Source organism: Fundulus heteroclitus, chromosome 6, assembly GCF_011125445.2.
Source record: "Fundulus heteroclitus isolate FHET01 chromosome 6, MU-UCD_Fhet_4.1, whole genome shotgun sequence".
NCBI classification, from domain to species: domain Eukaryota; kingdom Metazoa; phylum Chordata; class Actinopteri; order Cyprinodontiformes; family Fundulidae; genus Fundulus; species Fundulus heteroclitus.
This window is the reverse complement of record NC_046366.1, coordinates 9,752,614-9,894,260: the sequence shown is the minus strand read 5'-3', so window position 1 is coordinate 9,894,260 and position 141,647 is coordinate 9,752,614. Positions and strand designations below refer to the sequence as shown.

At 42.1% G+C, this 141,647-nt stretch overlaps 11 protein-coding genes across 11 annotated transcripts; 6 read left to right on the top strand and 5 right to left on the bottom strand.

The window, feature by feature from the left end:
* Positions 1-48,444: 48,444 nt before the first annotated feature.
* On the bottom strand, positions 48,445-57,338 carry psmb5 (proteasome 20S subunit beta 5). Its single transcript, XM_012868409.3, has 3 exons — positions 57,070-57,338; positions 52,616-52,922; positions 48,445-49,090 (listed from the first exon to the last, which is right to left on the bottom strand). Exons 1-3 carry the CDS (start codon positions 57,292-57,294, stop codon positions 48,807-48,809), a joined length of 816 nt encoding a protein of 271 aa, XP_012723863.2. The 5' UTR covers positions 57,295-57,338; the 3' UTR covers positions 48,445-48,806.
* A 757-nt stretch (positions 57,339-58,095) lies between these two features.
* psmb11a (proteasome 20S subunit beta 11a) lies at positions 58,096-59,260 on the bottom strand. The gene has a single exon (XM_012868408.3). It carries the CDS (start codon positions 59,173-59,175, stop codon positions 58,219-58,221), a length of 957 nt encoding a protein of 318 aa, XP_012723862.2. The 5' UTR covers positions 59,176-59,260; the 3' UTR covers positions 58,096-58,218.
* A 1,715-nt stretch (positions 59,261-60,975) lies between these two features.
* Positions 60,976-71,349, top strand: prmt5 (protein arginine methyltransferase 5). The gene is made up of 17 exons (XM_036138015.1): positions 60,976-61,076; positions 61,804-61,912; positions 62,198-62,316; positions 64,739-64,824; positions 64,945-65,079; positions 65,160-65,272; positions 65,364-65,413; positions 65,995-66,158; positions 66,248-66,409; positions 66,507-66,584; positions 67,437-67,495; positions 68,209-68,331; positions 68,413-68,588; positions 68,697-68,900; positions 70,436-70,546; positions 70,619-70,683; positions 70,754-71,349. The coding sequence occupies exons 1-17, from the start codon at positions 61,025-61,027 to the stop codon at positions 70,904-70,906; spliced, it is 1,959 nt and encodes a 652-aa protein (XP_035993908.1). The 5' UTR covers positions 60,976-61,024; the 3' UTR covers positions 70,907-71,349.
* Positions 71,350-73,098: 1,749 nt separating this feature from the next.
* LOC105930271 (golgin subfamily A member 6-like protein 2) lies at positions 73,099-74,258 on the top strand. The gene has a single exon (XM_036138014.1). The coding sequence runs from the start codon at positions 73,116-73,118 to the stop codon at positions 74,163-74,165; it is 1,050 nt and encodes a 349-aa protein (XP_035993907.1). The 5' UTR covers positions 73,099-73,115; the 3' UTR covers positions 74,166-74,258.
* Positions 74,259-80,901: 6,643 nt separating this feature from the next.
* ap1g2 (adaptor related protein complex 1 subunit gamma 2) lies at positions 80,902-103,750 on the top strand. Its single transcript, XM_036138013.1, has 23 exons — positions 80,902-81,040; positions 81,553-81,778; positions 83,324-83,448; positions 85,777-85,918; positions 86,887-86,983; positions 87,078-87,154; positions 87,522-87,617; positions 89,590-89,670; positions 89,832-89,930; positions 90,012-90,067; positions 90,695-90,808; positions 94,558-94,698; positions 95,031-95,085; positions 95,596-95,598; positions 95,982-96,101; positions 96,227-96,316; positions 96,679-96,806; positions 96,987-97,091; positions 98,890-99,037; positions 99,287-99,437; positions 99,526-99,677; positions 99,849-99,947; positions 101,854-103,750. The coding sequence occupies exons 2-23, from the start codon at positions 81,578-81,580 to the stop codon at positions 101,959-101,961; spliced, it is 2,388 nt and encodes a 795-aa protein (XP_035993906.1). The 5' UTR covers positions 80,902-81,040; positions 81,553-81,577; the 3' UTR covers positions 101,962-103,750.
* Positions 103,751-103,813: 63 nt separating this feature from the next.
* nedd8l (NEDD8 ubiquitin like modifier, like) lies at positions 103,814-105,376 on the bottom strand. Its single transcript, XM_012868399.3, has 4 exons — positions 105,211-105,376; positions 104,523-104,570; positions 104,297-104,379; positions 103,814-104,200 (listed from the first exon to the last, which is right to left on the bottom strand). The coding sequence occupies exons 1-4, from the start codon at positions 105,226-105,228 to the stop codon at positions 104,077-104,079; spliced, it is 273 nt and encodes a 90-aa protein (XP_012723853.1). The 5' UTR covers positions 105,229-105,376; the 3' UTR covers positions 103,814-104,076.
* A 2,653-nt stretch (positions 105,377-108,029) lies between these two features.
* On the top strand, positions 108,030-110,014 carry LOC105930270 (zona pellucida sperm-binding protein 3). Its single transcript, XM_012868392.3, has 10 exons — positions 108,030-108,141; positions 108,219-108,403; positions 108,488-108,591; positions 108,660-108,751; positions 108,853-109,033; positions 109,104-109,209; positions 109,316-109,398; positions 109,496-109,587; positions 109,686-109,786; positions 109,860-110,014. The coding sequence occupies exons 1-10, from the start codon at positions 108,075-108,077 to the stop codon at positions 109,878-109,880; spliced, it is 1,032 nt and encodes a 343-aa protein (XP_012723846.2). The 5' UTR covers positions 108,030-108,074; the 3' UTR covers positions 109,881-110,014.
* Positions 110,015-114,431: 4,417 nt separating this feature from the next.
* Positions 114,432-116,156, top strand: LOC105930272 (zona pellucida sperm-binding protein 3). Its single transcript, XM_012868394.3, has 9 exons — positions 114,432-114,576; positions 114,668-114,834; positions 114,929-115,032; positions 115,105-115,193; positions 115,265-115,445; positions 115,517-115,622; positions 115,698-115,783; positions 115,866-115,957; positions 116,019-116,156. The coding sequence occupies exons 1-9, from the start codon at positions 114,513-114,515 to the stop codon at positions 116,075-116,077; spliced, it is 948 nt and encodes a 315-aa protein (XP_012723848.2). The 5' UTR covers positions 114,432-114,512; the 3' UTR covers positions 116,078-116,156.
* An 832-nt stretch (positions 116,157-116,988) lies between these two features.
* LOC105930275 (RING finger protein 212B) lies at positions 116,989-123,020 on the top strand. The gene is made up of 13 exons (XM_036138012.1): positions 116,989-117,112; positions 119,119-119,235; positions 119,351-119,403; positions 119,488-119,562; positions 119,652-119,758; positions 119,846-119,990; positions 120,076-120,104; positions 120,184-120,224; positions 120,321-120,345; positions 122,363-122,420; positions 122,519-122,570; positions 122,672-122,702; positions 122,797-123,020. Exons 2-13 carry the CDS (start codon positions 119,136-119,138, stop codon positions 122,861-122,863), a joined length of 783 nt encoding a protein of 260 aa, XP_035993905.1. The 5' UTR covers positions 116,989-117,112; positions 119,119-119,135; the 3' UTR covers positions 122,864-123,020.
* A 1,517-nt stretch (positions 123,021-124,537) lies between these two features.
* On the bottom strand, positions 124,538-128,314 carry homeza (homeobox and leucine zipper encoding a). The gene is made up of 3 exons (XM_012868391.3): positions 127,836-128,314; positions 127,016-127,106; positions 124,538-126,642 (listed from the first exon to the last, which is right to left on the bottom strand). The coding sequence occupies exon 3, from the start codon at positions 126,640-126,642 to the stop codon at positions 124,639-124,641; it is 2,004 nt and encodes a 667-aa protein (XP_012723845.2). The 5' UTR covers positions 127,016-127,106; positions 127,836-128,314; the 3' UTR covers positions 124,538-124,638.
* A 4,068-nt stretch (positions 128,315-132,382) lies between these two features.
* dhrs1 (dehydrogenase/reductase (SDR family) member 1) lies at positions 132,383-139,512 on the bottom strand. The gene is made up of 9 exons (XM_012868395.3): positions 139,388-139,512; positions 135,784-135,933; positions 135,509-135,652; positions 135,306-135,385; positions 134,987-135,119; positions 134,737-134,880; positions 134,581-134,650; positions 133,784-133,864; positions 132,383-133,496 (listed from the first exon to the last, which is right to left on the bottom strand). The coding sequence occupies exons 2-9, from the start codon at positions 135,925-135,927 to the stop codon at positions 133,360-133,362; spliced, it is 933 nt and encodes a 310-aa protein (XP_012723849.2). The 5' UTR covers positions 135,928-135,933; positions 139,388-139,512; the 3' UTR covers positions 132,383-133,359.
* Between the last annotated feature and the right edge of the window lie 2,135 nt (positions 139,513-141,647).

The following is a 141,647-nucleotide window of genomic DNA, read 5'->3' as shown; positions in this document are numbered from 1 at the left end:
ACAGAAAGCTTGAAGTGGCTCCAATGGTAGAGCTGATTGACCCATTGTTTAATTAATTCAAGTTATAATCATCTGATCAATAGAGGATTAAAGTTTCAGATGGTCATTATAATAATAAAAAAACAGATAGTGACTTCTCTCCAAATATAATGTACCGTAGCACATCCAGACTCAGCAGCAGATTAAACGGGACGCTCTTTGTCAACCACAGACACTCAAGATGCAAACTAGGAACAAATCACAACACGATATAAATCTTTGTCATTGATGTTGTCCATTCTGCATTAAACCCATCCGTTATGGTGCGTTCATTTCGGCGCCACAATGTCGCCACTTTTTCTTGCTGTCGCTCCCCTGACATTATCGCCGGCCGTTCGCACAACAGGCGACAGCAATTGCACAACGGGCGAAAAGCCAGAAATACATCGGTGCAATGGTGCTATCTAGTGACACTTTCACTTAACTGCTACACCAGTCTCCTCACTCACTTTCTAGCAGGTTTGGTCTTTTCTGGACTTGTCTGGGTAGTGATAATTGGTAGAGTCATACAACTCAGGCCGACTGCAGACCACCACTTTTTCTTCCATGTTGAGTGAAAACCGCTTTGCAGTCCTTCACCCCACATCACGGTCACATCTAGTTCCTGATTGGTTGTCGGTAGGGGTTTGACAAGACACAAAAGTTCAGCTTTTTCAACTCCAACAACTATCGCTTCGCATCCATTGCAGGTGTTTTGTCGCTCTGGCATCGCTTTGATCGGCAAAATTGTGCCGCAAGAATTACCTCTATGGCCTCACATAGCATCACATCGTTCCTGTGTTGCACCTGTCGCTCGGCCTGACACATTCGCGTTCAACGTGAACGCACCTTAAGGGAGCAGTTGCAGCTTAAAGGGCCTGGAGAGCAATCTGGAGTTAAGGGCTTTGCTTCAGGCCACATAGTGGCTGTAGCAGCCCATTTCTAGTTCTTTTGGTGTTTGGGTATAGTTTGGGTCTGGTTTATTTGGTTTGGGTGGTAATGTTTTGTTCACATGCAGGTTGATACACTGACCTATATTTCGCTCTACCACTAGTGGAGGTGTAGAGGGGAATCTATGTAGGTGAGAGGGCAGAAAGGGTTCGGGTGATGGGAGGTCATACGGTTACTACTTTCTTTGGCATAGAATAGTCTACTGGTTAAGTTCTACCATAATCTGCTCACCATCTAACTTGTTGTCAAGGACCGCCACTCAGGATTTTGGATTGTTTGTTCAATAAATGGCCACACCCACAATTTATCTTCCAATCTGGACATCATTATGTAAGTGCATCAGAACCAGGATTCCCCACACCCAGAAGTGATTAAAAATAAAGTCTAGTTTTATTGTAGAATTCTATTGAAAGCACTGTGGTTGTGTTTTCTGTTGGTTTATGCTTCTTTAAAAATGGATTATGTATCTGTGGTGATTGGAAATCTTTAATAATGTCATACCCTTAGTTCTAGGTGCAGGTCTGGGTTCTTCCTCTCTCTCCCTAGCAAGGCGTGACGGGCAGGTGCACCACATCATCGGCAATTGCAGCTCTTCATTAGGAGCTGGAACCAGGAGGAGGGCGTCAGTTCGTCAGCGCTTCTGCGTGGTACAGACCGGCTCACTTCCTTGCCTTGTCTCCTCGTGAACCTGAACCTAACTCCTAGTCTCTGTTTCTTCCTTCCTAGAACCCTGGACCCAAGTCTGAGACACACCTCACCGAACCTACATAACCAGCCAGCATCGTTTCAGTTCAGACCGCAGCCTGTCAATAAACTCTTTAACTAACTGCATGTCTCCGTGGTTGCTCTCATTCAGAGTCTCTCTCCTTAAAATATGACAAATAAAGGTTGTTTCTCAAACTTTTTAGCAGGTAAATCATATACAGTAGATGTTTTTGTTGTTGTTTTTTTCCCTCTCACATTCAGCTCCAGTCAAATGTTTGGATTCACCAGCATATGCATTCAGGTTGTGCCACAGTTCTCTTGACAGTTTTCTACATGCTAAAAATATCCATATAGGTCTATGCGCTCTTGACAGTCCTCCAACCAGCTTTGTGACATAAAAAACCTGGAATGCTTTCAGAATATACAGTGCTGGTGATAATATTTAAATACACATACCATCTACATGAATTTAATATTAGTTGTGGACCTTTACCAATAAACTAGGGCCATTTTATTAACAACAAATAATTGAAATTATTCTTTTTACATAGGAATAGGTGCATAGTTGGGAATACTTTGCAGCATTTTTCCCAATTCACACATGGTCAAAAGTATACATATGGGGACAAATTTGCAACCCCATTAATATTTGAATTTATATCCTTCAGCAAGCTATGCTGCAACGACACAGTTTTTATCACTTGCAACAAGGCACTGCCATTATCCTGGCTTGAAATTTCAACACTATTCTTATCAGAAATAGTTACATTTATTCAAATTGGTAAGCATTTTGATGCAGGTCCTCTTTCTTCATTATTAAGTTCACTTACACTGCTACAGTAACACTGGTAGTGAAACAGCCCCACAGAATGATGCTCCCACCACTTTGCATGTTGATAAAGATGTGAGCCTTTCCTTGACTCCAAGCATTCATCTTGTCATTTGTGACAAAATAGCTTGTCGCCTGACAACAAAACCTTTCTCAAAGTCAGCGCGCTCTTCCATATGGACAGCTGCAAACACCCATTGAGCTATGAGGGGGTTTTGGACCTGGGTTTGGTTGCCGTACTCTCAGCCCATGGTGACATTACACTTGCGTGACAGCGGACAGAGACATTGTTTTTCTAGGATCTTCCAGTTTAAGATAGGCTTGAGTGTCTGCAGTTCCTGAATATAGTAAAAAAGGTGCCTTTTATTTGAGGGTCAGCATTTGGGTCAGGTGGACAAAACTGGACGTTTCAGGAGTAGAACAATCCCAAACACACGTCTGTGTTGCTTTTACAAAGAATAAGGCCAGCTAACATTAGGCTTCTGGGGTTTGGTCTTGACTTAACCGACCTCTGCCATATTGAAAATGTGTGGACTATGTTTAAAATCCAGGTCTGTGACAGTAAACTGGTGACTGACTCATAGCCATTACTTTGCTGGGAGTCTTTAAATCGCAGCTAAAAACACATCTGTTCAGACAGGCCTTTCACTCCTAGCTGTTCTCTTTTGTTTATTTTGTGGTTTTATTTTTCCATGTAGCTCTTAAAACTGATTTGAATTATGCTATTTGCATTTTTTTTTGTTTTTATCTCTTTTTATCCTGTTTTCTTTTTACTATAAAATTATTAATTTTGTCTCAATATCTTTTTGTTTGTATATTATCTTTTAAAGCACTTTGTGCACCATATGGATTGTTGAAAAGTGCTATATAAATAAACTTTAATTGATTGAGTTTAAATAAATCATATGACCAAACTTCCAGTTTGAACAATATCAGTATCTTGTGTGTGCATTCTCTTCAACTTGCCAGAGCAAATTTAACCAAATACTAAAAGGGGACTATGTCTGAATCTTTTTTGAAGAACTTTGGGGTGAATTACAGAAAACAAACCATAAATTTGAACTCATGCTTTACGATGTTTTACATCATATGTTGTGTGATCTGAAATAACAGCAGTACAAATGAATCATTGGTGCTGTAATTAATGCTACTTTTCTTCAACATCATTGTCCACAGCCATCCTGAATAATCTTAGTAAAGGGATTGTCAAAGTCAGAACATCTGATACAATGCTTTTATCGGTAGTGGTATTTGTCCTTCTCACCAAAAAACAGCTAATATCCATACACTGTTTTGGCTCAGAAAATTCACAACAGCATTGCAAAATGTCAAAAATGGGTTACTGCTTTGTAGCTCTTGGGATTTGTTTTTTATTATATAATTGATTATTCCGCTAGAAGGTCCTCTTGTCTTTGCCAGTAGGAAAAAGGCAAGCCATTTCCCCTGTTTCGTGCATTTTATTGTTAAATTCATCAAAGGTCATCATACCCTAAAATACTCATTTCAATTCATCAGAAGAGTGGCGACAATTCACAACAACATGAAAATAAGCTCCATTTGCATTGTATTCCTGGGTACAAAGAAATGTAAGCGACATCTCCAGGAGCGGCCACAATGGCTAAATGAAAAACAAAATATTTTAAAAAGACAGATAAATGACTTAATTAACACAATACGTATTAAAAATGTGTGTCTACTTAAAGGTATTTAAGTGTCAAAGTGCTATTATTCCAGCAGACCAGATTACTGCCCAGAATGGGCTGTAGATGCACACACACACACACACAAAAAAAAAAATATCAGGACGTCTGTGTGTGTGTGTGTGTGTGTTTTCTATTTGTATTTTCTGTGTTCATTTTGCTTTTGTGTGTCATTCATAAGCTGTTACTGTCGTTTAGGCAAAGATATATTATTAAAATTGCATTATCATACACAACAAGATCCTACGCATAAAGATATCCTAACTGAAGGAGCCCAATAATTCATACCAGCTGACTTTAGGCGATGACAAGCATTGACAAAGTTATTAAGCTCACAGGGTAGTGACATGTTGTCCGATCCTCCTGGCTGCGTCGCAATACATCAGACATGCTGCAGGTTCGCTTCTGGTAATAACGGACACTTAATTCAGCGTTATGAGAAATTTGAACATTGATGTAAACAACCTGCTTAGCAAGAAGGCATATTGAACAAACACAAATACAGGTACAAGTTTTATTAATAACTGCCTGACTACTTTAACGCTTGGAAGAAAAGTCTCTTCATTTCGTTCTCATTACAGGGCGGTATGTGGGTGGCTTCTTAATCTCTGCGGTTTTGTTTGCAGCCAGAGTGTGGTGAACACAAGTAAATAATGCATACAGAGGGAGCTTCAGTCTCTCAGGTATGAATGCACACTCTGTGCTTTGGTGATCGTTTCTGGCTGCGGTACAGTTGTGGGATGGGTAGGAGGGTTGGCTCACAACAAGTGATATGCCCATGGAGGTGAAGAGCTCGCTGCCAGATGCAACAGTGTCCCTCTTTGATGTGGTTTTAATTATTTTTGGACGGCGCGCAAAGAGGGTTTAATGGCGTTTGACTGCAAAGGGCTCCAAACAGGACTGATGGTTTCGAGCAAAGGGAGAGAGGCACAGCAAAGAGCATTGCCACAAGAAATCTAACAAGTCTGCTATAAGTCATTGGAAGAGCAAAATACAAAACAGCGTGTTGGTTGCCCAAATTTCAGATTCTTACAAGAACTTTGTGATCAGGGGCAACCTAAAGCATGTGTTCAAAGTGTCTCTTTAGAAAGCACAGATGGGAATATTAAAGCTATAGACAGCTGGTTATAGCTTTGCCTTCAGAGGCATGTAAATGGAGGCCGTCTGAAGAAAATTTCCAGGATTAAAGGACTAATGTCCCCGCAGGATCTTGAAAATCTTATCCAAGCATTTATTTTTAGTCCAATTGATTACTGCAACGGTGTCCTTACAGGTCTGCCTAAAAAGTGGGTCAGACAGCTGCAGCTGATCCAGAGCGCTGCTGCCGGCGTCCTCGCTAAGACTAAGAAAGTAGAGCACATCACCCCAGTTCTAAAGTCCTTCCACTGGCTCCCTGTATCCCCAGAGAATAGACTTTAAAATACTTCTGTTAGTCTATAAATCCCTGAATGGCTTAGCATCTAAATACATCACAGACTTGTTGTCAGTGTATCAACCTGTCAGCGTTTTGACGATCCACTCAATAGAGAAAAAAATACAACGTTCAGATTCTAATATCTACTTCTTTAGTGCACAGAAATATGACTTGATTTTTGATAAATTTACCCTGTCTTTTTGTCATTTTCCACTAACCATTACGTCCTGCACTATATAGGTGTCGGATGTCCCAGACCTTTTTGCAATTTTCCCCCCAACATTTAGACATAGCAATGCATTATGTATGGGTTCCCATGGGTGAGCCCTCCCTGTTTACGGTTATGCTGGGAGAATTTGCATTTTGTCTTCTTGATAATAAAGAAAGATATGAAACTACATAATTAGGACTCCCAAATTCAGATTTAAATATCAAACAAGCTTCCAGTAAAAATGATAAAATCTTTTTTCAAGGATTTTCACACTTTTCAAACTAATAGTTAAACACCACTGCTTGGACAATGAAAGCATGGTTAACTTACTGTGCAGAGTATGGGCAAGGACAATGGCTAAAAAATGCCTTATTTGTTTTTAAAGAGAAGTCAAAAACCATGTAGAAACGATCTGCTGCAATGCATGCTGGAAGTCATCATGGGACGTATAGCAGAGGAGTAAAGTGCTGCCATATTCAGTGCCATCAAAGCTGATTAGACCACAGACGTTTCAACAGAGACACAGCTTGTTCTTGTGCTGCTGTCTTATTGATGCACAACATGGAAGGCAAAAACATTTTTTTTTTCCTCACAAGTGTGACATCTTGGAGTGCAGAAAAAGATCCATGAGCTTTATAAACGAGCCCATTATGTGCACTGCTATGCGTTCGATCGTGCTGCAATCCACCTCTTATTCACCAGAAGTGAAGGGCTCTGGCCAGAGTGGCGCAGCCAGTTATTTTACCAGGTCACCGAAACGGATCAGCATCCTTGATGAGACTGTTGCAAGAAAGGCTGCCAAGAGTCTCACCTACAATATGGTACTTTAGCAGCATGGGGTTATCAGCACTGCGCATGAGAAACAAGATGACCTCATACGGTGTTCTGAAACCATCAGGACACCAGGATCTTTTGACAGCACCCCGGTGACTGAGGCGTCTGGCTTTGTGAGGATGATGGGATGATGAGTTCCAGTTTTTCTTCGTGGCTGTTTGATCTATGAGCAGACTCTGTTGGTCTGCACTCACTGACTCATCTCAACAGCAAGGAGTAGACGGACCCACAGGACCAAGGAGGGCCTTAGGCGAAGAGGAGAGGCAGAAGCTGACCACTTCACGAGTGCCACATTAAGACGGGCCCGTCTGAATGGCACTGTTACACATTTCCAGATGAGGCTCTAAATGCTACAGTGAGAGCATATCTACTGTTAAACACGACCAAGCTCAAGACACAACTGTGCTTATTTTATAAGAATCCTGAATTCAAGGGATGCTGTGGTGCACTGGGACTCTTTTAGGTGCTCCGTTGATACAACATCCAGGAGGCATTTTCTAAGACCGCGTCTGTGATGAACACCCTCCCTGCCGCTGCTATGACAACAGCTGAAGCTAAGAGGTGTTTTTCCACCTTAAAAAGAATTAAGACATTCCTGCCAAATGCACTGGCCAGGCTTTTCGGTGCAAAGGGAGCTGGTCAGGAAGATGTGTGGCCGTAATGAGAAGGTCACTAATCACTTCGCTGCTTTGAGAAAGCAACATGCCAAATTCCAGCACAAGGGAGACAGTTTAAATGACACGTGTTGCCCACTGCTCACGTTATAAGACGATTGCTCAAAGAATCTGCGTTTCACTTCCGTGTTAGATCTGTTCAAAGTGGGCCGTGTGTAACTTCATTATTCAAAAAGATGATTTTGTTTTTCTCAGTGTTTTGTTCCCTGTATTATTAGATAAACTTGTTGCCTCTTTTATATCAGAAAACCTTGTTAACGTTGACGCTTCACCTGTGGTTAAGGTTGGAACTGTGACTGCCTCAAAAGCACAAATTCAACAACAAAAATAAAAATAAAAAACAGGTTTAGAAAACACTTGAAGTTATTTTGCTGTCGGTCCTTGTGTGGGTGTTTTTCAGTCAGATTCTGTTTTTAAAGCCATCTCTGGTATGTTCATTTTTTGACATTCCAGATAAAAGTTAAAGACAAAACCTTTTTTGACGGTTTGTAAGTTTACAAAGTCACAGCTAACCTTCAGATTGATTAAAAAAAGGATAACCTTTGTGTGAAAATAGTTGCACTTTTCCTGTGAAGTGCGTGCGCTTTGAAATGCAATTGAAGTTAGATTTAAATAGGAGCAGCTAGTTAGCTCCAGTGTTTGACTTGTTTACAGTTAGGAACTGGGATTTTTTTTTTGTCACATTTACTCCTTTTTTAAGAATAATAAATCACGAGCTCTCTCTGTCAAATGGTAACTGAAGGTAATCCACATCTGAAATCGATAAAGTATTGAACTGATATTACACTGCAAAAACAGAACTAAAAGTAAGTGAAATTTTCTTGAAATCATTGTAATTTTCCTTGATTAGAGCAGGTAAATAAGACTATTTGCCAATGGAATGAGATTTTTGCACTTAAAATAGGAACAATTCATCTCCATCGTCTTATTTCAAGTGCAGGATGTCTAATTATCTTATTTTAGAGATGAATTGTTCCTATTTAAGTGCAAAAATCTCATTCCATTGGCAAATAGTCTTATCTACCTGTTCAAATCAAGGAAAAATACACTAATTTCAAGAAATTTTTGATTATTTTTAGTTCCCTTTTTGCAGTGTAATAGCGTTAATGAAGTAACAGTATGCTGTATGTGAGCTGACACCCCCCCACTACCACAATATTCAACCACTTGGGGGGCCCTCAGAGCACTGAACCAAAATAAAAATGCTGATTCTGTAAAAGTTGCACCTTTCATCCCAATGTATCCACACTATACAAAACAGGGACGTATAATAAATGGCAGACATACTCAATAGATGACAGGACTGAAGTTTTTCACAAACACACTTTGCTTCTTACCTCCATAAAACAGATTTTCTAGAAACAATATAAATAGCGGAGGATAGATGAAACATTATAATACTGCTTTCAGGAAATGTGCTGCACCCTGCAGTAAGATGGCCCCCCATCACTGCAGTGGAACAGGCCAAGAACAAGTTAAAGTTACCCAGACACATTTTATGAGTGGTACCCAACAAAGGGACTATCGAGGTGTGATCGCTGTCCAATGTGTCCACACATGCCACATGTATGGTATGTGCCTCCTTACGCCGGCTGTGGTGCTGTACCTGCCGCAGGTTTGTCCCTCCCTCTCCGAACGGCCTCGAACGAGCGGAGAAGAAGAGCAGCACCAGCGCGCCTCTCCTCGCAAATGAAATCAACTGTGGATAAAGTTGTTGGGGTTTTGTTTGCGTAATGCGTTCGCAGAATGAACGTAATTTAATAAACCGCTGCACTGCATGTGTGTAGCAGAACGTTTTCAACAGCCTGCCAAAGTAGCTCAACTGGATTGTCCGCCGCCACCTGAGCCTCGGCTGAACAGCCCTTCTGCACGCGCAACCCTAACGCACATACTCCCACTCCATTCACACACTCATATTTATATATTTCGCATATACACCCCCCTCCTCCTCCTCCTCTTCCCCTCCAACACCCAGACGCACATCTTTTCAGCTCTCTCTCTCTCTGCAGCGTGCGCACGCTCTTCTTTTCATCTCCCTTACTTTTGCTCCATCCACCAGATGGCTGACCCATCTGCTCCTTTTCCCTCGCTCTCCACCTTCGTTGCTCCCCCCCCCCCCTCCTCTCCCCCAGCGCCCCGTGCTTCATGCGGTGGAGATCCAAGTTCTGTACGCCCAAGACCCTCAGCTCCCCTCCGACGCAGTGTGCTCACATGGGTGACTAGCTCCCCTCTCGCAATCATTGCATGTGTTTGCGGGCATCTGCTGGCTTGCCAGTCTCTCTGTGTGCGTGCCCACGTTTTGAAGTCATCTCTGACGATGGTGCTTCTTCAAACTTATGGTTGCTTGCGTGCGTGTGTGTATGTGTGTGGTTGTTTTTTTTTTTTGTTTTTTTTGTTTTTTTTATTTGCACATCTGCTTAGGTAGCCAAATCATGTCCACGTGTGTATGCGGCACATCCACCATCTGTTACAGTATATCTGCGTTCAGACGGTGTTTGTCTGCTTATGGACTAAATAGTTGTTTGCTTCAGTGCAAATTGCGCATGTGATATTAGTCACCTTTAGCTTATCTCTGCATGCGTCTTAAGTACTGGGAAAACGATTGAAGCGAATAAAAAGATGTTCCGACGGGGTTTGATAGGGAGCATTTCTTGACGCTAAAAAAAAAAATCAAAGATGTTTATTAAAAGGTTCACATTTCAGCAGGAAATGTAAGATCGGATGATCGTTGCTGATGTATGCAACTAGTTTGGTGCTGCGCAAACCCCACAAGCATCTTGCTGCTGATACAAGCAAAGAAAAAGGGACATTCTGCCTGAGGATCGGTAGAAGATGCAATTTCTAAGTTAAAAGGTTGCATTTTGTTTCCCGTCCTAGTGGCATGTTAAAGTGGATACCAGTTTGAGAGCAACATTTGCATCATTATAAATTTGCCTATTGGCTGTTTAAAAAAAAAAAAAAAACATGAAATATAAAAAAAAGCCTGTGTAAGAGAAGTGAGCTAAATTTATCATATACATGAATGAGCCCATGATTCTTACTGGTACGGTGCAGCTTTTGTAACGTATTTTTTAAGTGTTTAAATACACATTTCTTTTTGTTTTTTTAATTTACATGAATCAAATATCACTCAACTATGCCACATCTTTAAATACATACCTACGTACTAATCAGCACTGAAATAACTAGAAAAAATTTAATTTACTAATAAATAGGTAGTACATAATGAGGCGCAAAATGATGATTATTTTAATCGTGGCAAGTAAATTGAGTAGCTATTTTAATTACTCACAAAACACAATCTTTTTTGCTTTGGTACCTCTTTCCAGTATGAAGCAGCTTCACACATGCAAATAAACTCCGGTCAAATCCGTTTATACAAATTAAGACTTTGTCTTTAAACAGGATGAGGAAGAGGATGATCTGCTGTGCAGCGTGACCATGATTGTATCACGTTGCAGCTGCATGCTAACAACTGATTATGTGATTCCCAATCAGACATCACTTTATGGGAGCAGTTTCAGACAGCACCAATATTCCACTTTCATGTGGTTGTTGTTAATGATTGTTACTTTTTTTCCCGTTTGGTTTAATTTAAAGGCAAGTTTCATCGTACGTTTGTGCCAGAAAACCAGAATCAGCAGCCAGGCCATCTGCAGGAGTCAAATGTCGATTCTGCAGGAGTATTTTCTCAAGAACTCTCTCAGCTAAGGAAATATGTAATACCATGAAGAATGGTTGCTTGGAGAACGAGGGAGTGCTTGCACATCAAAGAACAAGGCTGGTAAAGAAATAAATTGTACCTAGCTGAATGCTGACAGAATTTAAACTTTTTTTTTACTTGCAGTTTTTGTAACATTGTGATATAGAGCTCAGCTGGAAGCAGCACTCCTCCTGACACCAGCTTAAGTCTCACAGATATGTGTAAAATCATCCCTGTTGACCAAAAGTTATACACTGCTCAAAATAATAAATATAGGGAACACTTAAATAACACAGTGTAACTCCAAGTCAGTCACACTTCTGTGAAATGAAACTGTCCACTTAAAAGCCAACACTGATTGATAATCAGTTTCACCTGCTGTTGTGTAAATGGAATAGACACCAGGTGGAAACTAGAGGCAATTAGCAAGACACCCACCAATAAGGGAGAGGTTCTGCAGGTGGTGACCACAGACCACTTCTCAGTTCTTCTGCTTTCTGCCTGATGTTTTGGTCACTTCTGAATGCTGGCTGTATTTTCACTCTAGTGGTAGCATGAGACGGAGTCTACAACCCACACAAGTGGCTCAGGTAGTGCAGCTCACCCAGGATGGCACATCAATGTGAGCATGAAGCTTTGCTGTGTCTGTCAGCGTAGTGTCCAGAGCATGGAGGCTCTACCAGGAGACAGACCAATACATCAGGAGACGTGGAGGAGGCTGTAGGAGGGCAACAACCCTGCAGCAGGACCGCTACCTCCACCTTTGTGGAGGAACAGGAGGAGCTCTGCCAGAGCCCTGCAACACCTCCAGCAGGCTACAAATGTGCATGTGTCTGCTCAAACTGTCAGAAACAGAGTCCATGAGGGTGGTATGAGGGCCCGACGTCCACAGGTTTGGACGTCATGCTTACAGCCCAACACCATGCAGGATGTTTGGCATTTGCCAGAGAACACCAAGATTGGCAAATTCACCACTGTCTCCCTGTGCTTTTCACAGATAAAAGCAGGTTCACACTGAGCACATATGACAGAGTCTGGAGATGCTGTGGAGAACGTTCTGCTGCCTGCAGCATCCTCCAGCATGACCGGTTTGGCAGTGGGTCAGTAATGGTGTGGGGTGGCATTTCTTTGGGGGGCCCCACAGCCCTCCATGAACTCACCAGAGGTAGTCTGACTGCCTTTAGGTACAGAGAAGAGCTCCTCAGACCCATAGTGAGACCATATGCTGGTGCATTGGCCCTGTGTTCCTCCTAATGCAGACAAAGCTAGACCTCATGTGGCTGGAGTGTGTCAGCAGTTCCTGCAAGACGAAGGCATTGATGCTATGGACCGGCCTGCCTGTTCCCCAGACCTGAATCCAACTGAGAACATCTGGGACAACTGAGCACATCTGGGACATCATGTCTCGCTCCATCCACCAATGGCAGGTTGCACCACAGACTGTGCAGGAGTTGGCGGATGCGTTAGTGCAGGTCTGGGAGGAATTCCCCCAGGAGATCATCCTCCACCTCATCAGGAGAATGCCCAGGCGTAGGGAGGTCTTACAGGCAGGTGGAGGCCACGCCTGCTACTGAGCCTTATTTTCACTTGTTTTAAGGACATTACATCAAAGCGGGTTTGCCTGTCTACTTTAATTTTTAGTGTTGCTCCACATCCAGACCTCCATGAGTTAAAAATTTTATTTCAGTTGATAATTTTTGTGTGATTTTGTTGTCAGCACATTGAACTATGCAAAGAACAAAGTATTTAATATGAATATTTAATTCATTCAGCTCTAGGATGTGTTATTTTAGTGTTCCCCTTATTTTTTGAACTGTGTATTTGCACTCTTGAAAAAGCCTCTCCCATTATTTCCTCAGTTGCAAAGGATACAAATCCAGATGCAGATGTATGAACATATCTTCTGTGAAATGTTTGTACATTTTAATGCACTAAACAACTACTTAAACAGCAAAAAACATTTTCTAATTAATTGTAACTAAATAGAGGTAATAAGAGGTTGAAATGTAACTGCTTGTCCAAAAGAGCACATTTGTTATTCCATATATTCCTTTCAAGTGTCCAATTTAAATGTGAGCTCATATGATGGAGAAGATTTATATGGTTATTTGTCCAGTGAGTGGGTGCAAGTCAGGAAATGGGATCTGAGAGCATGTAAGCTTAATAAACCAGCACCTGAACCAGGAAGTCAGGACCTTTTGTTGAAAAGCAATTCAAACAATGTCTAAACTGTCTATACCTGTGTAGTTTAAAACTGGCTTATATTTGGTCTAAAATTAAATTGTTGTTGTTTTTTTTTTTGTTTTGTTTTTTTGTTTGTTTGTTAGAAATAAACCTGTTTTATCTTAAAGTGGAGCTTAAGCAGGATTTCAGTCTGAAGAAACTCTATTGCCTACCTCCCATCCATCATCGTAGCAAGCTTCGCCTGGCTTTCCTACGGTGCTCCTTCAACCTCGTTCCTATCAGAGTGTAATTCATCCCGGACTCTTACGGATTTCCCAGTCACTCCTTAAAACGGTCCGGCAGAAGACCGCCATGCTGAGCCTGGTTCTGCCAGAGGTTTCTTCCCAAAGGGGAGTTTTTCCTCTCCACAGTCGCTTCATGCTTGCTCATCATGGACAGTTCATGCAAACCTGTGTTTATCAAGTTGGACATCTAGCTCAAACTATTCAGCATATGGACTGAACAAACTTTGTTTATCTCCACTCCACCACCAGTTTCAGGCCTGGGGGGAAACATCCCTATTCTCATACACCTGCTTATGCATATTGAAGTATAATTCAGCGTGAATGTTCCCTGTCGAGGTCTGAGCGCCAAACTCTTAAAATATTGTATCAATAAATTCTTCTAATTGCCTTTTCTTTCTGTGTGAGTTTTTTTAGATTGAAATAGGAATGATAAGAAAAAGAAGACAACAATTTGGAATCAAACTTGGGGCCTCTGAATCACTGAGCCAAGGGAAGGGGGGGGGGGTATTTGAGTCATCTGTGGCATCTCTGTTTTTGGGGTCAGTGGAGCCAGGCCCCACCATATGTGGCTGTGGAGTTCAATAGTGTTCACAATAATCAGTGGGACAGGATCATAAAGGATTGATGTGAATCTTTTCTTTTCAATACATTAACATTTTTAGTGAGCCTTTATCTGTAAATATATGTATAAAAATGAAATTACATTTACCTTATAAAAAATGGCATTTCTAGTGTGTTGGTAATGTTTTTGTGCCCCACTTAATTTATCAAGCCAGAGACGCCACTGGTTATTATGGTCATCATTTATGAGTTCTGTTATTTCCCATTTTATTGCCCTATCGTAAATGTGTAGCCGATTTTTGTCTATATCTGGTTAATTTAATTTTTTGTCCATTTTGTCTCCGCTGTTCCACTGTTTTGCAATCTGTATTTCCTCGTTTAAAGCTATAGTTGGTAATCCTGTTCAGAAACACTTTTTGTTATACTGTGTGAAATGGTCCTTCCATCCTGACAGTAGTCAATACATTATGTATTCAGAAAAAGGAGGTTAAAGGAGCTATAAGTAAAATATTTACTGTAAAATCAGCCTAAATCATTCTCATTTCTTACCTAGGATGGAATTAACATTCCGTATAAACAATCAGTCCTCTCCATCAACAATGTCTGAGTCATGTTTTTCTCCTTTGAAACCAAGAGTTACTATTTCAGTTCAGAGAGTAGCCTGTGTTTACTTCTTGGTTCCTGAGCCAATGATATGAGATTTCTCAGGGTTCACAACACAGAGTGCAGAATTTGGTATTTTATCTTGGCAAAAGAGCAGCAGCCTGCTAATATGGAAGCCAGTAAAAGACGCACACCAGAAATAGAACATAATATAACACAATATACCTATCCTGTGTTAGTAACCATTCAGAAGGGTTTAATATAAAGCATGACTGAAATGGAGGGTTGTGGCCTGACATGGTGGCCGAGTAGTCTCACTTTTCCTGACCATGCAACTGAGAAAATGTCTAGCAGGGCTACTAAGGTTGAAAAAAGCTGCTTCTCAAATTGGGCTGGCTAATGCTGCTAACCATAGCCAAACTAAAAAGGATGAAGGAGGTATCTACCAAGGATGATGATGAGTTGGCAGAAGATTTATAACAAGTTACTACAATCCATCAACAATCGATTAGACAGATCCAAGCGGAGTTTCCAGGGCTTGCTCGCAGCGCAACAGGTACTTACTGAGAGACTGGTTGCAACCGAACAACAGGCTGCTAACCATGAGAATCGCATTGGCTCGGTGGAAAGCTCGAACTACTATGGGAGAATAAAGTGTTACGATCTAAACTGCTAGATCTGGAAGGTCGCTCTTGACGCAATGACATCAAGATTGTCGGCCTTCCAGAGGGTGAGGAAAATGACCGACTGATGGAGCTCATGTCCACCCTAATTCCCAAACTGCTGGGCACCGACAACTTTGAGAAGTCGGTTACCATCGACAGGGCACATTGCACGCTACGTCCGAAGCCATATCAAGGAGCCCAACCTCGCCCACTCATCGCACAGGCAGACCTCGCATAGGAGAAGGAGAAAATTATTCGGCTTGGCAGGCAGCGGCCACTGCACTGCAAAAATGGAACTAGAACTAAGTAAAATATTCTTTAAAATTTGTGTATTTGTCCTTGATTTGAGCAGGTAAGATGATTTGCCAATGGAATAAGATTTTTGCACCAATGGAATAAGATTTTTGCACTTAAAATATGAGCAATACATCTCCATCTGCTTATTTTAAGTGCAGGATGTCTAATTATCTTATTTTAGGGGTCAAAATACTCATTCCGTTGGCAGATAATCTTATTTACCTGCTCAAATCAAGGATTTAAACACTAATTTTAAGAACATTTTACTTATTTTTAGATCCGTTTTTGCAGTGTGGAATACGGCGGTTGGAGGATGTTTATCTATCTGGATTGCATGGCTGAGGTGACGGAGCAGCGAAGGAGCTGCTCCATCAGGAGGGTTGGTTTCCACATGTTCAGCGGTAGAATATTTGCTTTATTTGTTGTCAGATGCTGTTCCATGTTCAGATGGCTGTGCACCATGGGATGGTGGTAGCAAAGAAACTCATCCTATTGACTTGGAAGTCCGCCATAAAACCAGGTTTTGAACACTGGCTGAACTGTCCTACAAATGGAAACGCTTCGACTAAATAAGCTTGGCACGCATGATACATTTGGGAGGATTTGGGGGCCTTTTTTAGCCCGGTGCAATATCGATCTGCACTCATGTGAGCACATGTCATTGTACTTTATATTAGTATTACTCTTTAAAGCAGCTTGTTAAACCATTCAAAGTATCCAAGGACTCCTACATTTATTGTGAACTATATTTGTATTTGTAGCCTTTTTTTTCTACTATTATTTTTTATGGCCTGGCAGCCAACATGTTTGATGTCTGAAATGTTAGCATATTTTTTTCATACCAAAATTACATAATTAAAAAATATTTTTAAAAAGCATGACTGAAACGCATAGCTACCGAACGTTGAACATAGCTCTTCCTGATGTTTTGTGTTGGGACATCATGCCAAGTAAAATCCCTTTCAGGAAAAAAAAAATAATAATAATAATAATTGACAGAAGTGATCAGAGATCCCAAAATGTATGACCGATAATACAGAAGCAAAGAACCATTTGTTATAATTAGGTCCAGTGTGTTGGCTCAGAAACATGCAGGATAAAATAAGGTATGCATAACTGAGCTTATAATGGCAAAACTGCTCAGTCTATGCTCTAAACGTTGTTGAAATGTGTCTAAATCTAGATCTCGTATAGGTTGAACATTAAATCGTGACTAAACGAGGTTTATTTCAAGCCTTTACACCGAATTCACGTCTGACAGCAAAAGGGAGACGATGTTTCTCAGGTAGCGAGGGAAAGCCAGTTTACACCTGGAAAAAAATGTTTTCGCCGTTTCTTCATCAGCTGCAGCCGTCCTCACAAAGTTCACGGTTCAGATCTGTCTGGCAGTTGTGATTAAGCTACCAGCTCAGCCGCCCTGTGTGCAGGTAACTAAAAACGAGCGCGGCCAAAATGTCAGCGGCAATCTTCTGCTGCACGGGTGAAAGCAAGGACACACATATAAAAACGACACTGTGCTGGAGAGGTCTGTCGGAGAACCGAGACGGATGCCTGCAGCCCTCACCGTGGGTTTTTTTTTTTGCCTTCTAAATACATCTAGCGAACACATGGGCTTGTTCCTACCCAGTTTCATAATGCTGCGCTGTTGACCATTAAACATTCCTCTGTGAGAATAAGTAAAGAAAGGATCGTTCTACAGACTTGAGGGTTTTGTAGTTTGTAGTTCCACCAGCTCACGCTGTCTGAGTCGCTGCGACCTTGTCTCCACCGATAGATACTGCTCTGCTGATGGACGTCTGACTGACAGGTAAGTACGTGGAGGCCTTTCACAAACATAGAGACTAAGGGGTAAACATGCCAAAACACAGATTCTCTGCCATCGAGTAGAGCGCAGACGTACGCACGCATACGGAGAAGCCGCGGACTTGGGCACAAACGCAGATAATGGCAGAAGCCTGAGCAGGGGACTGATTAATTGCATGTAGCAAGAGTCAACAAGAAGACTAGAAGATGGGGGGGTGGAGGGGTGGGGGACTGAAAAGCCATCTGAGAGAGCTGCTGGACACTCACACAGATGCAGCACAGATGGGCAGATGACAGGCAGACTGACTAATGTTCGCTATGGAAACCCCTGCTGCTTTGCCCCGATATGAATATTTAGGCATTTTGACATTTTAAAAAAAAAAAAAAAAAAAAAGGGAGAAAGAAAAACATCACATACTCCCACGTAACCTTCAGGAGCACGACGTGTGTTTGCTTTTAGATGTGAAGAAAGCGATATGCGGTTTGGAGACGGAGGAGCCGTGTCACAGACGGAATCACAGCCGTTTGATGGATAGCGCAGGGAAACAGAGACCGCGGTGACAGGACAACCCTCTCAGATCTCCTGCTTGTTTAAATATTCAATAAAAAAGGAAGGAAAACAATGTGCGCGGAATAACAGGAGAAAAAAACCCGTGCCTTGTGCATTTGTGCGGAGCGAGCATGGTTTTCAGGCTATTTATTTATGTGTCTCCCCCCACTGGTATTAGGGACACACCTGGCAGCAGAAGCACGGATCCTCAGAGCCCTCAGGTGCTGTAAGAGCACAGAGCAAGAAAAGATATGGGGGGCAGAGGGGGGGGGGTAGCAAGAGGGGGGGTCACAAGTTGGCCTGGACTTTAACTAGAGCTTAACAGGGCAGCAGACCAGAGTGGCAGGATTGTGTGAGAACCAAAACAGGGATTTTTTTTTTCTGCTTTTCTGAATGGATGTTTTGCAACCACTATATATTATAGCGTCCGACGAAGAGATTAACCACAGCACCGCATGAGGGATGCAGACCTGAGACACAGCGTGCATCACAGGGCAAACCAGGGCCAAGACCCAACGGGCTGCCACGTAAGTCCTGCTGCTCTCCACGCACTGACACCGGCCGCAGCCGGCCAGTGCGTGTCTGCGTGGGAAACGGTGGCCGCCGTGACGCCACACACACACACGGCAGAGGCACCGAGAGCAAACCCACACACTAGCCCACGGCACCAGACCGCCCGTCCCCATCAATGTTCTGTCCACGAGAGCCTCTTATTGTCACAAACAGCGCTGGCATAGTCACTACATTTAATTTGGCCAATTTCAGTGTTTACGAGGGACGTTTTATGAATGACAAATTGGAATTATTTTTGCCTAAGTCAATTTTTCCACGAGGAATAGCCCAATAAAAGCCTCAACGCTGGCGTGTGTTTAGCCATTAATGTACTGCAATTCACATGTGAAAAAATTGTCTGTAGAACCAAAATATTTATATATATACAGCTAATACAGCCTAGATACAGTTCCTCGAACCTTTTATCATTTGTAATGTTCAAACCATATACTCTATTGTGTTTAATTGTCATTTTTTGTGACAGACCACAACAAAGTATTGCATAAATAGAATTGGAGGGAAAATATTACCTTTTTGGGTTTTTTTTTTTTACAAATGAAAATCTGAAACGTGTGTTATTAGTTTGTCTTCCCCTCCTCTGAATCATTAATTTTTGAAACTACTATTAACTGCGATCACAGCTGCAGGTGTTTTGGAGTTTACTCCTACTGGCTTTCTGCCCCGCCCCCCCTTCCAATTCTTCTTTTTAGTATAGGCTTACTCATGAAGCCTTTGTGTGACGTCACAAAGCAAGCCAGCGCGCTGACTGGTTGGCAAAACATGGCGGGTAGTGTAAAGAGGAGGACATCGAACGAAGATGTTATGCCTTTCTCCCCGTATGCGGACTCCCTACCTTCAGATGCGAAAGAGAGATATAAGATTAAGTTATTGTACAACGCTGGTACATGTTCCTTGCAAAATCCCGACGCCTGGCCTGACCTAACTTCTGGCGACATTTAACTATACATGATCGATACGCCATCTATGTTCACCAAAGAATCGATGAAAGCCTACAAATCGTTGGAAGCACACAAGTAAGCAATAATACAGCTTTATTTTTGTTTATAATTTTGATTATGTTGAGAAATTAATAAACTAATCCTCCCATCCCAATCATAGAGCTACATGTACTCACATTACGTGTGCTGTTTATAGTTATATTTAAAGCAATGATACCATCCATCCATCCATTTTCTGACCTGCTTAATCCCTCATGGGGTCATGAGGGGTGCTGGTGCCTATTTCCAGCGTTCACATGGTGAGAGGGAGGGTACACCCTGAACAGGTCACCAGTCTGTCGCAGGGTAACACAGAGACAAACAGGACCAACAACCATTCACGCACACACTCACACCTAAGGACAATTTAGAGAAGCCAATGAACCTAACAGTCATGTTTTTGGACTGTGGGAGGAAGCCGGAGTACCCGGAGAGAACCCATGCATGCACAGGGAGAACATGCAAACTCCATGCAGAAAGACCCAGGGTTGGATTTGAACCCAAGACCCATCTTGCTGCAAGGCACCAGTGCTAGCCACTGTGCAGCCCTAAAGCAATGATACATTACAGATATTTTAAAGACACATCTTAAAGAAAAAATATATATATTTCAAATTAGACCTTTAGGCTAAATAGTTCATTAATTTCCTTATCCTTACAGCTTACCAGTCACAAAATGCAGATGACAAACTTGGTCATGATCTGCAGGCTCCCACGGTTGGCCATTCAATTTTCTTTGCTTTATCGGCGCTAAACTTTTAAGATTATATTTGTTGAATCTGTTAGTACAGCCAATCACACAGCACGACACGACCATGATTAATAACCTTACAATACAAGCCTTAGTTGTTATCAATACAGGCGGCCATTTTTTATTTTTCTGCCAACCAGTTAGTCACGTGACAAATTTATGACGTCAGGGCGAAATTCCCTATACTTAAACTCGTTCAGATGGATGGAGTGTCTATGAACATCAACTTTCAAGCTTTATCACTGATTCTCATTTATATTTGGATCTGAAATTTGACTGGGAAATTCTAACACATGAAGACGCTTCAAGTCAAACCAATTCTTTGCAGGTTCGTCGTTCTGCTGGGAAGTGGAACCTTTTGCCCAGTCTTTTGCAGCTGATGATGGATTTTCTCCCATGATTGTCCTGTATTTACCTTCCTCCATATCTCTATCAGCTCTGATCAGCTTCCCTGTCCCCACTAAAGAAAGACAACTCCCCAGCATCAGTCTGCCACCATCCCATTTTATCATTGTTTAAGGGATATTCAAAGTGATGTGCGTTATTCTCTGCAGCTCCACCAGAATTAACATGGACCCCATGGCAACTTCTCTGGTTAATGCTGTCCTTAAGCAGCCTGACAGTTTATGTAGACGGCCTTCTCTTTGCTGTTTTGCCATATGTTTTTTAATAATCCATTTTCAGATGAGATAGTCAAAGGTTGTAATATTTTTTTTATATATATCCCGCTTTCAAACTTCTCCAAAATCTTCTCCCCTAGATTAAGACTAAGGATGAATTGCATATAGGCGGACTCTATTTACTCATTAGGCAACCCCTAAAGGTAATTTACCGAACTGCATTTAATTTCATGGTAACAGAGAACAGAAACGTCTGCTACACCTTGAAACTTGTACAGAAAGTTTTGAAAACAATGCACCATTCCCCTTGCTTTGCGTTGCTCCATCATCTAATAAACAATGAAAATATTCCGGGGGGGGCGCCGTAATCCCACATGCCCCAGTCACATGGGTCACCAAGCGCACTAGGCCATTTTTAACCCGAGCGGAAGTGCATTGCAACCTGTGTCGTGTCCCCTGACGGACAAGATGAAATGACACGGAAAGAAAACAATGACCATGAAGCTGTCCACTTGGATGGAAGAGGCATGCACAGATGCTGCCCTGCACAGACACGCATTCACACAACATTGACTGGATACAAACAAATTAGACCATAGGCGAAGACGAGTGAGCAGAATGCGTCCCACATGTTAATAAGCATCACACTGCTGTGCAAAGCTCTCCGCAGTTGCCACCAACACCTCTCCTTTTTTTTTTTTTTTTTTTTTTTTTTTTTGCATGCCGCCTGGAGTCTTGGCAACAGATGGAAAAAGAAGACATAGGAAAAGAAAGGAGGGCAGTTGAGTTATGTAGCTTCACACAGAGGTCCAGATCTGCTGCCCTCTCCTCTTGTCGGCCGCTTTAACCCTTCATTAATCCGTCGCAGGGAGTTTTTAACCCCTCTCCGGCTGCACCTGGCGAGCACTGCGGTATCTTTCTTCCCGAAATTCCCTGCATGGGCCATCGGCAGCAATTAAGCGAGATGAAAGTCTGCGGCGGAGCGAGGCCACGAGCTCGCTGGCAGAGAGGAGCGACGATCAAGACTCAGGTGAGGAGCAGCACGTGCAAAACGTGTTTTTCACTCACAAGCTGTTGGCAAACGTAAAAGCGCAAATGTTTACCTTAATTTCATTACTTCAGCTGCACAAAGAGCTTAGATCTATCTCGAGGAATTGGACGGGTGTGCAGCTATAAGCAAACTCTGCATGTGAATAATGAGATTATAAAAGAAGAGAGCAACAGATAACAGGACCGTCTGCTACAAAAAGAAGTGTTGCTGTGCTCAGAGGTGAGAAAAGCACCTTAATGTTTTATGGCCTGGGACAGCAGCAGCACTTCTGACTGTGGAGAGCACGCCATATAAATATACCCCAACAGTTTTACAAGGTTGTCTTGAGAAACAACAATACGCAGCGGAAGCGGTGCGCAGCGGTAAATATCCCCAACAAGCGTCAGCCCTGGAAAACCCTCCCATAGCAATAACAAGTTGCACAAGTGAATAGTCAGATGAAGGGTGTATTTACAAGCTCTGAAGGGATTACAGGCAAAGGCAGCGCTCGCTCCGATATGTTCTCACATGAGAGGAAAAAAAAAGGAGGGAATAAAATAACAAACCTGCCTTGAAAGAACCAGACAGCCAGCAGAGGCAACAGTGGACAGACACAGCAGGAATTTTAAGAAGTGAGAAAGGCTTTACTTTCTCCAGACTCACATTAGACATTCAGAGATATTGTTCAAAAGTAGAGTTAGGGAATGATCCACATTATATATTAATGAGGCGTTTCAAAAATTAGGGGTTTTGTTTTCAAGAACCGCCAAAAGAAGCAGTTAAAACGTTGTTTCTTTGCTGCTGCGTGGTTGCCTTTTCCCTCTATTGAGCTCACTTTTTGTGGAGTAATTGGTATCTCTGGGTCTCAGCATTTGCAGCTGTGTTGGAAATAGCAGTCCAACATCACCAGTCAGATGTTGGACTGCCTTTCTGGCAGTGGAAATCATATTTCTACATGGGGAGAAATGGTGTGTAGCTCAATCAGTGTGTTTATTCTGGAGGAAAAATGGAGGTTAAATTGGATGAAGGTCTAGGAAGTTCAGACCCATCCAGTGTGAACACATTGAATAAATAACTGTAGTGGACTATGGTTAAGTAGTGCTGTTGAATAAAGTGGCACAAGAACAGAGCTTTGAGGAACTCCATATTAATTTTTTGTGTTCAGAGTTATGTTTACAAAACAATACAAACCACTCCCGACTGGCCAAATAAGATCTGTACCAGCTTGGCACAGTACCTTTGAATCACTAGTTGAAAAAGGGTATGTTCAAATAGGGCTGGACGATAACTCAATAACAATATATATCGATCGATAGACATATATCGATGATAGAAAAAAAGGGGTAAAAAAAAGGTTCAACAGAATAACAGTGTTCCTTCTTTTGTATTCTAGCCTATCGTGTAGGTTAACACTACAGTCATTACATCCTCCCAAACCAATCATAAACATAGATCCAGGAACGCTTCGTCACCAAGCTCCGCCCCCTTCAAAGAGTTTACAGCACGTGTTCTTTATTAAAAACTTGCAGTTTTGGTAAAAAGTTGGTTGAATAAAGGGTTGAGTTTGAACTCAGTGTTTGTGTGTTCTGTATCTAAAAATCAGTCGCTAAGCAACAACATAAAACGGCCAGGGTTTCACTTAAAATATATGTTTTGAATTTATTGATAACTATTGATATCAATCAATATGATTTCCATTTTATCGATATGTTTTTTTTTTTCCTATATCGTCCAGCCCTATGTTCAAAATAATAGCACTGTGGAGTTCAGGTGAGATGATGAACAGGGTTTAAGATGTTTACCTGAGTAAAATAAATATGTTTCCTAACTTTTTAGGTTAAATCTTTTCAAAATTGTTGTTCTTGTAGTTGTTTCTAGTCTATTTCCAGCAACAAAATTGAGAACTTTATTTGTAAACCCCGAACGGCTGTGTCCAAATCAGTTATGGGTTAAGAGTCACAAGATGTAATTTTTAGTTAAAGTATTTTGGTCCTCATTTGTTCCACAGCCACTTCACAGAGTTTAAAAATGTACCACCACCAGTGTAAAAGCAAACAGAATCCACAGTGGCTGGTCAGGTAATACGAACACGTTATACATCATCTACCATTACAGTCCATGGTGTTTGCTGCTGTGTGTGTACTACCTGTTTAAACGGACTTTCTATAAACAACATTTCTTGCAAGTCTTAATAATATCCAATTTCCCATTATGGACACAGGAGTAACATTCTTATTACTCCCCGATCATACTGTTACATAACTGCCATCAACTTTAATGGCAAACAAAGCTCCGCAGTTTTAAGTAAGTAGTGTTTAAGCATCACCTCTCTATGATATGTAAAGTAATCTCCAGCTAAGTTGATGGGAACACATGTGGTGTGTCTATTAATGCTCATCAAACGACGCCTTTGACAAACACAGAGCACCTCATGCAGAAGAACCCCAAGCTAGGACAAATTACTTTTATCTGAAGTTTGACGGCATTTGCATAGAACAGGGTCGAAAAGGATCACCGGACTGGTGTGGGTTGGGTTATGGAAAATAATAGGGATGCATTTTTATGCTGACACCACCAATATCTGCTCCACAATAGGCCTCCAACAGTATTATGAAAAACAATTTCAGGAGATTATTGTTGCCACTCAGATAATCAACAGTAATCACAGACAAGCCATTGCTATGGAATTTAACCAAGTGCTACTCAAATGTCAAAGCAGCGACCTTACAGTAAAAAAATCTCGTGCTACTCTGTGCAGACACTCTGTCTACCTTGATGAAGATTTACTCAGCTCTGTAAGATAAAAACTTGGCTCCAACAGGAGAACGGTGTGACCTACTTCGTGAATATTGTAGCCCCCCCCCCACCCCTGTGATTTAAGAGAACGTTTTCCCGCCCCCTTCCAACCAATCTTTTCAACAGTTGAACAAAGAAAAGCCAACTGCAGTAAAACATATAACAATAAAATAAACTGCAATCTTCTTTTAATCACAAAACTACCACTTTTAAAGTGTGATTGTTTTAAGTTTAACTGTGTATTTTACTGTGTAATTGAATTCAACATTGCCATCAATATATATTTTTTAAACAACCTCTCAAAATTGGTAATTTTTCCAGTCCATTTCTACCATACACCCCTGCAATTACCGTATTTTTCGGATTATAAATCGCTCCGGAATATAAATCACATCAGTAAAAAAATGTGTCATAAAGAGAGGGGAAAAAACATCCATAAGTCGCACTGGACAATACGCATATTGTTTTATATTTATTTCACACAATCTAAGACTAAGAACTGACATTTAATCTGGTAAACCAAACTATTAAATTGCACAGCTGCATCCACAACCGCCTGAATAACATGGAACATACCTGGGAGGAGGACTGGTGTAAATTAGCAGAACAAGCCAGCGACTCCAACCAGCGTAACTTTCAGTGTAACGGCCCGTTACTCTGAAATTTGTCAAACCTACACTGAAATTAGACCATGAGCATAACGATGCTACGTGGTAATCTAAGAGCACCACTTGGATGTTCGCAAGCAACATAAATCTTACGTGCATCAGAAAAATTGTAAGCTGCTAGGACAACAGACCTATAAGCTAGCACTAGCCGTTATTACCTTCACGGACAGCCCATTAATGGGGTTCTGCCGTGGTCAGAGTTCTCCCTTCGCGCTGCACCACACAACGCCCCACTGCATGAATCCATACTGAAACCGTGAAACAACATACAAACGTGTCCAGTCTTTGTCATCAATAAGTTCATGTTTCAATTAATTTTTAAGTGGTACAGGGGCAGAATATAGCTTTACACTAGCCTAGCGAGCCTTCTTTCAGCTATAGACAGTAATGTTTACTCCTAGATTCATGCTGGTCAGTATGATTTACCATTTAAAATTGATATACAAGTCACACCTGACTATAAATCGCAGGATTGGCCAAACTATGAAAAATGCTTCATTTCTTCATGGTTAGTCTCATGCAAAAGCTTTAGTTCTGCAAACTTATGTGTGAAGATAAGAATCTGTTTGACAGCAGTTTTGCCATTCTGTAGCTAAAAGGGATTCTAACAGGCATCCTACCAATCATAGGTTTGATCAATTCTTCACTGGCAGCAGTAGCACCTGCAGTAGACAGATGTTAGAGTAATTTCTCTCAGTTTCAGAGTCAGGGATTCTCATAAAGGAGTCAGGCTGATAGAAAGTCAGGGCAGGCCCTTCCGAAGAGAGCACATTTCCGTCGTATAAAACGACTTGGAGTCAAAACCTTTTTTAAAGCATTTATCCCTCAAAGGAGTTTTTATATGAAACACGCCGCAAAAATATGTTTGTGTGGAAACTTTCCACGAGGTTAGATTATTTTGGAGAAATCTTAACTCAGCTCTTAATCTGCCTGAATTTATGTTCTTCTTTTAACAGCAATTTAAGGTAAGCAATGTTGCAATCTATCCTGATTTATAACAAGGTCAACAATATTCAGCCAAAATAGCCCCATTCCAAGCCAGCCTTGCAACAGGGGTTTTTCTTTAGTCATTTATGATAGTATTATTTAGTAAGGAGCCAGTGTGATTTCTGTGTTTTTTAGTTGTTTTTTCTTATTTTCTTGCTGTTCTGGTAACCGGTGAGCAGGCCTGTGTTGCATGATAAGCAACAGCGTGTTGGGTTTTTATCCCATTTTAGTACGGTTGGCTAATTGTGTGTATCTCTCTGTGGCATCCTTCTGTTGTATGCTTTGTCCCGTGTTTGTTTCTTCATCTCCAAAGCACTCTAGTTTGGAGTGGCCCCATCTAAAAACTGGTAAGTGGGTATTACTTGGCCACCTGCACAAGCAGCACTCCACAATAGTAAAATCAATGGCTAAAGCATGAAGCAGATGAAGAATTAACAGCCCTTACATTTATTTCTCTGGGTTTTATTTTCACAGAGATTACATATTGTGGTACACAACTACAGATGGTACTGTCAAATGAATGCATTAAAAACCCAATAGTTTTTCATGATTTCTGTAGTTTTGCTGATAAATCCCTCCTCACATCACTTCTACCTGTATAATGACAGAGCAAACAGAGAACCCGAAATACTAGCCAGACGCAGTGTTTGCGTTTAAAAGGTTTGTCGATAAATAGAGAAGCCCTGAAGCTGGCAAAACGCTGACAGCTCTAGTTAGGGGCACATAGGCAGCACTGGACAGACATACTGTGGCAACGCTGGGCAGGATCTGAGGCAAGGTAGCTTAACGGGCTTGGCAAAGTTCGCGATTGAGGTAAAGTCCAGGTCGATATCCAGAAAGCAGAAAGCCAACAAGGTGTCCAACAAAGGCAAGGGCAAGATAATTAGCCTAGTTTTTTTTTGTTTTGTTCCCCTTCTGACAATCTTAAGGACGCCCCATTTATCGAGAGGGTTCTTAAGATAATCGTATGTCGCGGGTGGTGTGTTAAGAAAGATCTAGTTTGCTCGGAAGGTGGTTGGGATCGTTTGACCTCAAACCAGGGATATTCAACATGTTGGATTGTCTTGGCCCGACATCGTCGTGTGTGGGGTGTTCCCTAAGGACAAACGAGCACATCGCCTGTTGAATGTGATGTGTAGCCAATTAGAAAGCAAGATGACAGAAACTTGTAGAAAATACTTTTTTTTATCATCATGAGTGAGGGATAGGGGGACTCAGGGTTTGAAAATCATCCCACAATTTTTAAATATTGCCATTTGAACCCGGCATAACCAGTCTGATAGATATCCATGATTGGTTTGATGTTTTTGAATTTCTTTAGATGGGACATGATGAATTACTTTTTTAATTATTCTAGCCCACTTCATGTTTTCAGAAAGCCTACTTATCCTAGGCCTGATTCTATTTATTTCAAGTCTGAGCGTAATTAAGCCTAGGGGTGGCTAGTGAAACTAAACTTAGTTTATATGGTTAATCATATCAAGGTTGCAAATACTTTTTCCTCATAGAACTTTAAAATATTAATATTTAACAACAGCCTTTTGTATTTACTCATGTTCTCTTTGTATGTTGTTGAAATTAGTGTGACAAAAAGCAAAAACAGGAGTCTGTATGGAGGCAGAGGATTGTTTTGCATAACAAAATAGCAGGAGAGGCTACATCGAGCTCAGTGTCAGTGCCGCTAGTATTATTAAAACAGCAGTCTATTTAAAAAGAAAAAATACATCCATCCATCCATTTTCCGAACCGCTTTATCCCTCATGGGGTTGCGGGGGGTGCTGGTGCCTATCTCCAGCGTTCACTGGGCGAGAGGCAGGGTACACCCTGGACAGGTCGCCAGTCTGTCGCAGGGCAACACAGAGACAAACAGGACAAACAACCATTCACACACACACTCACACCTAAGGACAATTTGGAGAAGCCAATTAACCTAACAGTCATGTTTTTGGTCTGTGGGAGGAAGCCGGAGTACCCGGAGAGAACCCACGCATGCACAGGGAGAACATGCAAACTCCATGCAAAAAGAACCAGGGGTGTACTCGAACCCAGGACCTTCTTGCTGCAAGGCAACAGCGCTACCCACTGTGCCACTGTGCAGCCCAAGAAAAAAATACAGTAGATCCTTATGCTGTGATACTTCCAAAAAGGCTGTCAACGTTTCCACATCCATCTTGCTTCTACAACAGTAAGAGGTCGAACGTACAAAAGGAGCTAAATCCTATGAACTTTGATGCCCTGTTTTATTCAACCTTCCTGTTATCTGCTTTAAGTCTTGCCCTCTCTTGTAGACTAAATAAAACTGTCAAACTCCCTCATCATTAGTATTTTTATACAGCTATTTTCTTTGCTTGTTATCTACAAAAAGAAACTCATCTTGATGTGGGAAAACATTATTCTGGGAGTGCTTATTACAAGCATTGAATGCAGATAAAGTTTAAAGAAAAAAACTATATAAAACTCTGATAAAGCCCAGTGAATAGCAGCAAATACTTTTGGGATTACCAGAAAATCTGGTTGCTTGAAAAACTCTAATGAAATGAGAGTCCAAATTCATGTGTGCAGCACTTAAACCATAGTACAAAATGTTGCTCTTGTTAAGCTGTGTTCTTGAGACAGGCATTAATTTGACAGCCAAAGATGAGATTCTTGTTTTATCTGCAGCTTTGCTGCTGGGAGATTTTGCGATCCAGCATAGGATCTTCATCTCACCAAAGAAACATTGAAGATGTGCTTTTTTTCCTTATGGGACAGCTTGCTGCACTCTCATTTTTTGTTCATCTGCCCAACTTTTAGCAAGCACAGTATTTTCTGAGTTCCCATTCTTTTTATAGAAGTCCAGAAGTATGAATCCTGCTTTCATTAGAAAGTTTTCTCACTGTAACAACTTACTATAAGAGCACTGTTCTACACTGAACTGGAGAATTCTTTATACTACAATGTGCCTGATGGGAGCACTGAAAAAGACAAAGCTGTTACTAATAATACATCCAAACTAAAGTCGTGTTTTTTTAAAGTACAAGTACAAATACAAGAACATATCCCTTAAAAACTGGGGTGGCAACATTCAGCAAAGGTTTCGCATTTGAATATTTTCCTAATATCCCGCAGTCCTAACCAGAACACAGTAACATGCTTGATGAAAACTAAGAGCAATATATATAAACAGTGCCTTGAAAAGGTATTCACCCTCCTTGGCTTTTTACCTCATTTGTTACATTTCAACCTGCAGCTTAAATTTTTTATCTTATTTTATGCACAAAATATAAGTTGGAGAAGTTAAATCAGACAGACAGACAGACATGCATATGTATCCACTGGCTTTTATATGAAGTTGCTAAAATGTTCTGGTGCAACCAGTTACCTTCTCACCAGTTACCTTCAGAATCCAGCTGAAAGCTGCACCAAGGTCGATATGGATCCAGAGTTTTCTGAAGAGAGTATGCCCAGCAGAGAACTCCTTCTGTCAAAGTCCTGTAGATCTTGCAGAGTCCTACAAATTGAGCAATCAGACAGATGAATGTTAAAATATTTTAAAAATCATTTTATTTCTATCACTTACTCCTCATTGGTATCTAATTGTTTATATAACAATTTTAAGCATCACCACCGTCTTACTGGTCTTTTAACAAAGAGAAACGAATGGCACAATCACCGACCAATGGATGTTCTGCAGTTTGCTGTTCCCAAAGTCTGAACTGAACATTGTGCTGAGGGGATGTTTTGAGGAGCAGTCAAAGGTGGTAAGTAACTAGTTACATTTACCCAGTTACATGTACTTGAGTTACCTATTGAACAAAATGTACTTTTATTAGTAGTTTTACTGCACTATATACTTGTTACTTTTACTTGAATAATACAATTTAACCATGAGTAACCTAACTGAATAAAGAATACCTGTTTTAACAAAAAATGCCACAGAGAGACACACCTACAGTTGTGTAGAGTGAGACTTCTTGTTTGTACACAAGTTTTGTTGTTTTAATGTTATCTGCTGAGCTCATTGAGCCATTTGGAGGTCAAGTGAACATACAGTAAACAGTAGATATTGTCAGTGGAAGTACTTTGCAATCTTCAAACATACAGTATATACACTAACTGATGTAAGCATTGGTTTCAGGTTTTATGTTTGGGAAAAAAAGGACTTAGTAAAGTGCATCTTTGGGTCATACACAGGTGGCCAGAGCTGAGAAGGGCAGACAAACCTAGGAGTTGGCAAGACTTGTGGTCGCGGTAACAGGTTATGGTCCAGAAAATAAGATCAGTTCGATTTCCGACAGGAGGCTTTGCCAGGCAGGAAGATCCAGAAAACGTTGAAAACAGGCTTGAAGAATGCTGGACATCTACTAGTTGAAAGCTTTCAATAAGCTGGTACTGTCTGCGGAGAGCTAATGGAGACCAGGAAACAGGTGTGTGAAATTAACTTGATTGCAGGGCAGCAGAGAAGCAGGCTCACAGGTGTGCCCCATAAGACTTAAAGGTGTCATAACCTGGAATTTTACTTAAATTGTCCTTCTGAAAATGTCTTTAAATTCATGTTTTGTCATTTTGAGAAGAAAATGTTTTAAATAGAGCTCATTCTGACCCCTTGTTCATGCCCCTTTTTATTTCTCGGGTGGGTCCACGCGAGAATTTTACTTCATGGCATTCATGTGTCATGGTTTGTTTACCATCGTTTCCCAGTGTTGGTCCTGCCGTGAGTGTGTGTGTGTCTCTTTCACACACAGACACACACACACACACTGAAGCTGGCCGTAATAAAAGCTCCGCGCTTGCAGTCACAGCAATCCGATCAGAGAAGAGAGGACCCCGGTAAAAAGTTACACAAGAAACAACACTCAGTGCACTGCAGATGAGTCCCTGTTAGAATCGCCCCTTTCACCAAACACAGGCTTGATTATGCCATCTCTGCCTGATATTGTCCCAAGTTAACAAAACACAAAATGTGACGCGCATACAAAGAGTTGCACAGGAGATTTGGTTGCCTAGAGGTGGGGGTGCCTTATTTTAGCGTCCTTCCGCAAGTGATGTAAATCAAGGAGGCGCTGATTGAATTAATCACACACTCCTATGTATACCAAAGTAATCTAGAGTCAAATGTGAGACCAGATGAAGGGTTGTGTTACAAGACAGTGATTCAAACCACCCCAGGTACTTTACAACAGAATTCCTGGAAAGAAAAGTTGCAGGATGTTGCAATACCCAAGCCAACGTCCAGACCTGGACCTGGTTTAAATGCTATTGCAGGTTATAAGGAGAGTTATGCGCATAAGTGCCTGGAAACCCCAATGAACTGAAGTCATGATGTAAAGAAGAAAGAGCCAAAATTCCTCCCCTGTGATGTGATCGACTGATCACATCACTATGTGAAGTTATTCCCTCTTACAGTTGTTTCATGAGCTGTTGAATCATAGAGCAAAGATTTAACTCATTGCTTTTTCATGTTGGCTTCATCTTGTTTCAATAAATAATACTGTAGAGTATTATTTATTGCAGAGTCAGTTTTGTGTGTCTGGGGTTTTATTTAAACAGCGCTTTGTGTCATGGTCAAAGCCGCTAATTAAATATTAAATCATTTGAAGACATTTTTTGATTATAACTTCTTCAAAAGGTCCAATTTTCTTGTGTTAGCTCCTGTCAGCGACACAGTTTTCAGATGACTCATGAATTAAATGAACCTATTAAACAGGGACTTGCTAGAGTGAATTAACTCGCTATCATTGCTCCACAATTTTCAAAAATGACCCTGAATTTCCAGTCGAACATGACCACGGTAGAATCATTTTAAAACTTAGGAAACGTTGATACTCTGTGCTAAAACATCAGAAGGGCATGCCGATCACATCTGAGTGTCTTTCTCTGTGTCAAATCTCGGTCAAATGTGTGTCTTTTTCATTACACGATATGCTTGAAGGACAAGCAGTGGGTACTGGAGCTCAATGGAAAGTGGCTTACCCATGCTCAAAGAAAGATGTCTGACTAAAAACCCCAATAAACCAAGGGTCAGAAACTCAGGCTTTAAGGTGATCCAGAATCTGCAAAAAGGAAGAAGAATAAAAAATCCTGTCAAGCACAGGTATTTTTAAACTACATGACTCTTACACCAAATGTCTGTACGCTGTGAGCGCTGTTACTGAATTTAGATCTCTTGACTGTGGATAATCATGGCCGAATAAAAAGGTGATTCTGATTCTATTCTCGGAAGGGAGACGGGGTCATATCCTACCCAAGCTGTCCAGGACAAATAGCCGAATTGATTGATCTCCTAGTTGTGTACCTTTAGTGGGCAATAGCTATGTCTTTCTGCAGCAGCATAACAACAAATAAGATCAAGCTTTTTTTTTTTTTGTTTTTTGCTATGACCTGGTATGAATAGGAACTGTTCGATACTGTCAAGAACCAGAGACAGAGGGTCCCAGTATTCAACCAGACAAGCAGAGGTTAGGTAAAAGATAATTTATTAACAAAATGCAAAAACCAAAACGGGCATCAAGCCAAAAATGGGAAGACTGCATCCAATAACCAAAAATAACAAAACAAAAAAAGCAGTCACAGACAAAACTATAAGCAATAACAGGGGACAGGCTAACTCAAATATCAGGAGGCAAAGCAGGGTCAGAAGAACAGGCAAACAGAGAGTATTGAAAGCTGAACTAGACTCACCACTGGGCACAGAAAAAACAATGATGTGGCAGATTGCAGGGGGCAGAGGCAGGTATAAGTAAGGGAGTGATCAGGTGAATGGAGTGAAACTAATTACTGGCATGGGTGGAGCTAATCAGGAACAGGGAAGTGCTTGGGAGTAAACTGAAGCTCATACGATGGTGACCAGAGACGGGGAGTGACAGGGTGGAAGAATGCTCGCAGGTGAACTGAATTAAGACTGATGACAGAAATGGTCGGAGCAGGCCGGATAAACTTATAACATAAAACAAAATCAAACCACAATAAAACCCAACTTATTCAAAAACTAAGACAGAACCTAAAACAGAAACTGAACTTAAGGCAGGAGAGTGAAGTAATTAATCAAATAACAAACATAAACCATAACCAAACCCAAATCATGACAGATACGATGCTGGCCTAAAACGAGCTATCAGCTCTGAACTGACATCTTGACTCTCAACACCCAGAACCCTCTTGCTCTCTAAGCAAAGAGAGGGAACATTCAGAAAATTCAAGTGCAATCAATTAGAGGCTGATAGAATAAGAGTATATTTTTAACCTAAGAGGCAAGCAAAGAGGAGATTCTGCATATCAATGCGTGTTAGGAGCTTTTACAGAACACTCCAGAAGTTCTTTAAAGCTCTTTATAACCCTAGAGGGAGCCGTGTCAGGTTTAATAAAGGGCTGTCAAGTTTCAAGCGATGTCACTCAAAGAAAGTCATGGTTGATTGGGACTGAAGAAATCCTTCTTCTTTTTTTTTTACAAGTCCACCTTGAGACTGCTCATCGTATCCCACTGTTGTGCAGCACATACATATAAAGCGTGCGTTACGGTAATACGGCGGTACGGTGTGTTATCAAAACCCTGTTCATTTGAACCTTGTCATTATAGATTCAGACAGTAATGTGTTTGAGAGCTGCCTGAGTTGCATTGTTAGCAGCGTTTTGACCTTTCGCGAGCTAGGTTATGTTTAAGATGCAATGTGAGTGAGAAGTATAACAACCTGGTTTGATGCGGCAAAGCTCTTTGTCAGGGTGCAGCTGCCAGGTGAGGCTGTCTCAGCACTGAAATAAAAAGAAAGCCCTTCAAGACTAGAAAACGCTCTGTAAGTAACTTTAGGGCAAGTACTACTTATAATACAATTTCAAGCATGTAAAAGGAAAACAATTGTAGCGCAAACCTTGCCATTTACCAGAGGGCGTTGCAGCTGGGAACTGTAGGTTTGGCTGATGTGATTGTATTACATCCTGCAGGATCAGGATGTGTTGACCTGAAACACACTTCACCAACACAGATAAATTGTGACATTATCTATACAGCACATTCTGTCTATCACTGTTGTATTAGCTCATAATAAAGGTGTGTTGTCTAACTGAGCAAAATAACCAGTTTATCTCTATGGGGCCTGACCTATGGTGGGTCTGGTTTCCTTTACTATGTCGGGTTGAATTTGCTATGAAGGAGAGGGAGCAGTGCAACATTTACCATGTTGCATGGATTACCTTTTTAATAAAAAGACAATAACCCACACCCACATATATCAAGGCAATATATATATATATATATATATATATATATATATATATATATATATATATATATATAAATATATATATATATAAAATATATATATATATATATATATATATATATATATATATATATATATATATACATACTGTATATATATATAGCGAGAGAGAGACTATTATCAGCTATTATCAGCTGAGCTAATGACCCAAAAAAAGCAGACAGGCTAACCGCAGACTTACTTACAGAGATTGGAAGCCCTATTTTATTTGCCACACCTCGTCTTTTACTGACCAGATTTATGTTTGTCTTTCTTGCAACCAAACGAAAAATACACTATAGCCTTTTAAACTAGTTAACTCACTCTGACACTTTCTGGGGTATCTCATTAAAAAGATTTTAACAATAAGAATGCTATGACGATTTCTGACAGTTTTTTAAATAGTAGCTTTATTAACGCTTGCCACTTTTCAATGTTGTTAAGCAAAAAAAGTATGTCTATCATTTGATCTGTGTGATTTATCATTGAGTTTTAAAATGTATTGTTTTTCTTCTTGCTGTTTGAAGGACTTTAGCGCAAGCTCCAGAGATTTTACAGAAGTTTGCCCCCTCTGGCGACAAGTTGAAATGACACCAGTGTTGTGCACGCGCACGGGAGAAGAGCATTCCACATATGTCTTGTCATTTTTGTTATAGATATAAGATTTCTGTCACAACATCTTACCTTTTTTGAAAAGGAGGGCCAACTGCGGGTCCCTTTTCATTCCCGGGGCAGATCGGAGCTCCTTCCATTTGTTGAAAGCTGCCCCAATATTTACTCTCGCCGATCAGACTCCAATTTGACCCTTCTCGTCGCACTAGACAAAAGTTTTATTTTCTTTCTCTTGTGTGGAGTCTGTGATGGGGTTTGAGGTGCACTTGTGTCTGGTCTTTCGGGATCCATCTTCAAAAACAATTGCCCGTGTTCTCTCACTAATGCTTCTGTGGCAGCAGAGACTCAACAAAGTAGCCAGGACAACAAGAGCACGCAGCGCATCACACCCACGCGCACGTCCAGAGAATATGACCAAATCACTCTGGAGCCTGTAGAGGCAACTGTGGTAAATAGGAGATAACATATTTTACACGTCGGGTAATTGTAAGGGCAAGGAATAATATTCGACCTTTAAACTTGCTCAATGATCCTTTACTAAGAAGCTTTCACGAATGATATGGCTAGAAATGAAAGGAATTAAATCAATTCAGCAAATTAATCTTCTGCCGCATTTGAAAATGTTTTTTGGCACAATCCAAGTATTTCTACACTTAGAGATTAAAGTCCTGACGATATCATAATTGAAAAGGAGCAAACTCCAAACCAAGTTGCCAGTCTCTTTCTTTTATTTTATCTAATTCCTTTTATTATTTGAAATCAATTCAGACGTCATTAAAGTCTTGACTCAGGCCGGAGTCCTCTGACAGCTCCTCTATAACTGAACACCTCATGGCCAACCTGTGCTTTGGGTACTATAAGTGCACCATTTGGGCATTAAAAAAAGATATTACTGCAGTGTGTGTTGCATATCAATGCTGTTTTCCAAATGCAAAACATGTTTGAACAAGTTATCTTTGCTTATGCTCAATCTGTGAATAGACTCAACAACAAAACAACTGTTTGGGTTAAAAGTGTTGAAATAATGCGGACGTGAAAATGCGTCAGGGGAACTGATGAGGGAATGGTCAGCATTATGCTCGTCGCTGAGAACGTAGGTTTCTCATCAGTATACAGCAAGCTAGAGTTTGAGCCAACGCGGTTTGCACGTTGGCACAACTGAGAGTAACAGGTGAGTGGGAGCAGAGTCAAACCGGAGTCAGCTACTCCGCAGGTATTACTCAAAGTGGGAAATTTGCACTATGAGGAGGATGGTGGTTCAGGTCGAGTGCAGAGTTTGTACTTAATGCCAGGTTCCAGGATCAAAGAGAAGTCTCTTACCCGAGCAGCCTAAACGAAATCTACTTGTCTTCCACATACGCCGGTGTGTATATTTAACACATATGCACCCCAGCAGCTTGCTTTAACTTGTTCCAGCAGTAACATCCATTCCCAGGGAGTCCGGGTTAAATAAAGAACACGTCAGCATGCTTATCTCTCTCTGGCCTATATATAATGATAGGGAGGAGTCACGCGACCCAGCAGCAGGTGCCATGCAGTCATGGTGCCCACAGAGAAAGTACTTTTGTCTGAGAGAGGACTGCAAGATAAAGGGCCTTGGAGAGGCACAGAAGGAGAAAGTGCACCATTCAAGTGAATCATCAGAGCCATCAATGTAATGAGAGCAGAATGATCGTGAGCAAAAACGCCTAGGAGGGGGAAGTGGGAGGAAAGAGAAAAAAGAGACAGGGATAGTGGAGAAAGAATGAGATAGAGGGAGGGCGGATAGTGGAAAAGCAGTGGGGCAGAAAAAAAGGAGAAAATGGCAGAGAAGCAGGATGCGGGGTATAGAATAAGAGGATAAGGAGAAGTCACTGATAGAGGCAAACAGAGTGAATGGGTTTAGGGTTACAGCAAAGAATGGTAATGCATGAGAAGGGACAGCGACAGAGTATATATATATATATATATATATATATATATATATATATATATATATATATATTGTGTACCAGTCCTTTAGAAGAACATCAGAGGCTGAGTAGCACAAAGGAGGGACATCTGCTGGGGCAGTCAACACTCGACTCGAGAGAAAAGCTACTAAACAAAAGTGAGAGGAAGGAATTACAAGACAGTGGGGGATTGGAAGTGAGAAGCTGTTGTGTTTAAAAGAAGCCTCAATTTTTTAGTCTACCACACGAGAGCCATATTGATCAGAGAGGACATTTCTAATGTTACAATGTTGTTCAAAGTTGGGCCCCGATCTTGAATTGAACTGGCATTTCGGTGTTTCGCCCCATTAGCTTCTCACACTCATTATGCCATCAGTTCTGTCACGTTCACAGCGGACACAACTGGGCCCATTGTTTTCATTCGGAGAAGCTGAACTTTCAGAGAAGAGCACTTCACTAATTTCTGGTATTACTCCAACCTCCGGATGAAAATGTCATAAATTATTTCGTTCTGAAGTGATCCCGCCGCCGGAGCCGTGTGTCAGTCATGTCAAAGGGTCTCAGGGGCTGCTTCACTTCGGTTCCGTCACATCCGGCCCCGGCAAAATCATTCATCAGCAAGCACTCGTCCGTTTTGGACGGGCACCCACTGTTATTACCTTCACATCCAGGCCCCCAGGCTGAGTTACGATTGCAGTCGATGGAGAGCCAGGAAGCTGAAAGGGCTGAGCCAGAGTATCGAGCTCTGGGGTGGGTAATTAATTCCTTCATTTTCCCCCTTTGGTTTTGGTTTGAAGGGACGAAGGTGGCGCTGATTGCAACGGGATCAGGCCGGTGGGAGGGAGGGAGGCAGGAAGCACCGGATGTCATGATGTAACAAAGAAAAAAGAAACTGGTGAACACAGAGGTGAAGGGGGGTGTAGGAGGATGCGGGGAGATGGGGGTCTGTGATTTTTTTTGAGTTCTTGCTCTTGAGATCGCCTTGAGATTGTGAATAAATACATCTGGGATGGTTGATTGGTTGGTAATTTCTAACAACGACTCGTCAAAGTTCAACTCCACTGCTCTCAAAAAAATCTAAAGAACTCTTTGAAAACCCATCAGATGTTAACTGGAAAAGGAATCATGCTGGATGTGTGTACAGATAAGGAATGAGTAATATGTTAAGAACAAAAAGATGCCCCATGATGTGATGATATTGATGAAATTATTGATACTGAGGAAACTGGATGAAATTGTCACCTGCACTGGACATATTCTGAAATCACGGACCCTGCTCAAATGCAAGACTAAAGAAAAGTCGTCAAAATAAGGAGGGGGTGAAAAAAACGTCTATGGCCTCCACCTACAAAACTATTACTGTTTTTGGGGTCATCTCATTCTTCCCCCTTTAGTGATCCTGTTGTTAATTTCATTGATGCCAAAACAGCTGACATTGATTATCAACCCCCTCTACTACTGAGCTGATCAGATCAATTGTCCATAATACCCGGCCTATCTTTTATTTCTTTGAGCAGTGTGTTAACATTCACGGCAGGGTTAGGTCTAAATCCACTGCTGGTACTTGGGCTATCTTTAGAAGTATTCAGAGAAAATGTTGTAAGCAACTATTTATGTTTGTATAAAGCAAATTAGCCACAATGTGAAGATAATAAGCCTAAAAAAAAGATGAATAGTTCAAGCAGACAGATCCTTGCCTCAAACAAAAACTACTCATGACAAAGGTACAGTGAAGAATATTTCAAGAAACCCCCCAGTGGAAACTCAAGTAGACAACAATGAACTGTGCGTACGGCATTTTCTTGTAAAGTTGCAAATTCAAAGCCTCTTCACGTTTCAGTAAGATACAATCCCGACCATTTAACGTCCTGACAAGGTCCTGGGGCCTCATGCACAAAACAGTGTGCAGCTTTCATACCAAAAGGTGGCAGTAGTGAGAAGTTCGGAAACTCGTAGCGCACAAAATAATTCAAATGTATAAAACAAATGTTACCACACACCTTTCTTTTACACCTATCCTAATTTGCAAAGTACTATAAATAGGCAGTAGGTGCCCACCAAATAATGTCCAAATAACCATGGCAATTATGGTGGTCAGGAAGGGGGAAATAGAGGAGATTTACAGAATATGAAATAGAATACTTATAGTTTCAGAAGTGGAGGCAAGACAACCTCATTTGTAATTCATTCCACTGGTATCAGTAATAAAATCAAACAAGTGGCAGACATTGACGACTGCCATGAACGTGGCAGCAGCAGAAAGCGGATCAATGGACGATCTAAAAACAGTGGTCCAACATAAAGAGAGTGGCTGTGCATTTGTGAATATGTTTCCGGTACATCTATTTCGCTTGTCACCACACACTATGTGAGGAACAATGAAACCGATTCAGGACGTTACATAAAGTGATAAAACGTATTTAGGAGCCAGTCATCACGAATGGCTCCGGCCTGAAGTATGTTCCCAACAGTAGCCTATTACTATTCCACAGTTTAAAAGAATTGCCGCACTCAGATTGGCGGCACAAATATGACGCTACAGTGTGCCACTATATTTGTTAGGCACATTTAAGCATCACATATAACTTGCACATTTATTGACTATACTGTAACTGCCTTCTATTAACAAAAGCAATTTAATTTACAGACGGTGCCCTTGTAGCGACACAAGTTCAGTTGGTAGCTCTAATCGTATTTGGAAGTCGGCTCCTTGGTGCAATCGCAATTTATTTCTGCCTGTACAGTCCCTTTGTAGGGGAGCTATATGTACCTGTATCTGGGCGACGTACGGATGAGGCCGCCCCATGTTGTAGACATGACACGGCACAGGGATGACTGGGACGTACCTGACCTGTCAGCCAGCTCCCTCTGAAATGCTCTGGTGTTAAGTAATTCAAGCACAGTGGGAACTTGAACTGGCACCAGCAACACAGGACTCCTCCCGGTGCCCCTCTGTTACACAGATGCCAGTTCATTCACAGCTCCAAGATGATTGCTCTGGGCAATCTATGTTGGCCAATAAGTCACTCGCGATCATTTGCCAGCAAGTCTGTACAATCTCTAAAAAAAAACATGCTCCCTCCACATTCTTTCATCAACAATATCCTCCAGCAGTGCCAAAGCTGCATTCGCTCCACAATTACGCTCAACTTTACGCAGCTATTTATAGACGTGTGTGATCGTCTCCGCCTTGTCCACCTTCGGAATCATCACACTGTTTTTGCCTTAATCTGTTGATCCAACACGTTTTTTTTTTGTTTTGTTTTTCTAGTGCAGAGAACGACAGTGCCCTTTAAATAATTTACTGTGCATGCATTTTATGCTCCTCGCACAGATCAGTGTGCATTTACATCTACATTTGACAAAAACAGAGGAATATTTGAAGTTTACGTCCGGCTGAAATCGTTTCCATCGGGGTTTTTTTATGTGTGCTATGTTAGTGTATGAGGCTAAATGTGATTCAGTTTATTTGTAGGGGTTCAAACCATAAAAGCCCTGAGTCACAAAACACATCAGGTTCAATGCTCATTATGTTTGAAGAAACTGAATAGAATCACATTTCAATGTATTAGGGGGAGTTTTACAACTTTAGTAATTTGTTACTGTCACCTGAAAAAGTTTGCGTGGGTTCAGCACATTCTCACATACTTTGACGCGATGTTAAGTTTTATACATCCTGAGTTGTGCGTGAAGCAATGCACCGCATGATTTTTGTGCATACGCATAGTTTATACTTGAGGGCCCTGGAGAATGACTGGAGATTTCACAGAAGGTATGGATGATATAGGGTGTAGAAGTGCTAACCAGGCTAACTACTATTAGCAATTAGCCTGGGTAGCATTTCTATACCAGAGCTAATAATTATGATTAGCAATACAAGCTAACAATAATCGACGTCTCTGCTTTTAATGCTTTCACACACCAAAGGACCATGTTCACAAATATAAATTGCTCATGTGAATATGTGTGCGGGAGACTTAATGGGAAAGAAAATTGTATGCGACAGCAGCTATCCGACAGCAGCAATTTTGTAAATCTTTTGGCCTTGTCGTTTATTTGAGCGTTTTTACTTCAAGCATGCAGTGCAAATGAATAAGTGTGCATTTTTCTTTCTTTCAAAAGCAAATGGTGGGGGGATAAAAGCCAACTCCTGTTGCATTTTGTTTTACCACTCCTGGACAGTTTGCTGTTGCTACGTGATCTTCAGGAAGGTGTCGCTTATTCTGAAACGCTTGATCAGAGAAGTTTGGTCGGAAAACAGGAAAACAACACCTTCACCGCGCTAGTTATCAACACAAATGTTTGTGTTCCCATTATCAGAACCATAAACTGCCAGTAAAACAGCAAGAAGCTGTGGGGGGAAAAAAACCCGCTGATACACAGGAAAATAACACAATCCCCCAATTCACTTTTCAGTGCCCCGGGGGATTCGGTCCTCGTGTTTTAAAGGACGAAGTGCTCTACAAAAGAAAGAATAATAAAAAGCCAAGAGCCACATGGGAGAAAGTGGAGTGACCATGGCAGCCACCATCGCTCTTACTGCCATGTCTTTAGCTGTAGTCTCCCTGACCCTGTCTCTGTTTGCCTGGGAGCCAAGGCCTGGTATCGTTGACGATAAAACAAACAGACAGGCCCCATTTATACCGTCAGGTGTCATGACAAGGGATAAACAGCCGACTGCTCCGGGCCTCTGGAGGAGCGGAGCGCCGCTGTAGTATAAGATTGTGATCTTCCTCATCCTCACCATCGCCCGCATGATCATCATCATCAAGAGCGGCAATAGAGGTGCTGGCAGAAGCTCTTAAGTGCCTGCTGGGAAACGGACAAGCACCGACTCAATTTGGACACAACTCAAGGGCTCCAGTGTTTACTTTGCCGGCCCGTATTCTTCCGTGTCACTGAATTAATCGAGTCAAAAAAAGAAACAAAACAAAAAAAAAAAACAAAGAAGTAAAAAATAGCAGTTGCTAAAAAAAAAAAAAAAAAAAAACAGAAGGAGAGGGGAAAGGAAAGAAAGGGAGGTCTGGAGTTTGGACCGCCAAGGCAAGCACGCGGGGGGAATGACAAGAGTGAGCCTGTCATCACCAGGGATGAAAAACAGCACCTCTCAGATGAGGCGAGGCAGCAGCTGCCTTTTGTGCCAGCGAGGAAGGGGATGCACATAGACCACAAACACAATTATCCTCATGCCAGCTTCGCTGTTTGTCAAAATTGGTACGCATTTAAGGACTTGGGGGTGCTGATTATATGACACCCGGAGAGCCCTCAGGCTGGACAAGGGGCCGCCAGCCAGGAGTCATTACCCAAGCCAAATAGACTTCTCATTTGCTTCTTTTTTTTTTTTTTTCCCCGATAGGGTAAAGCATCAACAGGAATAAACAATGGCTGTGAGATACTCAATCACCAGACGCGCGCACTCCTGCGCTGGGTGTTTTTTATTTATTTTATTTTTTTTTCCTCTTTTCAAGATCCAATTATAAAGTCCAAGCTTCAAATCATAGCAAACAACACCTCGTATTCAAGGTGTCCCTGAATCCAAAAAGAGGCTGTCGGAGCTTCATTATGACTGTTCAGATTCGATCAGTTGCTGGAGAGTGAAATCATGTATGACCACCTGACAGATGGCATAATGTGGGCACAGGGGTTATTTTCTGACAGTGTGAAAATCATAGTCTTGGCACCTTTTAATGTTGCCAGCTGGTCTTTTTCATCGCGTTCAGTCAAATTTGGGCTAAAAAAAGCACCCGATTCCATCTCTCTCTTTTTTTTGTCATGCCTCGCCAGCATATCACCACTTTACCCCACCTTGAAGTGTCAGGCTATTCTGAAAGCGGGCACAGATAACAGCGGTCGCTTTGGAAATACCTGGCGACGGACCTGCCAGACATGGTCGGGTGTCTGCACCGGCACCGCACAGGCGTCTGCTGGTCCGGTGCCAAGGTCAGGCATTAACACAGAGAGGATGGCTGAGTCCAAACACCGGGAAACAAAAAGTACAGGCGAGAAATGTTACCCCGATGCACAACAGGACGGGGCAAAAGGGCAGGCGAGAACATGCACACCTAGACAAACAGGTTTGTGAACCTGAGGTGCAAAAACAAAAGTCTGCTTGGCCGTTATGGACACTTTAAAGGACCCGAGCCAGAGGTGGTGACCCTGTCATTTCCCTCAGTCAAAGGCAAGTTGGAATGCCCGCTGTTACGAAGATGGACTGATTCTGTGACTCACATAAATATGGGGTTGTTTTTCATGGCGTTTTAGTTAACGCATATACAGCACAAGGCAGAAGTTTCAAAGCACCCCCTGTTTTCTTCACAATTCCATTCTTTTCTTTCTCAACCCGGCGGTTTCCGTTGGACTTTGGCTGCTTTTTTATTCAGTTCCTTGAAGCCGACGTGTGAACTTAAAAAACAAGGTAAATGAATAATCTGGGAAAACTAAATTTGTGAAGCTTGAGGCCTTAAGGAAACATTCTCCACCAGTCTGAAAGTCGTTACGTTAAGAACCGGGTAGGTCAGTGGGGGGGTCAGAAAAGAGCGGAACCAGGATTTGACGGATGCATCTGCATCTATAGTTTCCAGCTAATAAAAAATCACATTGTTCTTTTAAAAGTAGCTAATATTTTATAACTGCTATTAAACTATTTGTGTTTCTGTGACAATAGGTGCAAAGTGACAGAAAATTACATTTAAAACTGTCTATACATTCGTATATTACGTTCTGCTTGTGCCACACCGGGGGGAGATAACAAATCCAGGAGGGAAACCCAGTCTTTGAACATTGAGTACACTGTTGTTCAATCTATTATCGTAAACCCCAAAGATTCGGCGTGCCGGGAAAAGAGTGCATCAGAGAAGCAGCCAAGAGGCTCGCGGTGGCTCTGGAGGAGCTGTAGAGTTCCATGGCTATGCTTTGGTTCAACACGGATGCTGGTCAGAGTTGATAGTAAGATGAATGAGCTAACTATGGAAAATACTAATAGAAAACCCAGCAAAAGGCTTGAGTATGGGACGGTGGTCCAGCACCTTCCAGCAGACCGACCCCAAACCTTTTACACCAGAGCTGCTAGTTTGGAAAGCTTTAAACCAAAGCATGCTTGGTTGTTGGTTATCAAAGCCCAGAACTGAAAGCCAATTAAGAATCTGTAGCAACACTTTAAAATGAATGTCCACAGATTCTCTCCCACTAATCTAAATGATGAAACGAACAGATCAGCAAAGTGCCCCAGTTGTTAACACTGTTCACACGTGTGGTTTTCTCCCACAGTCCAGAAACAGGCGTCCTCTCTAAATTGTGTTTTGATGTGGGCATCTACGTCCATGGATGTGTGCTCCTGCAGTGGCGAGGCGACCTTTCCAGGGTGCGAACACGTACGAAAAACTGACTTTGAAATTCTGTCAGACTTTTAAGCGGGCCAACTCGTGTTGGTAGATAAGCACTCAATCTCCGCCAACCACTAAACCGTCCCTTTTATGGCCCCCCCGGCGCACAACGGGATAACGCACCATGATTTTTTTTATGAATGGCAATGAGTTCACTGTACTCCAATGGCCTCCGCAGTCACCAGAGCCCAATCCAATAAAGCTCCTTTGAGATGTGGCGGAGCGGGAGATTGGCATCGCGGAGCTGCAGCCGACAAAACCGCAGTAATGGCACGCGTCCGCCACGTGAAAGTGGACCGAAAGATTCTGAGTGTTTCTGACACCTTGTTGAATCTCTGCCGGGAAGTCCTAATGCACTTCTGAACGGGGTCCAACTCTGTGCTACCGAGGTGTAGCTACTGAAGAGGTGAGTGAGGGTGAATGTTGCATTTCTGTAACTGAACCGCTGTTACTCGGGTGTTATTTCTGGGTTTTAAAGATTTTGTAAAGAAAAATGTATCCAAAGCTTTTTAAAGTAATCAGCCAGATACTTGTATAATAATACACTGTACAACTGCTGAATCAAGCTGAATTGGCCCCTCTTAAAATGCCACTCTTATGTTTTTTTTTATCCACCCAGGCTTTCTCCGACTTTCCTGGATATCGAATGGGGGGCTGGCAAATCGGATTTTCTCAAGTTTTCCGACGTTGATGTAGAATCATATTCCATCCGTGTCGTAGCTTGTTAGGGCGTCCACAGAGGACGTTCCAGGGGCAGGCGTCCCTGAAAAGCTTGACTACGACTCGGCGGCTGTTTAGCATATCTCTGAGGGCCCCCCCCCCCCCCAACCTCTCCATCAGTGTGTGCTACTATTGACGTTGCAGCTACCATCACTTCATTTACCCGGAGCAGCAGCAGCATCCCACACCCGATTTGCTCATTTCCATTTATCGAAATCCTATTTCGTTTCCATCTGCCAGCTAGTCACCTGTGAAACTAGTTTTTAACCATGGTCTCAGCCCTCCACCCAATTCCCTTTATTAGTGTTTACTACAAAGCATAAAAACCAGCGGAGGGGCACCCGCTTTGCAGTGCCGGTAGTTTCATTGTAAACACCATGACAGGGTGGCACAGAACATTCCACGGAGAGAAGGGGGGGGGGAGAAAAAAAAAAAACTAAAGTGTGTCAGGGAGGAATTAAAGAATAAATTTCCTCTCCCCTACCAATTAAAAGACACATTTGTGCAACGTGAGCAGAGGAAGGAAAGCATTATCAATGAAGGGGAGAAAACACACTGTTACAACTCAGGAGGCACAATTACTGGGGGCTGGTGGTGTGCAATTAAATACCGCTATTTAGACAGAGCTGCTCGCTGCCAACGCATGCAGAACATATAGAGGAGACAAAGCAAGCTTCGGCTGTACCTCCACATCCCAACAGCTGGAGGAACAGATGACGGCAATGTAAACACAAACAGCGGTTTAAAAAAAAAAAAAAAAAACAATAAAAAACGACTTCATTAAAAAAGATGGAGGCGCTGGCGCTAAACACCATGCTGATGAAAAGTTTACATATACAATTATGGGTGTTTTTAAAAAAAAAAGGCATTTGAACCGTTGTTATTCCAACGATTCTACAGCTTTAATACATTTCCAAAACTAGAATTAGGTGCGGAAGTTTGAATTTGAGTTTCCTTAATCTATCCGCGGTCAGACACATAAAACCCCAAAATATATGCATACACCCCCCACTAATAACTAGATAATTGTACCTTATTGGTTTTCAGAGCAACTCCACATTTATCTCGGCTGACCTGAAAGGAATCAGATAGATTGGCTGGTTAGCTGGCACAGATCTGGCTTTTAAGCATTGCGTTAAAGTTTCTCAAAAGAGTTCAGAATCCGCTCAGCCATAACGTAACCTGCTTTGCCCATTCCAAAAAAAACACCTTTGATCTGATTGCTCCTGTTGGAGTATCCAGGTGTGTTGAAGTGTCAAACATCTGGGATCCCAGGACCCCACCAGGTCACCAACTTAGTGAAAACAGGCCAGCCAAATGACTTGGAGAAACATTTCATGGTCAAATAAGACAAACAGCTGGGAGTAGAGAGAATAAGGCGGGGCTTTCAAATGTATCAAGTGCTGAGCAAGGTGGTGGCAGTATCATGCCCTGGGCTGGTTAAGCTGCCACAGTGGCAGAGGACCGCGCCCAAATTCCTCCACTTTACCTGAAATCACCAGTAGGATGGGTTGATTCAATTCAAGTCGATTGAAAAATACTTAATTAATCCCAAAGGCAAATTAAATCCTGTTTTAACAGGGTGATCCTGGAGCTAACGTTACGTTTTTGGACTTGGATAAAACCCACAGCAAGTTCTGACCCTGCGTTTCCTGGCATTGGAGTTGTTGTTGTTGTTTTTTTTGCTACAATCATGCCACCCTGGAAAAAAGAGCAGTTCAGATTCATTATTATTAAGTGCCTCAAATCAAATGGCAGCTTTTCTGTAAATCTGGGCCAAAACGTCAGAAATTCCACACGTTGTTGTATTCCAGATAATTGCAGAGTTAAAAAAAAAAAAAAAAAACTAAGATGAGAATATAATCAGGTCTGATTCCTATCAGCAGAGGTGCAACCTTAGCCCGTCGTTCCTGTAAACAAAGCTGTACAAAGTAGTTCTGTTGACTTTAGGAGCCATCCTCCCACTGATGAAACCTGGCAAGGTCAAAGGGACACTTGGATGATTTCCTTTTCCAAGCTGAAACAAAATAGTTGATTCTGCTCTGTGCTCTTATGGAATACGTTGAAGTAGTGCGATGGCTTTCTTGATCCACGAAAGCTTTTATTCTAAAACTAGGAACTGGGAACAATGGCACACGATTCCAAATTCAAACCCCGGGAAAACTTTTAGTGAATATCAATTTTGTTGACATTCTACAGAGAATGAGAAGTTGAATGTAAGACTTGTTTATTTAAAAAGAAAATAGCTGTGTGTGTGTGTTTTTCTACACAAGCGGCAACTTTTACTGAATGAACAGGGAAACGCTTGAAGTACCGCAGCTTCCCTGGAGCAATATCTGGTCCCATTTTCACCTTTCCTGCTGCCTGGAGTCAGAGCTGCCTGGAGTCGACCACCTTCTGACAGGTTTGGCTCTCCCAGTGATGGCATCCGAGATTTAAGAGCAGACCATCAGTTTTCTGCTCTCCTGTACGTTTTCTCCTCTCCGACCAGCTTTAAATCAAGCGCGCTGCCCCAGGAGCCACCCGCTTTATTCAGGATGTCAGGTAGGAACGGACAACAAGCAGCGTGTGTTTCACTTCCACATTTGGCAGCTACCCGTTTTCTCCCCCAGAACAAAATGACCCCGCAGGTGGCGCTCCACGCTGCTAATATTTCAACCCACTCCCCTTTCAATTAATGATTTCATTACACAGGATCAGCAGCAAGCGCCTCCTGACTGCTGGGTTTCTAATCTAGCTATTATTTGCCAAATAACCAACCGCTGTACTTAAAGCTGCCTTCCTGGAACATCGGTGGTGTTTTTTTTTTTTACCCGTTTATGTCCAGAACATCACCATGATGCCCTTAACTGGACAGCTTTAAACAGACACCACTGAGTTTGCCTCAGTTTCAGCTTTTTAGTTAAAAAATCTTTAGATTTCAAGTGTTTTCTGGTCCATGATTTTCAACAACTAGCTCGGTTTCTTTATTGTACTGTATTTTTTTCTGATGGTTAACCTCAGCACAAAAAAAAGAGAAATAAAGAAATAAAGAGGGGGTTCTCCCACAATGGGCTTTGAGCATTAAACAAGAAATCAATCAATAAAATTTCTGCCAAAAGCAGAGTGGTCGCTTTTGTTGGTGTGACTATACGCCCTGTGACCAAAGGTCGAACAAAAAAAAGCACGCCAACACTCTTCAGAAGGAACACGGGTTTTATTGCAGGAGGTATTGTACTTTTCAAGGGTAGGATGTGAAATGAAAGGTTCGCGGGGTGAGCGCCACAATACTCCCACGCTGCATTAAGCGAGTGTGAATCACCGGCGGCCGCTCTGCAGCCCCGCAAATTAGAATCTGTACAAGGTGAGCGGGGCTCGCTGGCATTGTGAACATGCACAGCGTACAGCTGGAAGCTAGCCACGAGTAACAGAAGTGATAAAACTGGAAGGCGACGGGAAGAGGAGTCCTTTTTTTTATTTCTCTGCTAACTTTTCAGAACATATCAAAGAACGGACTTTAGAAAACCTTTCGCCACTTCCTTCTTTCCCCCCCCGGTCAGCTACGCCTTCTCTTTGTACTGCTGGTGCAGCATCAGCACGTCGTCCTGGGAGACCCTGGTCCAGCCCTCGCCGTGGACGTGGTACAGGTTGACCTGCCCCCCGCTGTAAGCGTCGCGGTACGTCGCCTGGTAGATGGCGCGGCGGCCCAGCTCGCACGCCTCCTCCACGGTCAGCTCGTGCCGCAGGCCGCTGTCCATCACGCCGTAGGCGTACATGGAGCCGGAGCCCACCGCAAACAGGTCGCCGCACACCCGGTTCCCCTCCGAGTCCACGTAGTACAGCCCTGAGGACAGAGGACAAAAGGTAGGTCAGGAAGGTGAGGAGACGATCTCTGAGGAGTTACTTTCCCTGATTCAGGTGTTGGGCTCTGGCAGCATTGCTGAAACGGTGAACCACAAAACAGCCTGTAGAGACACACACACACACACACACACACACACACACACACACACACACACACACACACACACACGTCCTCCTGAGAGGAAAATAAGAGCAGCTGCAACCCCTCCAAGTGAAGCGAGGGCTGGCATATACGAACAGCTGCATCTTCTTCAAGTAAAATGGAGCCGGCCGCGCAACCTGCTGACGAGGCGCGGCCCATAACGCCGTCCGCCCAGAGGCCCCCCCCCCCCCCCTCTGGATCTTATTGATTCCCTGCAAACAGGCCAAAAATTAACTATCGACCCATAACCCGAGTTGTCCAGGTAACTGCGGCTCACGCCTCACCTGGGAGGACGGCAAAATAAAAGCCAATGCTGGCAGCGCGCTCGCATCCTGTGGATGTGAGACACGCACGTCCAGCGGCCCTGACGTGACGCGTGAGGGACGGTCTGCTGCCGCACACGTGCGTTCTGAGCCGTGACACCCGCTCCCCACGGGTCCGGCTCCGGAGTGACGAGCGGCAGCCTGCGCGGCTCGCCCACGGACGGCGGGAGGCAGCCAGCCTGCGAAAAGGCATGTTTTTCTGCGGCGCCTTCACAGAGCACAAACCTGTGAAAACGAGTCGGGAACACATGCAGATGGAGCCGCGCCGCCGCCCGCCGACTCCCGGCTTAACTAGTGACGGTCTATTAAAGCTCGAGAGCCACTTGCTTTTCAGGGCATTCAAACAAAAAAAAGAAGAAGAAGAAAAAAAAGAAAGAAAGCTTAGTATTGGTTTCAGCTGGCAAATTGCAGCTTCCTAAGCCTGTGGTGAGATTGCCATGATAATCATCCAGCGCCGGCGTACGCGCAGGGGTAATTTGCCATTCCAGGACCTGCCTGTTCCACTTGGAGGCTGTGAGGGACTCGTTAAAACCATAATAGGCAGGCAGAGGGAGCCGTGAAGGCGGCCCGCGCTCGTCGAGTGGCGTGGCTGACGGAGGTGGTGGAGGACTCTTTAAGGGGGTCCAAGTATAGAAGCGGCGTACGAGAGCGCACACCTGGGGGCTTTGTGGCGCCCGCGCGGCTTCGCTCTACGGCATCTGCTCCCCGCCGCTCTGACGCGGCGGAAAGACGGACGTGTGTGCTCCTTTAGGGAGCGCGCAGCTTTTAAAGGAGAGACAAAAACGAGGCCGTGTGGAAAGCTGGCCGGAATAACGGTATTAAGATGTAGGTGAGGAGCACAGCGTGGCGCATGGATGGCTGCCATCAAGTGGGTCGCCCCCTACCCCTACTACCCCCCCAGACTAGAATACACAAGCGGCTTGAAAGTGAGAAAAGGGGGGGGGGGGGCGCATGTGGTGAAACGGCAGCTGTTACGTCAGCCTCCGGGGACCGTCTGCCACGTGGGTCGCCTGACGAGGCTTTTGTTGTTGTTGTTTATTTTGGAACATGATATGATTTAACAATGTTTACATTTAATACTTCATAAACATACATCATGTTTCAAAAAGGAGTAGGATGAAGCCTAAGCTTATTAAGCCCTACCCCTCAGTTACATGTGTCATGGAGATAAAGGACAAATATTTACAGTAAAACAAACAGTATACCAACTTTTTATATATATTACTCTTTTTTGTATTCATCAAAAATACTTTTCTTATATTCTTTTTTGAATTGCTGGATGCCTTTACATTGTTTAATGTTTTCAGGCAAGCTGTTCCAGAGCTTCACTCCGCTAATTGATAAACTAAAACTTCTTTTTGTTGTTCGAACATACTTAGTTTTAAAATTTAATTTTCCTCTTAAATTATACCTTCCATCTCTATCAGAAAACACTTGTTGTATGTGCGCAGGAAGTAAGTTATTTCTTGCTTTATAAAGGATTTGAGCAGTTCTAAAATTGATCAGATCTACAAATTTGACAACTCTTAAATCAAGGAAGAAACAGTGGGTGTGATCTCTAAAATGTTTGTTATTCGTTACTCGTATTGCTTTCTTTTGCATAATAATCAATGGTTGAATGTTAATAATCACACGGCACCCTCCCTTCCTTTAACGAGGCCCGATTATTCACACGCCACCCTATTACGAGGCTGTCCTGCCCCCCCGAAAAGGAGCGCGTACATTACGCCGCCGCCGCTCTCCTCCGCTGGAATAAAAGCCGTTAACTGTACGCTGATTACAAGTGTCACAATATGTAATGTTGCTCCGCAGAGCCGCATTCATCAGGCTCCTTAGCGTGGCGTTTATTCCATTTATTTTGCACGCAGCTTAAGATACTCCATCTGGGGAATAAGTGCTCTTGACGTGGTTGTGGTTGGCGTAATGAGCTTTCTGCCTTATAGTGATTGATTTAATTTCCATGACATTTACCTCTCCACTTAGTCACCAACGCAGCGAGAGCCGGGGAAGAAGAAGAAAGAAAGAAAGAAAAAAAAAATCTGACATATTTACATTACCTGACCTATTGAACTCATAACAGGATCATTATCTGCACAATTGATTGCTGGGGGTTCAGCGTGAGCCGCGCGTTTGTTGACGAGCTGCTGACGCTGGCCTCTAGCCTCGCAAGATAAAGCTGGCATTGATCGGAGCGGCGCGTCGTGCCATTTATACGCGTGACCCGGTTGTCCGGGGCCGAGACCCGCCGCCCGTCATCCGGCTGCTCTCTGGCCGGCCCCGCAGTCCCGGGATCATCGATTTCCCATTACCGTGTCGCCGTGGCGGCCTCTTTAAACACACCTTGTGATGTAGAGCCTTGCAGCGGGGCGGCCTCCAAGATTCACAGCTTGGCAAATAAACAGGCTGAGAGGGGAAAAATAAAGAGGAGCTGCACTACCATCTACTGGCTAACGAGGGGAACTACAACCCCACCACCACCTTTTCACAAAGATTACATAAATAATACGTTTTGCATTTGTTTTCATATCTGCAATCCCTTCCTGGCAAAGTAATTATCCACCTCTCGCTTACAGCCACAAACTTTTAAACATTTTGCAGGGATTATCTGCTCAACACAAAGCAGGAGCATAATTATGGAGCAGAAGGAAGACGGTGCCTGGTTTCCTAAACATTTAACGAATAAAAACCTGACGATGGATTGAGCGTTTAGCTCCCTGAGAGAATATTTTCTATACACTTTATTGAAATGTTGAGAACTTTGCCACAATGTTATAAAACCTTAGTCTTAAAACTGCTGAACTTTACTTAGCAAGCACACAAACATGCCGCAACTTTTAGACGTTTAGCAAAGGAAAAAAAAGTAAGACTTTGCATCATTTTCCTTCCACTTGATATTTGCAACTTTGTGTTTTTCTCATAAAATCCCAATAAAATATATTGGAGTTTGAGGCAGTAATTGCAAAAGCAAAAACAATTCACAGAATCTGACGGCGCCGGTTTTATGCTCCCCTTTGCTGATGAAGACGAGCAGAATACTTACCGGGGCCCCTCTTGTCCCAGCCACACACCATGGTGCCCATGCTGAGGCCCATGCCTTTGTACTGGTACACCATGTTGGCCAGCAGCTTGGAGGCGGCCGCCACGGAGATGCGCTCCTTGTTGCGCAGCTCGTAGATGCGGCACTGGCGGGCCAGCAGGCGCTCCCAGAAGCTGCAGTCGGCGGCGCCGCCGGCCATGGTGCCCAGCAGGTAAGGGTTGATCTCGATCACCTTCTTCACCGTCTGCGAGGCGATGTAGGAGCCCGCCGTGGCCCGCGAGTCCACCGCCACAATAACCCCGTGCTGGAACTGGGAGACACAACGGGAGGAGACGCTGGTTGGAGTCGCAGCAAAGACTGGTTCCTAAACCCCGGTAAACCTGTCGTGGTAAATCAACGCGTTCCACGATGAGAAGCGGTCGGGTATGAGCGGATGTAAGACGAGTCCCGGTGATGCTCATAGTGCTTAACGTGTGAAGGTACCGTGGCTCTACGTAGCGCATGTTCAACATGTTCAGCTTCTGAGGAGATTTCAGGCACACTGACTCCTGGTGACTAAGACAAATGTACTCCCCTGCCACGTCTACAGGATTTGGAGGTTTTCATAAACTAAGACTTTTCTTCATCTTCTATGAGTCTTTAAAGCGCATAGAAATGTTTGCTTTTATGGTGTTTTGTGTTTTTGTTTTATTATACTTTGGGAACCGTTTTTAACTCCCTGCTATTGTAGCACTTTGAGATTTTATTTGAAATGTAAAGTGCATTATAAATGAAATGTATTATTACATTATTACTATTACTATTATTATTATTATTATTAGACAGCTACATATCTTCGAGTCTGACCATAGCTCAGACATTAAATGTTATGTCGATTACATTATTAGAAGAGTATGCCTGTTTATTTTTATGGATCCTCTGTTAAACCTAGAGCCCAGTTTTTGCCTCTGTAAAAGAGATATAATGTTTTCCACCTGAGAGCATCAGTCATAAAAGGTACAAATATAAACCGGCCAATACATAAGACTGAATTAGACTAGAAATTGATTTACAGCTCCAACAACAAAAAAAACTTTCTGATTAATCATATATTGCAATACAGGAAACAGAATCTTCATAGTGAGAAATGCATCCCATTATAATATAGAAATGTTATTGTCTAAACACGTATTGTGAATTAAACGGGTCAGGTGGATGCAATCTCTGTTTTTCAGAGTAAAAGGAAATAAATGAAACCTATATTGATGTAAAATCGTATGGTTTCTTGGTAGAGCTGCCAGAAAAAAGTGGAAATGCAATGTTTACGTCTTTGTAGGTAGAGAAACTCCTCCGTCTCCCTATGGGGTAATCCACCTTTAGAAGTCCGCCCAGCAGAGATTCAGAACATATAAAACGTCAAATGCTGGGAGTTTAGATCCCGTAGTGGAGCGCATCGTAAGTGAACTCAACTCAACGCTTCAACTCTAGACCTGCAGTCAGTGGTGCCTTCCACCAGTATTCCCCTGCCAAATCTACAGGATCTGGAGGTTTTCATAAACTACAATTTTTTTTCTTCTTCTATGGGTCTCTAAAGCGTGACTCTTTATAGTTGGAGTTTTTTTCTTTACAACTGAACCAGGTTCAGACATCAGGATTTCATAGCAGCAGCGATTAAACATAAAAATAAATATAATGATGTAGTGGTAGCAAAGGTTTAAGGTCATATCAACTGCAAAGCTGACATCATGGAATCAGTGTAACATCAGATTATCTGATGGATTAAAATTTATATGTAGATTTTATTTACAAATTCTTAAATTAAAACCTAGATCAGTTAGTACTTGATCAAGGATCATGTTAAAATGACACTTTTCAAGACCAACTGCACAACAAACTGTGGTTCAAAGCAGAACAATATAAATGTGTCATCACCAAAAGCTGCCGTGACGACGGCTTTTCCACTTTTACAGGAGGAGACGCTTCAGCTCCAATGTGTGGGCTGAGCTGTGCCGTCCTCGTGAGGAGCAGAGCACATAGATGGAGTAACAGAATGCACCACAAACCACATCAACTTCTGTGTGGACTTTACTGTGGCCCTTGTGACGGTGAGGTTCTCCAACACCAAGCCCGAAAGACCAAAGTGAGGAAGGCTGCAGGTCTGGATGGCATCAGCTTCAGGCTCCTAAGGTGTGGACGGATGAGCTGTGTAGCATCATGGGACACATCCTCAACATCAGTCTGAAACAGGGGAGAGTACCAAAGCTGTGGAAAACAACCTGTGTGGTACCAGCGCCTCAGACTGAACACCCAAAGACCTCAACAGCTACAAGCCGGTAGAACTAACATGGCATCTGATGATGAGGTTGATCCTCAACCATCTTCGCTCCCTGGTGAGGCCTTCACTGGATTCTCTGCAGTTTGCCTACCAGCCTGGCATTGGAGTGGATGATGCCATCATCTACCTGCTATATCGAGCTCTGGCCCACCTGGAAGCAACGTGAGGGTCATGTTCTTTGATTTTTCCAGTGAAATCAACACCATCCACCCAAGATTTCTGAAGGACAAGCTGGAGCGGCCCAGAGTGGACCACCACCTGTCCCAGTGGATTAGGGCTGTGCATAAAAATCGATATAAAGATTAATATCGATATTTTTAAAAACGATTTAATATCGATATTCTGGCTTTCAATATCGATATACCTCCCAACCTCTAGGGGGCGTTATTACAGCGCAACCATTACAGTTCACAGCGAAGGAGAGCAAGTGAGACGAATTTGTGGAACGGCCGACAGGATTTTAGAAGCTCCTTTGTCCCTAAAATCAGATGTTTGGGCACATTTTTGGTTTCTGTGACACGTTAAATGCATTGAGGCAAATGCACTTTATTTTCCTGTTAATATGTCAGTGATCAATAAATAGAACATAAACATAATATTTGGCTGATTTTGGTCATTGAATCACTGAGCATTAATTCAAAGTAATAAATATCGATATTGGAATCAAATCAAGCTGAGCTATGTATCGAGAATCGTATCGAATCGGCTCATCCTAGATGATACCCAGCCCTACAGTGGATAGTGGATCACCTCACCGACTGACCGCAGGATGTTAGGACACAGGACTGTGTTGGAGTGCAGGGACGCTTCTTTAACTCTGGTGGCATCAGCCATCTTCTATGGTGTGGATTGTTGGAGCAGCAGCTTATCAACAGCTGGGAGGAAACAGCTGGATAAACTCATCAGGAGGGGCAGCTCTGTCCTGGGATGCCCTCTGGACCCAGTGCAGGTGGTGGGAGACAAAAGGACTGTAAGGAGAATCCCATCAGTGATGGACAGTGTCTCCCACTCCATGGAGATGTTACAGAGCTGGAGAGCTCCTTTAGTGACAGACTGCTGCATCCCAGATGCTCCAAGGAGCGCCTCCGTCGATCCTTCCTCCTGGCTGCAGTCAGACTATGTCATCTTAGCTGCTCCCAACAAACATAATATCTGTTTAAATCATACAAATTATTGCTCAGGTTCTGATCTGAATATGAATGCTTTACATTTACTCAGATGCTGAGCCACACGCCTTAGCTACTCTGAAACGCTGCTGTATTATCATTCATATTTCATATTTTTCTGTAAATATCTGGTGTTCTTTTTTCCACCGTTAACTTTAATATTTCTTATTTTTAACCAAGTATGCCATGTTTAATTTTGTCTCGTGTTTTTTTATCTTCAGTTGTAAAGCACGTTGGTATTTTTATCTTGAGCGATAAAGTTTTACTAACACATATTTCAAGTTTAAATGATTGACATTTAATAAGTGAACTTTATTATTGACACAATAATAAATGTTCAGAGATTTTTCTTAGTGTCTGCTACCATTTCAACATTATTTTCTTTCCTACTTTATTAGTATTTTCTTTATTTTTATTATAATCATCATTTTGTTGCTGTTGTATTTATCTATTTTAACTTTTACTTATTAGGATCGTGTCCCTTTAGCTCCTGGCAGTACCTAATGTGAGATTATTTCTTGTTAAATAGAAATAAACACGTCTGAGGCAGGCAGTCTGCTCTCTTATTGCCAAAGGTGACAACAGAGCCAAACTATATAAATTTGGCTTTTCTTTTTTGGGGGGTTGTTTTTTTTTTTTTTTCCCCTTCTTTCACTTCGGGCAGTTTAAGACATGGATGTACCGTTTATGTACTAATTAAAAACATAATGCATTATAAAGCAATTAGAGCTATGCATAAATGAATTATTAATAAGTCTAATAACAGTAACCATCAGTCACAGAGGACTCAGAGCTTCGCCACCATGAGAAAGCAGTTTTTAGCCCAGCTAGCGGCACCAAGCTAGCGTTCGGCTCACTGTCTGATGTGAGCTGCCGTGTAGGATTTAAAAGCGATAGAAATGTTCTGTAGGAAACATTTACGATTATTGGGTCTCTTCTTTAGACGCCGAGCTACAACTAGCGGCTACCGGACTTACCTTAAAGGCTAATGTGGTTGTTCCGTGCAGAAACTCGATTTTCCTCTCCACGCCATCTTCGTCGGCAGCGAGCAGCGGGTTCTTCAGGCAGAAACTCAGGCCGTCCCCCGGTACCGCCTCATGCTCCCCCTGGTTCTGTCCGGAACCGCAGCTGTAGGCGAACGGCTGCCGGTACTCGGACGAGAAATCCGCACAATCACTGCTTAACACACTAGCGAGAGCCATCTTTGAAAGAGTGTGTACGATGGGCAGGCAACTTCCGCCCAGAGCAGGAACGCTTATGCTGCGCGGTTGCTAAAATTACACAGCGCCACCGCCTGGTGAGGAAGTGAAAAAGTCACTCATGTTTTTCGGTCGAAAAAAAAGTAAACAAATAATTAAGGCCTGATAAATGTCCTTGTAGGATAACTTTATAATTATTTAATGGGAGGATGTAGTGAGAACCCAAAAAACATTAACCTTGCTGAGAGTTTCTGGGAAGGTTTGTGAAAGGTTCTAACTTTTCATTCATCTTTAGTAAAGTTCCCGTAATTTTCTCTTTTTTAGGAAACCTTCAAGGGTCACCCTCAGAAGGTTATACATTTTCTATCCTTCAGAGAAGCTGTAGGGAAAGTTCTCTGATGGTTCAGAGAAGGTTATCTTAAATCTTTAGGATGTTCCCTTAAGGTTGAAAGTTCAGTTATGTAATCTTCAGGGAACCTTTAGAGAAATATTCCTGAAGGTTCCCTAAAAGTTACATAAAACTTTCAGAATGCTCCCTTTTGACAATGTTTAGGGAACAACAACCAAAAGTTAACTGAAGGTTACATAGAAGTGTCTAAGAAGTCTAGGAAATCTCCAGGGAAAGCTCCATAGAAGGTTCCCTGGATGTTGTTAGAACTTTGTTACCTTTGGTTAACAATCAGAATGAGTTCCATAACAATACCCTGAATGTTAGCTACAAATATTATGATGTTACTTTAAAAAAAAAAATTACTTTAAGGAACATCCCCTGAAGGTTGCATACATATTATCTACAAGTTTCATCGCATAACTTTTAAAACTAGATGATATAGTCCAATTTCAAGTGTTTTTTAAACTACTTTTATTCAGCCTAGATGTATCATTTCCTCCTCCAAAGCCCAACACGGTTCCATGGTTTTCATCTAACTACTCTCCATCGTATCTGTCCTTTTTTCTTCTTCTTCCACGGTTGGACCTCCTCTCCATGTCTCGATAATATTCTTCTCTCAGGTCCTCCCTTGGTCTTTGGCTCCATCCCTGGGCTGTGACGTGAAAGAGGTCCACGTTGTTGCCCGAGTAGGCGTCCCTGTGGGTGGCTCTGAACACCGCTTCTCTTGCCAAGGAGACGGCTTCCTCTTTACTCAGACTCCAGCTCAGACCTCCGTCCAGGACTCCGTACGCGTAAGGAGAACCGGATCCAACGGAGATGACGTCTCCCTGCAGCCTGGCGCCGTCGCTGCACACGTAGACCAGCCGCGGGCCGCTGCTGGGGGCTGAAGAGCTCGCATCCGTCACAGAGGATGAGTTGTCCAGGTTGTGAGCCAGACCAGTTCCCCCTCCTTCCTTATCCCAACCGCACAGAGTGAGAGCCACGCACACGTCCGTGCCTTTAAACGGATGCAGCATGAGGGAAAGGAGCTTGGCAGAACCTCTTATGGAGAGGCGACGCTTGTGCCGCAGCTCATACAGTCTGATCTCTCTGGTCAGGATGCGCTCCCAGAGCATGCAGTCCGCCCCGCTGCCCGAGGAGGTGACCACCAAGTGGGAGTGAATGGGGGTGATCTTGTGAACCGCCGGACAGGCGACGAGCCCCCCGGCGCTGGCACGCGTGTCCGCCGCCGCGATGACCCCGCCTTGGAAAACGAAACCCAGGGTCGTGGTTCCGTGAGACAGAGGGAAAGGCCTCTGCGCGGTCAGCGGCGGTTCTGACGGGTCGACCCGACGGAGAGGGGGCACGAAAACGCGCTGTGGCGTCCCGCAGTGCGTCTGAGACGTCTTCAGCCTCTTCAGCTCCAGGTCGTGGGAGTCTGTCTCCAAAGCTGGAAAAGGAAACAGCTGTTGCACACGCTCGTCTTTGAAGTTACAAATGTCTTCCAGAGCCATGGTAGTGTTGGTAAAGCAAGGAAGTAGCTGGGTTGATCGCAAGATCGGTAGATCCTCTTAGTTAACATAGAAGATGGGAGTCCACGAACAGACTGAGCAAGAGGCAATATTCACACAGTCTTTTGTTTCCTGAGGCCAGCTAGGTTTCTGATAAAGAATCGTTTCTTATCTGCTCCCAGGTGTGGCCCATTATCCCTTTATAGCTCTAACAAAAGTGACAGCTTGCACAAACGCATCTGTAAGCGATATTTGAATCTTCGTGCTGTGAATTGGATATCCAGTGATGCCTCTTTCTGCAAAGCTTTCATTCCACGCAGCGTTTGTGAGCGTGTAGACGTGCGAGTGGTGGATGTGTTACCTTGCTAGTGGTGAGACAGTTAGACTTTTTGCTTGCTGCTGCTGAGTCTAAGCTTCTAAACAGTTCAATTTAGGTTCAACCATCCATCTAAATTATCTGAAATCTTTTCTTCAGGGGAAAAAGGACACCCAAATGTCCCTGCTCACTGTGACACTCGCCATCTTCGTCCATACGGGCTAATGAGTTCTGGGTCTGGGGTCTGCACCAAGGGGGACCTGCCCTACAAACTTATGAAGGGAGGGGGTTTTGGTGTCATCTGGATCAGATATCTGACCGCAGATGAGGGCTGAACCTCCAAAAAAAAGCTTTGATTTTATGACATGTCTTTAAATAAAGTAAATTGAACTGAATAATCTGCAGAAACAAGCTCTGTCCTCCTGGCCAACGTAAGATTACCCGCCAACAAGCTTAGATGAGATCTGGCTGAGAATCGCAGCATGTCAGATGGACGGCTTTGAGCAATCTTCACAGACATGTGGCTGGATGAAAACGTACCAGACGACACAGTTGAGCTAGCAGGCCGCTCTTTGCTGAGAGCCGACCGGACTGTAGAGGCAGAGAGGAGCAGAGGCTTGATTGTTTACATCCGCAACTCTTGGCGCACAGCTGCAAAAGCTACCGGAACCTTCTGCTCCCCCGATCTGGAATATCTGGCAATTTAAGTGCAGACCATTTAAACTAGTCAGAGGTCAGCTCTGTGATTATTACTGCAGCATACATTCAGCCTATGTATGACCGTAGCTGGAGACTGTAATTATGTTGAATTAAAGGCTGTGCTCCCCAAATTCCCCAAATTTATAACGTTTCCAACCAGAGACTGGGAATATTACAGTGTGCAGAAATCTATTAATGCCAAGGGTGTGACTAGAAAGAGCCGAAGAGAAGAGAATAGACAGGAAGGGAATGGGGTCTTAAAGGGGTCTTAAAAGTTTGATAGGAGCAACAGTAGAGGGGACAAGGGAAATACAGAATACTGTTATACAGTATTTTAGATATATATGAATATATGATAGGAATTAGTGTTTATATTCATACATAGACTACACACAAACACACACACACACACACATATATATATATATATATATATATATATATATATATATATATATATATGTGTGTGTGTGTGTGTATAAATTTGTATTTTTGCACATACAAATGGTTTAAATACTCTCTACTTTACTTTTTAATCACTGCTGCACTTTATACTGTAATTTACAAACTGTATGCAACGAACTGTCGTTCTGTATGCACTCTGTACGTACAAAATGACAAATAAAGTTGTCTACGTCTAAGTCTAAACATTGGATATGATACATCTTACATACTCCGATGTGGTAGATGACGGTATGCACCTAAAAGTCATGGCTGCAGGCTGCCGTTGAACAAGTAGAAGAAGAAGAAAAGATATGCAACTGGCGTCCTGGCGAAGCCATTTTGGCTCTAAGTGCCTGCTTACACAGTACCTGCCCACGTCCTGTCGAATCCAAAATGGCGTCAGTTTCCTCGAAAGCCGCGCGATCTTTCCCCCAGGTTGAGTCAGGCATAGACATCATATACGTAGACGCGTCATAGGGCGCAGGTTCGCACGTCAACGTCACCGCCATATTGTATGTGGCAGAAAAAAGTTGAGTTCTGTTATTGTGAACGTGGATCAGAGAAGATGCCTCATTCCTGTGCTGCAATAAATACACACACACACACACACACACACACACACACACACACACACACACACATCTAATCTAAACATTGTGGTCTTCATTATTTCATTAAACCGTGTCACATGTGAACCTTTAGGAACAGACTTTTTGGGGGAGTATTAAAGAGGTAAAATTAATAATATGAGAAAAAAAGTACTAGGTAAATAAAGTAAAAATAAACAAACAAACACAAAAGTGATAATGTTATGATAAAAACATCATATTATGAGAATTAAGGGGGAACATTTCCAGAATAATCACAGTTTGCAGAATTATTTCACTCCTGGAGTAATGGGGCCAGGTTAGATTATTTTAAATATTTTTATTCTTTAGGAGAATAAATTCAGGAGAATGAAGCTAAAGGGATACGAAAATAAACTTGTAATATTACAAAAAATACTACGAATACAAAGTATATTCAGAGATTAAAGTCCCTCTGATACTGTTTAAGTGACTGAGTAACTGCAGATTTGCCACATTTAAGATGGCGGACGCTCTGACGCATCGCAGCATAGGCAGAACCCGCCCAATGACGCGTCTACTCTTATATTATGTCTATGGAGTCAGGGACAGAAGCCATGGCGTCCGCCAGTACAGGGAGCAGAGTGTCCTGCGGGAGAGATCTGAATTGTGTGCCAGAGATAGCTGACACTTTAGCCGCGGTCGCCAAACTCGGGTGAGGAGAGCGTTGGATTAGGCCTGTCATTTTATTTAAATGCAACAGAACTGTTCGCGCTTGTTAGCTTTTGTGTCCGAGCGTGATGCTGGCTAAGCTAGCCGGCGAGTTTTCAGCACGTGCCGTCACATAACAGCGATGCTTGATGCCCGTCTGAAGTGTTTACAGCGACAACGCGGGCGGTTCTGATCAACATTTCCTCACCCATTATAAACGGCTAAAGGTTTATACCGTGAACACATAAATTTTATTTAATGTGCATTTTTTTTATCCTCCGGTGTGCAGGTTTGACTTCCTGTGCATGCCCCTCTTCCACCCGAGGTTCAGGAGAGAGTCTGAGTTGGATCCCGCTAAATCCAGAGCCGGAGCCCAGACCCGTTCAGATCTGCTGCTATGTGGAAGAGGTTAGTCTCTCTACCCTCTTCTGGTTATCGTGCGTCCCAAACTAAAAGCTAAGAAATGTCCATTCTTGAATTAAAGTGAGCAATGTTATTGCTTTGAACACCCTTAAGAATCCCTCACATGGCTTATAGAAACTGTCAGTTTAGTAATGTGTATTATTGTTTATGCAACGCATTTCATGTGGACTAATACTTGAATATATATTTCTTTCTTTCATACCCTGTATATATTTGTGGACCCACTGTCTTATGCACCTTCTTTTGATCACTAAGCCAATGTGTGACAAGTGAATTTCTCCAATGTGAGATCAATAAAGCTTATCTTTATATATATATATATATATATATATATATATATATATATATATATATATATATATATATATATATCGCATAATGTCATTGGTTAACTCAAGATTAATCGCATATTTTATCCTTTAATTTATGAAAGTGTAGAAGGCTATTTGGGCATTTTAATATGCAATTTTGCAATAAGTGACACTAATAAAAAACATGCGTGCGCAATTTCAAGCACTTTTCAGAATTGGAATGAAAACATCCTTGTGCCATAAAATGTTAAACTGGCCAATAATGGCTAAATCGCTAATCATACCGCCCTGATGTTTACACAATGTGTAAATAAATACCCGTTTTCATGCCAAAATATTTTTCCGCCTCTTAAACAAAGATAAACGTTGTATTACGTATATAAATATAAATTAATAATTTTACATTTTAATAAAATCCCAAGTTTTATTGTTACTTTTTTCACTCTCACACATCTAATTCTGAGCTTTCACACCAACAACAACAATTTCTTTGTATGTTTTTGCATGCTGTTTATATCCACGTTCATAGCTGATCGCGGGGTTTAAACATTAGTCTTCGTATGGATTTTCCCAGAGAATGCCAAACTCTACCCCGACTCTCAGATTTACTCTGGGAAAGTCCTGCATGTTCAATAAGAGGAATTCTAAGTTTAAAGGGTCTACTTCGCTGTCAAAAACCTTCAGCTGTCCTGTTATCTGCGGAAATAACAGGAAACAATTGCTCCTAGCCAATATGACTGACATCCCAGGGCAGACAGACAGGTTGTGAATGAGCGACCAAAAATACTGTGGTATGAAATGGTGATGGAGTAAAATCAAGAGTCTACCTTAGAATTAGCAGCCAACATGCCTCCATTGAAAGGTTCCAGTTTATTCTTAAATATCTTCCTAAATCTCTACGAGTCCTCTGAGTTCATTTTTAAACACCTCACTAAGACTGGAAATAGCTTAATTTGAGCCTTCCTGCTGTGACCACTTCCTCACAGAAGAGTGTGGATGCGTTTGGTGCATTCACTGAACGGAAAAAAGATTGGATATTTTACGTTCTAGCTGTCTGATCAAGTTAAAATATTTACATTTTAAGGAAAACGTAAAGATCTGTTGAACCAGATTGAACTTGCATGGCTTTCAGTTTCACTTCAAAGTGTAGTTTTACAATCAAACCTACCTAATCCAAACTAACAGAAGACGACTCTATGGAAGAATCCCGTTCCTTTGATGTTATCGGCCTAAAAACACCAGTGCTGCTGAGTAAAGTTGTCAGTAAAGCAGCAAGTTAGTTACCTTGTTATAGGAAAATGCACAACAAAGGTGGTGCAGAGTACGTCACTGTTTCGACAATAAACTAAATCCATCCATCGATGTTAATGAAACAAAACAAAGTACCCTGATTTCTGTAAAAAAGGGATCCCGTCTAGATCACCTGAACATTAAAAACAAAAGTAAATCCTGCATGTTTAAAATGAAACAGGATTCAAGGCTCATAGATTTTGGGCTTGGTGGTTTTCTATCATCTGTCTCTACATGTCTATAGTGTTTTCTCAGCATCAAGAACCGTGACCCCTCCTTCCTAAGTTCTTGCTTTGTAAAATATGAATAGTTGTATCTCACATTTCTCATTTTAAGCAGCATTTAAGGCCCTGCGTCAATATAAAATGTGACCCAAAAACGGTTGTCCTTCAACTGCGTCTGAATAAACGTCCTGGGCCGATTCAGCAAAATTGTCCCATCATTGAAATGTGGTCCAGGGGCCTGACAAAATCACTTTAAGGCCTGCAAACAGCCCCAGGACAACACTTTGGTCACTCCTGTACTGAAGCTTGAGCAGTTACTGTGGCGTTTTATTAGACTGAGGTATCCAGTGATCATTTGAACAGAGAGCAACACAAGAGGTCATACAGATTTAACTAACCGGGCTCAGAACCTCAAAGTGCTGGAAGTGAAGCTAAATTCATAACATTCGTGTTTGCTTTGCAGTCTATAGGTTGAATGAATTGCAGGGAACGGCATCATTTAACTGTTTTTATATCTAGAGATGGAAAATGTGAGAGGGGGGCCGACAGCTTCGTTTATTCATTCTGTGTTTTTTTCTGTAGACTGGAATACTCTCATCGTTGGGAAGCTTTCCCAGTGGATCGACGCAGATTCAGAAATCGAGACGGAGCGCAGAAACTCAGAAGCTGTAAGTCCCTCCGTCTGCGCCGGTTCTTCAAAGATCCCGGCTTTTGTCTCAAAGCTTGGTTTCTACCTTGACTTTTCCTCTGTGCTCCTCCCTTCTTGTTTTTCCACGTTTCCCCTCTAGGCTCTTGCCCAGGAGCTGAACTTCTCGGCCTACCTGGGCCTGCCCGTCTTCATGCTTCCTATGAAGGGGCCCAACAACGCTAACCTGGCCCGAATGCTGCTGAACCACATCCACACTGGACACCACACCTCAAACGTACGACGCCACACACGGGAGGCCGGGCGGTAACCCGGACCCAACCCGACTTAACCCCAGCTTCTCTTTGGGTTCATTAGTTCTGGATACGTGTCCCCTTGATGGCACCAGAAGACACGCGGGAAGATCTGATCGAGAACGAAGCGACGGCGTGTGCCGACGAGACGAGCGTGGAGGAGAAGACCTGGGGCTGGTTAGTTTTCCCGCTCCGTCCTCAGCAGCTGAGGCCGCGCTGAATTACACGATAACCGTGACTCACTTTCCCTCCCGCTCTTTGTTTTCAGGTGGCACTCGTTCAGAACCCTCTGTGATTACAACAAGAGGATCTGTCTCGGTGAGATGTCACGCCACAGAGCGTTACCAGTCGTTCAGACCCTTTCTCCTACTGAGAATTAGGGCTGGGTATCATCTAGGATGAGCCGATTCGATACGATTCTCGATACACAGCTCACGATACGATACGATTCTCGATACATGGCTCAGCTTGCTTTGATTCCAATATCGATATTTATTACTTTGAATTAATGCTCAGTGATTCAATCACCAAAATCAGCCAAATATTATGTTTATGTTCTATTTATTGATCACAGACATATTAACAGGAAAATAAAGTGCATTTGCTTCAATGCATTTAACGTGTCACAGAAACCAAAAATGTGCCCAAACATCTGATTTTAGAGACAAAGGAGCTTCTAAAATCCTGTCGGCCGTTCCACAAATTCGTCTCACTTGCTCTCCTTCGCTGTGAACTGTAATGGTTGCGCTGTAATAACGCCCCCTAGAGGTTGGGAGGTATATCGATATTGAAAGCCAGAATATCGATATTAAATTGTTTTTAAAAATATCGATATTAATCTTTATATCGATTTTTATGCACAGCCCTACTGAGAATGTTCTCCTTTTCTCTCCCTGAAGCCATCGAAGTGGGACCCGACATGCCGTCAGACGCCGTGATCGACAAGTGGCTCGGAGAGCCGATCAAAGCGGCGATACTTTCCACGAGCATCTTCCTGACTAATAAGAAGGGCTTCCCTGTTTTGTCCAAAGCGCACCAGAAGATAATCTTCAGGCTGTTTAAGGTGGGGACGTGATGACTGGATGATGGTTGGCTGAGCAGCCTGATTTCACCGTTTTCCTTTTGAACCTAAAGTAAATGCTGTGCTTGCAGCTGGAGGCTCAGTTCATCTTCACGGGCGCCAGTCGGCACACTGAGAAGGACTTCAGGTCCTACCTGCAATACCTGGAATACCTCAACCAGAACCGGCCGGCGCCCAACTCCTACGAGCTCTTTGCCAAAGGGTATGAAGACTACCTGCAGTCCCCGCTCCAGGTCAGGAACTCTGCGTCGGCCTCGCGTTTCTCTCTGGTTCTGGTCAATCGACTATTTGGTTAGGCTCTAAAAGTGTCTAATTCTGTCCCTCGTTTAGCCGCTCATGGACAACTTGGAGTCTCAGACGTATGAAGTGTTCGAGAAGGATCCCATTAAATATTCTCAGTATCAACAGGTGAGGCAGTGGCCACAGCTGCGTTTGTCCATCATGGTTACCAGAGAGTTGGAGGCAAAACGCGGCACAGATTATATCCAGGAGCAAGAAATAAAACTAAACCTGGCTTGACCTAAAACCAATTATCGATTCAACAGGTTTTCTTTGTTCAGCTTATCAAAAATCCCGATTTTAATTTTTCTTTGAGGATACATTTATGATTCTTTGAGATTTCATTTTCCACCTTTGGAAGTTTTGCAAGTGAATGAAACCTCTTGGATGTAAGAAGGCGTCGGCTTGAACGAGAGCTTTTTAAATCTTTTGTTTTTAGTCATTTCTATAGCATAGAATAGACTGAGCTAACTTTATGAACGGATTATTTATCACATGTGTTAGTAGAATATTCTATGTGGAAAGCTGTCATTTTAGTACATCATTACGGTAGGGATGTGCCCCTAGTATTTTACTCTGGACATTTAGTAGACAAGGTCTATAAATTACACTGGGGGGGCTTTCTTAATTCTGATCTTTGTTTCCAAGTTGTTGTGAATTTTCAACCACTGTAGTGTTTTCACATCAACTGCTCACAAGTACTTCAATTGAAATCATTAGTTTTTCATGGGTATCCAAGACATGGGCAACAAATCAGGTGGGCACAGTTTCAGGTTTTCAAATTAAACCATTGTTGTGCTTATTGTGTCTTTTTTCATAGGACTTTTTTTTTTTTTTTTAGTGAGTTGAATTGTAGGAGTTTAAAAGCAGCTATTTTTGCTGTCATACGCAGCATTTCACTCTGATATTCAGACAATAATCTAACAGAGATAAATTCACATGTAAAATGCTTGTCTGTAACACTTTCATCACTTCTTTCAGGCTGTATATAAATGTCTTTTGGACAGAGTACCAGAGGAGCAGAAAGACACTAATGTTCAGTAAGTAAGATGTTTTTCTATCTGCATGAAGTTACAATTAAGACGTTGGATTGATCTGGCTAATGATTTGTAGCTGAAGTCATTATTTTTTTCCCCTCCCCTCATTACCTCCAACTTGAATAAGGTTAAGCAATCCTATTAAATATTTACTAATTTATAATCATGTTAATGGATTTTATTCAATAGACCAACAGAAGGTTGTAGGGGTGCAACGGTAAATTAAATTGCATTTTTTTTTTAAATTGTGATTATATTGCAAATGAGATTAATTGTGCAGCTCTATTTTCTAGTGATACCGACCACTCAGAGCTTTACATGAAAGCAACATTCTCCCCATCGCACCCAGACTCATTCATACACAGATGCACTTCAGTTTGAAACTTTGAGGTCAAGTGCCTTGCTCAGGAGCACATTGACAGGATTGCATGATGACTCCTGTTGGTACTGTTCAATTATTGTGAGATTAAGGACATAATAAAATCAAATAACTTTCAGAAACTGATCAGGTGTGGTTACGTCTGGCGAGAACGTACTGTGACAGCCCTAGAACTTTGCGCCTAATTGTCAAAAGTGAAAAGGAGATGATGCGAAGTATTGATTCAGGGGCGCTGATTACAAACCCAATCCAGATTCTTTGGGAAAAGTTTAAGGGCTGTGAATACTTTTGTACCAGTGGTGTCTAATGATTTCCTTCTTTTTTTTTATTGGTGAAGGGTGCTGATGGTGCTGGGAGCAGGAAGGGGTCCTCTGGTTAATGCGTCGCTGCGTGCTGCCAGACAGGCGGACCGAAAGCTGAGGGTGTACGCTGTTGAGAAAAATCCCAATGCGGTAATCACGTGAGTCGAGCTGCCTCACTCCTGGAAGCATTTCCGTGGAAAGGAGCTGAGTGTTTCATTTCAGGGCTTTCTGTTGTTCAGATTAGAGAACTGGCGCTTTGAGGAGTGGGGCGACCAGGTGACTGTGGTGTCGTGTGACATGCGGGAGTGGGAAGCGCCGGAGAAAGCTGATATCATTGTCAGCGAGCTCCTCGGATCCTTTGGGGACAACGAGCTCTCCCCAGAGTGCTTAGACGGAGCGCAGCACTTTCTCAAAGGTACTAATCCTCTATTTTCCGACGAAGTCTCAGCGGGATATACAAGAAGCGTTTCTTCTACCCAATTACCCTCAACGCTTGCTTGTATCACTTTTCTCTTCAACGCAGATGACGGCGTCAGCATCCCCTGTTCCTACACGTCCTTCCTGGCTCCTCTGTCCTCCTCCAAGCTTTACAACGAAGTCCGAGGGTGCCGGGAACGCGACAAGGACCCCGAGTGCCATTTTGAGACGCCTTACGTCGTGAGACTCCATAACTTCCACCAGCTGGCTGAGCCTAAAGCCTGCTTCACTTTCACACACCCCACAAAAGGTAAGCACTCAACGACGTCCTCAGAGGTTACCTTGCCGGCTACTTTTCCAGAACCACCGTGGTACTAGCCGTAGAAGCGGGCAAGATGACAGACGCATCACAATGCATTTTTTCTTAAAGAAAATCAAAGTCCTCTTGAAGAAAAACGCGTGATGCTTCATAAATAAAACATCATTGAGGCCATTAGCTGATATGAGCAGCTGGAGGAGAGGGCCGCTCTCTAAGGCTACCTTCACACTGCAGGCCTTGATGCTCAATTCCTATTTTTTATTTTAAATCAGATTTTTTTGCGTGTCCGTTCACACCTCCAAATATATGCGACTTGTATGTGATCTCCTGTGTGAACTGAATTCATACGCCTAAGTGTCCCGCATGCGCAGTAGAGGACACGATGACGTCATGCGTAGCAAGCGTGCTCAGTGTTTGCAGAACTAAACATGGATCGTAATGCTGCAGCGTATCTTGCGTTCCTTAAGTTCTTCTCCAGCCGGAGCAGCACATTACCAACCAATCTTTTTAAGAAGATCGAAAAGAAAGAGCCACATTTTTGGCAATGGCGTTTTGTGGGGCTGTAAGGTTCATACAGAGAAAGGTGTTGGTGCGGAGTCGAAGCCGGGAATGGTGGGATAGCGATGTGAGCGGCTTTACTGACACGGACGTCATTCATAATTTTCGAATGACAAAGGCAACCTTTATGTGCCTCTGTGAGCGGCTCTCTTTAGCGCTACTTGCGTAAAGACGCACATCTTCGGCAGGCTATAGCAGTGGGGCTGAATTTGCTTGCAACAGGTGCTTGTTACCGTATCAGTGACATACAGGTTGGATAAATGCGAACTGGCCGTACAGACACAGGTCACATTTGAAAAGATCAGATGTGTTTCGGATTCAGGACCACATATCCAAGCGGCCTGGGTCGCATTTGAAAAAATCCGATCTGTGTTGTTCAGACTGTCATGAAAAGATCAGATCCAGGTCGCATATGGGCAAAAAAATCTGAATTGGGTCACTTCAGGCTGCAGTGTGAACGTAGCCTAAAAGTTCTTCCTGCTGCAGTTGTGAAGTCTGCAGAACGGCTGCGTGCAGCCCTTGATCTGCTGTGGTCTGGATATACACGAGTTAATTTTCCTGCCCTCTGCTGCGACGCATCTGAGACAAAGCGTTTGATGGCCGATCAAAAAAAGTCCCTTTTTTTTTTTTTTATGAGTGGTCACGATAGGTTTAATGGCTATTATATTTTCATCTAACTGTACAAATACTGTGCTACTAACGCGGTAATCATTAAAACCAGCCGCCAGTGCAGAATGTGCCTTGTAGACAATCTCTCTTTATTTCTTAATCCTTCACAATCGGTAACATCATCACATCAGCCACCCCTAGCGTACCGCCTAACTTTTTGAAAGGTAGCTGGTTAGTGACAGGAAGTAGCCTCCAGGTTATGGGAAGGCACTTCCTGTATTATGCGGTGCTGTTAAATCCCACCAGCCCCCCTACAAACATGTACACGCTCAAGCACCGATCATCTTTTCTTCTTCCAGACATGAACAACAACCGGTACCAGTGTCTTCGATTCTCTGTGGATTGTAACACGGTGCTCCACGGCTTCGCAGGCTACTTTGAGACCACCCTGTACAAAGATGTCACCCTTAGTAAGTTACCTAAGCAAGAGAGGAAGTTCTAAGCAATGGATGAGATCTCATTGGTGAACGTGTTTGTTGCAGGTATAAAACCAGATACGCATTCACCTGGGATGTTCTCCTGGTTTCCCATTCTGTTCCCCCTCAAAGTAAGTCAGACCTCCACCCAGGTCAAAATTTAACACCGACACGCAGAGTAATGTTTCTTTTCCCTCACAGCAACCCATCTCCATATCCCGGGACGACGACGTCACCGTGCGGTTCTGGCGCTGCAACAACGGGAAGAAGGTTTGGTACGAGTGGGCGGTGACGGAGCCCTCCTGCTCTGCCATCCACAATCCAGCGGGTCGCTCCTACACCATCGGCCTGTGAGCTCGAAGAATCGGCACACCTGTCAGACATCCTCCTGTTTTTTTTTTAGTAAGACTGTTTCTGTCTGGGCTATTCTGGAAATACCCACAGTATACCCTCTCTGACTTGTAATGTTCCACCCTGAGTCTGTAGAGACATAACTCAATAAATCAACTGTTTGTTTTTTTTTGTTTTTCCCAGACGTCTGGTTGAGGAGAAATGAGTCGTCTCCCACAAACACAAACCCCTTAGTCTGGCCCCTTCATGTCGTCTTCCATACGGTTATGAACAGTTACTGTGGACACGCAATCCAACTGGATCTCTGCCTTACCAAACACATTCCACATGATCAATAGAACGTTAGCATAATGTCAGTACACCCTTTAGTGTCAGAGGAAAGTTGCTCTTTTCAGGTCAAGTGTTTGCTGTTGTTTTGAACGTTTTCAATAAAACACACCAACGTTGTCAGTTTTCAGTTATTTCAGAATGGCTTGTAAATATATACTTCCACTTGGCTTCAAATGGAATTTCTTTTGCAGAGCTAGTGATGATTTTCTTAATATCCACGAATCTTAAGGTTAATATAAAGACTGCGGCTCACACTGATGCTGGACAAGGAGTATGTCCCTGTTTCACTGCAGATGAGAAGGAAACGCCATCCTGGTATCCTGCCTTCCTCCTTCCCTTTCTCTGGTGCCATTCTTCTGTATCCTTGTCATTTCCTTTTTTTTTTCTTTTTTTTTTTAATGTAATTTCTTGTTAAATAAACCTTTACTTACTTTTTCCTTTCCGTCCTTGCCTTTGTCCTACCTAACTTCCTTGTCATTGCATCGTTCCTTCCTTTCTACCAGTTTTTCTCTGATGCCCTATTATGTAAATTCAGTCCACCTTTGAAATGTCTGCCATATCTCACCTTTAACTAGTATTTTATTTTTGAATTAACATTAAGGACAAATCTGGAAATATATATATATATATATATATATATATATATATATATATATATATATATATATATATGAAATATCCATACAAACTGATGGTTGTGGTGTACTAACTGAAAAGGGGCTTGAATGGCAACAAACAAAACTAGCATATTACGTTTTTTTCTATTAAAATAGTCTTAGTCCATAAAAAGAATATGAAATATGGTGGTGATTGGGCTTTGATTTATTAAAGTAGAACTATTTGATACTTCTGTGGGATGAGTTTCTGCTGTTTGGAGGCAGATCGTCTCCGTGCATCTGTTGGGACAACTTCAGGACTCAACCGGAATCCTGTCAGATCTGTTACTGTGGCAACCATCGGCTGCCTGCAGCTCTTCTAACTGCCGGACCTGATGTGTAAGGTCTGATTTGCTTGGGTGAAAAAGACACATTTGTAAGTAGTGCTGCTGTTTCTGGTATTATTTTCAAGTCTTTAGTAACTTTAAACGATTAAAGGCTCAAGAGGCATTAAATGTTTGTTTTTAACCAGCTCCGACAGCTTGTAAAACAACTTAGTTATGAATCATTGGGTATTTTAGCCAAATTTGGTTAACACACCCAATTATTTCATTTCTTTGGTGGGAGTCCCAACAGCATCCCACTTTTTGGTTGTATTTGTAAAACTTATCTAAATGCATTTAAATGCATGGGCGAATGACGTTGCACAGAGTTTCTGTTGGATTTGGTTTTGGGCTCGTTCCAAAAAAATGTCCCAAAAAATGTCTTTTTGTCTTGCTTTGATTTGGCTTCACTGAGATAATGAAAAATTAAATCCCTCATTTTAGCAGATACCTAAAGGATTTGGGTCAGAATCGACAAATCAACAAAATACAGTCATATTCAATCAAGTTATTGTAAAGTTTATTTCAGTAATTCAATTCACTAAGGGAAACAGACTGGTGATGTTTTAAAGCCTTTATTTCTGTTAAGTATATTTTCCTCCAGCTAACGTAAACAGTATTTAAGATTAAAATATTGCATCAGGCCAATTTTAAAAAAAAAAAAAAAAAAGCAACATTCCCATGCAGAAATGGAGGCTTAATTGTAGTTTTTTTTTTTCAAAAGGCACTTTTAATCTGACAAGCCTTTTAGAAATGCATATTTGAATTTATTGAATATGTATGTCTTGTTTTGTTCCAGACAAAACATTTGGGAGTGGTGCGGTTGTTTTATTTTTTTGTATTCTTCAAATCATAACCTGAAAGAACTACTGATTCTCCTCACCAGGCTTGTTGATACTCACCATGGCCCAAAGAGGGCATGACCAGATCCTAGAGGCCTATGAATCGTCCCTGGCTGAAAATCAGCACCTGAAAAGCTGCATGAGGAAACTGGAAGATCGTCTCCAACAGCTTATGATGGCCAGAGAAGAATGCATTTATCAACCCTCTTCAGAGACCCCTGGTTGTTGGCGCAAAAGTAAAAAGTGGACACAAGATGACCTGCGACGGGAGAGGAAGGCTTTGGAAGAGGAGAAGAAACACTTTCAGGCAGCGAAGAAGGATTTAAAGAACACGGACAAACAACTGAGCGAGACCAAGGTCAATTTAGTGAAGGAAAGCATGAACCTGCAAGTGGAAAAGACCCAGCTGAGGGACGAGAAGAAGAGGCTGGAAGAAGTGAAGAAAACGCTCGAAGAGGAGAAGACCAAGATGAAAGAAGCAACGCAAGTCGTAAAAGAGGAGAAGCAAAAACTCGCTGAAGAAAAGAAAGAAATGGCAAAAAGCAAGACGATGCAAGAAAGCAGACGAGGCCTGGAGAAGGAAATCGCAAAAGTGGAGTCAGAGAAAAAGATGCTGGCAAAAGAAAAGGAGAAAATGAAGAAGATGGACAAGGAGTTCCAGCTGGAGAAAAAAGAGCTGAGAGAGTTAAAAGCGCAACTCGGACAAGAACAGAAAGAGCTGCAGCAGGAAAAGGAAAAGCTCCAGGCCACGACCAAAGACCTGCTGCAGGAACAGAAGCATCTGAAGTTAATCCGAAAAGAACTGGAGGAAGAAAAGCAGAAGTTTGTCTGTAAAAAATCCAGACTTCAAGCGATGGCTGAAGAGCTGCAATTAGAGAAGAAAGTGTTAGAGGAGAGCAAAAAGCAGCTGGAGGAAGGAAAGGAGGCTTTGCAAAATGCAACAGAAGTGGACAAGAAGATGAAGAAAGAGAAGAAAAAGAGGGAGAAGCAGACAAAGAACCAGGAGAGAGGAGAGAAGACGGGAAGAGGCACGAGCACTTTCTGGAAGTGGATCAAGAAGAACCGCAGCAGCAGGAAGGCAGAGGAAGCTGCTGGTTCTCGGCAGGAGTAGTTCTGCTCAGATTCCCTCATCCTCTTCCACCGCCTCAGCTTCCCATGCTGCCTTCATCTGCTAAAAATCCAATAAAAAAGCAAAACATTTCAAAAACCGCTGCAGATATTTCCTCTTTTGTTTTGTTCTCTGCTCGTCAGCCCCCTTCAAACGCCCCACTGGATTTGAACATTTGTTCTTCCTGAACCTGTAGCAACTCGAGCTGCAGCAACATTATCTGTGCATTCTGTTTGTTTAAAGGCCAGCAGCCACTTTATATATATATATATATGTTAAAAATCTACCTGCTTAAAAAGCCCTCAATGTGCAGAACAGCTCTCAGCAGACTGTATTTTATTTTAAAAAAATGGCAGTTTCTGGATGACGTAACCACTGTGAAATTTCACACAGGAAGAAATCCGATTGGCTAATTTGTGCCGGCTAAGTGACTCACTGACCGGAGGCCGTAACTCCCACATCGCCCCAAAATCCACCCATCGTTGGATGGTTCCCATCGTCATGAGACAGTTTACCTTCTGAGCTTGAGATCCAAAGCACTAACTAAGGAAACAGAGCCAACCCAGAGCGGTGGCGACCGCACCAATGTTTCACAGTATCACAGAGCGGTTGGTCGGCTGGAATACCTTGAAGGTGTAAATAGAATGGCCATCGGCTAAAAAATCTAAATAGGGTTCGCTCATGAAACTTTAATGAGTCTGAGTAATACAGTATCAAAAAAGCAGATCAGCTGAGAAAAAAAAACAACTTTTCCTGGACATCTTACGAACTAGTTTCTGTTTGGCTAACATTGCATCCTGTTATTTTATAAAGAAATGCCTTTCTGATTAGTTTAACTTATTGAAAAAATATTTGTGTGTATCTGTTTTTCATGTTTGTGTCCGCTCAGGGCCGCAGCTGGTTCACCCTGAGGACCTGGACGGTTGGTCAGCATCATGTGTTGGTCAGAGAAATCCCTTCTTAGAAATGTTCTTGTGTTCATCACTGGAAGAGAGGACACACTATGAGATTGCTGCCCACTTTTTTGAAAAGCAAAGCCCTGCTGCCGGTTGTTTCTTTTAATGCATAAAGCGTAATCTGCTTTCAGGAAACTGTAAATACTTCTCACTCAAATGTGTTTCCTAAAGAGCGCTGGTCTTTGAAAGTCTTGCCTTTTTTTTTTTTTAGCCCAGCTTTAATGCCTTATTTTTGCACAAATACGGGCATCTATTCCCCTAAATGCATTTCCGCCATGTCGTTTAAATGTGATCAAGCTGTGAAAAGCTCAGGCACTTTTAGGAGCATAATCTGAGGCACAAATACCCTTTTTTTTTTTTGAGGGCTTTATGGATTAGATGGATGCTCAGACTCCAGATCCCCTTGCTCTCCTTGTGTGAAGGACTTCCAGTCTTTATGTGGTACCTTTAGGCATGTGTTTATGGCTCATTTATTTATATTTTTCAGATGCGATTCTGTCCTTAATCTGAGGGAGCAGGCATTTTCCTGACATTTGCATCACCCACAGACCAGTATCAGACTTCCATTCATGCCTGAAGGGCACACAGTAATGGGAGATGAAGTAATTATTTAGAGCATACTAATCCCTCATCAGCCCCGCGATTGTTGAATGCTAACCCTAACCAGTCGGGGGGAGGAACCCGATCAGGATGAACCTATGCACCGAAGGCAACGACTGGTAAGTCACAGCTGAAAAACCCTTCCTCTGCCTTTGTGATCCCAGGATAAAAATGGGATGTGCAGCGCCGTGCCGTGCTGCACAAATAAAACGGGTAAATCATCTGTTGGCAAAAACAAGTGGCTGTATTTAATTTCCCTCTGGGATAAATAAAGTCATTTTGAATTGGAAGACTACATTTGCACTGAACGTTGCATATTGCGTACAAAACCTTTTGACTTATCGGAGTAATGAAGTCAAAAATGCAGTGTCAGCTGCTTGAAAAAAATAGAAACTGAATTCAGCGAGCCTCCTTTTTTGGCTTCAGTGGACGATTTGGGATCTGTTTCAAGGCTCTAACCAAAGTTACCGCATAACTGACTGGCACTGAAACTCATAAACACTCACGTTTTCAGCAGGATCATTTGAAATAGGACCGAATATAGTTTTTGTCCTGAGTATATCACCCATTTGTTAGTTGAGTCTTGTTACAGGGCATTTCAGTTAGGTAATTACACAAATTGTGTGTGTTTTTTGTCAACGGTTCCCTAGGCTGATAAGTGGACACAACCATCTGGCTCCGCTCTCAGGACCAAAGGGCTTTTGGTTCTGCATCTCAGGCCGTTTCTGCAGTACACCTCATCTGCCTGTCCTGTCACACACTGCACACCCATCTCTTTATTTGTGTGGTGCCGCTATCCTGTGTAGGCCTTCAGTATTGTGTCACCTCTTGACATGTTTCGAACAAACAAATTGCAGAACTATGTGAAGTTGTTTCAATGATAATGATTGTTTGTCAGATTGCAGAAGAGTCCAGTGCTGCTGTTTTGGACCTTCTTGCTGATTTTTCCCCTCGTGTTCAGAGAATGAAGTCTGTGGTTTTGATCAACCTATTAAACGGATTTTTCTGGATTTTTGAAGTGGTTTTATTTTGAAGAGTCATAAGCAGTGAACATCTCCCCTGCTGTGGCCAACTCTCTTGCTACAGAGATAGCTCAGGATAATCTAAGTCACTCTAACTAGAAGCTTTATCAAGCAGGAACATTTTAAGCCTGATCTTAAAAGTAGATAGGGTGTCTGCCTCACGGACCAAAACTGGGAGTTGGTTCCACAGGAGAGGAGCCTGATAGCTAAAGGATCTGCCTCCCATTCTACCTTTAGAGACTCTAGGAACCACCAGCAGACCTGCAGTCTGAGAGCGAAGTGCTCTGTTAGGAACATACGGAGTAATCAGAGCTCTGATATATGATGGAGCTTGATTATTAAGAGCTTTATATGTGAGAATAGAATAGAACAGGGGTCACCAACATGGCACCCACAGGCATCAAGTAGGCCTTGAAGACCACATGTGGTGCCCACCACCAAAACTTTATTTTATTCCGTTACTCTTCTTGTTTAATCATACTTGCATTTATATAGGTTTAAAAATGACAATATCTACAACAAAGCATGAAAAATGTATTAATTTTACATAAAGTTAAGGTGAACTCCGACCTTTCTAGTTCTAAGGTCAGTAAAGGTATCCCTTCGCATGACACAACGCCAATAAAGTATTCACACTTTCAAAAAGGTTGTGAACCCTGGAATAGAACTTGTTAACTTGTTTTTGGTCTGAGCTACTACGGAAACAAAAAAATAAAAAATAAACAAAATAGCACTCAAATCTATAACATATTTGAGTACTTCACTTTTCTATCGGACAGCTATCATAAAAGCTTAAAGTTTTATCATCCTGTCTGTCCACCATTTAGAGCAATAGCTTGAAATTACTTTTTTATTTACAAACGACACGTTGTGAGAAAACCAACTATAGTCAGACTTTAGGTATTGGTGGTGTAACAGAGTGTGTCCATAACATTTTTACAGCTTCATGGCTCTAGTGCAGTTCCAAGCTCACGGGGAAAAGAGAGCCTGTTCATGTGGAGAAAAGTGAGACTTCACAGTCACTGCATGGCTCCCAAATATGACAAATACTGTTGACGTGTGTCTCGAACAGGGGTCTGCAACCTTTACAATCCAAAGAGCAATTTTTACTTCAGTCCAACTGAATAAAACTCGTTTAGAGCTGCAGCTGTTACACGATGTTTGGAAAATGCAACTTATAATGTTTGATATATATTTACTATAGGAAATTTGCTGTCATTTTAAAAGAAAATTTTATTTCCATTTCTGTTTTAAAATAGAGAAAAGTATAAAACTTTTCCAAAAAGAGAATGGATGTATTTTTTTCAAATAGGATATAATATTTGTGGAACATTCTTAGCATTTAATTTCCAATCTAATAAGAAAAATATTATATATATATATATATATATATATATATATATATATATATATATATATATATATATATATGTATATATATTACTGGCACTTTTAGTGTCATTCTGTTGTGTAAATTCAATGCAATTATTCCATGAAAAAAACTGCTAAAACCTGCACGAGTTATTGTATTTATAAATAAACACATTAATTGTTTCTTCAGAATTTTACGAGCCAATATGGAAGGTCCAAAGTGCCACTTGCAGCTCCGTAGCCACAGGTTGCAGAGCCTTTGTCTTGGGAAATGGGGCTGTTTATGCCCCGTGGTATCAGTGCAACAACGCTGGCTGGAAACCCCACAGAAATGGTGTGAATCTACCAGAATACTGTCAGAATCTTAGTGTTTCTAATGAATTCTTTTTCAAGCCCCACATGTCGAATGATAGGAAAACCAAGCTTACCTCATGACGCTTTTAATTTGTCTATAGGGTGCCGGTTTGTGACGTATCAAATCCATTTCACTTTCTTATCCTGTTGCCTGATTTGTCCTCCCTTTTTCTCGTTTACCTTTTTCTGTTTGTGTTTTTACATATTACTTGATCATGGACATGGAAAAAGTCCAACTAATGTGAGCTCAGTATTGGAAAGCAAAAGTTGTAAAAAAAATTATCAGATATGCCTTTTTCATTGCCAGTAGTAACACTAAAATCTCAAGATGGTTTAACTAGTGTCATTCTTATTTCTCTGTATTTTCTGCCTGATTGGTTTAGTATGGCCATTCACCTGTGTTATGTTTTAAGCATCCCTACTAGAATGGGTGGCCCTGAGGTGCTCATGCAGTATCTCTGTGTTTTCCTGCATGCAGTGCAGTGAAACTGGAATTAAGGCTGCCTCCTTGCCCTCATCAATGTTTCATCTGGCCTCTAAATCGCCAGAGCAGCAGAGGGTGGAGCTCAGCCGCAAGAAGCGATCAAATTGCGGAAGTCACGGACAGGTATGACAAGCTGAGGTGGGTCAAGACGGCTGTTAACAAGAAAAGAGAGCTATGGGTTTCACCGTCAAAATAAAAGCCTTCGTGTGGGAACTCGTCGTTACAGAGGTATTAGAGCACTATATGAAACATCAATAACTCTGCAGCTTATGGTTAGATACAAGGATGAAATGTTTATCTGTTGTACTGAAAAACTACGACTCATGAAGCCACACATCCATATGATCAGAAGGGCGTACAACCTAAAAGAAGTGAATTTGAATTCCATATTTAAATGGTTAAATGGTTTAGGTATTTACAAATATTTCACTTCATTCATCCTACTCTGTATTAGTAGAGATACGTTTTAATGGTTTACACAAAGTAAATCACTAAAATCCAGGGTACAATTTCTTTAAATTTAGTATTTACAGATACTCCAGATTTGTGTATTTTTTCCCCTCCCCAATAACACAAGAAAATAGCAAAAAAACAACAACAACAACAACAACAACTGGATAGTAAAGCATGGATTTACACAATAGGGATACAACAATTAAAAAAAGACAGTCAAAAAGATAACATAAAATAAAAATAAAAAATATAGCAGCTCAATTCTGCTTGACTTAGATTTAGGTTGATTACATCACAAGAGGCACGCGAACCGAGTTAAACAGCTAGCATTAGTGAACAATATGGCAACTTTACACAGATTTGGAATTTCAATTATCAATGATTTTAGATGTGTTTAAGTTGCAAGGAGTTCAACTTTAATTATGACCCCCAAGATGACCTGCGAGTAGATACTGTCAAGAATGACAAAATGTGAATCAAACAGTGATGATGGTCATCTTCAGAACTTTTATTTGTTAAAATCTAGTCTTATTCCTTTTTGAATTTTTTCATTATGCTTGTATTACCTTCATTTCCAAAACAGAGAAACATCCATCCATCCATCCATCCATCCATCCATCCATCCATCCATCCATCCATTTTCTTACTTGCTTTATCCCTCACGGGGTCAAGAGGGGTGCTCAGAGAAACATCACAATGCAAATTAAAGTACCCAAAAAGTCTTAACTAGTTTTTATAAGTCTATCCTAATGTCCCCACAAACTTGAGGTTGTTTTGAAAGGGTGTATTTTTTCTTGGTGGAAATAAGATTGGTATCATGAGGGTATTGCAGGGGTGGCAAGAACAGCCTTGTCTTTTTTATTAAAAAATACAGGCCTTCAAATCCTTCTTAATGTGATTACATCATCCCCTGTTGTTTGGTCTGTACCTGCGGTCAGTATGATGAATGCTATTATTAAACTCCTAAAAAAAGTACAAAACCTAATGTTACTGAAGTTTGTCTTTAATATAAATGGATTGATATTATTTTTGCTTTATGGAGTTCACAGCTATAGTAAAAAGCCATGTATATTGTTATTAATATTAATAAGTGTGGCGATGTTGAAACATTCAAGTAGTTAAACTATTGTTAGAAATTAATGTGTTATAAACAGGATTATCTTAACAACGACAGCTTTAAAGCACAGAAAGTGATAAAAGTACAATTTTTGACCAATTTAACAAAGCCTTAAAGTTTTCAGATTTGGTAGCAGTATGCTTTAGCTAAACCCCTGTGTTGCTTGTTTTATTGTATTTTTCCTCTTTTTTCCTTTTGTTTCTTTTAATTTGACTGTTTAAGTTTATATTGTTTCTTTTGTCTTATGAAAAAAAACATAATTGATGGCATATATTCAATTGTACTTTTGCTGTTTTGGAATTGTACTTTGAATCTGTTTAATAAAAAGTTAAAAGAAAAAAAAAAACAACGCCTTTTATTTTGAAGGCTGAAACCGGAAGTCGGGGTGAAAACCGTCCTTGTTTTGACGTCACCTGCATGGATAGACAGTATTTGGGTTTCCAGCCAACTGAACGGTGCCGTGTGTTGGAGGGGGTCGGTTAAACGCTTTACTCTTTGAAACAGCGGGCATTATAATCGAGGTAGGTGTCGGTTTTGAGCCGCGGGCGTGACGTCGCAGCGGGTTAGCTTGGTGTTTAGCCCGGCTGGCGGCTAACAGCATCCAGCGGCGGCAGCAGGTTAGCTCGGTCCGGCCAGCCTCTGGCTCTGTTCGCTCACCTGCAGCATCGACTCAGGCGCTGTGACGACAAGTGACGCTTTTGGCTGAATTGTTAACTTGTTAGTCTTTGACGCCGAAGTGCTAAAAATGTGATTATTAGAATAACTCCGTGTGTCACCGGATGCAGTTGTGACGGAGGTTAAAGGGCTTAAATGTTTTTGGCGTTATCCTGCATTTTTCTTTTGATTCAGTTTTTAATTACGATTTTTTTTTTTTTTTTAGATACAGTATATACTTAGTGTAATACGTAGTAGTAACTGTCAAAGCCGAACGTGTGGAAACAGGAAGTGCACCGGCTCTGCAGAGCTGAACACCACGTATTGATAATAATAAAAAAATAATAATAACCCTTTTGTGTCCGCGTGTCTCCGGCAGACGTCGCCCTCGCGCTCCCACAGCCATGTCTCCGTCGGTCCCCCTGCAGGAGATGATCCGAGCCATCAGGTCAGCCCGGACCCAGTGTGAGGAACGCGGGGTGATCCAGAGGGAGTGCGCCGCCATCCGGGCCCAGTTCAGGAACACCGACAACGAGGGCCGCTCGCACAACCTGGCCAAGCTGCTCTACGTGCACATGCTGGGCTACCCGGCTCACTTCGGTCAGGTGAGGCCCGGGGAGATTTGGCTAATTCCTGTCACGGGTTCGCCTTTTGGGCCCCACGGGTGGGGAAACCATCAAGTGTCTGCTTTCCATCCAGAGAGTCCGGACAGATGTCGTTTGTGGGATGAACAACAGTGTAGAAATGGGTTATGGGGTTTAAGAGAAATTAGAAGGTATATTTCACCCCCCCCCCAACCCCCCCCCCCCCCTTATTGAGTGGGAAATAAACCTGGATTAAACAAATGACTCAAAACTAGGCATTGCCAAATTCGAGCTGGTTCAGCTGCATCGGAGGAGGGATGCAGCGATGGACCCCGGAGGCCCCTGTTGTAGAACCGCTTTCTGCTGCAGTTGCTGGTTGAAGTTTTTTTTGCCGAGCTTTGGGCATCTAGAGAGTAGATTTTCGTCCTTCTTCGTGCAACATCGCTCAGTCAGATCGGTCCAAGAGAGGCCGTGGACACGAGCTGTAGGCCCTGTCACCACAAACCATGAATCAGTTAATTGCAGGATGAAATTTTAATCATACGATTAATTAAAATAAGCTCCAAAACAAAACGAAAGGTTTTCGGCACGGTGCGTTGGTGTCCGCTCACACCTTCCTCCTTCGTGTCTTCAGTTTAAAGAGGAGCTGAGGGTTGTGTCTGGTAGGCACGCGCTCAAAGTTTAGAGGGAGAGCCAGAGAAACGCTCTTTGAAAAGAAAAATAACGAATGTGTGGCAGAGCCGAACACGACTTGAGGAGTGTAGGAGTTTTTTTTTTGTTTTGTTTGGGTTTAAGCCAAGATGACGGCAGCCAACCGCTCAATCTGTCTGAGGCGTTATTTCGAGAGGATATACTTGCGTTATTACGCCGTTATGATATTATTTATTATTATTATTATTATACAATATTATGTTTTATCGTGGTAATAAAAAAAAAATTAGCGTTGTAAGATTTGTAATCGTGCCGCAGATTCCCAGCCGCTATCCTGCAGGTGTTTGACGCATCCTTTCTCCAGCACACCTGGATCAGATGCATGGGTCGGTACCAGACCTCTGGAGGTGCTGCAAGGCATGCGGATAGAGAGCGATCTGAGATCTGAATCAGCCGCTTGGGGAGCAGGGCTGCAGGAGAAAAAGGACGTTGCCTGGTTTTCTTGTAACGTTGTCCTCCTTCTTGCGGCTCTTCCGTATCGGCTGGATTTGGGGCATCGGACACGATTGGGAATGTTGCTTTATTAGCAAAAAAACTGCTTTTAACTTGAGTCAAAACCTGTCTGCTGTTCACTGATGGTCACTTCCAAACGTCTGAGGCTTTTTTTTTTTACGTCCTCTGTGTTGTCTGAACAATGTGAACCGTGCTTGATTTCCCTCCAGCAAAGCCTGACAGAAATCAACAAATCTCCTGTAAGTAGGCCACCGGCTCGGTCCTCCCCCCCCCGCTCGGAGTTCCAAGTCTCCTCGGCTCAGCGGGGTGAAAGAGCAGAGAGTTTGCCTTTTGGCCGTCGGCAAGTTGTCAGCATTTCAAGCGGCGCCACGTTTCACAGCGTTTGCCGCTTGTCTGTTGTAGATGGAGTGCGTTCGGATGATCGCCAGCCCGCGCTACAGCGACAAGCGCGTGGGATACCTGGGAGCCATGATGCTCCTGGACGAGAAGCAGGACGCGAGTCTGCTCATCACAAACTCCATAAAGAAGTAGGCAAAGTTGTTAATAGCTGCACTGTGTGTGAGAAGAATCGTGTCTGTATTGATATTAGAGTTTCTAAACAGCTTAAATATGTGCTGGACTTTGTGCATGGAGGGAAAAAAATGCCTTCTGTGTTTACTCTGTGCATAACAAAATATCAGTTATTGTGTTTATTACACTTGTAACAACACAAAAATGATCATTGTATTTAGTGCTGCAGAAAAGAGTTTGCTATTTCCCATATTTCAGTTTTTTGCTTTACTTTCAAACTGGGACGCAACAGGTCGTTTCAGTCACAAAGACAATCTGAGGAAATACGAGATGATGATTTCATTTGTTGAGAGAAAAAAAAAAGAAGCTATCTAAACCAACCGGGCCCTATGTGGAAAAGCATTTGCTCCCTAAACCTAATAAGTGGCTCTGTCACCAGTAAGTGTCTGGGATTCCTGGCCGTCAGTCACATCGGATGGTTTCCGGGCACGATTGGCTCGTTTAAGGTCAACATTTCAGTTAAAATAAATGCTTACTTTGACTAGGCCACTCCAAAACTTCCATTCTGATTTTTATTTTGAGTCATTAGGTTGTGAGCTTTCTGGTGTGCTTAGGAACGTTGTCCTGCTGCATAATCACCCAACTGTGATTGAGCTTTAAGTCATGAGCTGATGGTCGGACAGATTCCTTCAGGATTCTTTTGCCAGAGAGCACAAAGGCTCCCACATAGTGGGGGATGAGTCTGCGGACCTCCGTACGGAGTCCACGCATACTCCAGGCAGAGCCCGCACGACTAGATAACGAGCAGAGCTGAACTTCTTTTGACCGCTACGTGCAGTTACACTGTAAATTTCTTAGTGGGAAGAATTTGTCCCATGAAACTGTTTTATGCGTGACTCTGAGCTTGATGCACCGAGCTGCTCCCAGCAGGCTGGACGATGTAGAAAAAAAGCATATCGCTCAAATAGAAATCGTATCGATCGATATCTATAATTACCAAAAAATTGAAAGGCCGTTTTATGACGTTGCTTAATGACCTATTTTTAGATAAAGAACACAAACACTGAATTCAAAGTCAACCCCTTTTTCAACCAACTTTTTACCAAAACTGCCAGTTATTGTTATTTTATATTTTATTTTAAATAGCGCATGCTCTCTGAACTCTTTCAAGGGGGCGGAGCTTGGTGACGGAGCGTTCCTAGGTCTGCGTTTGTGATTGGTTGGGAGGATGGAGTGACTGTAGTATTAACCTACATGATAGGCTAGAACGCAAAAGGAAGGAAAACTGTTCCATTAAACTTTTTATTGACTATTTTTCCCCCCTGTCCCACCACACGTCTATCAACGGATACGTTATCATTAATTTATCGTTCGGCCCTGTCACATCCCCGCTCTGTGTCGCACCGACACGTGTGTGGTGGGAGCCTGCTGGAGAAGAAACGGCTCTGGATGCTCAACTAGCTAATAATACTTGGTACAATCCATTCCTCCGCTTCATCCCACTGGCACAAAGTGGGAAACATAGGAGTTCATCCCAAGAAGTGGAGCCAACTGGTGGCCTCGACTATGAGGGGTAAAACGTCCACTGAGAGTCCGCGTAGCTCACAGTATGCACACAGTATGCCCGGGTATGTGGGAACCTTAAGTCATTATGCCGACTGTTACTCTTAGTCATTTAGGTCCTAAAACTAAAAAAGCAGCCCCAGACCCCAACAGTACTACCCTACTACGAGTTGCTCTCCTTTCAAACAGTTCTACATTTATCTTGTCAGTTCACAGAATACTTCTACAAAAGGATTTGGAAGATATTTTGTGACAAATGTAACACAGGCCTTTGTGTTTTTTATTCTGGTCATCAAGTGAAACATGTATCGCTTCAGATGTTGGGACTCTTTCCAGATCCGACTGAGAACAGAGATCTCATTAACTTTTTTTTTTACTTTATTGAATTTCTTTAGATCAGGGCATGGCGGGGGTTACTTTTGGAGATCTTTTCTCCAACTTCATCATGTCAGACAGGTTCCTTTTGAGTTATTCGTTGACCCTGCTGTTAACATTCAGGCCTGCCTGTCTCCAATGAAATTGAACCAGAAAATGTGCTTAATCACAATTAATGATTTTACAAGAGGGTCACTGCTCTCTACGCAGGACTAGGATGGTTTAGATAGCTTCTTTCTCTTTGAAGTAAAACATCATTTGAGCCCACTTCCTACTTTCTCAGCTGATTTTTGTCTTGTATCACAATTCTTTCACAGTACCATGGGGACCTTTGGTCACATGGTGACACTGTCCAAGATGTAGAATCTGTCTTGTGATTTGTGTATTGTGTCCTTTGTGTTGTTCAGCGACTTGTCTCATAGCAACCAGTACGTTCAGTCTCTGGCTCTCTGCACACTGGCCTGTATGGGATCAGCTGAGATGTGCAGGGATCTGGCCCCAGAGATCGACAGGCTGCTGCGGTCCTCCAACTCTTACATAAAGAAAAAGGTAACAGCAGCCACACACACGTTGTCCAGTGCACTTGGATGTACAAAGTTCACTACGTTTACGGTTCGGTTTGGTACTGCAGTGAATATGTAAAAGAAATCAGTCCACATTCCAAGTTGGGTCGGGATGTCAGAAAGAAACACGGATGCAGATCTTAAAATAGTGAGGGATGGCAGAGAGATTGTCTGCTTTAGTTTAAACTAGAGTTTAGAAAAATAATCTCTATTTTCTGTAAAAGAGGGAGCTTGTTATCTACTAACAAATTAGCAGTAGGCATCACTGGCTAGAAAAATGTAGAAACTCAAAGGTGGGAGTTTAAATCCCCTTCAGTTAGGGGAAACCTGTCAGAGGGATTCATATAGTTGAAACATAAACGGAAATAAAATAAGAGACTTCAAAATGACCCCATTTATAGTTCATGTATAGCTCTAAATTTAACAGATTAAGCAAATCGACATGGTTGATCTTAGCCTCCAAACAACACTGGTATGTTTGCCCTAGGGCTGTACGGTAATAGAAAGATATTGGTAAATATTGTTATGACAATATCAGTTGCGATATATGATTTTCTTCTTTTCTCTCTTTCCCATCTGTGCTTTATGCTCTCTCTGTCACCGTGGTTCAAATCCGTTTTTTAAGCCCCTATATTGATCCGAGTTGGTTAGGATCTAGACCCCTCCCACCCTCTTATTATTATTATTATTAGTAGTAGTAGTATTGGTAGTATTAGTATTATTATTAGTATTTATTTTTTAAGGCGTTTAAGAAAATTATGAATAATATTCAAATTTGATAAAAACCTTTGCTTTTTTATCTTCCCAGCTGTCCTTTCCACAGTGAACAATTCATTTTTATTACATGTTGCTGAAGATACCAGCTAGAAGCCGTCATTGAATTGTAAATGTAACCACTGTTGGTGCGGGGCAGTGTGATTTACTCACCATTATCTGGTTTTGCTGCTGCCGTAGGCCGCTCTATGCGCCGTTCACATTGTGAGGAAAGTGCGGGAGCTGGGAGAGCTCTTTGTGCCCTCCGCCCGCTCCCTCCTCTCGGAGAAGAACCACGGTGAGTGGATTTCCACACAGCTAGCATCCCTCTGTCCTAATTGTTGTTTCCTCTGCGTTCACGTGTTGTTATTGCTGATCTGTTTAATCTACAGGTGTGTTGCATGGAGCGGTTGTGCTCATCACTCAGCTGTGTGAGCAGAGCCCAGAAACACTGGAGCGGTTCAGGAAGGTACCTGACCTGATGGTTCTGCAGTAATACGGTCACATTCAATAAATGTACAATATTATTGAAGCATTCGTTTATGCCAGTACCTTAATTCACTAAGTTAAACTAATTATCTAGGTTAATGACGCACAGACTGATGTTGTCAAGCCTTTATTTCTGTTAATTATGAGGATTTTCTGCTGGCAGCTAATGAAAACACGACATTTAAGATTACAAGATTACATCAGGAACTTTGTTTAATACCTGCTTAAACGTTGTTATGTTCCAAAGGTACTTTTAATCTGACAAACGAGCCTCATCGGATAACTTAATCCAGTTGATTGACTATGACTACGTGTGTTGTGACGGGAATGCGTCGTGTGCTTTGCAGACAGTCCCAGATCTGGTTCAGATCATGAAAGGCCTGGTGATCTCAGGTTATTCTCCAGACCACGACGTGGCAGGAGTCAGTGATCCTTTCCTACAGGTCAGTCTTCCCTATTATGCCTTTTAGTGTGGAATAGATGTCCAGTTATTCTGTTTAAGATCACGGCAAATTTTATTGACGCTGCACTAGGGGTGGGCGATATGAAGAAAATCTAATATCACGATATCTTTGGGCTATATCACGATACACGATATATATCGCGATATGTTTAAATAACCTTGAAAAACAAATGTTTTTAGCCACGTAGTGCCTAAAGTTGCATTGGTATATCTCATATTAACCTGTCAATTTTTTTTGTTTGAAAAATGGATTGCAAAATAAAAATGAATTTAAAATGTTTTATTTTAGCCATTTTTTTAACCACAGCTGCACATAGAAGCTTTTCACAAATTACAATATTGTCACATTAAAGCTCTTTCGTGATCAACGCTGGACCTTAAAAAACAGAACATCCCAGCAGCCAAAAAGAACACCAAGGAAAAATCTGACACAAAATAAACCTGAAATAAAAGATGCTCTTTTGTGCTTAAGACAAAAAATTGTATAATAAAAATGTGACAATCCCAAAAACAAAAGCTTTTATTATGACTACAAAATCAACTGACCAGTCGCAGCTACATATTCAGAGCATCTCAAAAATATTTCCGTTGCTCTTTAGGTGCTGGAAAATTTTAAACAAACGTTTTTCTCTGTCATATGGGATTTAGCAAAAGAAGACGCCAGCTTCTATAGTTTTACGGCTAGTTTCCCTCGGTGCGTGTGAGTGTGTGTGTGAGTGTGTGTGTGTGTGTGTGTGTGGGGGGGGGGGGTCACACGGAGTTTACAAGAGTCTTCATTTTGCTCTGGATGACGTTTTAGGTGGAACAAATTTGTGCTACTGCTACCTTTTGTGGCAATGGTGTTACGGCATGTTTTGCTAATTACCGCATTTTGTTCAACCTCCTTCTTGTGAAATCCAAACCACCGCCTGAAACGCCCGCTGTCACCATGGTTCTTGCCGTCTCATGAACGTTAACGTAAACGCACGGGTTCGTTGTTGTGTGTGCGCGCCAGAGCGCTTTCCGGTTTGGAGGAGGAGCGAGTGATGCGTTCACAGCATGTGGGAAAAACTAAACTCACAGTCAATTAAATACAGCGGCTCAATCTTGCCATAAAAATTTACACTCGATGGTCGCGATAAAGTCATTTTAACCATCGCTCGGAGGAAAACTTGAGATACATGGAGTATACTCGATATATCGCCTACCCCTACGTTGCACTGAGACGTTGTGAGCAGACCCAGCGTGGTTTTCTGTCATAGATCTAATGTAGTCCAGATTTAATGCTAGGGCAAGCCTCAGCGCCTTGTCAGACTCCTCACACCTCCTTAACCTTTCCACATTTTGTCACGTTATACGACCCAACTTGAATGTATTTTATTGGGATTCCCTGTGGTTGTTGTTTTTTTTTTTTTGCCTATGTGGAGGTTTCATACGTGGATACTCACCAGGTTGTTTAAACTGTCCAAAAGATATTTATTATTCTTTTAACTGACCACCCAGAATGATCCTCAGACGTAAGTGTACCTCGGCTCTCGCAGCTCCTCCTGACCCTGCTAGGATGAGTGGATATAGAAACTAGGTGGAAGAGCTGGATTTCTACTCAGACTAAATGACACAACCGTTGCCTGTATTGGTAACTTCCTGAGGCTGTTGGTTGCACTGGATTGTGTTTTCGATTTATTACACAAGCAGGCGGCTGATTGCACATTAGACTTCTCTAGATATTTATTTGTAAGAGATTTAGAGAACCTGGTGTCATTTCCTTTCCATCTCAACATTACGCTCTGCTTTTCAGTGGCGTCCAGTTTAAAAATCTCAATAAAATACAATCAAGTTTATAGCAGAGCTTTAGCTAAATGTCAAAACCTTCACGGGAGTGTGAATACTTCAGCGGGGCGCTGAATATTTTCACGTACGTGTACCAGGGTGCATCACCTCTGCTGTCTTGTTGTTCCTGTCTGTTCCTTCAGGTCCGCATCCTGAGGTTGCTGAGAATCCTCGGTCGGCACAACGAAGCAGCAAGCGATGCCATGAACGACCTCCTGGCTCAGGTTTGGGTTTCCTTTCCTCCAGCCAGACCCCATTGCCGCGTTCCGGCAGACCGAATCGTTTCGGATGTCTAATGCAAAACCCGCTTTAACTCTAAACGCATCTCTTGGATCTTGTCGTTTTCTGACGACGGTCGCTGACTGACGTGTGATCTGTTTTATAGGTGGCCACCAACACAGACAGCACCAAGACCGTAGGCAACGCCGTGCTCTATGAGACCGTGCTCACCGTATTAGACATAAAGTCAGAGAGCGGCCTCAGAGTGAGACTCTTTACTGCGTTATTAGGCCGGGAATCTTGATTTAATTATCCACTCACGTGCTTGACTTCTCTTGCTCCGTAGGTTTTGGCCGTAAACATCCTGGGAAGATTTCTCCTGAATAACGACAGGAACATTCGGTCAGTGCCAATTTTCTTCCTGCCTGACTACTTCTCCCTCTCCCCCTCTCTCTCTCTCTCTTTCCTGTTAACTCTTCTCACCGTCTATCTCCTCTGATCTCACTGGGGCCCTTTGCGTTCTCTATTTCAAAGGCCATACTGACTGTTCTCCTCCCAACAGGCTGTTATCATCTGAGGTGAATAATTGACCTTCCCTCTGGGCATTTCCTTTAGAGCCCCATTAGGCGCTCTCTGTCTGTCTCCTCAGTCTGATGACTCAGTTTAGGATCACGCTTCCTTTCGCAGTGAATGTGGACACCTTGCTTAGCTTCCTAGAGGTTCTGTTGTGTTGTGGGCATGTTGGTGTTTTCCACGTAGGCCTGGCGGTAGAACGGGTCCGTCTCGTTTGCTCCCGCAGAAGCACCGACTCTCTCTCTCTCTCTGTCTCTCTCTGTGACTGGGCGGCAGTGATGGGAGTGCTTTATTCCTGTCAGACCTGCCCCGCTAGATACTATCTGACCCCACTCTTGATTAGTCGATGGGATGTTTGAACTGCAGAACCTGTCAACATGCCCGTAGACCTCTGTGAACGTAGCTTTATCCATGATGCAGTGTTTTCATTCTTGGTCCTCCTGTGTGGACATGCAGGTACATCGCCATGACCTCTCTTCAGAAGATCGTAGTGACCGACCATATTGCAGTTCAGCGGCACCGTGGGACCATAGTGGACTGCCTGAAGGACCAGGACGCGTCTGTTAAGCGGTAACCTTTACCTCCTTGGGTTTTGTATAGTGAAGCTGTTAATGCAGAGATGGTACAAACCTGTTGCACACACTAGTTATGCGTATGCCTCGTCAACAGAGTAGGAAATTCTGCAGCTTTAAGTGAATGATGTTTAGTTTCCGACCTCCTGTATCAGGAGCATATACAATTTGATCTCCACCTCAAGCTGGACTCAGAAATAATGTGTTTTGGACACAACAAAAACATTCCCTAACGTGAACTTTGAGCATCTGACACATGCATATTCACCACTGCTATGGAGTTTATGCAGAGGCTACTCTAATGTCAATGTGTCGTTACGGCACGTGTAAAAACAACAGAGCTGACCACGGTGCTTTACAGGGTAAACGAGTAGGAAATAAGACCTCTTATTCAAAGCGAATGTAAAAAGAAGTTTTCAAGCAGGATTCAATAGATGGACGGTGTCCAAAGTGCAGCTCAAGGGCCATTTGCTGCCTTTGTCATGATCTTGTGTGGCCCCTGACAGCAGTTTAAAAAATGGCACAAAATTGGCCCCCAACCTCAGGCTGTTGATGCAGATGAGCCCTTTTTTTTTTTGAGCAAGATTTTCTCTTGCAAATTAAAGTCCTGTTAAGAAATTGTTGGGAACAATCTTGAGAAGTCCTTGTCTTTTGTTAACTATGTGTTTGGTTTGATTGTATTTTATGGTAAATAGGACAAAAAGATACCATGGTTATCGTCATTATAAACTTCACATTTTTGTGGCATCTGATTGCTTTCAACTTGACAGTTTTTAGACCGCTGGTATAGACTTCAGTATGGATATCAAGAGGGTCAGCTTATTCAAGGATCTAAGGACTGCCACTGCAAAAGTCATTGCTCCCTTTTTAAACTTAGCTGCACTGGGGACATCGGGCTGGATGTCTTCAGGGCTATTCTAGGATTGTGTAAATAACTGGATGCCAAACCATTTCAAAACCTTAAGTAAAATAACTTTGGAATTTGTACAAAAAGCATACAGGCAGCCGGCACAAATCTGCAAAAAACTAGGGTAGTATGACCGTGCCTGTTTTACCTGTCAAAGGATGTGCTGCAACATATTGGATAAAATGCAAGTGATGATTGTTCACAGGTGAAATATAGAAAATTGCAGTCTACTGGTAATTATGTTTTTTACGGTTATTTGATAAATGTTAATATGGGCGTAAAGATTTAATAATATGTACTAAATCTCATATAACACTATGCAGATGTTCTGTCTGCAAAGAGGAAGAGTCACCAAAGCATGCTGAAAGCTTGGTGCGACTTCAGCTCAAAGCATCCTGACCTAGTTTAATTAATTCAGCTAATAACTAGCTGACCCCTAGGAGACACTCATTGAGCATTGAACATTTACCCCTAGATCATCAGGTTACCTTAAATAATTAAACAACATTGATATCGCAACAAAAATAATGTGCAGAACCCTGAAGTAGTTGAGCTTTGGGGCCTCTGCACTTTTCATCCCAGTAGACAAACACACTGCTCCATAAAGGCCGTGTATCAAAAGCAACATGCATATATAAAAAAAAAAAAAAACATGAGGAGACACGATGAACCATGATTCATTTTGCCCCATATAACAGACTTTAAATACCCGACATGCGTGGCAAGATAAGAAATGTCAGCAGATCAAAACATGCTTTCCTGGAAATTTTCTTTTTTTATATAATGGGGAAGTTGAATTATTGCCACCAGTTATTTTATACCAATATATATATATATATATATATATATATATATAGAGAGAGAGAGAGAGAGAGAGAGAGAGAGAGAGAGAGAGAGAGAGAGAGAGAGAGAGAGAGAGAGAGAGAGAGAGAGAGAGAGAGAGAGAGAGAGAGAGAGAGAGAGAGAGAGAGAGAGAGAGAGAGAGAGAGAGAGAGAGAGAGAAATGTGTTTTTTATTCTCTCTTTGATTTTCTCATGTGCTGCCATCTTTGCATCTTTATAGCGTGCTGTCACTCAAATCACGCAAGAATATTTGTAATCGTGACGTACCAACGGCCCCAGGCCCCAAAACGAGCATGCAGCTGATCCAAGGCGATAAATCTAAACATGCCAGAATGCCAGGCATACGGTTTCAAAAATAATAAATTTCAAAATTCCCGCCCCATCGAAAGATGCGAGTGTGCGAGAACAAGCAGCATGATGGCATGCCGACTGACTGACAGCCTGCAGTATGATGGGAAGGTGTGTTCACACGCTCCTTGGTGCAGTTTGTACGTCACTTACCGGGCTTCCGGTTCAGTTAATAATGGCTGCCCTCGAGGATTGTTTAAGGTCTGCTACTGAAAATGTTTTTTTTTTTGGAGGGGGGGGGGGGGGGGGGGGACTGATTGACCAGAACTTAATGCTTTGTATGATTATACAAACTTTAAAACAAGTAATAAAATTAGATTATCTCACTGCTGCAACTGTCTTCCCTTCCATGTGGAGGCAAACCCACTTTAAACATTTTACTGACACCTAATGGACGTGTGTAATTCCCTAATTGTTACATAGTCAAAAATTGCAGACCTCTGCGATTTGGAAATTGCGTTTTTTGAAATCACAATTATATTGAAAATGCGATTAATTGTTCAGCCCTAATTCATGGATTTATCGACTGGGAAGAAGCCAGAATAAGATGTATTTAATTGGTGTTGGCGAATAAAGAGAGCAGAGGGTAACCCTGTTTAATAACCGGGTTATGTGATCAATAACAGCAGTAAAAATAAGTCGAACACTTTTGAGTTTCTACCTCACTGATGATTATTTCTGCCAAGCCCAAACATTTCAATCTAAAACCAGAGGATACCGGCGCCCTTACAAGGTAAGGTTAAAAAAAAACAGCTGAACATTCGTCTGTGTTGCCATGCCAACACGCTTTATTACCTTCTGGATAATTATTCAGACTCTGGGTTGAGGCGATGAGAAAAATACATTTCCTGTAGAGGATTTTTAAAGTCCCATTTCCTTTAAGATGCCGTGACTGCAAGGAGTGACACAGAAAGTGGTTGGATGTTTTTGAACTTTTAGAAATGTCAGAAGCTCTGTGCTGTAAATACGTAGAAGTATTAACATTTTTCCCAGCATGGTAGCAGGATTTGGAGGAGTGTGACGTGTAAAGCTGCTGATTTTAAGCCATATTTTAAATTTAACCACTGCATAAAAGCCACAGTTCCCACAAAACTGAAGTAGAAATTTCTGTGTATTATCATAACACACATTTTATGTCTAAATACTGTATTAATTAACCAACATTTATTTGACCTAAAAAAATGTTGCTATCTGATTAAAAAAAAATGATTAATCACAATTAATCAGTTACAAAACCTCTAATTGGATTTTCTTTTCCGTCCAATAAAAAAAAAATCTTTTAGGATGCAATGTTTCAAAAAAATGCACAAGCTCTCAACAAATTTACACCCAGCTGGTAAAAGAAAGTTACGCTCCACCTGTGATTTGTGTTTCTGCCTCCTAGTTTGGGAGCTGCTTCTCCACCTGTCCTGTCATCCGTTTCTAAAACCTGCCATCTTAATGGGAACGGTAGTGCATTTTCTACCCAACGTTCTCTTATAGAATTCAAATTCTCTAAAGTATGCCCCTAAATGTCAGTATTCAAAGGTAAACCCTAAATCAAAATATTTAAAGATGTTCCGTCTTATGTCAGGAAACGCTGTGAACTCCCGTCAGCACAGCAAAGCTGCATTAATTGGCGCCTTTGATCCTCCTCTCTCATCCACGTAGGCGGGCTTTGGAGCTCTCCTTGGCTTTGGTGTCGGCCTCCAACATCCGCTCCACGATGAAGGAGCTGCTCATCTTCCTCTCCTCCTGCCCCCCAGAACTCAGGGCTCATGCTGCCAGCGGCATTTTCAACGCTGCTGAAAGGTAGGAGGCCGTTGTCAAAGAAGCTTTGGTAGAGTCCACACCTAGTATGAAATGAGCTGTGAAATGTGACTAAATCCCTGCTAACATGTTGAATGCATGCGAGCACAGCCGCGTTACATCATCCGTGTGCTTTCCCGGGTGCAATCCGAAGCACAATCCACGCTGCTCACCGAGGCTCTGTTTCCACTCAGTCCTGTCTGACGGACAGCGGGACAGCGAAGGCCGTCCGTGTCTTTTGCTGCACAGCACTTACTGACATGCGCAGCTGCAGATTCAGTGTGTGTCTCCCCCGCAGAGCCCTGCTCAGTTGGCTGTGTGTGTGTCTCTGTCAGGTACGCACCCTCCCAGCGCTGGCACATTGACACCATCCTGCATGTCCTCACCACGGTAAGTGCACTCTCACCTCCGCCGCCTTTCACAGGGGTTCCCGTCACTGATTGTATCGGAGGAATGTGTTGATCCGATTTAAAAACTTGCAGAGCCTTGCAAAAATAAATTTGGGTCTCTCGAACCTTTCGTGGTTTTAGTACCGCACAACCACAAACCTTAACGGTCTTTCCGGCTTTTGAGTGATTAATCAAGCAGTTATTGAAGATTTGTGGTTGTAATGTGACAAGATCTATTAAAACGCTTAAGGGGTATAAACACGTTTTAGACTATTTATCCAAAAAGCCATCAACCTGAATTATTTCTAATCTATGGAGGCCCTCTGGTGACATGGACAGAATTATTATTTTTTTTTTTGAAGATGTTAAGTCGTGGCCACGAATTAGTAAATCGTGGCCACGAGATAGATAAGATAAATACTTCCTTCGGGCTTGATGTTCAGCAGAGTGGATCCAGGGATGCGATGATTAACTGTACATCCTACTTTATACTTAATGATACCAGATTGAGGCGGTGAGGTGGGCGGATATTCGTATTTCACATTAGTTAGTCGTGGCCACGCGTTACTAATGCGTGGCCACGACTTAACATCTTCAAAAAAAAATTCTGTCCATGTCAACCGAGGGGCTCCGTACTAATCAGCAGAACAGGGTAACCCCTCTGGTTCCAGACATGGTCTTTCTTTTTTTTTAAATGATATTCATCATGTTTTGCATCTTAAAAAGGGACTATGGCTGTAAATGGCTGTTCCAGAAATGTCACTGGTGATGTCAGGATGTGTGGAAGAACGATGCACAGTGATCCCGATACTTGGCTCTGCTGCTCTATTAAAGGCTCTACGCGGTGTGCGTCTGCATTTGCGTGAGCGTGTGTGTCGTTTCCACCCTCGCAGGCAGGGCGCCGATGTGCGAGATGAGACCGTGCCCAACCTTATCCAGCTCATCACCAACACCTCGGAGCTGCACTGCTACACCGTCCACAAGCTCTACCGGGCGCTGCTCACTGACATCTCTCAGGTCCGTGGCTCAGCGTTACCCTGCAGCAGTTCTGAACCAAACTGTTGCTTCAGACTGCTTTTCCCTCTGTTTTTCTATGTGTAATATAGAAATAAAGTTAATAACTGGGATATTTGTGTGCACAGCAACCTCTGGTCCAGGTGGCTTGCTGGTGTATAGGAGAGTATGGAGACCTGCTGCTGAAGGGAGAGTGTCAGGAGACAGAAGCTGTGCAGGTAAACGACTGATGAATGATGGGAAACACTGGGGGCTCATGATTTCAGAGGTCTTAATTCTTTGCATCTGATGAAAAGCAGCTGGATGCAAAGACTATCATGTACTTCAAATAGTCCTGTTAACAGCTAATTAGGTGTAAACTATGTCAGCTAGTCACAAAGTGCAGGAATAAACCGTTTGTCTAAGAAACAAAGAGTTTCATCCATAGAATCACAGTTAATTACCTCCAAACAGATTGATGGTAATAAAATAGCCTGTTTTTGCTCATAACTGAATTTACAGCATCATTTCTGCATGTTTATGACAGAAACGTTGTTGGTAATATATCGTTTAAACTCTGTTGTGCACGTCTCTTCATCAGGTCACAGAGGATGACGTCCTGGACGCTTTAGAGATAGTCTTACAGTCGCACATGTCTACTCCAACCACCAGAGGCTTCGCCCTCACCGCCACCATGAAACTGAGCACGCGCATCATAGACAACGTGGAGTAAGAAAAATCTGCTTTTTTTTTTTGTCCCTGAACAGAGTCATGTAGCGTGCATTAAAAGAGCAGCTCATCTGTTCTCAGCACCACTTATACAGAACTCTAGTTTTTAACAGATGGCGTTTCTCAGCTGCCCACCCAACTGCCTCTGTTTCTCCTCATGAATGCGTTCCTCTCCCACAGTCGGATCAGAAGCGTGGTCAGCATCTACGGCAGCTGCATAGACGTGGAGCTCCAGCAGAGGGCGGTTGAATACAACGCACTCTTCAAAAAATACGACCACATGAGGTGGGACGCATATTTCTCTTCCTTGTGCTTGTGTTATGTTCTAGGGCAGCGGTTCTGCAAACTGCTACAAGAACCGCCACCTTACATGCTTTTTTTCTAAGGCTTGGACTTTTTCAAGGTCCCTAAGCAATCTGGGAATGTATCAGATTTCAATTAAAGAATCTTCCAGGTCTGGAAAAGTATGAAAAAAAAAAAACTAAATCAGTTGTGGACAAGTAATTGTATTTCCATCCATCCATCATCAAATGTTTGCATTTTCTAATTATTATAATTCTAAATAATAATTCATGTCTGAGCACTGTCGACAAATATTACAAATCTGCAGTAAGCCTTTATATCTAGAATTCAAATGTTTGCTTCAAAAAAGAAAGATCCAGCATCCATCCATCCGTCCATTTATTCATCTATCCGTAGATTTGACAACCCACCAATCAGTCAGTCAGTCAGACCTTCCACTGGTTGGTTTAACTATCTGTCCCTTTGTTGGTTCTTCCATCTGTCCGCCGTCCATTTCTATTCCTTAAACCTGGCTAATAAGGGACTGGAGTTCTGGAATATGCAAAAGTATGAAAATTGGACATGGAAACTGTAAAGGAACCCTGTATGAGAACCTATTGTTAGACATGGGAACTGCTTGTTTGGTTGAATGATAAAAATTAAATAAAGCATTCTATTATTTTTTTTACATGGGACGTAAAACTTCTAGCTTTCCACAATGCGAAGATTACGTAGCAGAAATGCTTCTTAAGTTGGAGTTCAGCCTGGGAAGGTCGGCCGTTTCTTGCCAATCCTGAAATCAAAATCCAATATGGCTGCCTCGCATATTAAAGATAGTGACTAAACCCAGTGAAAACAGCTGTATTTGTATATATAAAGACTTGTATCCCTATAAATCGTTTACACAGAGTATATACAAACTCTGTTAGTGAACATGCTGCTTCTAGGTACGAGCCAGACGCTCCAGATGTTTTCACACGTTGCTGTAGACGCCATAGCCTCTAGTGTGTTTTGTGATCCTAAAGGTTTAGGGCAAAAGTATAGGAGCCTTCTTTCAGCCAGCTGACTGGGAGTGCACAGCAGTAACTCCTCCCGCCGTTTCACTTTATCTGGAACCTCAAACAAACTTTCAACTCACTGCAAACATAGAACTACAAATACGAAAAAATAGTAAAATCTTATTCCATTGGCAAATAATAAGATTATTTGCCAATGGAATAAGATTTTTACAGTTAAAATAGGAACAATTCATCTTATTTCATGTGCATTATATCTAATTGTCTTATTTTAGGGGTAAAAAATACTCATTCCATTGGCAAATAGTCTTATTTACTGCTCAAATCAAGGAGAAATACATTCATTTCAAGGAAATGTTACTTATTTTTAGTTCTCATTTTGCAGTGACTGTAGAAGCAGTCCAATAGAAGATGTAGCGGTTTTGGAATAGTAACCTTTGCATAGCTGGAGACAGACAACAGGCCTATGCGTCGTTTCCTGAATGCTATAAAGTACGACATGTAAAATATCATGCTAGTAGCATGCATTGCTAATAAAAGTAGCCATGGATATTAGCTTGTAGCATGGTTAATGGGTTTAACGTCATTCTCAGATCCAAGTTCTAAGTTCAGGGCTAAAGGGGACGCCTCGGTACTCGTTCCAGGTTCACCGTCCCCCTCACAATTCTCTTTTTTGTAGCCGGTCATGCTGAAGCAAAGTTCCCGCGCCTGCCCTCTGATACACTGCGGCAGCAGTTGTTGGTTCCCTGCTAACGCTAACTGAGGCGTGACGCCTGTCTCCACAGAGCAGCTGTGCTGGAGAGGATGCCGGTGATTCAGAAAAACTCTGTGGGTCAAACCAACGGTGAGGTAGGCGAGGAGACCGTCAAGGAGAGCCAGGCAGCCAAAGTCGCACAGAAAGAGATGGCTCTGCCGCCACAACCAGCTGGACAGGTATTCTGAAATATAAAGCTTCCCCAATTGGATTTTATTGTGGCGGTCACCAGGGAAATTGCATGGTAAAGAAATATTTCATGTTTTTAGTTTTATTGCTGTTTTACCTTAAACTCTGTGGGGTGTGTACTTCTTCCTTCCTGCAGGTTTTACGTCACATACGGCTTATTGGGAAACTTTTAAGGGACACCTTACAGCGTGGTTGGATAAATAGTTTATCTGTCTGCTCCTCTCTGTGTTTTTCCTCAGGTGTGTGATCTCCTGGACCTGCTGGGTGGCTCTCAGGAACCTCTGCAGCCCAGCTCATCACTAGGGGGCGCAGCGTCAACCCAGCCCACCACTGCTGGGGGAGACCTCCTGGATCTATTGGGTGGGTTGGAGCCCACTCCTCCCACACCAGGTCAGTCCTTCAGATTCACATTCAGCTCCCGATAAGCCGCTTTTGCTTCATGCGGCTTTTGAATCAATTCACGCTCCGCTTGCCTCAGCTCCCGCCGTGACGGTGTACGAGAAAAACGGCGTGACTTTGACGATAAGCTGCGAACAACAGTCCGACTCAGGCCTGACGGTCACGCTCACAGCCTCCAACTCCTCTGACTCAGACATCAGCGGCTTCACCCTGCAGGCTGCGGTGCCCAAGGTTGGTAGCAGACGTCCTGCTTATCTTCCTGATGTAACCTCTAGGAAAGCTGGTTTTACCAAATGCTTCATTTTTATACCCGTTGGTTTAAAATTCAGGGCTGGTATGTAGCGTTAAACAGCATGTGTACTGTAATGTTTCACCGTCACAGCTTTGCTTTCTTTCCTCCAGAGCGTGCAGCTTCAAATGAGGGCCCCTAGCAGGGACTCCCTTCCTGCTAACGGTGCCGCTAAACTGACTCAGCTGGTCATCCTCAACAACCCAAACAAGGTGGGTCTGCAAAATGCAGGGTAGCGGTTGTTACCGCCGCACCGTATGGGAGGGGGAGAGCACTGCTTCCCGTCGCAGGGAGTTTCTACGGCCGTCGTTTTTAGAGAGGATGGAAGCAACGTTTACAGCTGAAATCAGATATTTACATGAACCGTTTAAAAAGATACACTATTTTCTCATTGACTGGCCTTAAATAATGCTTCACAGTTTAATGTTTCAGGTCGGCTGGCGTTAGTCCAGCAAAACTTGTTAAATGCTGGAATAACTCTGTAAATTCAGAAGTTTATGTTTTCCTTAGTGCTTAGTAGATTTGCTTTTAGTTTATGATTGTGGGTCACATGTTTTGGTAGCATTACACACTCTTCTCCCAGTAGCTTGCTGGAATTGTGGCCCAGTCCTGCAGACAGAACTGGTGTGACTGAGCTGGGTTTGTGGGCCGGGTTGCTCTCACACCCTTTCAGCTTTGCCCAAAACATTTCAGCGGGCCGACGACCAGCGCTTTGAGAGGCTCCTGCTGTCCTGAAGCCACTTTCAAACTAATTTAGTGGTATTCTTTGAATCACTCTTAGATTTGCTTTAACCTCCTGGTTGATGTCTGAAGACGTCGCTCCAGTGTTTCCATGTAATGTCCTTTTCCTCGCGATGACATCTAGTTAGTGAGGTACGGCAGGTCATTCTGCAGCGAAACATTCGCACATCACAGCTGAGATCCCCGTAGTCCCTCCAAAATGTAACAACGTCATTATGGCCACCCTTCTGTTTTAGTCTTTTCCTCTGAGTGGCCTTTTAGCCCCTGTTGGACTCGTTTCACTGTGGAGAATGGGGCTCTTCTTACCAGCTCCAGGCATCATCTTCACCACGTCTTTTGCTTTGATGTCTTTGGGCGAGAGGCAGAGCCTGGACCGGTGCGATGGCTGGACATCCCCATGCTAATGGTGCTCGCATGTAATTGGGAGAAGAGCTGAACGTGGCAGAGGAGCCAGACTGGCTGACTTCTTTTGATTTTCCCATGATGCCACACTGAAGCAGCGCGTTGCAGTTGTTGCTTAAAAATGCGTCTACAGGTGTGCCTCCGTTTAACTCGGGTGTTATGAATCAGCAGCTTACGGAGCGATGACATCATCGTCCGGGCTTCCCCGAATTGTTTGAAGGCAGAGTCATCTCAATTTGGGTTTTTCTAAAAAAAAAAAAACTCAAATTTTTCCAGATTTTAGCAAACACAAACACATTTTATGCTTCTGAGCTACACACAGGACAAGTTTAGTCCGATTTTTCTGTCAGTGAGAATAAAAGGTTACGTTTCTTTTCAGAGTATGTAAATATCTGGTTTCTTACCTTGTTAGGCAGATTGCTGCTCGTTTCACATTAGCGGTTTTGGTCGTGTCATTCTCAAAGAATTCAGCACAAAAAGGAGGCGTCTACTGTGGGACATTTAATATTGACCCTGATTCACTCCGTATCCGCCTTGAGGGCGTTTCGTGCTGCATTGGAAACCAACGAGTTGAAGTAATTTTCTCTAATTTAAGTCAACTGCAACTGTAATGTGCTTTAGTGAGTGTAATCATTCAGGGTTGGACTTGCTTTTGAGCTAGACAAGAAAACTGGGTAATACACCTCAGATCTGAAGTCAGTGGAAATATGGTGTAATGACCCACCCCAAAGGAAAACAAACACTATATATACTGTATGTGTGCATTGAACTGTCTGGAGAGATGTGCATTTTTCTGATAATTTCTCCCTGAAATCCATGAAAATACTTAACAACCATAAGGAGCCGACTGATTGTAGTGCATGGGCTAGAACTGGGGGTGCAGATTGGTCCAGGGAGCTTTCAGAACCCTGCTGCTGTTTGCTATGATGGCACATAAAGAACAAAATGTGTAATAAATCGTTCGTTACATTTCAGGTCAATCTGAAAATGAGGATCCGCGTCTCCTACACCAGCCAGGGCTCAGCCGTTCAGGACATGGTCCAGGTGGACTCCTTCCCAGGAATCGGTGCTGCTGGACTCTGAACACAGCGAGACAGCCCAACAGAGCCAGGAGGCATCTCTCTCAGTCTAGTTAGGTGGTTTTTAAACCTGAGAAATACTGATGTTTGGCAGCAGTTTTTTTTTGCTGCTCGTCAGCTAAACACCTAAGGATTGGCAGGTATTAAATAAGGGGGTGGGTGGGGTATTTAAAAGGAAATGATCACTATACATGTTTGTGGAGGGGGTTTTACCACTGAGTGATAGGGTCACTTGGAGAGAAAGAAATGCACCAATAGAAAGGAAGTATTTGCTGTTTACCTGTTTCATGATTAACATGAAAAGGAAAAAGTCAAAATGCTGAGAAAGAGGTGAAATGTTGGGAAACTAAAGTCAAATTCAGTTGTTGTTTTTTTTACCAAGCCCTGTTGTGGTTCTGCCAGAGCCCAGCATATACAGCATTTTGTCTTGTTCCTAGAACATGTTTCCTCTTTACTCTCAACATGTGGACTCTATTCATAGAGATCAATTGGACTTTTCTTCTTAAACGTTTTAAATTCTTGTACAAAAATGTGACTTTATTGTTGAACTTTAATGCAAAACCCTGATACTCTGAACATTCGTGAACCCGTTCGATTATACTTGTGCACAATTTAAAAAAAATATTTTTTACACTGTAAACACAAGAGCTGAACCTAAACAAATGATACTAATCTGGTTGTTTAATAAGTCATTCTGGCCTATAACTTATTGTATTATTTAATACTTATGTCTTTGGACCAGTTTTGATGCATCTGGTTCAAAAGGAGCAGCCACGAGGACTCAAGCCATTTAAAAAAAAACAAAAAAAAAACGGACATCTAGAACCATAAAGCGAATAGAAATAATCCATGTTTAATTTAGCTGGGATCTTTATCCGCCTCTGGAACGTCTCACATTTTGCTTGTGCAAATTCTCAGTTATCCGGGTCATCGCAACAGCAAACAGGCTTAAATCGGAGGCAACCGGACCTTCGCTCAGTTCTTTCTGAAAACGATTTGTCTCACGTTTTATTTAAGATCTCATTAATGCATTATATCGTTTTTTTTTTTGTTTTTTTTATTCAAAGGCTGCTGCATTCAGTTTCACTCCACAGATCCGGGGTCCTTGTGGCAACTATTCAGCCGGGCTCCATCTGATCATATTTGCACTGTTTAAAGTAGGCAAACACTAACAGATGAGCCTTTAACCTCTACTGCAGTTTTTATTTATTGAAATCCAAGTTTGAGCCGGAAGGCTACATCTTAAAACACAACCATACGAGTTGCCTTTACTTATCTCTGCGTGTTCTTGGATTATCCAGGTGTTTTAACTCCTGACCATTCCCCTGTGCCTTTTAGCAATGTTTTTTTTTTTCTTCCCCGTTTCCTTCAGAGGCCAACATCCTTTAATTTGTTAGACTTTACCTAGAGGCAACACCTCTCCTGGACATTAGAAACCATCTATTGTTTACAGGCGATCAAAACAGATTTCTATATGAAGACTATGTACAGCGAAAGCAGAAGAAATTTTGGGCATAGTGCTGCCTACCAGATGTATATTTTGGATAATAAATGTTAAAGCGGTTTTAAATCTATGGAAACTTCAGCCTTTTGCTGGAGAACCAAGCGCTATAAGACGTGTCGACGTGAAACCAGCGTGTTTGACTCATTTCATGTCCTGTGCTTTTAGGAAACACTGTAGGCATCAGATCACACACGACCCCGCTGTAAAAGGGCAGAGAGAATACCGATTGTCTTTGAATATTCAGTCTTATGCTATTTTCTAATAAACAAAATTCTCAGGAGTGACTTAACCGGTTGTCGGATGTTTTTTGTTCTTTTTTTTTTTGTTTGTTTCTGAAGGACAATGCTACAAGTCACCTTTCATCTTTATTCACAAGCAAAGATCACATAGTCTTTAAACTGTGGTGCTTTAACTGTTCCAACTCAAATAAAACAACATAGAATAACACAAAAAAAAAAAGGTCTACATGTGTGTTAGAGCGTCCATTTTTCTGTTTTTTTGGAGGGGTAGATGTTTCCCCCCCTGTTATTTCTTATTAGCAACAGCCAAATTAGCTCTAACACTGTCTTGAACGCCGTGGTGTTGGCGCTGGGCAGGTGTCACGTCAGCGGCGGCTCATGACCAGGAGGAGAGGCGTAGGCCGCAGCTCTGGGCTTCTGATCCTCCTCGTAACGCCAGCACAAGGTGGAGCACCGAGCCGCCCTGGATCTTGTAATCTGCAGCCGTCTTCTCATCGTTCCTGAACACAGGAGGAGGAGGGAGGGCAGGTTTTGGTTGAGAAAGGAGGACACTTACAGACTGATCATGTGAGGACTACAAGGGGGACACGGCTCACATTTGTTTCCCGCTGTAGATGAGCCTCTGTTGCTGCGGGGGGATCCCTTCCTTCTCCTCGACCCTTTCCTTAATCCGCTCCACCTTTGATGTTGGGGGTGTCACACACACACACAAGACAAAAAAAACAATAAAAACACACACTTAGAGCTGACAGGATTCATGGTTTAATGAGAACTTTACTTTCTGAAGTGTTCCTGTAACACTAGTTTATTTCAGGGTGTCACCTTGTCTGTGGGCTCGATGTCGATCTCTATTTCCTTTCCGGTCAGGGTCTGAGGATGAGAACAAGGACAGCATCTGAGACAACCAAGCTTCCCGTTCATCACAAGGTGTTCAAACCCGCACGGTGCGATTCTGATCTATATTGCTGGGATTATTATTATTTTTTTTTAAGGCTTCACAGAAGAAGAAAAAAACAGAATTGGATCTAAAAATCAAAATGAAAGAACTTTAGCAGCATTTCTCTTCAGGAAACAGGCTTCTGCTCCTGTGACTACAGACACTACGTTTCATAAAAATGACACATTAGTATCGGGGGATTATCAGTGACCCTGCAGTTGAAGAATCGGATGTTTTTAACCCTCAGAAACCTGCTGGCTGCTATAAAAGCCATCAGTAAAGTATTCACACCCCATAAATAGGCTGGACGCACAGTGGAACTCTGGAGACTAAAGTTGTCTCTACTCTGTTTTCAATCGTGGTTTATATTTGCTTAAAAAAAGTGCGAAGGCCGGAAATAAGAGACCAAAACTACGTGATAACCTTATTACCGGAGACTTTAACATCATTCTGAGTAGATGCTTTTAGGAAATCACTGAGTAATGGACTGGATACATCTCCGGAGGAGAAATAATAAACCGGGGGGGGGGCGCTTAGCGAGCAGCAGCCAAGCCTCCATAAATCATTTCTTACCTTAACTTTGATCAGCATGTTGAATAACCTCTGTGGTCCCACTGGGAAGAGGATCAACTTCTAACAGAACAGAACAATCGGCAAATTGACGCGTTACAACCTGCTCGTCAAGCTAACCTGACTTTACTTCCTGGGTAGCGGAGCAACACCCTGACTCCGACGGCTTGAAACAAAACGCCAGCAGAATGGTTCCGCTGCGCAAACCTTACGGCTACATTAAACACCTACTACTACTTAGAATAATAGCAATAATAATGTTGATAATGATGAGTTCACACAGAAGTTCTAAAGTTTATAATAATAGTAATAATAATAATTATTATTATTTTATTATTATTATTATTATTATTATTATTATTATTATTATTATTATTATTATTATTATTATTATACAGGTAACACCGCAAAGTTGGATACCACTGTGATATTTGCTCGTTAATCGATTACTATCGGAGTTTCTAAACTTTGTACAATTGTGTTTTACATATGGACAAATTAGTGAGAAGATGCTGTTAAGAAACTGTGCCTTTTTAAAGAATTATTGATGTCATGTTTATTATTATTGATCGTTTTAGATAGACTACATAGAAGCTTTATTGCAAAGTTAAGGTCCAGATAAAAAAAAAGAAAAATTAATACATATATGCAATTATCAAAAGAAACTACACAACATTAATCAAAAGACAACTGCACTGAGTGTCTCCACAGCTGAGAACGGTATTGTGCAGAGGCCAAACGTGGGTTTACTAAGGCCATGATCATTTTATTCTCAGATCAATTTAGGTTGAAGTTTCTAAGGACATTCTGCAGAGTGCTGACTCCTGCTGTCACAAACATTTGAAATGCACCAGCCCATCTTGTTCTTTTCAGAAGTCCTCTTAGTGCGCCGCTGTATGGAACCTGAAGTCTTTTCAGACATGCCTTTTTATAGTTTGACCACAGGTCAGCAGTGTGCTTTAAAAAGCTAATTTCATCCTCAACTATAAGGTCTTCTGCAGTACAATGACCAATACATTTCATTTTCTTACTGACACCAGCAATATTATCTGACAGCTTGAATTCTGGAAATTGTGAACATTTATCCTTTTTAGTTCGATAGATTATAACAGCAGTCCTACAGGCACTGTACTTCATATCATGCTCTACTCTATACCATACACAATATTCAACCGTTGTTGAAGACCAGCCCTTGATGGACTAAAGACCCCAAGATCATCTGCACGCATACTATGATTCACTAAAAGATCACCAGCAAAACATCCAGTGTTACATTTTGTCCGAGATCATGTATATACAAATTAAAAAGAACCAGTGACATCCCCCACACCTACCTCCACCTAGCACCTTTACTGACACCAGATGGGGATGGCACGATACAGCTTCATCTTACCTGCACGGTCTGGTAAACATACCACACCGCCAAGAGTCTCACTATGTAAAGAGGCACCCCTTTGTTACTAGGTTTAAAAAACAGCTTACTGTGATGCACACAATAAACTGTAATAGAAGTGTCAATGAAACACATCTATCTTCTATACGTTTTCTGTTGTTTTTGTTTTTCAGCATATACACGTACAAAGATCAGTGCCATGTTTAGTCTTAAAGCCAAACTGGTTTTCCTTAGAATTGATCAAATAATTCTTCCTAAATTGCAAGATTATTTCTTCTACTTTTGATATAAAGCTATCAAGAGCTACGGGCCTGTGGTTTTCCAAGCTTCCCATTGTACCCGCTTTATCCTTGATGACTGGAACTAGCAAAACAGACCACATGGACTGTGGTAACAAACCCCGGCACATAAACCTTGACAAGCAGATAGCAAGGCGAGGAGCAAGCTCTGCAAGAGCAAATCTAAGGTGTTCTGCTGTAATATTGCCGTACCCCACATGCTTTGATGTCAGCCAGCCATTCCATAGGTTGGTATACATCAAGTGCCATGACAATCATTGAGCTGTCATATTAATTATTTTTATTTTATTTATTTATTTCATTTGTTTTTTATTTCAAGTCCTATTCTTCTTAATGCAGCTTGACCCCAAAGACATGTGTATTATTATTATTATTATTATTATTATTATTATTATTATTATTATTATTATTATTATTATTATTATTAGTGGTAGTAGTAGTAGTATCATAATTATCATCATCATCTTGTGTGGCATTAAACTTCCTGTAAATAAAGGCTCCATTTTATGTCAGTCTTGTCATTCAGTGTGAAACCAACTCCAGTCATAGTTTTTTGTGGAACTATCCATGATCATATTTTATGTCATTTTTTTTCTAAAACATCTTAGCGTGTAAAAAATGTTTATTATAGTTCTAATGATTTGCAAGTTGTAATTTATAATTATTGTTTTCCATCTCTATGAAAACATAGAGAAGGACAACAAAACAGAAGGGGCATGTTTAAATAAGTTTCACTTCTTTATACCCCATTTTAGACATAATCACTCAATTATACAAATTATATAATTATATATACATATATATATATATATATATATAAACATTATTATTTATACCTAATGTTTGTATGTGTTACATTTAGAACTTCACAGGATTGTCTGAAATAAATTGTTCATGCATTCATGTCAATGCACACATCCAAATAACACTACAGCACGCTTTTGTAGCTACCAAACGGATTTATTTATTTATTTATTTATTCCCCTTGAAGTCAGTTTTATTTATGCATTCATTTCTTATTCATTGTTGTATTACAAATTCCATTCTTCTTTGGGACAGCGAACCCAGCACCAGTCTGATCAAGCCTGGCCTTCAGGCAGGTGCTGCTCATTGGGCTGATTAGCAGGTAGGTGTATAAAGACCATCAGGTTGGTTGAGTCTGACATCCGTTAGTCATGGTAACTCATTTCTGTCTAGGTGTTGTGGCCTTGGCTGTCTTGGCCACAGCGGTGGCTGATCCAGGTATTTGTACATGTCTATGGAGAGGTCTGATTGTTATGGTATGTGTTTGTAACCTAATCTTGGAACTATGTCTGCAGATATCAACGTGGTCTGTGCCAAAGACTCTGTGCGAATCACATGGAGGGTAGCCCCCCAGTTTGTGCCTTACGCCGCTCGGTTCTTCCTCGGAAACTGCATGCCGTCTGCGTGGAAAGTCCTACCAAACGGAGAGGGCGAAGCACGTTTTAATTATAAGTTGTATGACTGCAAGTTTACCAAACAGGTAAAGTGTTTTCATTGTGTGACGTCTCAGTAAGCCCATTATGTTTTCCTCATTTTCATAATTATTTTTTTAACTTCTCCGCAGCTGAAAGGGAAAAATGTCATTTATCAAAACCAGCTGAGCTTTAGGCCACAAGCAAAACCAAAGCCGGCCATCTTCACATATCCTATCCAATGTGTCCAGAAACGGTAGGTGTGATCGCTTTGATTTCACCATGCTTAAAAATTCAAAATGTGCTAAATTTAACCTGTTTCAGACCTGAAGGAAAAGTGCCCCAGTTCCTTAATCCTGGATCGGCCATTTCTGAGGGACACAGTAAGTTGGTCTTCCACATGGAGCTCCTCAATGGTGAGTTGTCCTGTTACATGACATCATGGATAGATTCTGGGGCAACTGATTTAAATTTTTTTATTTTATTTATTTTTTTATTTTTCCCAATCCCTCCAAAGAGCAATTAACTGGCGTCTCAAAGACTAACGTGATTCCCCTCGGTTCATTCATGCCGATCTGGGCGGCAGTGGAGCAGAAGTCCCATCAGCCCCTGGTGTTGCTAATGGATGAGTGTGTAGCAGCCTCTACGCCAGAGCTGCAACCTAATAGCCAAGTCTATCCCATCATTGGCAATCATGGGTAGGAACCAGTTCATTTCTGCTAAATGAATCTCTGGACTTGTTGCTGACTTGTGTTTTTTGACTACTAGGTGTCTTCTGGAAAGTAAAAGGGGAAGCTCACTGTTCCTTCCTCGGTACCACTCATCTGCCATTATTCTCTACCTCCAGTCATTCAAGTTCGGGATGGGAGGAGAGGTTGGTCTAGAGTTGAACTAATATATAGATATAATTTTTTTTTTTTTTTTTTTTTTTTTTTTTTTTTTTTTTTTTTTGGCGAACTGACTTATTTTGTGGTTCTCAGGTGTACATTCACTGCAATCTGATTGTCTGGGATGGCGATTATCTTGATCAACGTAAGAAGGCTTGCCATGTGAAAGATGGAAGGTAATGTGGCTTTCAGATAAATCAATGTAAAGGGACTCTTCAAGGTGACAAAGCTCATAAATTGGTGAAATGTGCCCAAAACTATTCTGCTCATCAGGTGGGAGATGCTTGATGACTCTGCCCGGAGCTTCCTCTGCAAATGCTGTGATGCTTCCTGTAACCCTCGTACCAAAAGAGCAGCTGTCGAGGGTATCTTTATTTATTTTTGTACTCCCATGGACAGTCCTTATTCTCCTATGCAGCGGCCTAAATATTTACTAGTTTCCTGATTTTTGGTTTTATCTCAGAGTCTAACAGCAGGCACTACAATTCTGTGTTGGGACCCATCATCATAGTCGACCAGCCAGCCTCAACACTGAAGGCAGAGACTGCTGCAGCTGGCCCACAGGTGAGCCGCACACCCAACTAGCCAACACTGGGACAATGCGTCTGGCTGAACTAACTTGTCTCCCCATTTGCAGGAAAGGGCCAATCGAAGTTGAAGCTTACTGCCAGGCTGCAGCCCGTGGAACTGATTTACGAGACTTTGAACCCTCAGTCAAGCTCGAGGACTGAATTTGGAAAGGAATGTTTGTAAGGGATGGCTGTACACTTGAATAAACCTTGTTTATCCTAATTCTGACTTTTGTCTTGACGTTGGGGGTGGCACTGTCTAAATGCACGCAATAGCTCAGAAGGATAGCTTAAAGATCATGTATGTAGGTTGACTGCAGTTAAAGATTTAAAGCCTCTCTTCCTGTATTTTTATGGCTCAGACAAACTTTTTTTTTTTTTTTTTTTTTTTTTTTGACAGACTAGCCAGATTTCCAAAAGACAGTTGTACCCCCACCCATGCAACATGAAGGTGGCTTAAAAGGCCACTGCAACAGAAGCCTGGATGCTGTATTGAACACTTGAAGGGAATGAAAAGTGGAACTGGATGACTGCAGCCTTGAGAGAATGAAATTTTTGGGGGGGCTTCAAAAGAAGTGGACTGGCATTATGAGCCAGTTTGCGCAGACTAATCGGCACACATGGTTCAAATGATGCATTCAAAAGAATTGGCCTATTTAAAGTTTTGCTTTACTTTGAAAATCAAAGTGGAGTAGCACAGAATCCATTGCTTGATGTCCAGAATGGAGTTTGAACCATCATGATTTGGGGTACCATGTCTGCTGGTTTTCTGAGGTGTATAGTTGTAGCCATCTAGCAGGAAGTTGGTGTTCCATGCTCCTATTGACCAGCTTTATAAAGGAGTATTAATCTTCCAGTAGAACTTGGTACCAAAGGCTGGTTAAGTGACCATGGTGCTACAGGCCTGACTGAAGATGAGACAGACCTAACAATGCAGATGACCTGAAGGCTGCTATCAAAGCAATATGGGCTTCCTTTACCCCTCAGAACCACAGGCTGACCTATGCCACGCTGTATTGAAGTAATCCCTGCAAAATGAGACCAACCAGGTTTAAAGAGCTGAGAAATTAACACTTTTCAGAGGCTTAACATGTCTATTTAATAAAAAAAATAAAATAATAATAATCCAATGTGGCATTTTAATTTTCTGTAAGCCATTTTAAAAATTCTAAGACTAAATATTTCACTTTGTGAATGAAGTTTATTTTCCATTTTTCTAAATATAAACAATTGGAATATGATGTACCTGTAAAACCAAGTTGTGATTTGTACCTCTTCTGGAAGTGTTTAAATGTGTTCAAAGAAGCTTAATACTGCTAACCATTTAGAATAAGGATTTGTTTTTCAGTGTTTATAACATTGCTCATTAAGTTATGGCATCTATTGTAAGGCGCACAATAAAAAGGAGTTAGAAAAATGAATATGTTTGCAAGTTTAAGAAGGAAAAATGTCTTATCAGCAGAAGAGCTGCAGAGGTGTGTGATAATGATCCAGGTAATGTCTGAATAAACTAGCAGTAAGAGCTGTTCATCTCTAAAACTGGTATCTTTACAGAGGATGCTGTGCAGCCCAACTGAAACTCAAAACAATTGGATAATGACTTTTATACCGCAAAGTCTAAAATATCCATCTCATAGCGATAGCGGGTAACTTTGTTTTTAGCTGAATGGTTTTGTGTTCGAGTCAAGATTGGACTATTATTTCAGCAATGAGACATTCTCTACATTTTCATCTAATAAAGTCCAAATAAAATTTTTGCAGGAAAGAGATGCCATGCTTTTTTTATATATATAAAACTGCAATGCTAAGGGTGAGGATCCAGTTTTTGTTTCAGCAAACCAATTAATTGTAATAAAGGAGGTTCTATTGGGAAGAAAACACTCTGGTTCCCTCACCAGGTGAGTCCAGCTGGATATTTAGCCAATTCATCACAGGACAACCACACATACACATCCCTGACAGCCATTTAATAATGCTTTTGGACTGTGGGAGGAAGCTGGACTATCCAGAGAGACCCAATGTAGATGCATCCCCCAGTTCATGTTCCCCCGATTCATTTGAACAGGTACTTGATCAAGTGGAATCACATTCCTCAAAATCCCAAGTGGTTACACTGATCGACTTTGAGACAATTACATTGTCAAGTCCAGCCGTCAGATGTCTTTTCTTTTGTTTTCTAAATAAACATATTTTTTAGTTTCCTAATAATAATAAAAAGCTATAAGGAGAGCAGGAAGTTGGTATATGTAGCTAAAATTTTAAATTTCATATCATGGAAACCAGACTTTTTTCCCCTTACATTTTAGTTTTCAGAATCCTTTAGAAATACATATATAGTGCGGGTGTAACAGTGGCAAAAAGACAGGATTACTCTTGGTGGCAAGGGAGGAAATGGGTCAGCTATACCGAGCCAAGAAAAAAAAAAGGGGGGGGGCAGAATTGGTGTTTTGATCATTAAATTATGGACAGGAGCCCAGAGCTCAAAGTATTTCTAATATAGGAACACTAAACTAGCCTGAATCCTTTTAAAACACGATTCGATAAACCAATAAATTGGCAGAGAGCTTAACCTCCGATGGTAGACCCAAAGTTGCTCCTTGCCCACCACAGAAAACAGTCACAGGGCAGATGGAGGGTCTGGCTGCCTGGTCAGAGAGCAGACAGACGGCTGCAAAAGGACTGTGTTGTCCCGGGCCCTGGCAACGCTGTCAGCTGGCCTGGACAGGATACAAGTAATATGAATAAAAAGCTCATTTAATGTTTAGTTCTAAAGCTAAACAGAAAATACTTATCAGAAAGGTAAAAAGGAAAAGAAAGTGCATTTATTATTTGATAATACAACATATTCAGGTGAAAAATGCATACATTTTGTACACAAAACCAACTAAATATTCAAGTTAATAAAAGAAGACAGCGGCCAATTTATAAAACAATATGAGAAAAAAAAACCTATGCAATATGCAATATTGCCCAAGACAGCTTTAGAACCTCCATCTATGATAATTTTTCTGGTCTTAATTCCTTATGTAGCGCCTGCAGAATGGTTACAGCAACAGCAGACCTCTGTGAAGGGGATGTCATACATGAAGGTGCAACACACATATGTGTGCTTCCCCATAGACATCATATACGTAGACACCTCATTGGGCACGGGTTCATACGTCAACGTCACCGCCATATTGTATGTGGCAGAAAGAAGTTAAGTTCTGTTGTAGTGAACGTCGATCAGAGAAGATGCCTCTTTTCTGTGCTGCAAGGAAATGTACCAACCATTTTCTATCTATCTATCTATCTATCTATCTATCTATCTATCTATCTATCTATCTATCTATCTATGTGTGTGTGTGTGTTTTATGAATATAAAAGTCAATTGGTTAAATCTAAACATTGCAGCTTCATTATTTCATAAAACCGTGTCACATGTGAACCTTTTAAGTTCTGGTATAGTCACAGATTAAGAACAGATGTTTTGGGGGTGTATTAAAGAGAAACTTACTAATATGAGAAAAAAAAGTCCCAGGACAATAAAGTAAAAAAAGACAAAAGTGGTAATAGTATGAGGAAAACCGTCATTATGAAAATTAAGGGGGGACATTTCCAGAATAGTCACAGTTTGCAGAGCTATTTCAGTCCTGGAGTAATAGGGCCAGTTTAGTAATTTAGTAAAATAATAATTTTTATTCTTTATGAGTTTAAAGTCTCCCGCCTCTCACCCGGTGAACGCTGGAGATAGGCACCAGCACCCCCTGCGACCCCATGAGGGATTAAGCGGATCAGAAAATGGATGAATGGATGGATGAGTAAAAAGTCAGGAGAATGAAGCTAAAGGAATACGAAAATAAACTTGTAATATTGCAAAAATAAAAATATTACAAATATAAAGTATATTCTGAGATTAAAATCCTTTTGATACTGTTCAAGTGACTCAGTCTAACTGCAGATTTGCCACATTCAACATGGCGGACTCTCTGATGCATCCCCAGCATAGGCAGAACCCGCCCAACGAGGCGTCTACGTATATAATGTCTATGTGCTTCCCTCTATTTTTCATTTCCATAAAGTGAAACATCTAATCATATGTCCTTCTTTTTTTGTTGCGTTTATTGGCGGTTGGCAAACATCTTTTCGGTGTGCATTACCGCCACCAACTGGTATGTGGTCAGAATATCTAAGATACTTAATTTATATCCATGATTTAATTTACAAATACTAAATATTCTAATTCTTTATAAATAGTAACATAATATTGATAAATTTTATTATTTTTCTGCGAATATCTACCACATCAAATTAACTTTCTCCTTATAAGGTCCCTGACCAAATTCCTTCTTTCTTCTTCATCTTTTACAACACATCACACATGTTTACTGTTCGTCTGGTCACAATAATCACATTACATGACATATGTTTCCCTATTGTGAACAGTGTATTATTTAATCCTGTATGTCCAAATCTAAGTCTTGAAATAACGGTTTCCTCTCTTCTGCTTCCTTCTGCTATCCCCATTTCTCTGACTTTCTTTTGAATCCTATAAAGCTATCATCTGATCATTTGCATCTATTGGGAGGTTTTAAACGAAGCCTAGCTGCAATTAAGCCAATTAAAGGTCCTCGTGTGACTGTTGCTGACAGCCATCAGGTGAAGATCGTTTCCTTGATTGAGCCTCACCAGTCAGGGAGAATAAAAGCAGTGCTGGGGCAGCTACTCAGTATTCAGTCACCATGGCTTCCTCTTTGCATTGTGTGGTCCTTTTCTGGTTGGTGGCCTTCGGGTTGACTGCTGCAGGTAAGGATTTGATGTTGTTTTTCAAATAGTTTTTTTTTTTTTTTTTTCCATTTAACGTCACGTTAGGACACTGATCTTTTGTTCTTTACAGATACGAAACTGGACTGTGGGCCGGATTACATGACGCTAGTTTGGACGGACAGCAGATCCCAGGCTGATCCGTCACTGTTCCGTCTTGGCAGCTGCCTCCCCACCAGCTTCACGCCCAGAGAGGTGGTCTTCAGCGTGGACCTCAGTGACTGCAACTTCAGGAGACTTGTGAGTGGGTGCTACCTAGCCAAAAGGACACCAAACTTTCTTGCACTACATTTTTTTTTTTTTTTTTTTTTTTTTTGAATAACTTCTCCTGCAGGTTTCTGGGAATGAGCTGAACTACACAAATGACCTGTTCTACACGTCATCTCCTGACTCTTATGTGCTTCCCTTCTCTCTCCCAGTGGTCTGTTCTTATCAGAGGTAAGAGTTGGGTGAACGGGTTCTTAAAATGACCGGCTCTTGGTACTAAACTTGCTGAACAAATCTATCCAGGCCCAAAGACTGGTCCCCAAGGGTCTATGATCCAGTGTTTTCTACATATGGGGTAGAGGACTTGGTATTCCACATTGACCTCATGAATGGTAAGTGTCTAATTTCTACATTGAAGGTGATCATCTCTCAGTACAACTGAACGATGGGTTTCTGGCTGCAGCTGACTTTTCAGGCCCTGCTGAGTCTCCCGTCTTTGCCCTGGGTTCTATGATCCCCATCATGGCCAGGGTGGAGCAAGTGACCCATCAACCCTTGCTGGTGCTTCTTGAAGAATGTGTTGCTGCCACCACACCAGATCTCCAGCTTGCTGTTGACGTGTATACCATAATCACCAATAAGGGGTATTTCAGCTGTGTCTGTATAATGGAGGACTTAAAACGACAAAGCACTGACTCTCCTTCCACCTTTACAGGTGTCTTGTGGACAGTAAGACTTCCCGCTCAAGATTTGAGCAGAGGCTGGAGACCTCAGTGGTTCAGCTTTTGCTTCAAGCCTTTAAGTTTGGAGGAGCTCAAGAGGTAAAGTGTGTGTGTATATGTGTGCCCCCATCACTGTTGGCTGTGAAAGGAAGTTTACAGACTTTTCCTCTTTAGGTATACATCCACTGCACAATGGTTGCTTGGGATCCCAATGGTCTTGATGAGACAAAGAAGGCATGCCACTATGTGAAAGATCATGGGTAAAAAAACAAACAAGACTCATGCTAAGCTTCAGCTGATGTCATGAGGCCTGTGTTTAAATGTGCTGCTTGTTTCATACAGCTGGGTGTTGCTGGACAACCCCATGTACAGCAGTTTGTGTGACTGCTGCGACTCCACCTGTCGGAGCAGAAAAGCAAGGAGTCCAGGAGCAGGTATGAACGTTGCACATTCTGGCTATAATACCATTTTTCTACTAATACAAAATTTCTTTAGGGAATGGTTTGGTCCAGAAGGCGGTGATTGGACCACTTACCATTACGGACTTGGCCTAAGATCTTGTGGAAGAGGATCATCTGGCTGTAACTCGAGTTGTTTCTATGAAAGCTGTTATTAAACTCTTTACACTTGAAATACTTTATGTGGGCTTTTATTTATTTTTTAAAAAGGTTACCTGAGCTGCCACTGTATGAAATGTTATGGTTTGCTGCATATAATGGAGGCACCGACTCTGATTTTCCAAAGATGTTGCTGGGTGTCGGTGTAGAAGAATGACAGGAAAGCTTAAACACTCACCAGAGACACAAGGACAAAACAACGCCCTCAATTGGCCGTTGTTTATGTCGGTAGTGGGGAATTTTTTTTTTTTTTTTTTTTTTTTTTTTTGGATCAACATTCTAGCTATTTTGTTAAAAAAAAATGCCCATGTAAAATTGAGTGGTGTAACACAAACATCCCCTGCTCAAAAAGACAACTGTAAAAAAAACAAAAACTATACATTATCAATATTCAAAATGAAGAGTAACATGGGGTAAAACCGTCAAGCCATCTTGACTTGTAAATGTAAGTCAAACATGAATAAATTTAAGACTTGTATTTGTGAATTCAAATTGCAACAATTCAAGTAAAAATCTAAAATCCCTGAAACTGTTATATTGCTTACCAGTTGGTGGCAGTAATGAGATGTGACATCAGATTTAACCTGTCTTCTTTAATGGAACAATTTTTAGGTAAACTACCGCCACCAACTGGAATGTGTGTAATGGCTTCTTTGGGGATTGTAGATTCGTACTCGTAAATTAGTGATTTGTACATGTATTGTTACAAAGTTGTAACTTCTCACAGATAAAACTATTTACTATCACCTGCATGAGTCAACAAGGAACAAAGAAATGGATTCACATTGACTTGCACACATTTAGACACCTAATGCGTACGTGACGTCTGCTGCACATCTTTAGCCTTGAATCGCTCTTTCGTCATCCGTCACTTTGACCAATCACAGCGGAGTAAGCGACCTGCGAGGCGGAAACTTCAATTTGAATCGCCGAGTTTAGAGGGGGAGTAGAAAATACTCCACAACGAAAGGTAATGTGGGAAGTAAAATATCTTCTTCAGCTACTAGAAACCGCTGTTCTGATTTTTTTTTTCTTCTGCTTTCCCACTAAAACATTCCAAATGTTTTAAGCTAACTAGTTAACTAGCTTACTGCCCGCTCCGAGCTGGTAACGTCCTCTGGAACTACAGGGAAGCTGCTAATGAGCCCCTAATCCAGACTGATGGGCTGTAATTTGGTTTCAGTCGACCAATTTAATCGTGAATCTTCCTTAAACCTTTAAAATAAATGTATTCTTTTAGGGTTTTATTAACTCTAGGATAGCCAGGTCTGGATGTAGGTGATTGTAAACCTGTGTTGGTACACCATTCTGCGACCACGGTATTTGGACTCAAGGGGGCGCTATTAATTTTTTTTTTTTCATAACTTTTTCTGTTGACCATGTCACTATAAACACCTTTTCTGCGAGGCCCAAAAGGCTGCAAAACCATTAAGGAAGTGGCATCAGACCATGAAGATCAAGAAACTCTCCAAGCAAGCCAGGGACACGGTTGTTTATCCCTGACATCGAGCTAAAAACACCATCCCCTCTATGAAACATGGTGGTGGCAGCATCATGCTGTGGGGATGTTTTTCAGCAGCACAGGCTGGAAAACTTGTCAGAACCAAGGGAAACATGGATGGTGTCAGTCAGTGATTTGAGATTGGGGTGGCGGTTCACCTTCCAGCAGGACAACGACCCAAAGCGTCCTGTTAAAGCAACACTTGAGTAGGTTGAGGGGAAACAATTGTGTGTTGGAAGGGCCTAGTCAAAGTTCAGACCACAATACAATTGAGAATCTGTAGTTAGACTTGAAGATCACTGTTCACAAGAGAAAACCATCCAACATGTAGGAGGTGGAGCAGAGTAGCCTTGAGGAATGGGCAAAGATAGTTGAAAATGCTAAGGGAGGATGATGAATAAATGTTCAGGTCACTGTGTGCAATAAAATCACACAAATAAACGTGACAACTATGTGGTGCATGATAATTTAAAGAAAATTGTGATAGACCAACGCTTAGCACTTCACTAAACTAACCTTTTGATTCTGACTTGTTTTTATTTTTAGTGGCTTAGAAAAAAATCTAATATTTTTTACCCGTAAGCTGTTTACCAATAATTTCTCTGCCGATGTCCGTCCCTGATTTCTGGAACGCAAATAAAATAAAATAAACATTTGATTCAAATAACTTTTGCCTTGTTGAACATTTCTCAATTTTAACAGGCACAATTTTTTTTAATGTTTATTGTTTCAGGCCGCAAGACAATAGTTTACACCGAAGACATAAATTTATTCGGGGGGGGGGGTGGAGACCACTGAGCTATATTATACACTGGAGTGCTAATAGCCCGCTGTTAGAACGAGTCGCTTTGAAGCCGCCATATTGGTACTCCCTATTTTCCTCCAGTAACTAGGGAATATGTGCGCTACAGCATCGAATAACGAGGATTTTCTCATGTTCAGGGGGAGCTTAAAACTTTTAAAATGTCAAATGCCATATAGTTTTATGTTATGTTCTAAAAATATCAAGTACTGAGAAAGTCATGTGCTGAAATATTTAGCATTTTATTCATTTAAATATATATGTTTAACATTTATAAATATATAAATAACAATATACAAAAACATATATTTACATATGTGTATACATATATATACATATACACATACTTATATATATATATATATTTAATATAAATAACATGTAAAATATTTCAGCACCTAATTTCCTAGTAGTTGATAGTGTTAGTACATCCACTGACTGTAAAATTACCTGTGAAACGTTTTCACACAGCCAGAAAACTGCTTGTTGTTGCAACCAAATCCTATGGGATTCTGTGAGAGTAGGGAGTAGCAACATGGCGGCCGGTGACTTCAGTTTTTCGGCCAAATCAGCACTCCAGTGTATTATATAGCTCAGTGGTGGAGACAGACACATCCGCATAGCATTTTTTAGCCTGGCTATAATATCTGTTCATTTATTACTACAGGACCCCCCCCCCCCCAACGGGAAAGATGGACTGGTTCCACTGCAACCAGTGCTTCAAGAAAGGCGGGTCAAAGTTTGCTGTGTCCAGCTGTGGCCACATCTGCTGCGAAGCTTGCATTAAGTCAAGTGAGTTATTTTGCTCAATCAAGCCGCTTTTCTTCCACTTAGCACCCAGAGGTGTCAGCAGATCGACTCCCTGATGTTTGCTTTCTCCTGTCTTTGCTCTTTCTCCCCCACACAGAGCAGTGCAGAGTGTGTGGGGCAAGCTGCAGCTACCTGCCCATCACCGCTGAGGTTGGTGAGTTTGACTTTTTCATCGCAAGTTACAGACGGGCACCATCCGTCCTCATAGAGCAAAGCATTTCTTCTACTTGTCAGATGAAGCCACAGGAAAAAGTGTTCTTCATGGACCCCGTCAAACTCATTCAGTCGAGGATGGCCAACATATCCCAGGTCTGTCTCATCGGTGCATCTGTCTGCATCAGATCAGGCGGTTTAGGGGGTACGGTCGCCATCACCGACGTGTTCCCCGCGCTCCGCAGATTGCCGCTTTCCAGCAGAAGCAGACGGAGAGAGTCACGGTCCACTTTAGGAACAAATCCTGCGAGCTGGAGAGGCGCCTGAAGGAGGTTTCCGAGCAGAGCTACAGGTGATCTCAGCGTTTTACGCGCCAAACAGAGAAGGCCGAGAACCGCCGCTGTGATTTTTTTCCCCTCGCGCCCCCTCTTCTCGCAAGGCAACTGTCGGAGCTGAAAAGAGAGAAGGACGAGCTGAAGGAGCAGCTGTCGGAGCTGGAGAGACACGACGGCGCGATGAAGAGGCAGCTGCTGGAGCTGCGAAGGGAAACGGCCGAGCTGAAAAAGCCGCTCTCTCAAAGGAGGGCAGGTGTAAAAAAACAAATAACCCGAAAGCTTTCCGTCTCTCTGTAGAGCCTTTAACACAATGTAGTGTTCCTGTGCGCCGCAGGTTTCTCCTGGACAGTTTCAGACTAACGGGTAAAAGCCTCCGCGTGCACGATGTCCAGCTGTAGCAGGTCAGACGCCTGATCATTCTGTAATCTTTTCTCAACCGCAGGACGCAGAGGGTCTCGCTGCCGGTCGCCGTTACCTCGCCGGGTAAATACACCGATTCACGCCGCGATTTTCTGCAACCTTTTTAGTTTGGTCAGTTTTTTAAGTGGAGGGATGATTTTTATTTTTATTTTTTTACAGTTACCCCTCGTTCAAGGTCTGTGAGGTAAGCTCGTTCTTCCTTGTTTCACAGGAACATCTCGAAACATTTTTAATGTTGTGAAAAAGGTCCAAATTGTCTCATTTCAGAAAATTTAATTTGCATATTGAACAGGCTAATTACACAGGATGAAATATTTCATGCCTTTATTTTTTGTAATCTTGATCGTTATGGCCACAGAAAATGTAAAACTCAAAATTCAGTCTCAGAAAATTATGATATTGTGGAAAAACTTGATATTGATAACCGTCCCAGCCTAATCAGCTAATTAAGCTATAGCACCCGCAAAGGTTCCCTGAGGCTCTAAATGGGCTTTCAGTCTGGGTCAGCAGGCTACGCCACCATGGGGAAGACTGCTGAGTGGACAGATGTCCACAAGACAGTCGCTGACACCCCCCCCCCTCACTCCACGAGGAGGGTAAGCCACGAAAGGTCACTGCAGGAGAAGCTGTGTCCAGGCATATTCATGGAAGGTTGAGTGGAAGCAAAACCTGTGGTAGAAAAGGTTCACCAGCAGCAAGAATAACTGCAGCCTGCAGAGGATTTACAAGCATAAGCAAGAATCAAGAATTTGGCAGGGAACTCCGCAAGGAGTCAGAGAATCAAGACACGGAGAATCTCCACATTTTGGAGTCTTATGTTCATTCTAAAAATACATTTAGGAATATAGCAATATACAGACTTACAAAAAGACTTACCCTGAACACAATATTGCACCGAGGCAACAAAAGACACAGTTCCCCTTCAAAAGGAGGCCCAGCCAACTACTCAGAGAATAGAAATGAAACTACTTTTCAGAAGCTTAACATTTCTGTTACAAATCTCTTTTTTTTATTAATCTTATGCAGTGTTATAATTTTCTGACACACTGAATTTGGGTTTTCATTAGCTGTAAGCTGTAATGATCAAAATTAAAAGGAATTCTACTAGTTTGTCATTGTACATTATTGCAGACCCCATAATTCACTGTGTGCAACAAATCTGTACGGGTTTCCCTTTCTGAGATGAGTTAAAAAAAGAAATTGAGCTTTTTTTTTTTTTTTTTTTTTTTACAATGCTTGTTTTTTTTCCATTCAGGCACAGGTCAATAGATTACAATATCATTGAAAATGTCATTTATTTAATTTGTCTTTAAATTATTAGTTTTGAATTGAATATAATTTAAGTAATTATTCCCGATGATTATGGCTTACAGAAAATAAACCCATAATTCAATTGCTCACAAAATTAGAATACTATGTATAAGATCACTAGATTTATTTATTTTTTTGACATGGAAATGTCCTGTTCTGGTCTCTACAATCATGTGGAAAACAGATTCACCGATAGTCGTCCAGCAGCCACTGACGCAGCCCACAAGGAGGCTGAGCCGTAAAAGGTCATTGCTGAAGAAACCGGCTGCTCACAGAGCGCCGGGTCCAAGTGTATTAATGGCAAGTTGAGTGGAAGGAAAGAGCGCGGTACAAAAAAGTGGCCTAACAAAAGGAATTACCGCAGCCTGGAGAGGATTGTAAAAACAGATCCCATTCATGTGGAGGGCACTTATAAGATGTGGACTGCAGCCGGAGTCAGAGCTTCAAGAGCCACACACACATGCGTGTGTGTTTGTCCAGAACATGGCTAGAACTGTTGAAGGCCTTTTATTAAACCCCTCCTTAGTGTCAGACAAGCAGAAAAGTCAAATGAAATGTAACATTTCATTAGAGAAATCAAAGTCTGGTGTAAGACTGACAAGGCAGATGACCCAGAACCACGCAGACGAGCTAACGGCTGTTATTAAAGTAGCCTGGGCTTACTTTAAAACAAACATTTTAGCCGGCTAACAGGTAATATTGCGCAATATTCAAACAGGTTGAAATCTGAAGTCATAACCATCGGTAAAACTCAAATTGGAACATGTCACCGTGTAATTAATCCATTGATTTTCAAGTTTTTTTTTTTTTATTTGAATGTAATTCAGTAACTTTTCACGATATTGCGATTGCTGAGATGCGCCTGTGTAACACTTCGCAACACATTCCAGTCATGTAGGCTCAGCAGAGTCTGAGAGGTGGGCCAGAGATCGAGGTATTTCACTCAACGTAAGTGTGGATTCACTCACAAGCTTACAAATACTCTCACTTTGATTCCACCGTTGCATAAAACACGGAGGGCTTTGGCTCCGTTTCCCTTTTATCAGACTCCTGGATCCATCGCTTCCATGTCCAGCCGCAGCACCCTTCATGAATTCAGTGAGTGCAACTTGAAAACATTCAAGTTGTCAAAGAATGCTAAATCATCTTGGATTATAGAAATTCAAACAGATTTAATTTGTCCATCTCTTTCTGTTAAGGGACACCACCATCTTTCCACACTCCTACAAGGTGATTAACTTCTCAGGAGCTTCTTCTAGCCTTTAACCCCCGTGTCACATGGTGCCACCCCAGAAACGAGTGCGTTGGTTTGTGTCGTCCCCAGAACCCAGACCCCTGGTTTCCAGTTCCCATTTATGAATGGACTCTCTCACCAGTCGACCAGACAATGACCAATTCTCCTCTGGATGGGAACGTCGTCGATACGCATGAAACCATTAGTGATTCATTCAGCCGAGCCAGAACAACGGCCAATTAAACAAATACTTTTTCAGTCTTTGTAAAGAAAGTCCCCCCTCCCTCCAATGTTGAAAGACCTTGCCTCATTGTTCACATGAATTAAAATGTCTTAACTTTACCTAGATTGTTGGTACTCTCCTTGAAGCACAAATTAAAACCAGGTCAAAGTGGAAATCATTTTATAGAATAATTTCAGAACAAAATGTACACAAGAGAAATGTATTACACGTCTGCATTCATAACACACACACACACACACACAGAAAAAAACAACAACTTTGTACAATTGATTATGATGACTAACCATTTACTAGTTTCCAGTGATACAATTGTGCAAAGGAGATTTTCTCTTTTCAAACCGGGAAAACAAACTGAAGAGTTTACACGTGTAGACTTTGACATTACCTTCTCATAAAGAACAGGAGGGCAAAAAAACAAACAAAAAAAAAAAAAACATTCTCACACACACACACACAGACCCCGCTTTGTCAAGTTTCTGGTCGCTCGACCTCCGGCCGAACATTTCCAAAGGGCTAAAACGCCGATTAAAGCCGACGTCGATTTCTAAAGTCAACAAGTACTACTTTCAAGATTCTCAGCTGTACGTGAACTTCTCACCTGGTTTTATTGTTCTGTCACTCTGTGGGGAAAAAAAAGGGTGAAATCTTACCATTCTTTGGATTGTGGTTCTTTTTTTTTTTTTTTTTTTTTTGCTTCTACGACTTGCAAAAACCCAACTTCTGTCCCCTGTAGCCCGGCTACGTTTTAAAAACTAGACACTATGCCTATCGAGACGCCAAACGTAGAGAGAGAAAAACAAAATGTCTAAAGCAGCAGTTCTGGCGTCTGTATAATGATGTGGGTGCTGCATCCTTTACCTTTAGAGAGAGAGACGCCGTGGAATGCAAACGGAAAGCAAACTATTCAAATGGTAAGGAAAGCATTTCAGCAGAGTGGCCAGAGCAATTATAGGAAATGTTTCAGAAAACACACAAACATGATACATGAGATGCTCTATTCCGTTTTAACCATGATCAAGTTCTACAGGGGAGGAAGTTTAGATTGAGACATATCAGGACTTCATTAGCATAAGGGCAGCAGGTTGGAAAACCAAAGTGCTAGATGTTTTATTATTAAGAGCAAGTCCAGTGTGCTTTTCACAAAAAAAGTATATATATATATATATATATATATATATATATATATATATATATATATATATATATATATATATATATATATATATATATATATATATATATATATATATATATGCCAGAAAGGAATGATTACAATGATCAGTCAATAGGTTTGTCAGTGTAGAGATTTCATCTGGATAAACAGCTAGTTACCTGTTCACGTCATACTGCTACAAATATAACAAAACAAAAAAAAATCATCACAACTGTAGTGATATCTGAACACAGAGTTCACAAATAGAGCAAACCAGTGTAGAGGTTACTGTTGTGTTTACAGCAACAGAGCCAGTAGAAATATAGTTCAGATCTAAATATATTAGAATAAACAGGAAATGCAGCATATCTATATATATATAAAAAAAAAAAAATACACAAACCTCGCTTTGGGCCTGTTCAGGGAAGACTGGATTTTTTTTTTTTTTTTTTACAAACCTGCCTTAATTAAAACGACATAGGTCACAGCAATGATCCCACCTGTTGTGTTATAGAGAAGTGTTTCAGTAGAGGCCCTAAGTCACCACAATTTCCTCGTCAGTCTCTCCCACCTCCTGAGTGGCAAACCAATCTCTCACTTGCTGATAGCTCATTCTTGATTTCTTGCATAGCAGGTCAAGGTCTTTTTCGTTTAGTGTGCCTGTTGTGAGGTAATACGACACCAGGGGCTGGATATCAGGAGAATCTGTGCTCGCCCGGCTTAGTTTCCGCTTGCGCCCTCCCCCGCCACGAGCGGAGGCCGCCGTCCCGTTGGACAAACCGGCGGCGCCTTGCTGGGCGGCGAGCTCCGCCAGGAACTGCTCGCGGACGCCCTTCACCCAGCGCAGCTGGCCGTTCTTGACGGCGTAGCGCGTGTCGCCGAACCACTGGATGACGTCTGCCCTGGGCAGACCGGTGAGCGTGACGAGCTCGGTGTACTCCTCGCTCGTGGGCCACTGGGACTTCAGGAAGTGCTGCTTCAACACGTCCAACTGCTCCTTCGTCTTCCTGGGACGTCCCGCGGGAGTCAGGGCGGGGGACGTGGACGTGGACGCGCCCGAGAAGCACGCGGGCGCCAGCGAGGGACAGGACTTGGCCGAATGCAGAGACTTCTTTGACGTGCGGATTCTGTGTGAGAGCGGTTTGTGAGAGGGGGCGGCGAGCGGCGGGGTGAGCGTGGGAGGAGGGGGGGAGGAGCAGGGAGAAGATCTCAACTCCACGACGTCCGGCTCGACCTTGCAGGTCGTGGTCAACTGTAGCGGCTCCTCTTCGGGTAGCTCCTCCTCCTTGAAGGCGTCCCCGTCTCCGGAGAGCTCCTCCACGACTTCAGGCGCTTGCGTCTCCTGGAGCTTCTCCCCGAACGCTTCCAGGCTGTTGGACAGAAAAGTCTGAAAGAAATGGGAGTTTCTGATCCCGTTGCTGCGGCCGCCGTCGTGGGGCTTCACCCCGTTGACCTGACGGGGTTTTGGGCTGGTGAGAGGAAGGGGCTGAGTCTGAGGCTGCGCTTCGTGTTTACTCCCAACAGCGGCCTGGTGAGAAAAGGTCTGCGCCGCCGCCAGGCTGCCCCGGCCGACCCGTAGCTGGTACCGACTGTCGCTGAACCATTTGCGGATGTCGTTGCGGCTCAGGCCCGTTTCCTCCTGCAGGCGCTTCAGCTCGGGCTCTGCGGGCCAGTTCTCCCTCAGGAAGCTTTTGCGCAGGGCGGCGAGCTGGGCTTTGGACTTTTTGTAGCGCCCGTGGCGGTACTGCTGCGACGGGCACTCCGTGAGGTCCGGGGAGACCTCGGCCGCCGTGGCCGTGGGAGCGTGTGCCGGTGAGCGGTAGAAATACGAATCCTGGGGCGGCGGGAGACAGGACCTGAAACAGGGGGCGGTAGGTTTCGGCGACGCCGGGGACTCGCACTTTGCCTTCGGCGTCTCAGGCACAAAACTAATGAGGTGACACTCCTCCTCGCCGCTGTCCCTATCCACGATCACCAACTCGTCGTAGTGTTTGCTGCCGCCTTTCAAAGCGTCTTTGCTCGTCTCGGCCGAGTCCTCACAAAGCTCCGGCACGGTCAGCTTCCTCCTCGTCTCCTCGATCTCCTCCGAAGACCAGCTGATGCCGTACTTAATCCTCTGCACCATGAACCACACTTTAACCTTGTCCAGGGGCAACACGCACTCCCTAGCCAGCGTGCTGACCTCTTTGGAGGACGGGTAGGGGAACAAGTTGAAGGCGTGGACAAGTTCCGGGATGGAGTCCAGCTCCCGGGTCTGATCCGACTGGGTCCACACGAGCTTGAGCCCCTCCGAGACCAGGGGCAGGCACACCACCGAGTTATGGTTGGTGGTGAAACTAGCCACGCCGCCGGCCGTGCTTTCCGCCGAGCCGCGGGAGTGCCGCAGTTTCTTGGAAGGGCGCTTGGCCTCTGGCCCCTCGTCGCTCTCCGTCCCGGTTATAACCACCTCAAAGGGCTCGTCCGGGTCCAGAAGCAGTCTGTCCCTGCCGTTGCGGTCGGTGTACGACGCCATGTCGGCAATCAAAATATGTTCCGCCATCTGGAAAGACAAACGGAGATATGGTTGGGTTGTGGTTTTTTTGGAGTCGTCTCTTCATGCTGTCATTTTAAAAGATAACGTCAGGCCAGAGGACAATGTGTTCAGGAAAATAGACCGTTTCCTTAACTCTCTGTTCTTCTTTCATTGTCAAAGTCAATTATCTGACAACTACAAACCTCCCCTCCCCTCTGTTCCCCTACTTATTCTAAACTCTCAATGAAGCTAGTCGTATGCCGTGTCCGGGCGCACTCTCCCCTCCCCTCCCCCAGAGCCTGGTGAATGACTTTTGTTTTGCTCCAGCCAAGGGGGGGGGCTGAGTGGGAGCACAGGGAGCGAAAATCTAGAAGGAATCCATCACTGTCTGCCTTCTCACCCAAGCTGGTCAGGCTCCGTTTCACTTGCAAAGTTCTCAGTCCTGGGAGACGAAAAGGCCTCTCCACGGGGAAAGATGTGGCAACACAAACCTGCAGAAGGAGAAGGATTAGTCAGACTCCTAGCTACGCCAAGAGAAAATAAAAACACACAACAACAACAACAAAAAAAAACATTAAATGTCTGCATATTTTGTCATCAATCAACAGGTGTTCAGCCATAGCAACTGTTAAGAGGAGCTGGTGAAGGAAAAGTTTTGAGTCAGCGTTTTTTTTTTTTACCAGCTCGCGCCACTGGAAACTCCAGAGTAACTATCCAAATGTGACGTTTCAGAGCCACGCGTTGACCGGAACTGCTACTCTGAAACTTTTTTTTTTTTTTTAGCAGTAGGGTCATGAATTTGGAAGAAAAAAAAAAAAGAAAAGAAAAGCAGTGTTGCGCATTTAGTAAAAGGTCACGCCACGGCTGCCCACGGGGCCGCAGTGTTTGTGAGTGAGGCAGGCATTAGGTCACAGACCGTGGCGTTAGTCACTGGTGACACACTTAAACCCCGCACGGTGAGAACAAGCCCCCCCTCCCCGGTTTCGACGCCTTTCCGTGACACGGCAGACCGAGCGAGGGTTCGTGTCGTCGGGCTCGATACAAAGCTGGGAAAGTTGACCACCACGGGGCCAGTAACAATAGCGGTCCAGTGTGCACCCCCTCCCCTCTCTCTCTCCTCTCTCTCTCTCCCTTTGTGGCGTACTAACTAAAACGCTTCACACTGCACAGGCGCACTTCGCCGCCAGACACGCTTCAGCGAAACACAAAAATAAACTTACCGAAATTGCCGAAATAAACCCCCTCCACCTCCACTTAGATGGACGGGCTCCGTGCCGACGACGCGTAACCCGGACAAAGTCACTGCTCGGCGGACACACGGCCGAAGTTTGAGGCGCCGAGCGAGCAAACAATGCCGTCCATCTATGTGGCTGACCCCCCCTGGCTGCTTTTCGCCGAGCACCTCGACGGATTACGGTCAGGATCCCGAGATGCGACGCAGCCAAGTTTGTTTTCCCCCCCCTCCTCCCGTCGCAGGAGTTCAATCTCGCCAAGGGGACGCAAATATCCAACTCGGGAGATTAAAAGGCTGGGTGTGAGTTGGCCTTCGTTCCTCCCCCTCCGCTCGGTCCGTCGCTGCTTTTGTTCTTTAACTGGGAAGTGTTTCCCCCTGTCCGGCCGAAGCGACGCGAGGCGGAGGCGGAGCTGAGGAGGGACAGGAAGCCCGGAAGGCCCCGCACGGCCCTCCTCCCCCCCCCGTCACCGATGGCTGGGTGGGTGTGTCAGTCTGGACGAGCGGGGCCTGGATTGGAGGGGCTGGGTGGGATAAATCCGCTGCAGAGATCCAATGCCAGCCAGCCGGCTGCGCCCCACGGTGGCATCAGAGAGCCGGGCTGACACGGAGAGGGAGAGACGTCTATTACTGGAGACCTCTTTACGAGTTGAAATGTTTTGGGAGAACTTTTCTAAAAGCAGTGCATTCGCCCACTTTTCTTTGTATTTGCGTTTTCTGTGTCAGATGAAAAAAAAAAAATAAAAACTATAATCATATAGTATTGTGTTAAAGTAAAAAAACAACAACCTTGGCTCTATGTGAAGACATAATCTCTTCCTTTTTAAATGGTGCATTTACCGATTTTCTGTAGTTTCTGCAGAAAGCGTAAATTCAGTTTCACCTGCCACATCCACACCTGATTATAATATACAATAATAAACCACTCAGAAATCACTTAAATGGAACCTGCCTGACAACTTAAAGCAGGAACTCAAAGGGCAAGACACCATACCTAGGGGTGTAACAATACATCGATCATCATCGATTTAGTGATTAATGATCCTATTACATTGATCCATTTCATAATTTTTAAGATACACCCTTTATTTAGAAATTGAGGCATGAGACTATAATGATTAGGTGATCTACTGATATTTTAAAATTTAGAAGAATGCTGCTTTTGATTTAAACGCCTGATACATATAAGAGCTTAGAAATAAAAATGGTCAAATCATATTTGTTTCTTTGTGAGTTGATAACAATGTAAATGTTTATGTTACGTGGGCAGATGATATCGCATCATATCGATCGCATTTGATAGGAAATCGTAAAAGACGTCGTGATATCGGCCAATATTCCATATGCATTTACCGATTTTCTGTAGTTTCTGCAGAAAGCGTATATTCAGTTTCACCTGCCACATCATGCCTGATTACGATATACAATAATAAAACTCTCAGAAATCACTTAAATGGAACCTGCCTGACAACTTAAAGCAGGAGCTCAAAGGCAAGGCAAATTTATTTATATAGCACAATTCAGTTCAGGGACAATGCAAAGTGCTTTACATGATTAAAATATAGCAAATTAAAACAGAATAAAGGGCAAGACACCATACCCAGGGGTGTAACAATACATCGATCATCATCGATTTAGTGATTAATGATCCAATTACATTGATCCATTTCATAATTTTTAAGATACACCCTTTGTTTAGAAATTGAGGCATGAGACTATAATGATTAGGTGATCTACTGATATTTTAAAAATTAGAAGAATGCTGCTTTTGATTTGAATTGCCTGATACATGTAAGAGCTTAGAAATAAAAATGGTCAAATCATATTTGTTTCTTTGTGAGTTGATAACAATGTAAATGTTTATGTTACGTGGGCAGATGATATCGCATCATATCGATCGCATTTGATAGGAAATCGTAAAAGACGTCGTGATATCGGCCAATATCGTGTCGTCTCCAAACAAATTGATATAACATCGTGTCGGGGTATAGCCGGTGATTTACACCCCTAACCACACACCTGTCTGTCAGAAGAAAGAAAATGACAACTATGAGTTTGGAAACCTTTGGGAATCCAGTGAACTTCAGCAAGAGCCAGTATTCACAAATAGAAAAAAAGAAAGAAAAAAAAAACAAAATAAAACTTTCCTATCAGTGTTTGAACTACCAAAACCACTAGAAGACAATGACTCATCCAGAAAGACAATGACTCATCAAGGAGGACACAAAGCAACACCTGAAGCACTGCAGACCTCACTTGCTACAGTGAAACTCAACATTTAGGATTCAGCAGTAGAAATATACATTCTCAGCACGGAGCGAATAAGTGGTTCACTCTGGGCAAGACAAGAACTCTTGTGAAGCGGCCATTGTTCCCTTCTACTGCAGCATCAGTGTTCTCAGACACCACACAATATTCTCTGACCAGGGCTGGGAAATATATCAGGATTTTGTCATTTATATTTGTAGAACAAATATAAATGAGCAGGTGTTAATTTAGCCTGTAACTACACTTTTTTTTAAAACAATGCACTTGCTTTTATAACAGAACAGATTAAACACCAGCAGGGATATAGTACTAATAAATATAACTACTGGGAGTAAATCTATCACTGATAGTCTAACGTCATTGGTAAATTTATTTAGCACCTTTTTTGTACATCTTTTAAAATTTACATCGTGAACAAGGCTGCCTTAATTGCTCGTCAGTTCTAACTTTTTAAATAGTTATCTTGACTTACTTATGTTAAGGCAAAGTTTTCTCTAAGCTCGTATTTTCAAATAACTGCCGTATTCAGTTTTATAGTGTTTTTATTGTATGTACAGTATATTCTTACATTATCAGCACATCACCAAGTTCCACTCGTCACTGAAATATAAGGCTTGCAATTTAATCGATATTTCATAAAATGCACCATAGTACCAGAACCATGTATAATTCTTACAACTTCCTTTCATTGTATTTAAAGTGGTTTAGAGTTAACTTTAGATGTATCGCCCCATTCTTGCTCATGTATGAGACATTTCACAAAGAACAGCAGTTATTTCCCTCTGGGATTATTAAAGTATATCTGATTCTGATCTCAAGGCCCTACATAAAACAAAAACATTCACTTTATATAAGGAACTATTTAGTCTATCCAATACAATTGTGTAAAACAGATTCAAAGTCGTTTTCATATCTATTTGATCCTAGTTATAAACCAACGCTTTGAAATCCCGCTTTATGTTGATTGGTAAAAAGAAGTTTGCGTTCTAAAGAAACCCATCCAGTTGCATTGAGTCACTTTGTAGCGATCTGCTAACTAAGCATGTATGTGGCAACAGCGGAAAGGAGATATTCCCTTTTAATCGACATGAGCGAGCAGTCACCATCCCCAACCGTCTGTTAGATATAAGGAGTGATTACAGCGTGACATGTAGTGTTCTTTTTCTTCTAAGTTATATGTCCAATTTCTGGAACGTTTGACTTAGTTATACGATAATTTATTGTTAATATGAGGCTTCCAATACAATTTATGATCAATTTTCAATCCCAAGAGACCTTCTGAAAATATTCATTACAAAACAAGGCTTTTTTTTTTTTTTTTTTTTGCTATTTGCATTTTACTAGATATTACACATTTGCTATATTACATTTGCTGCTAATTTATTCATGTAAACCCCTTTTTTAAAACTGTTTATATTCTACTGTACAATAGCTGTTTCAAATACTTACCACAGAAAAATTTTGCATCATATGCAAATAAGAATATTTGACTCTTTAATACCCTGCGACAGACTGGTGACCTGTGCAGGGTGTACCCCGCCTCCTGCCCATTGAAAGCTGGAGATAGGCACCAGCAACCCCTCGCGACCCCATGAGGGATAAGCACATCAGAAAATGGATGGATGGACTCTTTAATACAATATGTGACACATACAGCATATGCAAGATATAAAAAACGTTTCGGACTCAGTACAAACCCTTGTTGTACACTGCAGATAACCTTCAGTTAATCTGAATCAACACTGGATATCTGCGCATACTCGTACTACTGTTTATGTAACACTATAACTCTCCAGCTTTTTCATCAGCGGTCAATGGTTTAAATGGTTCACTGGCATTTAGATTGTTTCAAAACCCCTTTTGTTCAGAGAATAAATCCACAATTTAAATAATTCCCCAGGTCAATATCCAGGTCATCGCAACAGCAAACAGACTTAATGTCCGTTTGCCTCTGATTTAAGCCTGTTTGCTATTCCAAATATAATGTCCAATTGGGAAATTCCAGGCTTGCCTTCACAGCAAAAGATGCAGTACCATTAACAAAATGCTATGCGGTCCTATGGCAAACCAAACGGCACCAGACTTACAAACATGAAAATCTCTGGTGTCAAAGTTTGTTTGTTTTTTAAAATCAGTAAGCAGTCCCAAATCTCTCATCCTGCATTTATTATATGTTCAGGTAGCTGCTTTACTTAGTCGCTATAACTGGAGGCTCATGACTACCCCTTATGAACTCTATACTTTTGCAAAAATGACTTAAGACAAGTAAACAGCAAGACATAAACAATCCTTTATTGAACGGAACGTTAGTTGGAAAAATACATTAGATGTGTAGGAAAGTAGAAAACAAGCAGAAATGACAGAATATTGTCTACTGGTTTATCGTGGTCCCAGTTTTAACCGGTAAGACATAAAGGCCATGAGGTGGCAGTCCACCACCGATGACAGAGGGTGTTCCTACTGGCTGATCTATAGCTGCACATCTGCCTGAAGGTCCTCTCAGGGGGCAATAAGGCTGATGGTATGAATGAAAATCCTGCCAGAAAAACAGGCCCTCGAACACTGGCAACACGCCTACACTTACACGTTTTTTTTTTTAAACAATAAAAGCAGAAACAATGAGTCAGTGCCAGCTAAACAAAACCCACTAGAACTTTATATTCAATGTAAAATCATTCTGTTTTTTCAGCTGCTAGCTGGACTTCACAGGTAAAGTTAGCTTCTTCTTTTTTAAGAAATGGATATTTTATCACTGTGTGGACAAAGGGTCACTAATTATGGCTAATTAAGCTTCGTGTTTTTGTCCTTTAAACGTGATTAGGAGCTCATGACTAAAACCCAAGAGCTGCAGTTCCCATCTTTTTTTTAAATGACTATACTAATGCAGTGCAATATAGTTAATGGTTAGTGCAAAAAAGGCCTTTAAATGTATTTTTTTAACTGTACAGAATAATAGAAACTTACTGTTAAAATCACATCATGAGGGTTCATCTTTGGCTGATATTAGTGCTTATATGAAACATTCTTCATCGTGGACCTTCCTTGATGCAACTCAAGCACGTGTGCAACACCGAATACTATCCTTATCTCTGATCTGATCGCATAAAGACCGCTTCTTCCAAAAAGTAGGGAACGTAAATTCTTGCCGTTCCTCTAGTGATTCAGTAATGGTCCGTTTCCTGAAAATACTGACATTACAACTGTAGTTTACGGTGCTGCACTGCGAGGAGTGATGGTGGAAACGGTTAGAAGCGGCCATTAGCCAGAGTGAGGATAAAGCGAGGCAGGCGAAGAAATGACGGGACCACTGCTGACAGCCAGGAGAGGTACGGGACCTGGGTCAGGAGGAATTTTAGGGAAGTGAAATCCATTACATCCCGCCCTGAAAAAAAGAAAAGAAAAAAAGACAACATTTTTCCCTTTGAACAACTGCAAATGACGCTGATGAGCAATAAGAACATGACTTTTTTTAATTACAATTCTGTTTGTTGTAGGTAGATCTTTGAAACCTGCTGGGTTTAAGGTATCTAATGTACAAGATAGTCCCCCTAGTAATATCTGTAATCTTTGCATCCAACCTGACAGAACAACTTTTAGAATACTAAGCTGGTGGTTACGGTTGTATGGCTTTTCACTGAGTTTTAATAGTGAGAAGAAAGGCTATATTACCGTCAACATCTTTAATGCCGTAGCGTCTGGCCAGGTCGCACGTCATGAGCACCTTCCCAGTCAGTGACATCAGATTTTTGTCTATCAGACAAAAGGAGAAACCGAAGTTAAAGAAGGCTTAGACATTAAGAGTGTAGATTCTTTTTCATATTTTTCAGACTTAAAATATAGATTACAATAAGTAATTTCCAACCCTTTTCTACCGCTTTAAAAAAAACAACAACAATATGTCCTGTACAATTAAACTGAAAAACAAACCAAAAAATCCATTTGGGGGAATATATAAAAACACAGTGAATAACCTGCTTGGATAGGCATGAAGGCACCTAAACCAATACTTCTGATTTCATTGCAACATTCAGTCTATTTTTGGCAGGAATCTATCAGCAACACACACCCTGACTGGGCAATGTTTGCCCTCTCTGTCTTGCCAAGTTCTCAAGATCCACCAGATTATGAGGACATCTCTGGGCCACAGCAGATCCTCGTGGATAGGTTTAGCTCTTGCCTTTGATTAGGCCATGCCGACACATTTACTTTTCCTCCTGAGAAGCCGTTCTTCTGTCGATCTGGGTGTATTTGTGGACTCACTGTGACGCTGAAATAAAGTAAACTCTATATCTATTCACTGTGGGAACAGAGGCTCTCTCAGTAGCAAACTCTTCCCAATGTTAACAACATCAGGTTCTATAGAATTAAGTTTCTCTAGTGTTAACAACTTTTACAGATAAAAAAAAAAAAACAAGTGAAAATGTTACCAACACATTTTGGCGATGATGACATATTGTAAGATTTACCATTAGCCAGGCTGACTATGCACTTTCCGCTTAGTTCTGTGGTTTCCCCATTGGAAAACACTTCCTGAAACTGAGGAAAAACAAAGTCAACAATGAGGATACAAGTTACCATTGACAGGTTACCCAAACAGGCTGGCTGTTTAAAAAGCTGCCTACCTTGGGATTCAAACCCTGCGGTGCCTCTTTCTGGATTATTAACTGCGACACGAGCTCTGTTTGGACCGGTCCCGGCCACAGGCTGACGGAGGTCACTCCTCTGCTCTTCAGCTCAACCGCCATGTCTGCGGCCAGCCTGTCACACTGGAAACACACAAAACAAGACAAATGACACCGACGAGACGTAAGACCAACCGTGGATATCGATATCAAACATGGATGGCAAAGCCAATCGAGTGGAACAACTTACGGCGGCTTTTCCAACCCCGTACGGCACGCTGAAGAGGTAATGCAGCCCACCCATGGATGAAATTGTTACTATCAACCCGCGGCCTTGGGCCACCATCAAGCGGGACCCATAAACTGAGAAAAAGTAGTGTCCCCTAAAAAAAACAACAGAACAATAATGTGAGGACATCTTCATTCATTTTATCTTTTACTAACACTGTTGGCTGGTGAAATTAACTCAATAACAACTTTTAAAGCTGATCAGAAGGGAATAGCCACCAGGCATGGCAACACTCGGGGAGGGGGAGTAACGATTTAGAGCGCTCAAAAGATAACAGTACCTCAGGCCTGTGTTGTTGATAGAATCCCAAATAGATGGATCCGTTTCCCAGAACTTCTTACCCATATTGTCAAAGATATCCTGGAATCACAAGTTGAGGTCGACACACAATTGTTTGCATCTTTCCTTCCTTTTAATGTCACAAGTTGGTTTTTCAAATCTGTTCCAAGAACTGTTTCATGAGGGTGTCTCAGTGATGCAAACCTGTACGCCAGCGTAGGCATTGTTCACCAACAGGTCCAGTCTGCCATCCTGCTCTCCTTTGATTCTCTCAAAAAGGGCCTTAATGTCTTCGTCTTTAGTGGAATCACAGACCGCTGGAACGCACTTGCCACCTCTCTCGGTCACCTACATCGAGAATAAAGGTGTCGGGCAAGAACAACGGGGTCAAAACCGAAAGCTCAAGTATTGTGCACAAGCTTGGTTTGTATAAATTATCTCCTGATTTCCTTTAAGGTAAAGAAGGCTTTAAATTTGACCTCTGCCGCAGTTTGTTTGAGGGTCTTCTCCTGCCGTCCTGTGATGTAAACGGTAGCGCCGGCCTCAGACAGCTGCAGCGCTATTCCCCTGCCGATGCCCCTGGAGGCACCAGTAACCACACACACCCAGCCAGAGAGGGACATCGTTGCCTGGAGGAGGTAAATCATCAACATCAGCCAGTGGTTCTCAAACCATCTCAGTGAACACAAGGGTTTTCTCCTGCACCACTGTGGTAATGAGCGTTTCGGAAAAAAACAGCACATTTAGTGTTTTTATGTTAGATTTCATTTGCAGTCGGAAATCGGGAATCCCTACTTGCGATCGGAAAAATCAACTGTAGCGGTAGCCGTGGTCGGACTTTTTCTCGGAAAGTTGGAAAAAAAAAATGTTAATGCCGATTGTCGGATCCAACATGGCTGCTCCTTGGCATCAACAACAGTAAGCTGTGATAAAACATGTTTATTTTACAAGACACAGATGTAAGAGTGCGTCTAAGCTCGATGTTACCAGTAGCAGCTGCACCTCTGAACTGAACAAATAAAAATGGGTGTTTGCATGTAAAAAATACAGCTTTAAAGGATGTTTATAAGAGGTACCACGAACTAAACAACCGTCGCTATATTAGAATCCGAACCTTTTGGTGTTTATATTGGAATTATGACATCTCCGACTGTATTAAAAGGTAGAGTCTGCGATTTTCCCGGAACTGTAATGTAAGTTCCTCTTTGCATAACTGCGCATGATGCGCAAGGCAGTCTTACCGGCTCTTCCCCTCCTCATGGAGATCACATAGAAAAATCTCTCGAATCCACTCTGGTCTAATTTCTTTCTACTGAGACCTGCCTCTTCTTCTCATAAACGTGCATCCGGTTCGCTACTTGTGACTCTAAGCGCTTTTTAAAGTATACAGTGAGAGAAGCGGAGCTAGCTAGAACCGAAGCTAACCATGTGCATCCAGCTAGCGGAAACTGACAAGGAACGTGCACACTGGCGTCACGTGAGCGAGTCAGAATGATTGCCATGTGGGACAGCCAATAGATAAGATGATACCCCCCGGAACTCGAGGGAGGGCGGCATGTGCAGGACCAATGCACTGACCAATCGCTGCTGTTCGGACCGATCGGCAGGGATTGGTCAGAGTTTTACAGGCCTGCAGCTTTCAGAGATCTAACTTTTATCTGCTCCTTTTTCTGAATACATAATGTATTGACTACTCTCAGGATGGAAGGACCATTTCACCCAGTATAACGAAAAGTGTTTCTATAGCTTTAGCTGGAATGCTTTTTACTTGGGGTTACCTCAGTCCTAGCTCCTATTTTCATTTTCCAAAGTAAATGGAACACAACATGTGTCCTCTTGACAATACTCCATAGATTCTCCATGGGGTTTAGGTTAGGACAGTTTGCTAGCCTATCATGAACAGTACCACCGTATGGTCACTGGGCCAGCTTTTTGTAGCTTTGGCATAAAAGAGCTCTACAGCTAGGTTAATACTCGACGCATTGAACACGCGAGGTCGTGCTCCTCTGAATTTTTGTACGCACCGCACATGCATGTTTAATTCAAAATGGGGGAATTCAAAGGAGCCCTCTACAAGCAAGTTTGTCTGTACTGGCATCAAATGGCACAGAAGTTTCAAGCAGCACAACTTTGTTGAATGCTATACACTTAATATCGGCACACTTTCCAGGATGAGTTTATTGGCCAAGTTTGTGGGTATATACAAGGATTTTTTGACTTCTGTTTTCATCACTTGCAGCGCAATTCAAGTCTAAAACAACAACTCACCATATGTAAAAGCTTGTATTTAGTAAAGCAAAGTGTTTTTTAAACCTTTCATTAAAAGACATGCCTTTGGCCTGTACAGACAGGCTGTATTCCCCATCTTCGCGTCTTCACGTCTTTATGCAACGAGTGATTATACCATCTTCTTCTACGTCTCTGACCCTTAGTTTATTTCTGTTTGGCTGCCATAAACACACCAACTGTTCTTCATGATTGCATACGATACTGCAACATTCTGGGTGTGTGGGTCAACTGTTTCTTCTCTTGTTTACCGCATTTCTACTGGTTATGTTGAGTACTGCCCCCTTGAGTACTGTATTTGGAGAACAGAGCTTCTATGGGCTTGGTGGCTGTCCGCAAATACCTGCGCGACACCCCGACGTGCGAGTATAACTCAGCCTTAAGATCTCCTGGTAGATGGCTCTGTTGACTGTGGATGTGATAAAATGCGTTGGACCGACAGCAGACATGGCTTCCCTAATCATCACTGATTATGGGAAGTTCTCTCTGGGCTCCAAGCAGCTTCTGTCCTTCCCCAACGTCTGAGGCATTGATTTTCAAACAAAAGACAAAGTTTACTCTCATCAGAAAAGAGAACTTTGGACCTCCAGACAGCAGTTTAGTCCTTTTTCTCCTCCTTCAGCCAAGTAAGAACATTTTCCTTCCACTCTAGTGATATGCTTGGTGAACAACTAAGTTATTTAGCAATCTGCTGCTGCCTTTAGAAATCTGTCGGTTGAGTAAGTTTCAAACTAGCAATCCTCCTTCTGGTTTTGTAAGGTCTTAACATTACATTTCTGTGTTAAAAATCTATTTTTCGATTGACCAGAGTGTAATTAATACATATATGTTTCCAATTCCCAAAATAGACTAACTTTTGAATGACATTCAAATATATTGTGCTAGGCCACTTTTTCCTGGTTCACTGTCAACCACTTCGTTTTCTACATGGCCTTCCCAAAATGTTCTGCTCTGCAATTATCTGTGGAGTAGTTTTTCGTTCAAGCAAAGATCGAGCTGCTTAAACAATTCCTGCTTTAGGCTGTTTTAGGTGTGTTTTAGCCCTACCTTACAGTTCAGCGTACAGTGATGCATTAACTTCACACTTACTTTATAACAAGTTGTTGTGATTTTCGTTTTCTCAGTACAGCCAAAGACCGTAGTTTGAGAACCATGAAAAATGTGATCAGATAAAGTTCAGATAGGATAGGCGGCAGCTGGGAAAAGTTGCATAACTGCCACGCAGCTCTGCTGCAGCTGACTGTCTAGAGTTCACTGGAAGTCTGCCTTATAAAATTACTTCAGGCCCAGACACCATTAGTCAGCAACGCTAAACGTAGGGCTAACAATGTGTAAAGCCAACTTGCCTATATCATAATATCATAAGAAAGTATGTAAGCAAAGTAAAAAGGAGAATATTGGTATTATACAACTAAATAAGCACTACTTAATAAACTTTATATTTTGGACTTATTTCTCATTTGATTCTTGAGGAACATTTTAAGACATTTATGTCATTTTTAGATATCCCCCTTAGTGAAATCCACATTTTACAGGTTTCCCCTTTCCTGTGAAACTAACCTATTCTGATCCTCATCGTTTTTCTGCTGGGGATAAACAGCTGAGGACAGTGATTAGAAGCGAAGGCATAAAATAAACCATATTAGTTGTAGACCAAAACACAATAGATATACTGAGATTTTCAAGAGATAAAGGTAAATTACATTTGTAGCCTAATTCCGTGTATATTACTCTAAATGCACAATATAAATGGAGCACTATATAAGCTGTTGTGTTTCAGTGAAAACAAAGGCTTACCTTGCGGGGAAGAGTGGCTGATCAGGTTTGTCTAACGCCTGTTGGAGAACGAGAGCAACTGGAAGTGTGGATTCACGGCGGCTCTGTGTTTATCACAAGCTCCACGGCAAACTGTTATCGCACAGTCGGCCTCTGTAAATATCGCGAGAAAAGGTTGGGTAACAAGTCCGCAAATGAAGATGTCGCGAGAAGCTGTCGTAAAGGCGCAGGGGAAACGCGAGAATCTTATGACATTTACTTCATGTTTATTTTTTTTATTATTATTATTATACATGATGGATATTCATAGTTTATCATAACATTAAACAAGAATTTACAGAAATTAAATAACATTGTAACAGCTGGCGTTTGGCGTCACAGACATGAATACGTAGACGCCCCGTCCTCGGTTGAGAGGCGTGCCGACAGAGCGGCCATCTTAGGTCAGACCAATCTGCAGTCAGACAGAATACAAGTCAATTCAGGAAAATGTACTTTATGTTTTCAGACACTCTGAATCCGATGAATTCTCACCCGATTTCCAGATAAATCAACTGACTGAAAAGGTCACCTCTTTAGGGGCTATATGGGCCCAGTTGAATGAATTAAATTATTGTCTAACTTAATAAATAATTTAGATTTTGTATTGAAAGTAAGCAAACTTCCAGAGCTCCGTCCCAGGAAGCCCGACTTTCACTCTGCTAATGGGTGCGCAAATAAAAGAATACTAGAAACCAGATCCTGGGGAATTACCTTCCATAAATAAGATTTTATGATAGATAATCCTCATGCTTTACAGTCACAGTTTTTCTGGCATAAACACAATATGTGCTAATGGGTAGCAGGGATGGAAGTAGAGAAAAGTACATTAAACACCAAAAACAAAAAAAAATGGTCCTAAATTACTGGATAGACATGATTTTTTTTTCCTTTGGGGGGGGGGGTAAAATATTATACAGTTTTTGTTATGATTTTGTAATGTATTTGATTCTAAGAGGCGTTAGGTTTTTTGTAGATTTTTTCCCCCCCAGATTGCAGTTTGTAATATATAATTTTTAAATGCTCTACTCTCACTTGTCTGTATATAGTTTTGCTCCTATGTAGATCAGTGCTGTTGTCTGTAGATCGTGTCTATAGCCTATACATACAGTATATATATATATATATATATATATATATATATATATATATATATATATATATATATAGGAAGAAAGAGAGAGAGATTTATGTGTGTATAATTTGTGTGTATATTAGATTAATATGTAACTGCAAAATATGTAAGTGCGTGTACATTTTTCATCCAGTTTGATTTCAGTTTAAATAGTTTTGGTTCTAAATAAATATGTGTAATCTGTCTGAAAGGTCACGATCACTGTGAACATATGATTAAAATGAGATCTGAGCTGCCTCCTATTCATTCTGACAGCAGCTGTCTGATCTGTGGTCTGACCCAAGATGGCCGCCCTGTAGGCACGTCGGCCCAGCGGCCGGCAGCATCCAATGGGGCGTCTACGTATATGATGTCTATGTTTGGCGTCTCATCGTTCTGTTTTGATCTGCGTCCTGCATGTTAACATATATTTTGTATTATTTACAAGAACAAGCGGCACGGGTTTAGGCTAAAATTTCACCAAAGTAGGAATGTTAACCTGCAAATAAAATAAACTGTTTTGAACGTTAGGAAAGGATATGACTTTCAAAACAGCCCCAGAAGATGGCGCTGTTTTCTTTAAAACAACATGAGCTTGGAGGTAGGGTCGATTCATATTGTTACTATTTCAGAACAAAGGACAGTTAGCTGTGTTGAATCATATTACTAATTAAAATATAACACATTATTATTATTATTATTATTATTATTATTATTATTATTATTATTATTATTATTATTATTGATGTTGTAGTTGTATTTATGTATGTAACCTTTATCTATCCAGGTAGAACTCATTGGGCCTAAAAATCTCTTTTTGAAGTGTGACCTGGCTAGTAGTAGTAGTAATAATGATGATGATAGGCAATCCTCTATAATGTATTGGTTTACGTCACCTCCCACTGGAGAGGCCTCTGTGATTTATTATTTTTGTTATTATTACTGTTGTTGTTGGCTATTTTCAAAAATAAATATTTTAGAAACGTTTGAACAACTATATTGATTACAAAAGAGCTATTTACTGAAAACCTGGTCTGACACCTTATTATGCTACATGTTCCATCAAGATCGACTACCAAGTACTAAAAGTTTTATTCCGATCAGCCCTTCACAGTTAAAATCATTAAC

Bases quoted from the DNA above. Each gene is read 5' to 3' on its own strand.
- psmb5 (XM_012868409.3), bottom strand. From the start codon at position 57,294: ATGGCTCTCGCTAGTGTGTTAAGCAGTGATTGTGCGGATTTCTCGTCC. The intron at 52,923-57,069 runs GTAAGTCCGGTA...TGTGTCTCCCAG, and splicing joins CAACCACATTAGCCTTTAAG to TTCCAGCACGGGGTTATTGT. The intron at 49,091-52,615 runs GTAAGTATTCTG...CTCTGTCCTCAG, and splicing joins CTGGGACAAGAGGGGCCCCG to GGCTGTACTACGTGGACTCG.
- psmb11a (XM_012868408.3), bottom strand. From the start codon at position 59,175: ATGGCTCTGGAAGACATTTGTAACTTCAAAGACGAGCGTGTGCAACAG.
- prmt5 (XM_036138015.1), top strand. From the start codon at position 61,025: ATGGCGTCAGTTTCCTCGAAAGCCGCGCGATCTTTCCCCCAGGTTGAG. The intron at 61,913-62,197 runs GTGAGGAGAGCG...TCCGGTGTGCAG, and splicing joins GCCGCGGTCGCCAAACTCGG to GTTTGACTTCCTGTGCATGC. The intron at 70,547-70,618 runs GTAAGTTACCTA...TGTTTGTTGCAG, and splicing joins GTACAAAGATGTCACCCTTA to GTATAAAACCAGATACGCAT.
- LOC105930271 (XM_036138014.1), top strand. From the start codon at position 73,116: ATGGCCCAAAGAGGGCATGACCAGATCCTAGAGGCCTATGAATCGTCC.
- ap1g2 (XM_036138013.1), top strand. From the start codon at position 81,578: ATGTCTCCGTCGGTCCCCCTGCAGGAGATGATCCGAGCCATCAGGTCA. The intron at 83,449-85,776 runs GTAGGCAAAGTT...TGTGTTGTTCAG, and splicing joins ATCACAAACTCCATAAAGAA to CGACTTGTCTCATAGCAACC. The intron at 96,317-96,678 runs GTAAACGACTGA...TCTCTTCATCAG, and splicing joins AGGAGACAGAAGCTGTGCAG to GTCACAGAGGATGACGTCCT.
- nedd8l (XM_012868399.3), bottom strand. The intron at 104,380-104,522 runs GTGACACCCTGA...CCAACATCAAAG, and splicing joins ACATCGAGCCCACAGACAAG to GTGGAGCGGATTAAGGAAAG. The intron at 104,201-104,296 runs GTGAGCCGTGTC...TCCTGTGTTCAG, and splicing joins ATCTACAGCGGGAAACAAAT to GAACGATGAGAAGACGGCTG.
- LOC105930270 (XM_012868392.3), top strand. From the start codon at position 108,075: ATGGTAACTCATTTCTGTCTAGGTGTTGTGGCCTTGGCTGTCTTGGCC. The intron at 108,142-108,218 runs GTATTTGTACAT...CTATGTCTGCAG, and splicing joins CACAGCGGTGGCTGATCCAG to ATATCAACGTGGTCTGTGCC. The intron at 109,399-109,495 runs GTAATGTGGCTT...TCTGCTCATCAG, and splicing joins TGCCATGTGAAAGATGGAAG to GTGGGAGATGCTTGATGACT.
- LOC105930272 (XM_012868394.3), top strand. From the start codon at position 114,513: ATGGCTTCCTCTTTGCATTGTGTGGTCCTTTTCTGGTTGGTGGCCTTC. The intron at 115,033-115,104 runs GTAAGAGTTGGG...AAATCTATCCAG, and splicing joins GTGGTCTGTTCTTATCAGAG to GCCCAAAGACTGGTCCCCAA. The intron at 115,194-115,264 runs GTAAGTGTCTAA...TTCTGGCTGCAG, and splicing joins CCACATTGACCTCATGAATG to CTGACTTTTCAGGCCCTGCT.
- LOC105930275 (XM_036138012.1), top strand. From the start codon at position 119,136: ATGGACTGGTTCCACTGCAACCAGTGCTTCAAGAAAGGCGGGTCAAAG. The intron at 119,563-119,651 runs GTCTGTCTCATC...CGCGCTCCGCAG, and splicing joins GGATGGCCAACATATCCCAG to ATTGCCGCTTTCCAGCAGAA. The intron at 122,571-122,671 runs GTGAGTGCAACT...CTTTCTGTTAAG, and splicing joins CAGCACCCTTCATGAATTCA to GGACACCACCATCTTTCCAC.
- homeza (XM_012868391.3), bottom strand. From the start codon at position 126,642: ATGGCGGAACATATTTTGATTGCCGACATGGCGTCGTACACCGACCGC.
- dhrs1 (XM_012868395.3), bottom strand. From the start codon at position 135,927: ATGTCCCTCTCTGGCTGGGTGTGTGTGGTTACTGGTGCCTCCAGGGGC. The intron at 135,120-135,305 runs GTACTGTTATCT...TGTTTTTTTTAG, and splicing joins ATCAACAACACAGGCCTGAG to GGGACACTACTTTTTCTCAG. The intron at 133,497-133,783 runs GTAATATAGCCT...TCTTTTTTTCAG, and splicing joins CGGCATTAAAGATGTTGACG to GGCGGGATGTAATGGATTTC.